The sequence below is a fragment of the Cricetulus griseus genome, chromosome 7 (assembly GCF_003668045.3).
Source record: "Cricetulus griseus strain 17A/GY chromosome 7, alternate assembly CriGri-PICRH-1.0, whole genome shotgun sequence".
Classification (NCBI taxonomy): domain Eukaryota; kingdom Metazoa; phylum Chordata; class Mammalia; order Rodentia; family Cricetidae; genus Cricetulus; species Cricetulus griseus.
In genome coordinates, this window is record NC_048600.1 from 84919035 (window position 1) to 85042841 (window position 123807).

Sequence of the window (123807 nt, forward strand, 5' to 3'; positions counted from 1 at the left end):
ACAAAGTCCTCAAGTATGAGTCATGTCCTGTGTAATTAGAGTATGTGGCTGTATTCTCTCCTAGTGTTGAAATCCTCAGGGCAGCAACTGAAGTTTTCCTCTTGTGATTGATTGGCAGGGCTTGACATAAAATCAGTGCTTAATGAATCATCTAGAGAGGAGAGACACACACTGATACTGGGTCACCACTTCTGCACAGTGGTAGGGAAAACCTGGAAGGAGAGATTTACACTGGCACTGAGATTGATGGGAAGTTAGGAATCCTTTAGGTGGAGCGCCAGGGACATGTCATTTTCATTGACACATACAAGGAAGTCATCTGGGCAGGGAAAATATTAGGACAGTCACACATATGCCTCCTGAGGTGTTAGCAGGAAGACCTTAGGGATAAGGTCACTGTCATTGGGGATATGGGATGGTGAGTGCAGGAGCTGAATGAGTGGTTTCTCATAGATAAAATATGCTAAGAGAGAGTACCAGTAATTGTGGGCCATTTGAACCTTGTGAAGTGTGAAGATTTGAATCAAAGCAGGTGGGTGGTCCTCACTGAGACACAGGGAGAGATAAAAGCTCATAGCCCCAATGCATAGCACACAGAGGCAAGTAGAGAAAGATGGTCAGATTCAGCAGTCAGATGGCACTGGTGACCTGTATCCTGCTGCCCTGGATCAAGCTAAGAGTGCTGCTGGTGCTGAGAACATGTGTGCTCATGGAGTCCACAAGGAAGCTGGAGAGAGGGCTGTGTCTGGATACTCACAGAACCATCGTGGGGGCCGTCAGCATTGGTCCCTGCTGTTCGCAACCATTCATCTGAAGCCTCTTCACATGGAGGCAGAACTTAATGCAGAAAGTGACCACCATGAGGTCCACGTCTGTCTGGACCACCAGGTGCTTCACATTTGTCTGGAACACTGGGTGTCCCATATCCACTGGGACATGCACATTTGCTCCTTCATAATTGTGCATCACTTCTGTCAGGACCTCCTTATCCTGGATCTCATACAGACAATGGAGTAAACGCAGAGAATATGGTTGATGGCAAAGGGTTTCCTCTAGGATGTGCCACCGCAGGTACAACTTTGCTTCCCAACTCAACTTGCAGGTAAAGATCTTCTCTATTTCTCTAATTCCCTGTTTACTCAAAAGACCAAATAGAAAGACCATGGTAGGTGCCTCGCACAAGTCATGTCTTCCATATAATTCCTTCAGTCGTCCTACAATATTTCCCACATAACCACTTCTCTCATAACGCAAAATGTAGGACATGGTTGCAAAGAACTCCTGGAGACACAAGTGGGCAAAGCTGTAACTCCGAGACCGAGGATGCTTTTGCAGGATACCCATCACCAGGAAAGAGGCAATGACATCCTTAGTTAACCCTCGGATCTGAAGATCTATTTCCCTGAACAGGGTCCTTCTTCTCCAGATCCCCTCAGCAGCCAGTGAGCACAGCTCTCTAAGATGGGTTCCTAGGGCACGACCTTGAAGAGTCTGGGAAAGGTATTCTAGGCAGAGGGTTGTGGTGGTCTGTGAGGTCAGTGAGAGGTCTCCCCCTTGCTCCATCTGCTGCTTCAGGCAAGTGCAGACCAGCCAGGACACCCAGGGAATCATGCACAGTGTTGAGAGCACTGGGTTTGATTTAACCAAGCTAACAGCTGCAATTGCCTCTCTTTTCTTTGTGAAATATTTGTAGATATATTTCTTCCGTCCAGACTTAGAGAAACCCAGGACTTCCACCCAACGTGGCTGCCTCAAAGAAGGAATGAACTTCCTTAGATCTGTGATCCGAGCTGTGAGCAGCAAGGAAGCACCAGGCAGAATGGATTTTCCCAGCAAACTGCCCAGCAGCATAGGCACTGGCTGTGGCTGGCTCCAGTGCAGACAGAGCTCAGGATTCTGCATCTCCAAGACCCACGCTGGCTCATCTATGCCATCCAGGATGAAGAGCAGCTTCTCAGGGTGGGACAGGATCTGCCTGATGGGAGCTGAGGGCACAGCCTGGTCTTTGGCTATGAGTTCAGCCAGACTCAGCTGCTTGCACTGGGCCAGCTCTCTGCAGCTGAGGTAGAAGACATGCTGGAAGTGATCCCTGTAGAGCTGGCCTTCCCCCCATGCTCTCCTCACCTGCCTGGCCAACATGGACTTCCCAATCCCAGCAGCTCCCTCTAATATGACTAGCTGAGGCTCTTCCTGGGTGTCTGGAATTGGGTGAAATAAGTCTTGGATTTCAATCAGATGCCCTCTCTCCTCTCCTTTACTTTTATGCCAGCTTTTCCTGACCAAGGTCTCCCACCTTCTTGGATAGGATTTTTGCAGAAGTAGTAGCTTTGTGAAATTTTGGAGCAAATCCTTTGTCTTCCAGGACTCAGTGTGGTAAAGATTCTCTCTTATTTCAATGTGATACCTGTCTGAAATGAATCATAGATTAGGGAAGAAAGGTGGAACATAAGTGTACGCAGTAGAGTTGTTTGTTCTTTGATTCTTTCCTTTCTTTTTTACTTCCACCCTTCAATGGCTGGATGAATTTAGGCATCTGTCTAAGCTGTACCACAGACTGATTGTGGGTGCTGGGATATCCTGAACAGTGCAGTGCAAATAATGAGAGCTTTAGAATAGAAGGCTCTCGTTTAAATCGTCACTTGACCTATAATAATCTTGAATGGCCTTCACCCACACACCAGATAATTATAAATGTTTGTTACAAAAACCAGCTTAAATAAGCACTGTTCCTCCAAATGGCAGTTTGAAACTTAGGTGTTGTGCTCAGTACAGAATCAAACAGATAAAGCTGACTGGAGGCTTCTCCGGAGAAGCGTCCAATCAGTAGCATGCTTAAAGTAAAGATCCAGTGTTCCAACCACTTGATTCCAAACCAAGTAGGTTCTATGTTTAGAAATGCTAACTTACAATTTATTTCACTGTAAATACAGAAGGAACAAAACATCACTGATCAGTCCAGAAACTACCAAGAAAACAGTACAAGGGCAATAGGAAATTCAGTCTGTTTTGCTCTTCTTCCCGCTGTTTAGATCCCACAATATCTGCAAATGCCATGAACATGACGATCCTTGAAAGCCTGTAATTCTAGTCCCCTTAACTATTTCAGAACATTGTGTTGTTTTGTGATGTATGAACATTAACACCTGGCTGAGTAACCCAGAGAGTCCTCACTCTGGGCAGTCATTCATTGGATTATGTGAACACCCTGTAAAAGAAGGCCACACAGGAACAGGTGAAGTCAGAACAGCTCACATGCATCACAAAAAATATGCAACTTCTGCAGGGCGTTGGTGGCGCACGCCTTTAATCCCAGCACTTGGGAGGCAGAGGCAGGCAGATCTCTGTGAGTTCGAGACCAGCCTGGTCTACAAGAGCTAGTTCCAGGACAGCCTCCAAAGCCACAGGGAAACCCTGTCTCCAAAAACCAAAACCAAAACCAAAACCAAAACAAAAAACAAAAAACAAAAACCCAAATAAAACCTATGCAACTTCTAAGTCACAGACGGAAACTCCACATATTCTCCTTGGAGTCAAAATTTCCATTAGTAGAAATTGGTGGCAATAGGTTAAGTGTTTATTGCATATACTGGGGTCAGAATGTGCAGGATCAAATATTTGCTTTGACTTAGTGGACTTCCTCCTGTCACTCACTAATTAATAAGTTAGTGAAAGCATGGCAGGCACTCCATTAAAGTTAATTAAAGTGCACTGCATAGCCTACTGTTTCCATGAATTTTTTTTTAAATGGGTTCTCCCTGCTAATTATCCCTGGAGACTGAATTCTTTTTATTTGATACATTCAGTTTTGTCATTTATTTTTCACTGTAGTAGTATCTTGCCTGTGAACTAGTGTCCATGCCCTTTGGGCATTTTTACAGGTGTGGACCGGACCGGTTTAAGGTAGAGGAGTGGGGAAGGAAGACCCTTGCAGATAGCATCGGGGAGGCAAGGTCTGTATCCTTTGAGTAGTTACTTGGCTGTTATCTGTGAAACACTAACACCAATAAACACCTAATTATCATTCATCTCGGGCCTGTGAACTCATTATAATGCTTCACCTTCATTTCACAGTTCATGCCAATAAGGAGATCACATACTTGTATCTTAAAAAAAAAATTAAGCCAGGGACCATCATCAAAATCCCTCTAGCTGGGGTACAAGATTATTATGTAAGCCCAGTGTAACAGTGTATTGATTTAATGGGGGGGGGGTGATGAGATAAGGGGAGAGGGAAGGACACAGTTGGTGAGAGAAAAAAAGTCAGTCATTGAATTATGAATGCAGGAACAACTATTAAAATGGTAGCACACAAAACAGTAACTGGAATCAGCATTTTCTTGCAAGGACTCAGCTTATGGAAGAAAACCTTTAATCACCATTGCATAAAACACCTATATGAGTCGGGGGTTGGTGGTGCATAACTTTAATCCCAGCACTCGGGAGGCAGAGAGAGTCGGATCTCTGTGAGTTCGAGGCCAGCCTGGTCTCCAGAGCAAGTGCCAGGATAGGCTCCAAAGCTACACTGAGAAACCCTGTTTCGAAAAACCAAACCAAACCAAAACAAAATACCTATAAGAAGTAAAAATTGGTTTTGAAAAACATTGGTAGAGAATATACTCTAGAAAGTGGAGGTAAAGATGTAAAAACTCCAGCAGCAATTTAATAAAACAGTTGCATCTGGTCGGCTGAGGCCAGCATCTAATGAGGACAAAAGCCCTGTCTGTGGGGGATTTTGTACAGTATTACACTGTACATAAAAGAAACTGAATCATTTTCACAAGTATTAAAAAGATTCATGCAATCAAAGTTCTTTTTTACATGCACTTCAATTCCACAGCAAGGGTGGCCTAGAACACCTAAACACAGAAGAGAACATTCATGCAAGATATCTAACTCCTTGATAAAATAACGCATACACTTCAAAATGATTGCACCCAGGGCTTTCTGCAACCACATGGTAGTGGTTATGAAGAACGTGGCCCCCGCTATCAACATCTAGAAAGCAGCCAGCACCTTCTGTGTGTTTTCTCTTTTTGCATTTTTCTTCTCCATTTTCTTTTCTTTTTTAAAAGATTTATTTATTTATTTATTATGTATACAGTGTTCTGCCTGCATGTGTCCCTGCAGTTCAGAAGAGGGCACCAGACTACATTACAGATGGTTGGGAGCCACCATATGGTTGCTGGGAATTGATCTCAGGACCTCTGGAAGAACAGGCAGTGCTCCTAACTCCTGAGCCATCTCTCCAGCCTCTTCTCCATTTTCCTTAATCAACTCTGCTGTTGTTGCTGCTTCTCAGCAAAACTGGTAAAAACAAAATTATAATCATTGAACATAGCACTCTGGCAATCAAGATGTTTAAAACCTTTACTCTTCTGGGGGTGAAGAAAGCACTGTTTGACACTTAGAACTCTGATTAACAAACAAGGTGGTCACAAATTTTCCTGGCTCGAAGACTTCCACAACCTTTTTGATCAGGTCATCATAGGAAGTCCTTCTTAGGTTTGTTTCAATGCTAACATAAGAGAATTCTGGTTCTGGAGTGATGTGAATAGGCCAATATGTCCCATGTGATCTCATTCCATTCACTGAGTAGCCACAAGGATTGAACAGTGTGGCATCCATGACAGAGCTTGGTATGGGATCATGAATTCCACTCTCATGAGTGACATCTTTGCAGTCACGCCATCTTTCATGTAGAACTGGTGCATAATTGCTGGGTCAAGCTCACTCATCAGAATTGCCAGGGTTTGATCTGGCTGATTGATTACTTGGTTCTCTGGGAAATGCTAAGTATACCAGTACCAACAGCCAGAATTTGTATGTCCCATACAACATGATGCTCCATTTGGAAAAACTGCATTAAGAAACTTGATTTCTTCCTGGAAATTTCTGTGTGAGTACCCTTGGTGAGAAGGCTTCATGAAATTCTTAAGAGAATAAAAGAAGCTTTGAATCGAGTCAAACCTACTGTAATCCCTAGCAAGTTTCAGTGGGGGAGCCAGTGCTTTCAGTAACTGGGTGGCACCACATCTCTTCATAAAGAAACATCTCTTGGAGACAAACATGTTTCCTTCTTGTCAGTCTTTGTCAGATGTATGATTGAGCATTGCACATCCATCAAAAGGATCCCACACAGATCTCGAGATGGTGCCAAGATCCCCAGATCCCCTGGCTTGTGTCAGAATGCTGCCTGGAGAACCAGACCTCTTGCAGTTTCCCGGTCCCTTTGGAAAAGCGTGCAGCTTCCATCACCATGAGTCTAGTGAACAACCAACAACCACAGAAAATCAACTAAATTAAATCTCTTCTTTCACTGCTCCCATCAGGATTGTTCCAGCTGTGTTACTAACGTTCAGGTTCCTTTTTTTTTTTTGCTATAATTTTGTATTAGCTTTAAAAAAGACTAATAAAATCTTCCCAGATATTTTTGTGAGCAAAATTTGAGTATGAGTCTGCTGGAAATAGGGGCAGATATAGTTCAGTCTCTTGTAGTCTGTTGCTTTCCTTTTAGTTAGCGAGCGCTAGCTAATGTTGCTGGCCACACGGTATAAGCCTAGTTTTTTTTTTTTTTTTTTTTTTTTTTTTTTTTTTTTTTTTTTTTTAAGCTGAGCAGTCATAGTCTCTACTTGGACTTCCAGACTCCAGAACTATAATTTAATATACATGTTCTAAATAAACAACAAAAACCAAAACCACTGGGCATGGTGGTGTAGTCCTATAATTCATCCTGTAATTGATAATATCTAATAGAGAAGCCATTTCCATATCACCCAGGAACTTCTAATTCAATGAGCTGTTCAGTTACAGTGACTTCTTACTCCTCATAGCTTCATAGTTGCTGTTTTTGTTTCCAAGGTTACTGTATTACACAGATGCTACTTAATTTGTATGCTTCTATAGATGCCTCAAGTCTTTCCTATTTTTCTTTTTCCCTTCCTGTTCTGAATGGGGAGTGGTGGGACTGATTAAGTCAGTTGATGTCCTTCAAGCCTGGGTCATATTTTAAGGCCCTGGATTCTATAAGCTTACTGCAAGCTGGCAATAGAAGGAATGCTTTTCTTCAAGTGTAGCTCAGATTGTGAAGGTGGCATCGTCTACCGCAGAGAGGCGGTATTGCTCAAGGTCAGGCCCTTGGCACTCAAGGCCTGCACTTCCCTGGCTTTAGAGTAGCTGCCCTCGTTGCTCTGATGTCAGAGAGAGGAAGACAGAGGTGTGAAATGACTGAATACATTCTACTGTGAGTCTTCACATCTCTAAGCCCTGTTCTACTTGTCCCCAAGGTACAGTAGCCGTCTTCCTCTCAAAAGTGTTTGTGAGGTTTAAGCACAAGTGAGAAGTGAGTGAAGCCCTGAGCACAGGGGCTCACATGAGTGGGTGCTCAGCAAACACCTGATGACCCTGTGACCAATGGGAAGTGAGTGATGAGGGGTCCTGTGCTAAGGGATTCTCGTGTCTGCCAGTTCCCTGCCCAGAGAGCCAGCTGTGTTCTTGGGCTGGAGCAGACATTGTCCTCAACTCCAAGAACGTGGTGGTAGTAGTGCCCTGCCCAGCAGTGAGATTCCAGGGGCAGGATTTCTAGGGTGGTGCCAAGGGCTTCCAGGTTTTGGGTGCTATGCCTGTGCACATTTCCCCAGGGGACTGAGTCTTTCTCACAACTTTGTGTCACCTTAAGGAGCTCATCTCACCTGAGCAGTGAATTTCAACCTCCAGCTGGAATGCTGTGCTAGGGGTTGGGAGGAGGTTCCCAGTCTCAGACAACCCCTCTGATGGGTGATTCCTGGCCTGGAAATTCATGGTCTGGGGATGTGGCTGTAAAGGCTTGGTGAAGGTGTGAGTATAGCTTCTCCAGTGAGAAAGAACAGGGAAGAAATGGCCAGTTCCCCAACACCTGTTGTGCTTCAGACACTTACATCCTGTGAGATGGCATGAGGGCTAGTATTGTCAATGTCACAGAAACAAAGCACCTAGCAGAAATGTCCCTGGGAGGACATGTAGGGATAGGTTAGGTTAACTGAGGTATGCCCACCTTAATAGTGGGTGGCACTATTTAAGGCCTGGAGTCCTGGAGTCCTAGACCCAATAAAAAGAAAAAATTGAGCTGAGCACCAGCATTTGATGGGGGATATTCTTCTGTATATATGTTTTTCTTATTGGTTGATGAATAAAATACTGATCGGCCAGTAGCCAGGCAGGAAGTATAGGCAGGGCTACCAGACATGGAGAATTCTGGGAGAGGATGTGGAGAGACACTGTCAGAGGAGATGGCGCATAGCTGCCGAAGGAGTAACAGGTCCCGACATTCTCCAGTAAGATAAGACCATGTATAAATACATGGATTAATAGTTATGGGTTAATAATTAAGAGAAATAGCTAGCCAGTAAGAAGCCTAATCCATCAGCTAAACAGTTTATAATTAATATATGACTCTGTGTGTTTATTTGTGGCTAAATGGCTGTGGGACCAGGTGGAACAGAAACTCCGTCAACAAGCATTCCTCTCCTTCTGTTCCCAACTAAACACAACATGACCAGATGTTTCAGTCGCTGTAGCTATAGAGTTTTGTCATGAAAGACTAAATTCTCGCTCTGTAAACAACATAAACATGTTCTACTTTAAATTGCTTTTTTGTCACAATTACATGATGAATTATTAATACCCCTGGATTAATACATTTAAATAGGTTTTATTATGTAGTTCAGTTTGTTCTTGATCTCAGGCATCTACAACCTAATGTGAGGTGGGAAGAATGGACTTTGAAGAGAAAGATAAGTGTTAGGTGTAGGTAGGACAGGATTTTCACAGAGCAGCAACAGGATGAAGGAGGAGGAAATCATTTCTCAGGATCCCATTGTCCTAAATTCCAGCCCTGCATATGTCTCTATGTTCTATGAACTTGAACAAATTAACCTCTCTGTCTAGACTTTGTGCACAGGAGAGACGTGGCTACTTTGATGATTCAGAAGAGGACGAGGCAAGGATGTGGCCTGTGTAAGTGAATGTGAGAGAAGTCAGTAGAAGAAACTGGCTGAAGCTGAGGCAGGAGCCTACCTTCTTTTCGGAGTCCACTTCAAGAGAATAGATCTTCTTGGAGCTTCAGAACCTGCATGGCTCCTGGGATCCTCAGTTCCCACTCATATTTTGAGCTGAATTCTGGGTGCTACTTGGGCTAGGCTCTCTGCTGATCCCCACGGGTTCCAGGTTCCCCTTGTGTCAAATGCAACTTCAGCACTGCAGAGCCCACAGGGAATATCTCTAGCTTGTAACTCTTGGCTCTCCACCATGGCTGCTCTGCCCTTCCATTTAAGTCTCTTATTTCAGGTCTTCATACAGGTGGCGGCTCACTGGTGAAGAACTACCATCTATGTGCCCTGGGAGTCTCATCCACAGCTGTCAGCTCAGCTTACCTTGGCTTCTGAATCCGGACTCATACGTGCCCACTTAACAAACCCCTTACCTGATATTGTCATTGATCTCCAATCTTCATGGCCTGACCTCAGTATTGTTGAGGTGTATTCGTCAATAAAGGGATCCATGTAGGGTCTCGTATATCCTGGAAATGATGAAGAACAGGCTATAGGAAGAAAAGTTGTTGTGTGCTTGTCAGAGAGGCAGCAGTAGGAGTAGCTGGGTGGCAAGGCTGGGGTCCTTCCTCCTTACCATCATACCCTTCTCCACAGTCTCCTGGAGAGAAGGATGCTCTTACAGGTGCTGCAGGGAAACAGTCCTGCCCTGGGAACATGATCTTCACACACCTGTGTCTGTGTTCTCTTGTACTTGTGTGAATCTCCATTCCTCTCTGAGCCCCAGCTCCCTCATGTGGGTCTCTGAGCTTCTCTGTCTCACAGGGATAGATAGGATCTCATGGTGTAGTTCAGGCTGGCCTTGAGCTCAGACTCCTCCTGCATTAATTTCACAGGTTCTGGGATTATAAGAATTTGTCCATGACCAGCTAGTAATCTTATTTTTTGAAGCCTTATGATTTTTTTTTTAGCATTAGATCTAAAACCTCTAGGTGGATATAATGTCTATGAGGTATAGATTCTGACAAATGTCTTGGGGGCTTAGGCGGATTTTTCAAATGATAGCTGACAGTATCTGAGTACATCCTAAGGAGGGGGGTGAGCATCTTTAAAGTGCAGTTTTGATACTCAATGAGACACGAGCATGGAAGCTCAGGATGGAGGGGGACAACAGGAAGCTGTGTGAGATGAGCTTTAATATCCTCAGATGGTGGAATGGCTTTTTCTTGTCACACAATAAGTGAAATCAGTGTGGCCTCAGAAGGCAATGGTTTTTGATTTGGTAGTGAATGTTTCCAAAGCTTAATGTGGGGTAGGGAGAATGAACTTTGAAAGGAAACATATTAGGAAGGACTTTCGCACTGTAGCAGCAGGATGAAGGGGAAGTCACCGATTTCCCAGGCACTGAGTGTTCTAGATTGCAGCCCCGTGTCTGTCCCTATTTGCTGTGAGCTTGGACAAGTTAACCTCTCCCTCTACACATTGTGTACTGGAGAGAGGTGGCTACTTTGATTCTTGAGAAAAGGAAGAGGCAAGGGGCTGGCCTGGGTAAGTTGAGATAAGGGAGTCACTAGAAGACACTGGCTGAAGATGAGGCAAGAGCCACCCTCTTTTCAGGGTCCATCTTAAGGGATTAGAACTTCTTAGAGTTCCAGGACCTCCCTGGGATTTTCAGTGCCCACTCACTATTTTGTGCTAAATTCTGGGTGCCAGTTTGGCTAGGCTCGTTGCTGACCCCCTAGGTTTCCCTCCTGTCAAATGCAATTCAGCCCTGCAGAGCCCACAGGGAACGTCTCTAGCCTGTGACTCTCAGCTCTCCACCACGGTTGCTCTGCCCTTCCATTTAAGTCTCTTATTTCAGGTCTTCATACAGGTGGGGGCTCACTGGTGAAGAACTACCATTTATGTGCCCTGGAAGTCTCATCCACAGCTGCCAGCTCAGCTTTTCTTTATTTCTACACACAGACTGGCGAGGTTCCCATTTAACCAGATCCTTCCTTCTCATCTGAGTGTCTGAGATTCATGGCCAAAGCCCAGTAGTTCTGGTGAGATGCCCTGGCTGAGGGACTCCTTGTTAAGTGCCCCTGCACCTTGAGCCTGAAATGAAGAAGAATGGGCTCTGGGAAGGAAACAGTTGTGTGGTTGTCAGAAAGACAGAAGTAGGAGTCAGGGGAGCAAGCCTGGGGTTCTCCCTGCTCACACTCACAGCCTTCTTCACAGTCACGTGGGAAGAATGATGCTCTCAGAGTTTCTGCTGAGAAATGGTCCTGCTCTGGGACCATGGATCTCACATCTGTCCTGTCTCTGCACTAGTCCTCAGTGGGAGTCTCTAGTCTTCTCTGTGAGCCTCAGATCCCTCATGTGGGGCTCTGAGCTTCTGTCCCACAGAGTTGCAAACTACAATGATAACAGTAGCAGCAATTGCATGGACTTGTACTTACAGTTCTGGAACATTAATTCAATATTGTGCTATTTTATATTCAATGTGAATTATCACTTTACTCCCACAGCCCAAGGAAACAGGCTTTTGCCCTCTTCTTGTTTCCCAGATGGAGACATGGAGGCTGAGGGCTCTAAAGTGACTTGTCCAAGGTGGTAGAGCCATGACTGGAGTCTGCCTCTGTCCAGCTCTAAAGTCTGGGCTTGCAATTCAAGTGTCACCAAACGCTTCTTTTGGGAGCTGGCTTGAACTTGTGCTCACCCCTCTCAGAGGGCATTCTGAATGCCTGTCTCACCCCACTACTCCAGCTTCAGAGTGCTCCTCCCCAGGGGCCCGAGGATGCACTCCTGGTGAAGAGGGTGGGGTGCTAAGTTTCCCTTAGGGGTTTCTGCCATGCCTCTTGGGTCCAGACTCTCCTGGGCTTGTGAGTATTTCTGACAGAGGTTAGCATGTGCATGGAAACCTGGCAGGAGGACTCAGTGGTGACGAAGGGTCACAGTAGTTGTGGTTGGGGTCCTTATTGTACTTACTTAGTATCAAGTCCTTCGCTGCCCCAATTTTGATCCTCTGCAGCTCCCAATTGTCATCAGTGGGGTCCAAGGCCTGTTGACCCTTATGCTGAGTCTCCTCAGTGCCACCCACCTTCTTGGACTGAGCTTCTTCCATGGTGACATGGCTCTACCACCTCAGATGATGCTTGGCTGTGCAGCTCACACTGGTCCTACTTCTCCCTTCTGTTGTTGCTCCAAACAGGAGGCCAGGGCTTTCTTGTCTCTGACAGCTGTTTCTGCTTTGGTAAAGGGTGTTTGATCAGGATTGATGGAGGAGAGCTGGAAATAAAGAAAGGGCAGAGCAGCATCTATAGGGACAGATTGTCCTGTGATCAGAACACATGAAGGACTCTGGTCTCTCCTGGGGTTGGAGGCTGTGTGTCCAGGTGTAGGGGCTTGAGCTCTGCAGGGCAGAAGAGGAAGGTTTATCAGTGGATGTTTTTTTTTTTTTATAGTTTTGTGAATGATGTCAGCAGATGTTCTCTATTGCGTTGCCTCTCCTGTCAGGCAGTGTGCTTATCATTATACTGAGTGTGTGTGTGGGGGGGCATTTAGCTTGTCTAAAGTTTCTTCTTTTTGGTCATTAAGGTCATTTATCTGACCCTGAGGGCTGATGAAAGGAAGGGGAGTTTATTCTCTCATTGTCTACTTTCTGTGGGAGGATGATGATGAAGGTGGGGCTAGGCTCTGTCCCTAGGGCTTAATGGGGCAAAGGTTGGGTTGACTTCATGAACCAGGAAAGGAGTTCAATCTACTGCAGTGGATTCTGTGACTGTCACCATTTTCTCCTGGAGAAATCTTTGCAAACAGCTAATAGACCTGGGCTATAGAGAGTAAATTCAGACTGAAGACAGAAGACCCAGTGAGCCCCTAACCTAAGGGTAGCCATTGTCCTCATGTGTAATGTGATGGCCATGATTTGATCCAGGAGGAACTTGTATGAAACTTTTAAAGGACAGGGTGAAAATGGCACTTAAAGATAAAGAGGAATGGAGAGATCTAGGGGAGGAGACAGAGTGGAGGGGGAAAAAAGCCCATCCTTAGGAAGATGCCTGTCACTAAATCACTGTCTGGTCCTTAGTTAAAAGTCTTTGGCCCTCTCAACCAGCCTGGGTTTGTTGGTGCAGAAGCAGCACTGTTCCTAGTGGAGAGCACAGTTCCCACCACTAGCAGCAGACAGGAGAGCTATGTCTCTTTAACTTTGAGAATCACAGCATCAAACACCTGGCTCAGGCATAGCCATGGAAAGTGATGGAGAGGAGGAGTGGGAAGGTGGACATTGAAGAATGGAGGGTGGGGAAATGTAGGGATGGGAAAGCAAGGGATGGAAGGAGGCAGGACATGAAACATGACAGCTGGGAGGATTAGAGGATGCTAATCAAGGGGGAAGGGTTGAGGATGGAGGAAGTGGGTGTTGGGTTTACAGGGACAGGAGCATGAGGGGATAGGAAGACAGGGGTGCAGGATGCAGGGATGGAATGTGCAGGACACTCACTATTCCATGTTCCTCATCTTCCTCCTTCTCTACTGTCCCACTCTGAGGAGATCCATCCTTCAGCCATCACTGTGACAGAAGGGGCAGTGGGGAGAAGCAACCCAGAGGGGGACTCAAGAGGTTAGGCTGAGTTCAGAATAAGTCCTATGAAGGAATCTTTAGAAGTTTCCTGTTCCTGGCACCACACAGAGGGAAAAATCCAGAGACAACTAAGCTGGAAGGTCAGTTTACTCAGAGAAAACCAAAGAGCCACATGGACAAGTGTGGGGGGCTAGGCTGACCCAAGGCTTTCTCAGAGGCTCTGATGAAAGGACTAAGAGAACATTAGATCTGTGTCCATGTCCAGGAGTGGACTTGGTGAGGCTGGTCTAATGTTGGAGCTAGTGCCCTGCAGGAATTGAAGTTGTTTCTTCCGGGGACCCAACACTTCCCCCTGGGGTGTGGCTATCAGCAGTGTCAGAGGGATCTTGTTATTGTTGCAAACATTTTCTGACTTAGCTCTGTGCTGACCTTCCCTTGCAAATAGCCTATACGAGGCTGTAATTTTTAATACATTTGCATGGCATAAGTCATGAGATCATGCAGGAATTGCTGCTCCCAGCTATTGCCTTTACCTTTCTTTATTTCTCATTCTGCATCTTCCCTCTTAAAACCACACTATTAGTAACCCTTACTCCTGCAGCTTCAGGTCAGGCCAGAGAGAGGAGGGTGCAGGATAGATTATGACAGGAGCAGGCACATGAAGCATGCAGGTGAAGCCAGCAACCTCCCACCCACTAGAGTTGGCCATTAGAGTCTTCAAGCAGGGGCTGGAGCCTGATCCCCGGCTCTCAGATGAGTCCCTATGTGGACCACAGTATGCCTTAGTGCAGTCAGGGCAGCACTTATCTTCCTACTCAAATGGTTTGGTGGAGTCTGTTGGTCCCACTACTCACCCTGCTCTTCCTCGGGGTTCACTGATGTGTGTCCCTGGCCAAGGCTCCTCAGCTAGAAATACTATTCTGTGAAAGTGAAAGAGACTCTGGCTCCTCCAGGAAGCCAGGCATCAGAGTCTGCGCAGAAGTTCTTTCTCTGAATCCTGGGGGTTGAGGTCCAACATTATGCAGTTAGTTTCCTGTTGTGAAGTCTGTGCTGGTGTCTGAGCTGAGGGAGGAGTCAGGCTTGAGCGCTTCCTCCATTCTTGCAGAGACCTCTGCCTCCTGAGTCAGAACTCATGTCTGAGCCTCACTTCCCTCATCTACTAAAGTGGGGCCTCCCAGGTTTGCCACAGGTTCCAGGAGTTCAGCAGTAGCTCCCGGATCTCCCAGATTTGTGGATCTCTGCAGTCTCTCTCCTCCCTGTAGGCTGCCCGGCCCACAGGCTCTTCATTTCAGGAAGTGGCTCTCAGGCTCCTAACCCTGGGTCATTTCTCACTCCCGGACTCTCCTAAACCTCAAATCTGGTCTGTGATTCCCATTAACACTTTATTCATTTTTTATTTTCTGTCTGTGTGTGTGTGCTGTGTGTGCATGTTTGTGTGTATGTGGAGTCACATGTGTGTGCATGTTTTTGGCCTGAGAGCTTATGGATTTGTCTAGTCTAGCTAGTCACCCAGCTGGGGGTACTCCCTGCTTCCCACTCCTGAGCTCTGGGATTACAAGCCTTAGCCACGCCCAGCAGGGATTTGTGAGGATGCTGTGGGTCAGAGCACATGTCCTCATGCTTGCAGAGCAACTGCTTTATCCTCTGAGCCATCTCTCCAGCCCTCACACTGGCTCTTAATCAGATCTGTAATCTGACTCTTTTCACTGTGCCCAAGGAGACTGCTGGTCCAGCCAGCATCCTGGGTCTCTGCTACAGCTTCCTAACTCTTCCACTTGATGCTTTATATTCTCTGTCTTGAAGTCAGAATCACAATCTAATATGTAAATTTAGTTTAAATAACCTGACCTCTCTTTTACAATCCTCTCTGTCTTATTGTGAAACACCCTTCCCTTGCACTGGGTCACAAGACTCTGCTTGGCCTGACTCACCCCACCCTGCCTTTTTGTGTCATTAGACCCTGTTTCTCTCTCTTCTCTCAGTCTCTTATGTGTCCTTTGCTCTACCTTCCTACTGCTCCACATTCCTTGAACTCACCAGGAATGTGTTCACCTCAGGGCCTGTGCACTGGCTTCACCATTTTATTTTTTTTATCATTTTTTAAAATTTGAATTAGAAACAAGATTGATTTACATGACAATCCCAGTTCCCTTCTCCCTCCCTTCCTCCCCAACCACCCCCCCAACTAAAACTCTACCTATCACATACCCCTTCTTCTATTCTTCACCTGACTCAACCTTTCTGCTCCCTCATGACCTCTGCATCCTTCCTCTTCTTCCCTTCTCATTCTCGTAGCTCCCTCCCCCGTCTTCACATGCTCTCAATTTGCTCAGGGGATGGGCTTCACCATTCTTTTAGAATAACTTTCTACTGGGTGGAAGCTTGCTACTCCCTTTCTGAAGCAGCTCTGCCCTTCCAAAATTTACCCTCCTTTATTCTTTGGTTTGACACTTGCTGCCACCTATCGGCATAAACTCGCTTTCTTTCTGTCATTTCTACTTTAAATAGAATGGAAAATCTTGGAAGACAGGGCTTAGCATGTTTGTTCATTTTCATGTCCCCTGGTCCCAAGTTAGTGCCTGACCCACAATATCAGCACAAAGGTCCTCACAGTCTCTGAGAGCTAGTTATTTCTTAATATTGACATTTCTTTATTTGTGGCGTGTGTGTGTGTGTGTGTGTGTGTGTGTGTGTGTGTGTGTGTGTGTGTGTGATGTGATATATGTATACACGCATGCCATGGATCACATGTGCAAGTCCTAAGACATTTAGGAGTCAGTTCTTTCCTTCAGATATGTGTAACTCTGTAATCTGCTTCAGAACACCAGGCTTGGTGGCAGGCGCCTCCTGTGTGAATCTTTTCCTGGGAAAATATTATTGACACATGAGGGCCATGCCCATTGTGGGCGGTGCCATCCCCAATGAGGTGGTACTGGGTTTTTAACAAAACAGGCCTAGGAAGCCCAGGAGAGCAAGCCAGGAAGCAGCATTACTCCTTGGCCTCTGCTGTAGTGTTCTGATAAAATATTTCCTGAAACAATATATTTTGAACATTCAGACCACTATAACTTCCACCAACAATGATTACGGTACAGGTCTTTCACTTTTTTTGGTTAGTGTTACCCCAAGGTATTTATGTTGTTTGTGGCCATTGTAAAGGGTGATGTTTCTCTGATTTCTTTCTCCACCAATGTGAAATCGGTATATAGGAGGGCTACAGATTTTTTTTTTTGAGTTAATCTTGTATCCTGCCACTTTGCTGAAGGTATTTATCAGCTGTAGGAGTTCCCTGGTAGAGTTTTTCGGGTCACTTATGTAGACTATCATATCATCTGCAAATAGTGAGAGTTTGACTTTTTCCTTTCCGATTTGTATTCCCTTGATATCCTTTTGTTTTCTTATTGCTCTAGCTAGAACTTCGAGGACAATATTGAAGAGGTATGGAGAGAGTGGACAGCCTTGCCTTGTTCCTGATTTTAGAGGAATTTCATTGCGTTTCTCTCCATTTAATTTGATGTTGGCTGTCGGCTTGCTGTATATTGCTTTTATTATGTTGAGGTATGTTCCTGTTATTCCCTGATTTCCCAGGACCTTTATCATGAAGGGGTGTTGGATTTTGTCAAAGGCTTTTTCAGCATTTAGTGAGATGATCATGTGATTTTTTCCTCAGTCTGTTTATATGGTGGATTACATTGATGGATTTTTGTATGTTGAACCATCCGTGCATCCCTGGGATGAAGCCTACTTGATTGGGATGGATGATTTCTCTGATGTGTTCTTGGATTTGATTTGCCAATATTTTATTGAGAATTTTTGCATCAATGTTTACGAGGGATATTGGTCTGTAGTTCTCTTTCTTAGTTGTGTCTTTGTGTGGCTTGGGTATCAAGGTTATTGAAGCTTCATAAAAAGAGTTTGGTAATGAATGACCCTTCTGCTTCTATTGTGTGGAATACTTTGAGGAGAATTGTTATTAATTCTACTTTGAATTTCTTGTAGAATTCTGCACTGAAGCCATCTGGACCTGGGCTTTTTTTTTGGTTGGGAGACTTCTAATGACTGCTTCAATTTCATTAGGGGTTATAGGTCTATTTAAGTTGCTTATCTGTTCTTGATTTAATTTTGGTAAGTGAAATCTGTCCAGAAAATTGTCCATTTCCTTTAGATTTTCAAATTTTGAGGAATATAGGTTTTCAAAGTATGACCTGATGATTCTCTGAATTTCCTCTGTGTCTGTTGTTATGTCACCCTTTTCATTCCTGATTTTATTAATTTGCATGTTCACGCTTTGTTGTTTGGTAAGTTTGGATAAAAGTTTGTCTATCTTGTTGATTTTCTCAAAGAATCAACTTTCTGTTATATTGATTCCTTGTATTGTTCTCCTTGTTTCCATTTTATTGATTTCAGCCCTCAATTTGATTATTTCCTGGCGTTTGCTCCTCCGGGGTGTATTGGCTTCTTTGTTTTCTAAAGCTTTCAGTTGTGCAGTTAATTCTCTATTGTGATTATTCCTCTGTTTCTTCATGTGGGCACTTAGTTCTATGAACTTTCCTCTTAGCACTGTTTTCAAAGTATCCCATAGGTTTGGATATGTTGTGTCCACATTCTCATTGAATTCTAGGAAATCTTTAATTTCTTTTTTTATTTCTTCCTGGACCCATGAATTGTGCAATTGGGTGTTACTTAATTTCCATGAGTTTGTAGGTTTTCTGTAGTTCGTGTTGTTGTTGAATTCTAATTTTAAAGCATGGTGGTCTGATAAGACTCAGGGAGTTATTTCAATTTTTTTGTACCTGTTGAGGTTTGCTATGTTGCCAAGTATGTGGTTGATTTTAGAGAAAGTTCCATGTGGTGCTGAGAAGAAGATAAATTGTTTTGTATTTGGGTGGAATATTCTATAGATATCTGTTAAGTCCAATTGCACCATAACTTCTATTAGTTCTTTTGTTTCTTCGTTAAGTTTCTGTCTGGTGTTCCTGTCCAGTGGTGAGAGTGGGGTGTTGAAATCTCCCACTATAAGTGTGTGTGGTTTTATGTATGATTTGAGTTTTAGTAGAGTTTCTTTTACAAATGTGGATGCCTTTGTATTTGGGGCATAAATGTTCAGAATTGAGACTTCATTCTGATGGATTTCTCTTGTGATGAGTAGGAAATGACCTTCATCTCTTTTGACTCATTTTAAAGTCTAATTTGTTGGATATTAGGATTGCTACTCCTGCTTGTTTGTTGGGTCCATTTGATTGGAAGATCTTTCCCCAACCTTTAATTATTAGGTACCGTCTGTCTTTGAAGTTGAGGTGAGTTTCTTGTATGCAGCAGAAGGAAGGATTCTGTCTTCTTATCCATTCTGCTAATCTGTGTCTTTTTATAGGGGAGTTGAGACCATTAATGCTGATGGATATTAATGACCACTGATTATTGTTCATTCTTGTTTGTTTTTGATTTGGTGATGGTGGTGAGATTATGTGTGGGATTCTGTCCCTTTTTCCTTTTGGCTGTTGGTAAGTTGGGATTATCTATTGCCTATGTTTTTCTGGTTGTAGTTAACCTCTTTGGGTTGCAGTTTTTCTGTAGGGCTGGATAACTTGACGCAATGCAGTGTTCATTAATGGATATGTATAGGAAAAAAAAAACCTGTTTCTCCAGCAGACAGCCACTTAAGTAAATAGTTTCATTTTACAACCTAATGTCAAATAAGTTTCCCAAATGTGAGAGACTAACTTTAGAACATTTAAAAATGACAAACCCTTAATCATCTTAAAGTTCAGTTTTTAGAAGTTTCACTGTCATAATTGTGTTCAATTATCATTAACACGAAAGATGTAAACTAGTCAAAAACTCCTTTGTTTTCATTGTGTAAATTGTATTTCTTCCAAACCATTGGCTCGTGTTGGATGAAAGTGGACTTTAATGTCACCATTTGTAAAAACTTATTGTCCCTTGGGACTTATTAAAGATCTGACTCTTACTGCAGAGTCAGGAGTCTCTTGGTGACACCACACTGTGTTTGCACTAAAATGACCACAGCTATGCAGGCTGCACAAATCGCTTCTTGAGACCCCAGCACAGAAGAGGCCCCAGAACATTTCTTGGAAGGAAAATTAATATTGAGATATTCTGTTCTCAGCTATTTTCCCTTTGAATGTGCCCGTATCTGACGGAATCAACAAAATTTGACCACTGTTCAGGTGACTTGTCCTCTGGAGGAGCCAAGTTGAAAACTTCAGTTAAGGGGACTGTGTCAGTGTGGATTTGCTGCTGGACATCGAGTCTGTCCTGTCCTGGCTTATTTCTCAGAACATCCTAAGGGCACCAGTAAGCAGACATGGGTTACTTACAGCACTCAGTGACCTACATTCCTGTAAGCAGCCAGGAATAAGTGATGTAAACTTATTTTGAAACAACAATAACTCTTGATATCAAACTTAGTAGACCCAAATATATTTTATTTTTATGAATTTTAAGAAGCTCAGACTGACCTTTATATTCACAAATTGATATTGTTGTTGGTTGTTTTTACTCTTAGCTCTCATGGCTCTTTCTGGGGGCCCTACCACCCAGCTTCCAAATAAATAACAGAAAAGCTTACTTATCAATGTCTGGCCTTAGATTGCCTTGTTTCTAGCCGGCGTTTCTTAGGTTATCCAGTCTACCTTTTGCCTCTGGCTTTTACCTTTCTCTATGTCTGTATATCTTTACTTCTTTACTTCCTACTCTGTGGCTTGCTGTGTAGCTGGGTAGATGGCCCCTGGGGCCCCTTTTCCTTCTCCTTTATCTTCTCCCTCTCCCTCCCCCTCTCTCTTTCTCTGTCTATCTCTCTCTCTCTCTCTTTTTGTGAGACAGGGTTTCTCTGTGTAATAGTACTGGCTGTCCTGGAACTCACTTTGTAGACCAGGTAGTTCTGGAACTCATTGAGATCTGCCTGCCTCTTTTGGGATTGCAGGCTCCTTTCTCTTTTATCCTTCTTGCCAGATTTCTCCTCCTATTTATTCTCCTGCCTGCCAGCCACACCTATCCTTTCTCCTGCCTTGCTATCAGCCATTAAGATGTTTATCAGACCATTCAGGTGTTTTAGACAGGCAAAATAACACAGTTTCAGAGTTAAACAAATACAACATAAAAGAATGCAACACATCTTTGCATCATTAAAACAAATGTTCTACAGCATAAACAAATGTAATATGTCTTCCACTAATATTTTACAACATGATATTTTCACATTTTCTGTTATTTTCAAATAAACCCAGGGTGTTATATCTGTTGTACACATTTAATAACCTTGCCTTGGCTTGTAACACTTACTTTGTTTAGTTTTATTTCTAAACTCCTAATGAAGTCAATATAGCAGAAAGGGAGGTCAAAACTTGGAATTATCTCTTGTCAACTGGAGAATACAAGGTGGGAAGTTTGGGGAGAAGCTGCCTGCCTGTGGCGTGGTGAAGGGCTGGAGTTAGAATAAGGAAAATACTGTGTTCTGAGACAGAGAGAGAGGGAGAGCTCCAGAAATTCACACAGGCAGAGCTAGCACACCTGCAGAGTCCAGAGGACAAGATGGGAGGCACCAAGAAACCAGGCTAACAATTCTGGCCATGGGCCTGGCAGGGAGGGGAACAGAAGCTTGATCCAGAGGGAAGCCAGGTGGCCTAGGGGAAGAGACTGGCAGGCCTCTCCTTGTGGCAAACACACAGCTTGATTCCCAGGTCCTACTCTGGCAGATGGATGATCAGGAAAGGATCCCATTTTGTCATTGTTTTTATAAAAATTAAAAAAAAATGTGTGGAAAAAACTGTGTGTCTGTGTGTGTGTGTGTGTGTGTGTGTGTGTGTGTGTGTGTGTGTGTGTGAATGTGCATCAGTTTGATGTGGGTGTTAGAAATAGAACTCTAAATATCTGCAAGTGCTCTTAATCACAGAGCCTTCTGTTTGCCCCCCTCCCCGTTTAAAATTGTACATAAGTTCATTTTCCTTCCTTCCTTCCTTCCTTCCTTCCTTCCTTCCTTCCTTCCTTCCTTCCTTTCTTCTTCTTTCTCTTCCTCCCTCCCTCCCTCCTTCCCTTTTTCCCCACCTCTCTTTCTTTCCACAGGGTTTCTCTGTGTAACAGTACTGAAATTCCTGGAATTTACTTTGTAGACCAGGCTGACCTTGAACTCACAGAGATCCACCTGACTCTACTTCCCAAGTGCTGGAATTAAAGACATTAACCACCACCCCCTGATAACCCATAGGCTATTCCTGCCAGGAAATCAGGTAGGCTGTCTACAGATTTTCCTTTTCCCTTTTGCTCTTCTAGTTCCAATCCACCAGTCTCATCCCCAGTGCTACAGCAGACCTTCTGTGGTGACCTCTCTTCACTGTCCCTTTCCTCATTTCAAGGGGACTAAATTAGCAGATCCTCTTGAGCACTCTGATCGCCTCCCCCCTGTGAACTCCCTCAGACTCTTAGCCTATCCACATTCCTACCTGTCAGTTTCCAATGATCAGAAATACATTTTACTGGGAAGTGCCAGGGGCCAAACCATATCAGGGCTATAACCATAAAATTTCCTACCAAGCAACAAACAGCCATTGACTCTCCTAAAATCCAGAGAAGAAACAGAAACCAAAGAACAAAGTACACACCCAAACAAAAAAAATTAGAAAACAGCACTTAGACCTATAATCATTCTAATTCTAGGTGACTAGATGCTAGCATAAAAACACAATAAGCAATAACCTTGTGTATATGTCTCCACTAGAGCCCATAGCAGGTCCTGAAAAGTCCAACGCAGTCAAAGCACAAGAAAAAGAACTTAAAACACTGTATGAACAAGATAGAGGCCCTCAAGGAGGAAATGCAGAAATCCCTTAGAGAAACGAAGAAGAACACAAATAAACACTGGAAGGAAAAACAGAGCTGTTCAAGACCTGAAAATGGAAATAGAATGAAAAAGAAAACCCACACTGAGGTTGGGGAATGTTTGAGAAGCCCTTTTCCTTTCCTATTTATAAGACATTCAGTTTCCATGGAAAGTATCATCTCATTGTTTCCATTCCCAAGTGCCCCAGTCCTGCTTGTATCGGGTGGTTTTGAGAATGGCCACTTCCTGACACTAGAATGTTGGAATAAGATTACCATACATGGGATGGGGGTGATGTACATTAACTTATTGGGGAGAAATCACTAACCGATAACCCAGGGTCTATACTCCGAGCATCCAATCTCAGCTGCCCTCTGAGATCTGACTGGAACCCAAGAGACAGTGCCTGTCCTTTTCTTAGGCCTAAATTCCACATGCCCAGTAGGTACCTGTGGCCGTGTAGTCAGTGACACAGGTATCTAGTAAGATGTCTCTCCACAGGCCACTCTGCCAGAAAAGTTAGGTTGAACAAGGCCTGAATACACTTGCTGGCTCCAATGGGAAGTTTTCTGAGATGCTCTTCCCACAAGAAAATCTGGCTGGGGAAGGCCAAGAGGGAACATCTGGGTCCCCAAGAAGTGTTCTCGAAACAATGCCCTCAGAAAGGCAACTCAGATGTTCATTGGTTTATAGATTTAAACTTAGGGCCAAAGGAAGGTGAGGCAGAGCCAGGACTCAAGGAAGAGTGCTCACTCCTCAGCCACTAAGATGTCAGGATCACACAGAGACCCTGCGAGACTTTTTCAGGAGGTCCATGATCAGGTGAGGATGGATCTCGTTCAGAGCTTGGTAGACTTGGTCTTTGCAGGTCCTGGTCCAGGACCGGCTGAAGCTGAAGAGCTTCCTCATCTTGTCTTGGGTGGTGGCTTCAGCCCGCACTGCCTCATACTCCTCTTCACTCAGCACCAGACTATGCAGCTTGTCCAAGAGAGGGTCCACTGATGTCACTCGGGCCACCAGCTGCTCCCGATGCTGGTCTAGGAAGTGTAGTGAGGCAGGAGCATCTAGGGGTGAAGATGAGACTGGCACTGCAAAGAAAAGCTCCTCCAGGTCTCCCACTGCCTACCCACTTCTTGCTCTATTCAGGCATCTCATCTGCACCTTGGCTCCCTTCTTCCTCTGGAAGGCCATATGAAAAAAATATCTGCACCCTTCCTGAGGCCAGCTATTAGTCTGACAGACTGCCTAACCAGGAGGAGGTGTTCTTGTTAGGGTGTTCTGTTTGGGAGTGGGTGGATTTATTGTCAACATAGGTTACATACAGCAAGGGGAATGAGAGGAACTCTGCCCTGGGCATGCAACTCTTCTACCTGTCCTTGTGAGGTTTGCAAAGTGAGGCTCCCTCGTTTCTCACTGCCCTTCTCTCTCAGGGATCTGATGATCTACCAGAAGAATACTATTGGCTTCTCTGTCCTCATATTGTTGTTAGTTACCTTTGTGGGCTACAGGGGTCACGGGTGGTGCAGGACTGAGGTCCCCTGGAAGAAAGGAGAGATAATGCATCTGTAATTATGCCTGTCACCAACACTCAGTATCTTTGTGACTCACCCTCTCCTGTTCCTGAGATTTTGAGAATGAGCTACAAAAATTCTGATACAATCATGAAGGTGGACATTTATAGTGGGAAATTACCAATACGGAGTTAGGTAGAAATATAAGGGTATTTAATAGGGATAAGCCTTACTTACAGAGCGACCTAGCCAGCCGGTGGCAGCAGCCTGTACCGCAAGAAGCAAAGAGAAACCGAAAGCGCAAACGCAGTCACACTGCGTGGTCACTCTGACCACACCCTCACAAGCATGGTCAGGCAGACCTGTAGCCAGCCCCTAAGAAGGCGTGGCTACAGCTTCCCCTACAGACATTTTCTTACTAACAGGGAATCTTAGCAGCAGGCCTATCATCACTGAGATAGAACACATGTGAGTGAGCAATAGACATTTGTCCCATGTGATCACAGCCTCAATTTTATCCAAGACTGAATTTCCTGTGGAGAACTAATCAAGTCTGTAGGGAAAGATCTTACTAGGTACCTGGGGTATTGACCACATCCATTTGGGCATGGCCACAGGTGTGTACAGGGCGTGTGGGATATAGGCCTGGGGAGAGGAAGTGCCGGTGTCTCTCAGGGACCTGGTTGGGTCTCAGAGAGCTGCTGAGACTGGATGCTCAGAGTGCTGACCTAGGTTATCAGTTTCTCTTGTAAGTGATTTCTCCATAATAAAATTAACCAAAGACATCTATATTCCGTGTATGGTTATCTTCCTCTTACATTCTGGTGTCAGAAGTTGGAAATTCACTGGACATGGGGAGATAAGTTCACCTAGCCTTTTCTCTGCGAGGACAGCACTCACTGCTGCAGCAACTGCTGGCTCTAGCTCCACACCCCTGGAGTCCTCTGAGTTGCAGGGGTTTCCCAGCTCAGCAGCATTCTCCTATACATGGCCACCCACTTGTATGTTTAAGATATTTTGTATATTGACACAATTTAATATATTTCTATCATATTGCACTGTACAGTTCTATCTCAGCTTAAGACACTTCAATTACCTCTGTTTTAGAGATTCACATATATATGCATATATAGTTATATTGCTGAAATCTTGGTCCTTGCTAAGTTATTTAGGAAGCTAAGCCTTTGTACAACTAGGTTTCTGAGAATTAAGATATTTTCACCCACATTCTTATATCTATGAGATTAGCCAGACATAGATTTTGATCTTCAAACACTTCATAGACCTGCAGACAATGGCATTTAAATGTTTTAATATTAGTATGCTATTGACATGAGACACATTTGCTCCTGACATCACCAAGCTATTCCTGAGAAAATGTTGGGCACCGATGTCACTCCTTCTGGAGTCCATTCTCTCATCGGCTAGTGGCCTCTTGGGCAAAGAATTGCCCCCATTTTGACTGCTGACTTTGGACATGCTCTCCTAGTGTGCTTGCAGGAGATAAACTTAGAAGACTGCTGACCTTGCCAAGTCAGGGTAAGAAAGCCTTTCTACCTCCCTGCTTCTGTCTTGGTCAGTCAGATACTCCAGGCCTTAGCCAAAGCTGGTCACCCCTATGCTGCTGTGAGACTTTGGGTGACTGTCCAGATAGCCTACTGTTTCTGTCTTCACTGCACCTTTGGAAGTTGCTCACTTGTGCTTCCTGCCTACTCTAGTATTGCTATCCTTCTCAGGACTTTGATGAAGTTGAAGATTAGACTGTCACAATCATTGTTTTCTCTCCCTAGATAGAAATGTTAGATACAAGACTGAAACTTTCCAGCTTAGTACAGATCTATTGCAATCTCTGTTATGCCTTTATCCTAGGACTAGATATGTAGTTCTTGCCATTTGCTCTTGTTGTTTTACTGGTTTCAGAACTTGAGGGCGTATGTTCATGCTTTTCCTTTTCCTAGCACATACTTGAATTTTGCCATCTTTGTATATAGTTTTGTAGCAAGTCTGAATCTTTTCTTTAGACTAAAAGGGGAATTGTAGGGAGAGATATTTCTAGGTACTGGGGTGCTAACCACACCCATATGGGTGTGGCAACAGGTGTGTAAAGGGCATGTGAGATATAGGCCTGGGAAGAGGAAGCATGGATCTCTCTCGGGGTTCTGGTCGGGTCTCTGAGAGCTGATGAGACTGGATGCTCGGAGCACTGACCTGGGTTATCGGTTTCTCATGTAAGTGATTTCCCTGCAATAAAATTAATCAAAGACATCCCTATTCTGTGTTCTGTTATCCTCCTCTTACACAAGTCCCTTATTGGTTTAAGTCATTTGACATTTGATTCTGGGTTGCAAACCATTTTCTTGTCTTTGTTTGACCCTGTATACCCACATGCCACAAATATGTGTTCTCGATTTGGAAGCAGAATCAAGATGAAACAAGACTGAGATCACGGGAACAGTGAGTGCATTTTAGCATTAAGTGAAGGATATTAGTAAATTTCAGCTCATGGATAAGCCAGAAATGTTTGAAAAGACTCTAAATTCACTGTGCTGTCACAGTTTAGGATGTTATCCTAAGGACCCAGTTTATAGTACTAGAAGCCCTGGTTCCATTTGTATGAAGGAAGGATAATATTTCTTACACTCCATGTTATCTGGACCATCTTAATGTATTCATACTTGTAGATAAATTGGAGCATCTAATGAAGAAAGAGATCGAGTGACAATGAATTTAAAAATCAAAATGTAAGATTGGGGAAAAAGAGTGGCATGATTATAATCTTCTGTATTTGAATACTTGCCCATATGGAAGGGAATAGATCTTAAAGACTCTCAAAGAATAGAATTAATAAAATCATGAGGGAGATATTGGCTACATAAAGAAAAATTGCAACATTGCCCCTAAGCTATGGATTGCACTATGAGGTGGGTATGAACAGTATTTAACCTTCCCAATCATCCTACCAGTTATTCATTCTGATCTTCAGTTTACATTTGAAGAAGGTAAGACTCAAATGAGTTAAGTCATTATCCAAGATTGCGTGAAGTGTAAATGCTGGAGTGAGATTTAAACCCTGGCCTGATGCTGGGGCAGTCCAGTTCTCCACCTGTGGCTCACTTAAACCAAGGCTGAGCAAAGCCTATTATTTAACCACATGTGTAGCCTGTTTCTAGAAGCTCAGGAGTAGGAACCACCACTATTTGACAGATGACTAGAGTTGGGCATCCCCAGATATTCTGAGAAGGGGAAGTTGGTTTTGGCATTGTGGTTGCTCGACTAAGACTGTACTGTTCTGTCATTTCTAGGGCATTGGGAAAAGAAATCAGGATATGTGACTGAGAAAATGGGGCTTAGGGTATGCTGTGGTTTGTATGGGATATTTTCCCTGATGAATGATCATGTCTTGAAGGATTAGTCCTGTAGAGGTGACTGGATATGAGGACTGTGATTTTATGAATGAACACATACACTAGTGCACTCATAATTGCATGAGTCCTGAGAATGGTATTGGAAACCATATGAGTGTTCAGTTGGAGAAATTGGATCACAGGAGGCCTGTCCTATAAGGAATATCTTGCATGGGCTTCCTGCCTCTTCCTTCTCCTTTTTTTCCTCTTTTCTCCCCCTCCTCTCCTCTGCCCCACCTTCTCTTCTCTTCTCTTCTCTTCTCTTCTCTTCTCTTCTCTTCTCTTCTCTTCTCTTCTCTTCTCTTCTCTTCATCTTTTTCGGCTCCTCTCCTCCCCCTTGCTCTCACTCTAACTCTAACCACCTGTTTAGAAAAACCCACATAACTAATCTATTTCATGACACCAAGAATTGATGACAACTCACCTTTCCCTACTCATTGCCTTTCTTCAACCTTTGGGGTATCTGGACCTAAACTAATTTTACCTGGTTTCACCAAGGCTTCCCATATGAGATTCCTATGCTTCTTGTCTCGGATTTGCAGATTAATTTCTGAACCCATGTGACCAACGTGGATCTCAGAGAAGAGCTGGGATTCCCCAGGGCTCCTGTAGCACAGCTCTAGTTCCTGGACATAGAGGGGGAGAAGGGGGAGGGGGAGAGGGAGGGACAGGGACAGGGACAGGGAGAGGGAAATTGTGTGAGAAGCCTCTACTCATGTGAACAGGTGCTTTCCACACCCCCATACTTTCTTGCTCTTTCACACCATATTAGACACTGGCTGTCTTTTGCACTGAGGTAACCCACAGCTTTTGAATGCACAACTTTACTCAAAAGGTTGGGACATTGTGGAAGAAGAGTTGGAGAGAATGTAGCAGCAGAAGATACAGAGAATGCTTATGGACCTGGAGGGACCCCCACCATGCTGCTTCTTTCCTATAACCCTGAGAAAAAATTGACAAGAACCAACTAAGGAAGGGTTTATGTTGTTTAGTTTTATGGTGGGGGCTTCATTCTTGGTGGCAGCAGTTTGTAGCACAGCATGTTTTATCCCAGAGGATCAGGAATCCAAGTCTGAGTGGGGAGCAGGGTATGGATTTAATCCTCAAGGCCTATCACTAGTGCTCTGCCTCTGTTTGCCAGGCCTCACATATTTGTTTCCACAACTCCCTGAATAGTGTCATTAACTTGGGTTCAAGTGCTTAACATTTACACCTGCGGGAGACATTTCAGATTCAAACCATGAAGAGGGAGAGCTCATCCTGAAGGTCCTGCTCATGCATCTTCAGCCACGGCTTGCTGTCCATGTTAGTTTGGTCCTCTCTCTCTTCCAAATTGAGTCTAATTCCTCAACTCCCCCGGCCATCTATATTCCTGTGTGGTTCCTTAAATTGCTTTCCACCTAACTAGGATGTATTTTTTACTCACCCCAAATCCCAATAGTTTGCTCCCCAATCTCAGTTTGCTGCAAATCCCTGTATCTACCCCACAGGTTTCCCAAGCCTGACATCTGACCCTGAAGAGTAGCAAACACCTGGATGCTCACCTTTGGGATGATTTTCAGCCTCTTGGAAGCAGACACAATGTAGCGTGAACCAATATAAAGAGAGTCTACTGGGGGTGGCTTGTGTATTCGAACAAACCAAAACTTCATCTCTTCCTCATCAATGGCCTAGAGAACATCACAAACAGGGTTTAGGTAGATTTATGATCTAAACATCTGGTCTGAATAAGGTGAGGTGGTCCATCAGTACATTTGTGGGGATGGGGTTGTGACTCCTACTGGGCACCTTCTGCCTTGTGCTCTGCCACACAGGCTGCTAGAAATTGGCCTTTTTATTGTTCATTGTGGGAACAGAGTCCCTGTCATAGAAGGAAGGGATTTGGCTATATGTTGGACATCCCATCCTTCTGATTGGCAGAAAGAGGCTGTAGAACACTGTGTAGAGATAAAGAGACATTAAAAGCAGTTGGGGGAGACTCTGGTGTCAGGGGGGAGGAAGAATGCAGAATCATAAACACCAGTGTTCTCTTTATAGAACTGCTTAACCACTCCAAGTGGGGAAACTCTCCAAGGGGCTCACTAGCTGCATGTCAGGATTTCTGCCAGCCCACCCTGGCCCTACTTTTGTGGTCCTCAGTGTCACCTTCCGAATGGTGCAGTCATTGGGGATCAGGTAGAGATGAAGGGTGACATCCTTGAGATTGAGAGGATAGTAGATCAGTGTGATGGAAGTGATGGGGATGAAGTGTCCTACAGCAGGGATCATTCTCACTAGAACTCCCACTGGGGAGAAGCTTGGGTTTTCCAGTACTGCGTAGTGCTGCTCCACCCTGGCTGGAGTTTCTAGGATCATCCCATGTTCTTGAAAGTGAGCCACCTGGAACAAGGAGATGTCCACCTGTCCCTCTGTAAGAGAACAGATTCAAAGATGAAGATTTAGTGTTTCCATTGATCTATGCTTGGCTGGAAAAATAGCCCCCTAGGATTTAGAATGACTATGGAGCTTTGAATGGGAATGGCCACCGTAGTTGGTGGGACTGTTTGGGAAGAAGTAGGAGGTGTGGCTTTTTTCTAGGAAGTGTGTCACTGAAGGTGGCTTCAAGGTTTCAAAATCTTGTGCTGTTTTCATTTTCCTTTCTCTCTCCTCCTTGCAGATAAAGATGTAAGCTCTCAGCTACTGCTCCAGTGATAAGCCTGCCTGCTCCCTGCCATGCTCCTTGCCAGGACGGTCTGAACTTACCCTCGAAATCTGGAAGCCCCAATAAAATATTTCTTCTGTAAGTTCCTTGGTCATGATTTTTTTTAGCTTTAACTTATGTTTTGATGGTTATGAGAAAACCAGAGAACCAAAAATCTTAAGTTTTATTTATAATTCCCAGTGAGAACACAGCAGACCAATTGACCATTTCCTCACCATTAATTCCCTGGGGAGGTGACTGTGACAGGCTGCCAGTGGTGACTCATGCTCACTCCCCCTCATTGGAGCAGTTTTGGCTTTAGACCAGTCTAGCTGCTGGGAGAGCATTCACAAAAGACTGGAGGTTCTTGATGGTCTCATCCATGATGCTATAAAGAACATAGCCTCAGAGGCTAATGTAAGTGAGGTGTAGCCATCACCAGTCTTGGTATCTTGGGATTGACAGTTTACACTAATATGTTTGTTGCAGAATGGAGTTTGGTGTTATGAAAGAGACCCCAGGATACCTATCTTTGTTCACTGAAGACAATGCTGGATGCATCCATGGTATGGTTAATGTCAAATGTGATCTCAATGAAATCTGTATTCACCTTGGATGATAGAAGGTGATTATCTTGATTGGGTTAATGATTTTTGAGGAGCTACTTTGTGCAATCCATGTACTAGGATTCAGATCTGTGTAAGGTGGAGGTCACATGAGCACAAACTTTCTCTGTTCTTTGCTCCCTCTGTTGACACAAGGTTACCAGGCACTGTAAGCCCCATGTTCGTACTTCCATGCCATGATGAACTGTTTCTTTGAACTGTGAGGTGAAATAAATCTTTTCTCTCTTAAGTTTCTTTGGTCAGGTATTTCATTTGAGCTACAATTAAAGTAACGTGAATAGAAAATTTATACCAGGAGTTGGGTCGTTGCTATAATAAACCTGATCATGTGGGTCTTAGGCCTTTGTAAGTGTTTCTCGGCTGGAATGTGGAAGAGTTTGGTATTTAGAACTAGAAAAGCCCTTCTATGCTGAGAGCAGAGATCATGGGAACATTCTGGTGGAAGCAGGGAAGACAAGAATGCTGAGAGCATCAGTGGAGGCCAGTTCATGACACTTTCAGAGAGTACCAGGTTTCCACTGGGAACGGTAAAAGGATCTATTCTTGTGACAGCTTGGCTAACAATCTAATTTCATTGTGTAAATGTCGTGGCTGTGAGTTAAGTTGAATTTAAAGGAAAAAAGGGACTAATTTTGGCAGGAAAAGTTCCAAGACAGGAAACATTCACTCTGGTTAAAAAAAATTCAGCTGTAATTGTTAGAGATCAGCATCACCGAAGGGAAAGTTGCACTGCACTGTGGCAATAGGAAAGGTGTCCTGAGGGCAAAATCTCATTCTTCATAGGCTTAATCTTGTGATGATCCAAACTGAGTTAAAAGCAGAAAGCCTGAAGTGATGGTATTTCCCGTTCCACAAATGTAAATACCCGAGGAAGCGTTTCCTCATGGTCAGCACATCTTACAGCTGCTGTCCAAGGCAGCAGGGCCAGGCCACATCTCAAGTTGTCAACAGAACTTGACAGTATCCTCATTATAGTTTTTAGGCATGACAGATGCTAGATTGATGGGTCACTGAATCATGCTTCACAGTTGCAGGTAGCAGCTAAGGTGAGGCAGTGTGCCTTAGTCAAAGATCCTGCAAGGAGGTCATCTCTGAACCTTTGAAAATGAAGCCTAAGATGGAATGGAAATTCTGGATAATGGAGAATCCAAAACCACATATTTTCTTTTCTACTGAAGGAAGTTGTAGTTAAAGAGTAGAAGTACAGCCCAAGAAAGAGGCTATGTTTGCTTCATGTGGTAGAACTGGAGGGGTGGATCTACCTTTGGACCTCTGTGAATAATGTCAAGAGCAGCATGGCTGGACATGAAGCTGTAGGATTTGGTGTTCATGCTGATGGAGTTTTGTCTTGCTGTGGTTTGATCAGTCCTTGGTATGTCCTGATTGCTTGATTTTTGAATGGCAATGTTTATTCTGTGTCATTGTATGTTGAAAGTATGCAACTTGTTTTTTATTTATTAGGAGCTCATAGTGAAGACATTGCCTTGAATCTCAGATAAGTGGTGGTCTTTATGGATTTTAAAACTGTTGGAATTATTAAAGGCTTTGGGGATCTTTGAAATTGGATTTTATTTTTCATTATGATCCCAAATTGAAACTTTAGAGACACAAGGTAGAAAGTTAGGATGTAAATCAATGTGCTTGGGTGTCAAGTTGACAATGGGTAGAATGGTCATGTTGAATGTCACTTGTCAGCTTGATGTGATCCCTGCTAATGGAGGCACCACTCTGCAATCCACCCTTTCCCTGGTCTTTCAGCAGTGAGTTTGCTTCCAACTTGCACCATGGAAGACAGTGTCACAGTGTATGTCTTTTAGCAGAGAACATTTCTATTTCTCTTGGGTGATTGCTTTGGAATCAAAAAGCAGCAAAGAACAAGACAATGAACTTGCTACTCCAGGAAGTGGTACAGCTTGAAATTTCAGTCAGTGATGCGAGTTATTATATAGTTTCAGATGGAGCTCCCAGCACTAAAATGTCTCCTGTGTGCCTGTTTGGGGACTTGAAACCCTGCTTTTCCCTAAGTCAGATTCAGCCCCAACTCCAGATCCTGACACTTATCCATTCTTTGTGCTTTGCCAATTTTGACAAAATCTAGGAAGATGTTGTACCTGTCCATCTTCCCTTCTTGCAAGGGTAAATGCTAGTCATGACCTTCCCAGGACTTGAGGGGAATGTGGGGTGCTGGATTTTCATTGTTAATAGCAGATGTTTACAGAAACATTTAAAATACCAAGTTCTTTCATTTCTTTGTCATTTTAGGTTTTTGATACAGGACCCTACTACATATTTGTTGATATAAATCATAATTCTCCTGCCTTTACTTCCTGAATTCTGACATTCCATGTCTGTGCTACCACCTGGCCCTGTGGCTGTCCTGCCTGCATGTATTGCTGCTTCCATGCACTGTAACATTATCATCTTCTTTAAATATTCCAGTGGAGCAACTGTCTGATCTGACAGTGGGAGTGAGAAAAAGGCAAGGTGGTGACCTGCAGGGAAGAAGCTTGAGCAGTGACTGGGGCAAGAGTCATTGCGGAGACCAGGAGCTCTGTTCTTCAAGAAGATACATCAAACAAGAAGGGATGACAAAACATCTCAGTGTCCACCTCCATAACCCGCTCTGCCTCACCTAGGACATCATAGACCTTTCCTCATCACCATCATCCTACAGTCTGCTATATGACCTGTCAACTCCTCCCTATCCTTCCCTTGGTTACCTTGGAGAGTCACAAAATGAGGGAGGTACACAGTAGCCACAGCTTCCTGATCAGCCTTGATGTCAAACAGAGGCCCAGCCACCATATGACTGTGCAGCAAGGGAGTTTCATTCAGGTATTGGCTCCAGGCACAGAATTCAATCTTGATTGTCACTGCCCTTGTCACCACAAAGCGAAGTCCTATGTTGGGACAGTGGTAGGAACCAGCCACAGGAAACTGAACTCTAGAAGAGGGAGAGGAAGACATAAGTGAATACCAGTTCTGTTCAACTGCTGAATGCAGACCTAGTGCAGGGCTGAGGAAACCACAGACTTCAGCCAGATGGCTCTGAGCTCTGGTTCCTCTGCTGTCTGTAGGTAGATCACTAAGTAAGTCATTTAACCCCCAAATCTGTTTCCCCATTTGTACATAGGGGTAACAACACCACCATCTCATAGAACTGTGAGTACTGAGTGGTCTAGAGCAAACCTACAGGTGACACACACACACGCGTGAACATATGAAGTTCTGGGGATTAAGCTAGGACCTTGTGGACACTAAGCAAAGACTACCAGTAACGTACATCTTCAGTGTTTGGTGTTTATGTTCTTTGTTTGAGAATAATTTATTAGTTTTTGTAATCAAACCCACATAGATAAGAAGTTACATATTTAATACACTGAGTTACCCCTGCACAAATGGAAAAAAATTAAGTTCAACATTTCTAGACCAATATGGTTGTTAATTTCTGTACTATGCCAACTCAACACAGGTAAGCTGGGATACTTATTTCCAAAGTTGACAGCACAGCTAAAGTTTCCAAAAATTCAAATTATATATTTATATTTATATTTATATTTATATTTATATTTATATAAAAAGACCAATAATGGCAATATGTTATGCATCAATAGCAGCAACAGCTTTTCCAGGTTCTGCAGTCGTTTGAACAAAATTGTAGAGACATCCAGTACACTCCATTTAAAAAAAAAACAAAAAAACAAACCAAAAATCCAAACAACAACAAGAAAGTATAAAACAAAATCCCAGAAAACAGCACAATTCTGTTACTCTTGGGGTACTTGGCACTATGTTTTTTGTTAAGTTAGCTTCTCAATCATCATCTGGGAGGAAACCATTCTGAGCAACATCATTAAAAACAGCTCTGATAAAGCACGGTCACTACTATGTATCATAAAGCAGGTCCACATATGAGTGAGTACACATCATGTTTATCTTTTTGTGATTGGGTTACCTTGATCAGAATGGTTTCTTCAAGTTCCATCCATTTTCCTGCAAATTTCAAGATTCCATTGTTTTTTTTTTTCTGTTGAGTAGTACTCCATTGTGTAAATGTACCACATTTTCTCTATCCATTCTTCAGTTGAGGGGCATCTAGGCTGCTTCCAGTTTCTGACTATTACAAATAATGCTGCTATGAACATGGTTGAACATATGTCCTTGTTATATGAATGTGCTTCTTTTGGGTATATGCCTAGGAGTGGAATTGCTGGATCTTGTGGTAGACTCATTCCCATTTTCTGGAGGAGTCACCATACTGATTTCCAAAGTGGCTGTAAAAGTTGGCACTCCCACCAGCAGTGGAGGAGTGTTTCCCTTTCTCCCCATCCTCTCCAGCATAAACTGTCATTGGTGTTTTTTTCATTTTGGCCATTCTGACAGGAGTAAGATGGTATCTCAGAGTTGTTTTGATTTGCATTTCCCTGATGTGCACTTTCTCATGTGTCCTTCAGCCATTTAAGATTCCTCTATTTAGAATTGTCTATTTTGTTATGTACCCCATTTTTTTTAATTGGATTGTTTGTTATTTTCGAGAATAGCTTCTTGAGTTCTTTGTATATTTTGGAGATCAGCCCTCTGTCAGATGTGGGGTTGGTGAATATCTTCCCAGTCTATGGGCTGTCGTTTTGTCTTGCTGACTATGTCTTTGCCTTTCAGAAGCTTCTCAGTTTCAGGAGGTCCCATTTATTAATTGTTGATCTCAGTGTCTGTGCTACTGGTGTTATGTTCAGGAAGCAGTCTCCTGTACTGATTAATTCAAGGGTATTTCCCACTTTATCTTCTAGTAGGTGCAGTGTGGCTGGGTTTGTGTTGAGGTCTTTGATCCATTTTGACTTAAGTTTTGTTCAGGGTGAAAGGCTTGGGTCTATCTGTAGTCTTCTACATGTTTGCATCCAGTTATGCAAGCACCATTTGTTGAAGATGTTCTCTTTGTTCCAGCGTATATATTTGGATTGTTTGTCAAAAATCAGGTGTTCATAGTTGTGTGGGTTAATATCAGGGTTTTCAATTATATTCCATTGGTCTACCTGTCTATTTTTGCGCCAATACCAAACTGTTTTCAGGACTATAGCTCTGTAATAGAGCTTAAAGTTAGGGATGGTGATGCCTCCAGAAGTTCCTCTATTGTACAGGGTTCTTTTGGCTATCCTGGGTCTTTTGTTTCTCCATATAAAGTTAAGAATTGTTCTTTCAAGGTCAATGAAGAATTGTGTTGGGATTTTGATGGGGATTGCATTAGATTGCTTTTGGCAAGATTGCCATTTTTATTATTTTGATGCTACCTATCCAAGAGCATGGGAGATCTTTCCATTTTCTGGTATCTTCTTTAATTTCTTTCTTTAGAGACTCAAAATTCTTATGGTACAGGTCTTTCACTTTTTTGGTTAGTGTCACTCCAGGGTATTTTATGTTGTTTGTGGCAATTGTAGAGGGTGATGTTTCTCTGATTTCTTTCTCCACCAATGTGAAATCGGTATATAGTAGGGCTACAGATTTTTTTGAGTTAATCTTGTATCCTGCCACTTTGCTGAAGGTGTTTATTAGCTGTAGGAGTTCCCTGGTAGAGTTTTTCGGGTCACTTATGTAGACTATCATATCATCTGCAAATAGTGAGAGTTTGACTTCTTCCTTTCCGATTTGTATGCCCTTAATCTCCTTTTGTTTTCTTATTGCTCTAGCTAGAACTTCAAGGACAATATTGAAGAAGTATGGAGAGAGTGGACAGCCTTGCCTTGTTCCTGATTTTAGAGGAATTTCTTTGCGTTTCTCTCCATTTAATTTGATGTTGGCTGTTGGCTTGCTGTAAATTGCTTTTATTATATTGAGGTATGTTCCTGTTATCCCTGATTTCTCCAGGACCTTTATCATGAAGGGGTGTTGGATTTTGTCAAAGGCTTTTTTGGCATCTAGTGAGATGATCATGTGATTTTTTTCCTCAGTCTGTTTATATGGTGGATTACATTGATGGATTTTTGTATGTTGAACCATCTGTGCATCCCTGGGATGAAGCCTACTTGATTGGGATGGATGATTTCTCTGATGTGTTCTTGGATTCGATTTGCCAATATTTTATTGAAAATTTTTGCATCAGTGTTCATGAAGGATATTGGTCTGTAGTTCTCTTTCTTAGTTGTGTCTTTGTGTGGCTTGGGTATCAAGGTTATTGAAGCCTCATAAAAAGAGTTTGGTAATGACCCTTCTGCTTCTATTGTGTGGAATACTTTGAGGAGAATTGGTGTTAACTGTACTTTGAATTTCTGGTAGAATTCTGCACTGAAGCCATCTGGCCCTGGGCTGTTTTTGGTTGGGAGACTTCTAATGTCTGCTTCAATTTCATTAGGACTTATAGGTGTATTTAAGTTGCTTATCTGTTCTTGATTTAATTTTGGTAAGTGAAATCTGTCCAGAAAATTGTCCATTTCCTTTAGATTTTCAAATTTTGAGGAATATAGGTTTTCAAAGTATGACCTGATGATTCTCTGAATTTCCTCTGTGTCTGTTGTTATGTCACCCTTTTCATTCCTGATTTTATTAATTTGCATGTTCACGCTTTGTTGTTTGGTAAGTTTGGATAAAGGTTTGTCTATCTTGTTGATTTTCTCAAAGAATCAACTTTCTGTTATATTGATTCCTTGTATTGTTCTCCTTGTTTCCATTTTATTGATTTCAGCCCTCAATTTGATTATTTCCTGGCATTTGCTCCTCCGGGGTGTATTGGCTTCTTTGTTTTCTAAAGCTTTCAGTTGTGCAGTTAATTCTCTAGTGTGATTATTCTCCTGTTTCTTCATGTGGGCATTTAGCGCTATGAACTTTCCTCTTAGCACTGTTTTCAAAGTATCCCATAGGTTTGGATATGTTGTGTCCACATTCTCATTGAATTCTAGGAAATCTTTAATTTCTTTTTTTATTTCTTCCTGGACCCATGAATTGTGCAATTGGGTGTTACTTAATTTCCATGAGTTTGTAGGTTTTCAGTAATTCGTATTGTTGTTGAAGTCTAATTTTAAAGCATGGTGGTCTGATAAGACACAGGGGGCTATTTCAAGTTTTTTGTACCTGTTGAGGTTTGCTATGTTACCAAGTATGTGGCCGATTTTAGAGAAGGTTCCATGTGGTGCTGAGAAGAAGGTAAATTGTTTTGTATTTGGGTGGAATATTCTATAGATATTTGTTAAGTCCAATTGTGCCATAACTTCTATTAGATCTTTTGTTTCTTTGTTAAGTTTCTGTCTGGTGTTCCTGTCCAGTGGTGAGAGTGGGGTGTTGAAATCTCCCACTATAAGTGTGTGTGGTTTTATGTATGATTTGAGTTTTAGTAGAGTTTCTTTTACAAATGTGGATGCCTTTGTATTTGGGCGTAAATGTTCAGAATTGAGACTTCATCCTGATGGATTTCTCCTGTGATGAGTAGGAAATGACCTTCTTCATCTCTTTTGAGTGATTTTAGTTTAAGGCCCAATTTGTTGGATATTAGGATTGCTACCCCCGCTTGTTTCTTGGGTCCATTTGATTGGAAGATCTTTCCCCAACCTTTAATTCTTAGGTACCGTCTGTCTTTGAAGTTGAGGTGAGTTTCTTGTATGCAGCAGAAAGAAGGTTTCTGTCTTCTTATCCATTCTGCTAATCTGTTCTTTTTATAGGGGAGTTGAGACCATTAATGTTGATGGATATTAATGACCATTGATTACTGTTCATTCTTGTTTGTTTTTGATTTGGTGATGGTGGTGAGATTATGTGTGGGATTCTGTCCCTTTTTCCTTTTGGCTATTGGTAAGTTGGGATTATCTATTGCCTATGTTTTTCTGGTTGTAGTTCACTTCCCTGGGTTGGAGTTTTCCTTCCAATACTTTTTGTAGGGCTGGATTGCTGGATATGTATTGTTTGAATCTGCTTTTGTCATGGAATATTGTTTTCTCCATCTATAATGATTGAAAGCTTTGCTGGGTATAGTAGTCTCGGCTGGTATCCATGGTCTTTTAGTGTAGGTAGAATATCTATCCAGGACCTCTGGCTTTCAGAGTTTCCAAGGAAAAGTCAGGTGTGATTCTTATAAGTTTGTCTTTATATGTTACTTGACCTTTTTCCTTTGCTGCTCTTAATATTTTGTCTTTGTTCTGTATGTTTGGTGTTTTGATTATTATGTGCCGAGGTGACCTTTTTTTTTTTTTTGGTTCAGTCTATTTGGTGTTCTGTAGGCTTCTTGTATTTTCATTGGCATGTCTTTCTTTAGGTTGGGAAAGTTTTCTTCTATGATTTTGTTGAATATGTTTTCTGTGTCTTTTAGTTGGATTTCTTCACCTTCTTCTATACCTATTATTCTTAGGTTTGGTCTTTTCACGGTATCCCATAGTTCCTGGATATTTTGTGATAGGGATTTGATGTACTTAAGATTTTCTTTGTTGATGAATCTGTTTCCGCTAGTGTGTCTTCAACGCCTGACATTCTCTCTTCCATCTCTTGTATTCTCTTGGTTATGCTTACATCTGTAGTTCCTGATCATTTACCCTGCTTTTCTATTTCCAGCATTCCCTCAGATTGTGCTTTCTTTATTGTCTCTATTTCAGCTTTAAGTCTTGCACTGTTTCCTTGAGAGATTTGTTGATATCTTGTATTTTTTTGGTTAGTTTTTTCTTCCATTTCTTTAAGGGATTTTCTCATGTCCTCTTTGAGTTCCTCTTTGAGGTCCTCTATCATTTTCCTGAAGATGTTTTTAAGGTCATTCTCTTCTGGTTCATCTGCATCATGATGATCAGGTCTTACTGGTGTATGCTTCCTAGTCTCCGGTGGTGTCATATTGGGTTTTCTGTTGTTGGATGTGCATTTACCTTGTCCTCTTCTCATGCTTTCTTCTGGTGTGTGTAGCAAGAGTTTCTTGTTCTCTTGGTGGGTGTGGGACCAAGGTTCTCTGATGTCGGTCCTCTTCTCGTGGATGGAGGTGTCATTGTTCCCTGGGTTGGGAAGTGTTTGGGAGTGCAGGGTCCTGGGCCGGCGGATGGAGGCCGGCCTGCCTCTGGGTGTTGGGTGTTCGGAACCTGCCACCGAACTGGTCCGACATGCAGGTCACTTGTATCAGGTGACTCTGAGCAGCCACAATGAACTGGAACTGGAAACAGTTCCTGGCCTACCTGGACTGGTGGATGGAGGCCGGGCTGTCTCTGGGTGTTTGGAACCCGCCGAACTGGTCAGGCACCAGGTCACTTGCTTCAAGTGACTCTGAGCAGCGATGACGATCAGGGGCCAGAAACAGTTCCTGACCTACCTGGGCCGGTGGATGGAGGCCGGGCTGCCTCTGGATGTTGGGTGTTCGGAACCGGCACACAGGTCGCTTGTGTCAGGCAACTCTGAGCAACGACGACCTGATGTTTATATTCTTAAAGAGTATATTTCCCCAAAATAAGGGTCCATCTGCTAACACTAGTGATAAATCCTTGGCCCCGACATAACGCTTCACCAAGATCTTCAGTGATTTTTCTCAAGGCTTCCTGTTTGGTGACACGTGGGTAGACAAGTGTCATTCCTATTGCAGTAAGTTAAAGTGACAGTTTCTCTTAATGAGACAGTGACCGTGACAGTGCTGGAGGAGGATAACAGGTTATGGAAGACACCATGACTGTGTATATAGTCTCTCATTACTCATTGGACTATAGCCCTTGGAGGATAAAGCTGCAGTACATGTCTCATGTTCTCAGGTCCTAGTGGGTTCTTGACACACAGTGGCAGTTAGTGAAGCAGGAGTGCCGAAATTTAAGAAAATCAAAGAGACAGGAGAAACAAAATGTAATGAGGGGGCAGATGCTGTTTACATCATGAATAAAATAACCAGCAGAAAGTCCACATTTCAGAAAATGAGCAAAGTTGAGCACAGACTGTTTAGATGGAATGAAGGACTCATGTCAGCTCTGTTGTGGTAATGGTGAGCTGGTCATGGAAGACGAGGTCCTGTCTTAACTATGGGGGAGGCATAGTGAAATGTTTGTGGGTGAAGTCACCTGATGTCCTGCACTCAGAATATTGTGACAGTGATGACAAGGGAGGAATGTGAGTAGTTGAAACAAACTTGGAAAAATGGTTGCTGGAGTTCCCAAGCTTTTTATTCCAGTCTTAGCCTTGCCTCTGGCACTAGTGATGGTAGGAGAAGACAGGGTAGAGGCTAGGTGAAAAGTGTGGAAAGTGTGCTGGGGAAAGTCACCTTTTCCAGGCAGAGCTCACTCACCGGTACAGGTTCCTTTCTCTGTCAACCACCTCAGTAGCCACTGGCCCTGTAGGGCCCCAGAAGTCATCTTCAGTCCCCAGTGGTTCCATGTGCTTGTGTCCTGGAGAGGCAGGAGAAGATGGATGGAAGGTCTATAGTGGTGCAATTTATGAACAGCATTCCTCTAGAAGACCCAGACAGAGGTCACTCTCTTTTATCCTGGCTCATCTCTACAGCCTTTCCCAGTGTTGGACCATGGATGACTCTTTTCAGGGTCTCCATGCCATGTCTTAGCAGGGAGTGTACCTTCAGTTTTCATCACTGTTCATTAGACTACCTGCATGCTTTTCATTTATATATATTCATTTTATTTTATTGTCTTCTGCTATGGTTTTTGAGCAACCATCCCACCATATTACCTTCTCCTATGCTAGCCTCTGTATTTTCTGTTACTGGCCTAGCACGTTCTAAGTGAGTATGTTGAAAAAGAAAAGAATGTAACTCAAAATATAGATGAGCAGGGATAGGGAGGTGAGTCCCAGGCAATAGCAGCTCAAAATGAGATGCAGAGTCCTGCTATAGAGCATGATGCAAACCACAGACTAGAGAAGAGGCCCTAAGAAGCCTCCAAGGCTGGCAAAGAAAGAAGCAGTATTCCCTCTGGGTTCTAGGTGTGAAAGGTCTTGCAAGGGTGGTACTCTTATTGGAGAGCCTGTACTGTTCCATGTCAGAGACAGGGGAATAGAAATGATAACCATTTCCAGAACAACTGTTGGAGATGTTGCAATGTTTTTTTTTCTTTTCTTTTGTATATGGCAGTGAAGTTGCACTAATGAAATCTCAACAATATCTCGGCCTCAGCAAGAACTGCCCAATGATAGCACTACTTGACATTCTAATGTGGATGGGGGGATTCTGATAACGCTCTACTCATAAATGAAGAGCTACAGGCAATTAATAGCTGGTAGGAGAGGGTTAACATCAGTCTTCCCCGGGAAAAGTTTCCTAATAGATCATCCAGACTCAAGTGTTCAACCTGAAATATATAGATGACCAACACTAAATGGACTCATCATGTTGTATTCATATATACATATGTAAATACACATATATTTAATATTTAATATTTAAGAAGAGGTTATGAATTTGAGAGAGAGAGTTTGCTGGTGGGACACAGGAGTTGTTGGAGTAGGCAGACTGCGGTCTGGAAAGGTGTAAATAATAGTACTTGTGTATTAATTTCTAAAAAGAAATTTCAAAAAGAAAGAAATGATAACTTTCCCCCACAGATTCTCCTTCATCTGTAATCATGATGCCCTGTGTCTGAACCCATCACATACCCGACTGTAGTCTCTGCTGCTTGAATGAGGTCAAGCTATCACCCATTTCTTCTCCATCCATGTTCTTAGTAGGGTCCATCACAGGTGGATTCCTACACACAGACATATTATTTCCCTCAGATTTCAGGAGAAACCAGGGAAACCAGGGCCATGTACATATCTTGACATAAAATCCAACTCATCTGAATTTGAACTCAGTCCTAGGCTTCTGTGGGACTGAACTCTATGAAGGCCCCATCCTCCTGGTCATCAATGGGGCTTGAACAGGGATCATCTCATCCTTTGCTTTAATTTGAATGTGTTACCCAACATCTACTCACTAGAAAGTTAACCCCCAATGTCACAGTGCTGATAGGATGCAGGATAAGACACAATGAGGTCATGAATGTTCTGCTTTCATGAAGGGGTTAATGTCATCATCACAGGAGTGGGTTCCTGTGGCCTGACAGTACTCGTCATTAAAGACTGCCTGGCTTCACATTCTCAGCCTTCCCAGCTGCCCAATCAGATGAAACAGGACAAAGGGCTTCTTTAGAAGCAGGGTCCATGCCCTGACCCTTCCCTGTATCCAGAAAGAAATAATCTCAATTATTTATGTTAGGTGCCCAGTGTCAGGCATTGTGTTATAGCTGAACAAGATGAATGCTGATCCCCTAGACACTACCTCCTAATTTCTAATTTGTCTCCTTTCTGTCATCTACTCTTCACCTCCACAGACTCCATCCTTCTCCCAGGATGGATAGAACATTGTCCTGAACCACTGCCGCATCCTCTGACAGGTGGCCCTAATCCTGATTTGTCCCTTCTAGTCCATTTTCTACATAGTAGCTGGCTATAAAAAAATGGGTGGAGATGCCTTTCATGGCTGAGGCACTACAAAGCCTCTCATTTCCTCTGGGGAGAAACAGAACATTCTTAGCATGGTTCATCATTCTTGCTGTGACTCCTGTCTGCCTCCAGGCCCTCCTATGTCACCCTTTCCTTCTCAAATCTAGACCAGGGGCTCTCAAATCACTATGTTAAATGTCACTTGGATGGCCTGCTAAATCAGAAGGCTCAGTGAAGGAAGCTGCTCCTCCTGATATTCTGAGTCATCAGGGATGGAGTGGGGCCTGAGAACTTGCATTTTTGTGGAGCTCTCAGGTTGATGGTGAGGGAGAACAGATGATCTCACACATGGTTTCCTGTCCCTCAGTGGAGTTTCTCTCTCTGCTTCCTTATTCTCTACCTCTGCCTGGAAATTTCCTCTTCTTGCATCAACCCCACATTTCTCATCTTGGAGAGCTTGCCTCAGCTTTCGATCAGGTCAGACAGACTACCATCTCACTCAAAGGTTCCCAGGTACAATTTCATGGACTGTGGGTGAACAAGGGTCCCTTCACTGCTGGTGTCCAGTAATACCAAATCATGGGCCATGTCTTCCTGGTTCACTGATGTGCTCTCAGAACCGAAAATAGTGTATGATGTATAGTGAGTTTTGCACAAATGTTCAATCAATGGATGGATGGCCATCCCATATTTATAGAACCCTTGGTTTCACATGTGGTATGACAGCTAGGAACTTGACAGAAAGAATTCATGGTCAGGAACTGAAATTGACTAAGCTAGGAGAACATGGGCTTCAGCACAGCCCCTGGATTTGGGAAAACAACTTTCCTGTCCTGTCCTGAGGCTTTATATCCCATAGCACAGTGTGTGTGTGTGTGGTGTGTGTGTGTGTGTGTGTGTGTGTGTGTGTGTGTGTGTGTGTGTCTGTGTGTGGCGTGCACATAATCCTGTGTGTATGTGTGTCTGAGCATTAGAGTTAGGACAGTGATACTCATAGTGGTTTTTGTTCCCTAAGAGTTTTTCTGTGTTTTTCTTAAGTGTGGTTCTGTTTTCGTTGTCCCCATGATTTGGGTTTCTTGATGGCTATCATTGTCACACTTGTTGTGCCCAGAGGACTTGCCTAATTGACCTTTCATATCTTTTTTTTTCAGATGGAAGAACTTATGTGGGTATGCTATATAATTCTATTTTTTCTAAATTAAAAATATATGCAATCTCCCAATACACAGAACCCTTCTGCATTTTGGTCACTGTGGTTTCCTGGTTTCTTCCTGGTTCTGTGTGTTTTTCCCATTACCTCAGCACCCTTTTCCCAACTCTCAGCTCTAGAGCAGTCATATAGGGCCTGGGTTGACCAGTAGAAGTTCTGTGTTCACCACTTACAATGTGCTAGAGATGAGCATCTGTGGATTCTCTGCCTCCAGGGCCCTGAGCTCCATCATCACCTGGTCACTGAGAGGGTCCTGGTCCAGCCTGCAAGCACAGGAAGGGGCTGCTTATTCTGGGATCCACCACAGGATCATGAGGTATCAGGGTCCAGGATCCTGGACTCTATTGTCTGTAGATGGAGCCAGTGAGGAGCATTATTAAGGCTTATTCTTGAGCCAAAACCAAGACAAACGATGGAGAGTAGTAGGCTTGAGCAGAGGGAGATGTGTCCCTGACACAGTCTAGGTGGTGCTCTGTCACTGTGCAGATAAATCTGAAGTCAGGATAAGGACTTTTGTAACTTTCCAGGGCTGAAATGAGGGCTGGCCCTTTATACCCCTCCCGACAGATACCAGGGAAGGGTACATGGCCATAGATGAGGGTACTCTTGTTGGCACAGGGCAGCACAGTAGCCATCAGCATTCCCGATGGCTGGAGTTCATGGCCATAATCCTAAACAGATTCTGGACAGAGGGCCACATCAAGCTCCTGTAGTGAAACTCATGGCCCTCCAAGGCTCTAGCCACTTTCTGTTCCAGAGCTTTCCCCAGCTCTGCCTTTTCCTGGGCTGCTGTCTCCAGGTTGGCCCAACCAAGTCCTATTTCCTTATCAGGCCTAGGAGAAGCCCTCCTGGGCCATTCAATAAAGCAGGCCTTCTCACAGCATTGCATTTTCATCATACTGTCGACTCCACAGCACTCAGCAGAGATTGTCAATAGTGAATCACAGCTCACAGGTAACTTATGTCTGTCTCTTCCCACACAGCTTCAGCAGGACAGAGCCATGTGTGTTGTGATTGTTATCCCTAGGGCCTGGACCAGGCCTTGGCACACAGGGCCCTGATGTGAATGCATGTATAGTGTATTCATGACTGAACAAATGAGTCCATTAGAATATGAAGCCCTGAGTCCATTAGAATAATAGCCTTAACTTAAGAGAGGCTCAGTGGTTAAGAATAATAGCCTTAAGGTGGAGAGGGAGAAGGGATTTACATGTGAAACAAGCTTGTTCCTAACTTGAACTAATAAAAAAATTAAAAAAAGAATAATAGCCTTAATAATATACAGTGCCCTACCACCTACCTGGTATTATCTTTGTTTTTACATGTGTACATTTTATGTTATTAGAATCCATGAGGCAGGTGTGATATTCCATTTGATAGATGAGGAAACCGAGTTTTAAAGTATACAGGGACTTATCCAAGTCATGGGTGTAAATGGCACAGCTGGTCAGTAGTCAGACTGACTATGCACTATATGACCCCCTTTTTTTCTGTCTTGTCATCTAGTAACACACCTGTGTCCCTTCCCTTGCCTCCTCCCCAGAGGGAATTCCTGGGCCTTACTTACCTCAGGATTCTGAGGTTGCAGGCAGGATTCCTGAGCCCTTCACACAGCAGCCTCACCCCATGGTCGCCCAGGTCATTTAGCTGCAGGTCGAGCTCAGTCAGGCTGGAGCTGGCCCAGAGCACTGAGGTCAGGTCCTCACAGTGTCTGGATGTGAGGCCACAGTTGAGAAGCCTGCATGGGAGATGCTCATCATCAGCTTTTCCAGAGCTCACTGCTCTTGAGAACTGAACTCAGGTCTCCCTTTGTGAGCCCTGGTATGCTGTGTTAGCATTGCTTAGCTCTCTGGAGTGCCTTTTCTAGTCTGGGTGGATAATTCATGCTTCCCACAACCGAGCAGCAGGAATAGTGGAGGACAGCTTGGGGACCACTGCTCTGCAGCCACTGGTCATGGCAGAGCTCCAAGAGGCCCAGGGCAACTCACTGGTCGATTTCAAGAGCCATCTGAAGTGGTGTTCACCAGCCATAGAATAGAGAAGGATCTCACTCATCATGTGTAATATTAGAATAGATGGTGTCCATAGAAACAGAGTTGAAGGCTGGTTACAAGGGCAGAGATGAGGGGAAAATAGGGAGATGCCATTCCCTGGGTCTGGAGTTTTCTCCCCTCCTGCTTCATTTAGTCTCTTTCTCTGTGTTCTTCATTTCTCCTGTAGCCACTTCCTCAGGAAGTCTGCTCTACTAGAGACCTACCTCATGGGCCTGCAGTTAGCAATAGCTAGTGGGGTCATTGCTGAATATCAGTCTCTCATGAGGCCCAAGAATAGAGTCCATGTGTTTATCAAGTCTGTCATGGATAGGGTCAAGAGAGTTTGGTGAACATGTGATGAATAACAAGCCTTACCCCAGGCCCGGCTTTTGCCTTTCTTCTCCTGCCATCTATGTCTGCTCCAGGGACAACCCAGGCCAGACTCACCATAATGTCTTTAGGTGACATCCAGGGCATCTCAGGGTCCTACAAAGACTCTGCAGTGCAGAGTTGCTCAGTGGGTTTCCACTTAGGTCCAGCTCCTCTAGGCTTCCTGTGAACTCAAGCATGGAGAAGAGAACCTGCCAACTGGCATTAGTCATTGGGGTCCATCTAGACCTGAGGAGAGAGAGAGAGTGAGCGAGAGAGAAAGGGTATGAGTGATGTGACCCATGTGTGCCCCACATAGTAGACTAGGTTCCTATTGCCTGAGCACCAGGCCTCCATATACCATCCCCAGGATTTACCAGCTTCTACATGCTCCTTTGTTCCAATATCTGGATCCTCTCCTCTGGGTAGTTCTGCATTTACATCCTAATCACAGCCTGCTGTGTGTTCATTTTGTGCATCTGTTTGTGACTCAGTCCAGGTGCCCCACATGGTGTGAATTGGTCATTATCATCTTTTCTTTTTAATCTACAGTACCCAGCACATAGTCTGGTACAATGAAGGACCTTGGTAATTCAGACAGCCTCTTCATTTTGATGTGAATATAACTGATTCCCCTTTGAACAGAATTCTAGAGTCTAAAGTGGAAACCTGAAAAAGGGAGATGGGATGAGAGCTCAGGAGAGGGGGTTGAGAGTGACTCTGTGTTGGGATGCTGAGCATGGCCATAAACACTACAGATGTGTTGGTTCATGTGGTCCCTATATCTTTCTAAGAGAGGTAGGAAGAAGATATCTAGATACAGGGAGAGACTTAGGTACACTCAGAAAGAGCATGATAGGCAGATAGAGAAACTGACAGATAAACAGGGAGATAAATTGACAGACACACTGAGAGACACACAGAATGAAACAGACAGACACACACAGAGATAGAAATAGAGATAGATAGATAGATAGATAGATAGATAGATAGATAGATAGAATATCACCATGCCTGCTAAGGCATTCCTTTATTGCCAGAAACCAAGCATATAAAGACAGGAGAAGATTGAAGTTTAAATTAGCCTAAGCTTCAAGCTGCAAGGGGGGCTTGGAGTAGCTTTCAGTCTGGAATGTGCAGCATTTGATCCCTTCTACTGTAAACAAAACAATGTAACAAACTTAAAATACAACCACAAGTTCCAAAACTAAGATTAGAGATGGCCAACTTTAATCGAAACAAAAAATATAGAACTTTTCTTTCAATTTTACAAAACTAAAGAATGTTAAGGACATGTTAAGGAAAACAAATACTAAACTTTGAAGGATGTTGTTTTTAAAACACTTTTTTTACTTTTTACTTCATGTGTATGTGGTAGTTTGAATGTAATTGGCCCCCATAATCTCATAGGGAGTGGCACTATTAGGAGGTGGGGCTTTGTAGGAGTGGGTGCAGCCTTGTTAGAGCAAGTGCATCACTGTGGGGGCAGGATTTGAGGTATCTTTTGCTCAGGATACCACTGAGGATGTCTGTTGACTTTATGTGGTCTGCATATCAAGATGTAACCAGAGCCATGTCTGCCTGCACACTGCCATGTCCTACCATGATGATAATGGATGGAGTCTCTTAACTGTAAGTGAGCCATCACAATTAAATGTTTGCTTTGATAGAGTTGCCATGGTCATGGAGTCGCTTTTTAGCAATAGAAACTCACTCACCTGCCATTTTTGATTTTTTACTTTAGGGAGCTTCCACCCTGTTTGCTCAGTGTGAAATGGCCTCCTTGCTGAGCTCCCTGACCTTACTTTCTCACTAGCAGTCAAATCCTCATGCTCTCCCATGGGGTTGCCCCCAATCTCCTAAGGCCATGGTCCATTGCAAGCATGCTGGTGTTCCTTGTTTCTCTTTCCCTAACTGATCTCTGTCTCTGTGCGTACTTAGATTCTTCTGAAGCTCCCTATCAGACCACTGCTGCTTGCCACATCTGTATCAAGGAAGGCCCTTCAAGGCTCACTTTTTATAACCATAGACATTTAGAAACAACTTATACTGGCCAAGAATAGAAAAATGATCCAAATCACTAAGGTATTCGCCCTAGGCAATATCAGAACGCTATTCAGAATGATATTGTACTAGATCTTTAGTAACCAGAGAAGGCAGCCTTGATTCATTAAGGAAATAAATGTGAATATAAGATAACAGAGATTGTGAGGCTCAGTTTTCCCATAAAAATATATGGAGATAAGATTAAAGGGCATATTGCATTTTTTTCTTTCATGCTGTGGGTATAACCTAGGATCTTGGTCTTATTAGGTGTGGTGCTTTGAATGAGATGTCACCCAGTCATGGGCCTTTGAATGCTTGGTCCTCAAGTGGTGGCACTTTGGGGGAAGCTTAGGAGGTGTGGCTTTGTGGGAGGAAATGTGTCACTGGGGCCTGGAGCCATGACCAGTACATTCTTTCTGCTTCCTGCCTGTGGTTCTAGAATGAGCTCTCAGTTGCTGCTCCAGTCACATCCTTTCCCTCTGTCATGATGGACCCTGATCCCTCTGGACCAGAATCCAAAATAAACTCTTCTATAAGTTGTGTTGTCCATGGTGTTCTATCACAGCAAAAGAAAATTAGTCATGATAATAATAATAATCTTTCCTTACTCCCTGATATTTTGAGACAGTGTCACACTATGTAGCTCAGACTGGCCTGGGACTTCCTTCCTTGTCTCAGACTTCTGAGTTTGGGAAGACAGGTGTGCATGACCAAGCTCAGCTACTCCAATTCTTATTGTTGTCCTCTCTGAGGAATGGAATTCTGGTTGACATAAATTTTTGTTTTGATGATTGGTATAGCCTCACTTTTCTACATCTATCATATTTTATTAGTCCACCTAATCATATAAAATGAGAGTTATTGAGACAACTTCCTCTATGTGTGTGACACAGTTTGATCCCATTTCCTATTTGACCCGTTTTCCCTCCTCTCCTCATGTTCTTCCTGTTTTCTAACCTTCACTCTGCTATTTTTAAGTTATTTTTTCACATGGGCTCTTGTAGTGTTCAGATTGGTGTCAAATTCCACAACTCTGGGTATCTGGTCCATTCCTGCTTATTTCAAGAGTCATGCCCTATGTAATTAGAGTGACTGTTTCCTCTCCCAGCTTTGAAAACCTCAAGGCAGCAACTGTGTTTCTCCTTTTGTGATTGGTTGGCAGAGCCTGATATAAAGTCAGTGTTTAATGAATCATCAAGTAACCACTTCTGCACTGTAGTAGGGGACCCAGGAAGGGGAAGTCTACATTGCTGCTGAGATTGGAGAGAAGTTAGTAAGACTTGAAGCTCAGTGCCAGAGACATTCTGCCTTCATTGACACATACAAGGAATCATCTGACAGGGGAAATTTAGGGACACTCACAGATACACCTCTTGAAGTGATGGAGGGAAAACATTAGGGCCAAGGTCACTGTCATGCATATAGGGGAGAGTGCCTGCAGGAGCTGAATGAGCAGAGAGAGTTCACAGAGAGAAATCACATTAAGAGAAAGGATCAGTGAATGTGGGCTATTTGAATCTTGTGAAGGATGAAGAAGATTTGAATCAGAGCAGGTGGGTGTCCTCACTGAGGCCTAGGAAGATTTAAAAGCTCATAGTTCCTTGTATAGTCAGGCACACAGAGGCAAGTAGAGAAAAATGGTCAGACTCAGGAGTTAGATGTCATGGATGACCTGTATCCTGCTGCCCTGGATCCTGCTAAGAGTGCTGCTGGTGCTCATAACATGTGTGCTCATGGGATCCACAGATACTCACAGAACTATCTTGGGGGACTTTGAGATTTTTCTCTGCTGTCCACTCGCATTCATCTGAAGCCTCTTTACACGGCAGCAGAACTTAATGCAGAAAGTGACCACCATGAGGTCCACGTCTGTCTGGACCACCATGTACATCACTCCTGTCTGGAACTCTGGGTGCTCCATATCCACTGGGGTATGCACCCTTGTTTCTTGATAATTGTTCATCACTTCTGCCACGAAATCTTTATCCTGAATTTCATACAGACAATGGAGTAAACCCAGAGAATATGGTTGATGGAGTAGGGCTTCCTTTTGGATATACCTTTGCAGGTGCAACATTGTTTCCCTACTCCATTTGCAGGGGAAGATATTCCAAATTTTTCTCATTTCCTTTTCACTTAAAAGACCAAATAGAAAGCGCATAGTGGGTGCCTCAAACAGGTCATGTCTTCCATAGCCTTCCTTCAGTGCTTGCACAATACTGTAGAATTCTGTATGATCACTTGTGTTCTCATTAAAATACAAGATGCAGGACATTGCTGCAAAGAACTCCTGGAGACACAAGTGAGCAAAGCTGTAGTACAGAGACCTGGGCTGCTTCTGAAGGACACCCATCTTCAAGAAAGTGGTAATGACATCATTATCTAACCCTTGGATCTGAAGGTCTCTCTCACTGAACAGGGTCCTTTTTCTGAAGATCCCCTCAGCAGCCAGTGAGCAGAGCCTTCTGAGCTGTGTCTCCAGGGAATGCCCTGGAAGAGTCAGGGAAAGGTATTTCAGGCAGAGGGCTGTGGTGGTCTGTGAGGTCAGTGAGAGATCTATTCCCTGTTTCATCTGCTGCTTCAGGCAAGTGCAGACCAGCCAGGACACCCAGGGCACCACACACAGTGCTGAGAGCACTGGGTTTGATTTAACCAAGCTAACAGCTGCAATTGCCTCTCTTTTCTTTGTGAAATATTTGTAGATATATTTCTTCCGTCCAGACTTGGAGAAACCCAGGACTTCCACCCAACGTGGCTGCCCCAAAGAAGGAATGAACTTCCGTAGATCTGTGATCCGAGTTGTGAGCAGCAAGGAAGCACCCGGCAGAATGGATTTTCCCAGCAAACTGCCCAGCAGCATAGGCACTGGCTGTGGCTGGCTCCAGTGCAGACAGAACTCAGGATTCTGCATCTCCAAGACCCATGCTGGCTCATCTATGCCATCCAGGATGAAGAGCAGCTTCTCAGGGTGAGACAGGATCTGCCTGATAGGAGCTGAGGACACAGCCTGGTCTTTGGCTATGAGTTCAGCCAGACTCAGCTGTTTGCACTGGGCCAGCTCTCTGCAGTTGAAATAGAAGACATGCTGGAAGCGATCTCTGTAGAGCTGGCCTTTTCCCCATGCCCTTCTTACCTGCCTGGCCAGTGTTGACTTCCCAATCCCAGCAGCCCCCTCTAATATGACCAACTGAGGCTCTTCCTGGGTATCTAGGTTTGGATTAAATAAGTCTTCCATCTCAATCAGATGTCCTTTCTCCTCTCCTTTTGTTTCATGCAAGCTTTTTCTGTTCAAGGTCTTCCAGCCTCTTGGGCAAGGTTTTAGTAAAAGTAATAGGTGTGTGAAATTCTGTAGGAAATCCTCCATTTTCCAGGACTCAGTGTGATAAAGATTCTCTCTTCCTTCTTTGTGATGCATTTCTGAAAAAAATCATAAGGAAGAAATATGGAGCATAAGAGAACTCAATAGTGTTTATTGTTCTTTCATTCTTTTTTCCTTTGTCTCTTCCTTCCACCATTGAACAACTGGATGAATTTAGGCATCTTTCTAAGCTGTACAAAATACTGACTGTGGGTATTGGGATATTCTGAACAGTACAGTGCAAAGAATGTGAGCTTTAGAGTAGAAAGAATCTAGTGCAAGTTTTCACTTGTCTAATAATAATAATAATAATAATTCTGTACTATGTTCATTCACACTTCAGATATTTATAGATGTCTTACTCTGTGCCAGACCTGCTCTTTGGGTTGAGAATAAAGGATGAGTTCACAAATGCAACTCTGTCCTCATGCAGTCTATGGGATGATCAACTAGACTCTCTGAGCTTTTCCATCTGTAATTTCAGGGCTGTGGTCATGTGGGTCTTGGAATACTGGGGGAGTTTACAGACACTGGAGTCACTGTCTTCTCCTGACAGATCCCATTGGTCCCCACCATTACAGTCCTGATATCACCATCTATAAGTCCTGCAATTCTGGGCCTGAAGGGATGGTTTTGGGATGCCTTAGAGTTCATGTTTCAAGATATAGACTTAGTCCCCTGTTCCCAAGACTGGCAACCCAAGCATATTTTGTACTGTCTTCCAGATATCATCAGTAACAATAAGCCTTGTTTGTGGCTACTGTATGGGTGTATTTAGTATCCACCGAAACTCATGATGAAACTAGTGTTGAAACTCATTTGCCAGTGTAGCAGTATGGGGAAAAGGATCTAGTGTGGGTGTTTGAACTCATGGGGGCAGGCCCCATATTAATTGATCAATACTTTTCTTCTAGCAATGAACTAGCTATTGTCAGAAGGGGTTTCATTTCTCTCCTGCAGGCACCTGCTTGCCTGTGTACTTTTTTCTTAATCAGAGCAGTTATAGTCTTTAATCTTGGACTTCCAGACTCCAGAACTATAATTAAGTAAAGAAGCTTTAAAAACACAAACAAGAAGCCAACCAACCAATCAACCAACCACACACACAAAAAACCTACTAAGAATGGTCCTATAGTCCTGTAACTCATCACTCAGAAGACAGAAGAATAAGGAGCTCAGCGTCAGCATTTCAATATGGTGAGTTTGGAAACATCCTAGGCTACAATCAGTCAGTCAATCAGTCAGTCAAACAAACAAACAAACAAACAAACAAACAAGAATAACAAAAGTTTCCCAGTCCCTATTTCCTGTCCTGGCAATGGAAAGCAAGCTAACACATTTGCTCTTGATGTGACCCACTCCACCATACACCACAGCAAACTTTGCTGGCTTCCTACCTGACTTACTCCCTCTTCCTTCAATCAGTGCATCTGAGGAGTCTTCTCTCCAGTTTTGTATCTGAATACAAACCTCATCTCATTATCTTCTTTGGAAAGAGCTCAGGATAAAACAGATAGGAGGATGCTCCATGGACTAGAATCCAAGTTCATCCCTCAGCACCTGCCAGCTGCCGAAAGTACAACATAGCTGACTGTATTCCCTTGGCCAAGGTGCTGGAGAAAATTTGGTGAGAGCACAGAGTACGGCATCTGTTCATAGAATTAGTCCTTAAGAGACTGGCTTCAGGGGCCAAATTGTCTCTGAAATCAGGATCTATAGACCTGCTCTCATTGTCTTCTGTAGGACAACCTCTAACATCTCCTGAGTGCAGTAGACTGGCCACTCATCTTTGCCAAGGTCTGCCTGGCTCAGGCCATGTCTTCCCCAGGTGCCGAGAGAGGACTCAGCTCTTCCTAGGCTGTGCTGTCCACGTCTTCCAGCTGAGATGTATCTGTTACCATGCATACATCCAAGTCCTCTTCAGATTTGTCACACTATAGAGCCTCTGGGGCAGCAAGTTAATGAGTTTGACAAAAAAGCACGTGGACTAGATTTGGATCCCAAGAACGCCTGTACCTGCTGCATTTGAATTGTGGCTCCTGCTATTCCCTGCTCAGAAAGTCGAGTCAGGGGATCCACAGAGCAGGGTGGCCAGCTAGACTTGCTTTATGGACAAGCTCTGGGAATGGATGAGAGCATCTGCCTCAATGAATATGTGAGAGCAACTAAGGAAGATTCCAGATATCAATTTAGGGTGCACACAAGCACACACAGTATAGCCCCCATATATGTATGCCCCAACATGCAAAGATACACACATGTATGTATGCATATCATACATATTGAAGAACAGGTATAGCCCCCATATTTGTATGCCCCAACATGCAAAGATGCACACATGTATGTATGCATATCATACATATTGAAGAACAGGTCTATAAAAATCCATGGAAAATGGACAGAAATGGAGCACATCCTACTTACTGAGGTAATCATTCCCAGAGAGACAAATGCTATATTTTTCTCTCATTTGTGGGTCATTTGACATATAGTCATATATTACGTATATGATCCATTTATTTTGAGTAGTGTGTTTAATTTTTTTATTTTTAAAGTTTCTTTTAGGTTAATTTTTGAGAATTTTCTGTCCATACAATATTTACATCATTTCCACCATTCTTTGTCTCCTCTCCAACTGCTCCTGTGTTCCCCCCTTCCCTCTCAAACTCTCATTTTCTTCTTTAATGATTGTTACATCCATACATAATACAAACACACACATATACATACATACATACATACATACATACATACATACACACACACACACAAACACACACACACACACACACACACACACACACACACACACACACACTGTGCTGAGTCTATTTAGTGTTGCTGTTATGTATTTAATGTTGACCACTTGGGATTTGACAATTACGAGGGACTCATATCTGAAGAAGTCTGAGTCTCCCTCTCTCAGCAACTATTAATTGCCTATAGGTTTTCATTTAGAGATGTGTCCATGAGAGACTTATTTGGATTGTCTATAGAAGTTAGGAAACTATAATGAATCCAAGTGAGGGGAGTCTAAAAGGCCCTAAGTTGTGCAGACAGAGTAGAAACCTTGTGTTGTAAAATTGTTTAAGTTAGGTTTAAGTGGTGCAAGTTTGAAGTGAGGATAGGGATTGTGTGACAGGGGAGAGGAGTGGGTGGCCTTGGGCAAACCACACTAATGATGTATGATAGATCCTATGTTAACACACCACTTTGTAAGCTAACCAAAATATAAATTAGATAAATGTAGGCTAGTGAGTAATGGTTGCACTGTGCTTTCATCCTGTGACATGAGTTATTAAAGAGAAATCCCAGTGCCAAACATGGAGAACCTCCTAAGAGTTACTCATCAGGGAGAATGCAGAGACTCCAAAACAGCAAAGCCTGTTGCTGTTGCGCTTGGTAGTCTCAGAACTAGAGTAAAGACCCTATTGCTGAAGACACAGCATAATTTTGTTATAAAGACTTACAGATTCCAAGTTGGAACAGACATGAAACTTCTTCCATGTTGGGTAATTTTCACAGAACTAGCAGGTGTTATGAGGACATTGGGAGAGAAAGGCATTAGTGATATTACTTGATAGTGACCCTGAATGCTGCAATATTAACCTACCAAGTGAGACTAGCTCACAGGTGCAATAATAACATGTAGGTGATAGGGTAACCATCTTTCTACTTATTAGATTTGAGTTATTTCAGATTAGATTTGAATCCCACTGGAGAGAATTTATGCCTGTAAACTTGGTCTAAATCCCATGAGCATGAGCTTGTAACCTCTTGGGATAGACCTATTGCTATTTTGCTAAATGGGTATATTGTTAACCTGCCTTCTGAATATTTATGCTTATACCTATATATTAATGTTTCTCTAAACTGTAGGTGTTTGGTTTTGTGCAGATCTGTGGAAGAAATAAGGTCACTCCAGAATGAATTTTGTCTTAGAAGCAGCAGGGAAGGAGAGCCAGTTTATAATAAACTGACTACTATTACTTTATTAAAAAAGGTCTTTTGACTTTTTTTTTAGTTGTTATGCAATCTACACCTTAGCAAGTCAATTTGCTCATACCAAAACCTCTTGTCTGAAGTTCTCCTAAGGAAACAATCCACAGTAATTCTCAGTCACATGGCATCTTTGTTTTCCAAGTTCTCTAACAACCAAGTTTTGAAGACACTTAGAATTCGTCAGGAAGACATCAGATAAGATTCAAACACTTCTTTTTTGTGCCCTGCTTGGAGCCTCCTGAGGCATGGGTACTGCACTTGGGGGAACCCTTCCCTGGGGAAACAGACCATCCAGAGTTTGCCAACATCGAGATCCTAGTCTTGCCTCAACCCTCGGGAAGAGGAGAGCCATAGAAATATTGGACTTGCTTGCACCTATCAGAAAAGAACCTTGGAACCCACTGTGAGAGGCAAAGACCCCACAGGAACTTACTGGAAGTAGGGATGGGAAGATGACTCTATAAGAACATAGTCAACAACAGAAAGATCAATATGACAACATCAGAGTCTAGGGACTCCACATCAGCAAGACCTGAACATTCCAACACAGATGAAGCAGAAGAGAACAACCCTAAAAACAACTTTATGAAGACTACAGAGACCCTCAAAGAGGTAATGAAAAAAATCCCTTAAAGAAACAGAAGAGAAAACAAACAAAAATTCAAGAAATGGAGGAAAAGTCAAACCAAAAATTGAAAGAAATAAACACATTTCTTAAAGAAAACAAGGAAGGCCAAGAAAAAACAACCAAACAAGTGAAGGAAAAATTAAAACAGTGCAAGGCTTGAAAGTTGAAATAGAGACAAAAACAACCAACCAACCAACCAACCAACCAACCACCACCACCACCACCAACAACAACAACAACAAAACCACCTTCTGAGGGAATGCTGGAAATAGAAAATCTGTGTAAATGATCAGGAACTAAAGATGCAGGCATAACCAACAGAATACAAGAGATGGAAGTGAGAATCCCAGGTGTTGAAGATACACTAGAGAAATAGATTAATTGATCAAAGAAAATCTTAAGTCCAACAAATTCCTAACACAAAATATTCAGGAAATGTGGGACACCGTGAAAACACCAAACATGAGAATAATAGGGCCTTGTTCTTCTGCCCTGCTTGGAGTCACCAAAGACTGGGGGGCTGCTCACAGTGGATCCCAGTTCTGCTGGATCCAGCACATCCAGGGACTTCCAGGTCCCAGGTGACAGTCCTGCCTCCATCCACTGGACTAAGAGAGGAAGAGAATCCTTCTCCATCCACCAGAAGAAAGGATGGAAAGAAGACAATATAAAAATACATTCAGCCGGTGTTGGTGGCACATGCCTTTAATCCCAGTACTTGGGAGGCAGAGGCAGGCAGATCTCTGTGAGAGCGAGTGCCAGGATAGGCTCCAAAGCTACACAGAGAAACCCTGTCTCGAAAAAACAACAACAACAAAAAAACCAAAAACAAACAAAAAAACAAAACAAAACAATATGACACCACCGGAGTCTAGAGACCCTACACCAGCAAGACTTGGACATCACAACACAGAAGATGCAGAAGAGAATGACCTTAAAAACATTTTCATGAAAATGATAGGGGGCCTCAAAGAGGATATGAGAAAATCCCTTAAGGAAGTGGAAGAAAAAAACAAAAAAGTACTAGAAATCAACAAATATCTTTTTTAAAGCCAGAAATATGTCTTTTATTTAAAATTTTTTTTATTTAAATTAGAAACAAGATTGTTTTACATGTCAATCCCAGTTCCCTCTACCTCCCCTCCTCCCCTGCCCCCCACTAACATTCTACTTATCCAATACCATTTCTGCTCCCCAGGGAGAGTGAGGCCTTCCATAGGGGGGTCTTCAGAGTCTGTCATAATCTTTGGGATAGGGCCTAGGCCCTCCCCCATGTGTCTAGGCTGAAGGAGTATCCCTGTATGTGAAATGGGATCCCAAAGTCCATTCCTATGCTAGGCGTAAGTACTGATCTACTACAATAGGCCCCGTATATTTCTGAAGCTTCCTCACTGACAGTCACATTTATGGGGACTGGATCAGTTCCATGCTGGTTTCCCAGTATTCAGTCTGGGGGCCAAGAGCTCCCTCTTGTTCAGGACAGCTATTTGTGTGGGCAAGAAATCTCTTAAGGAAAGTCAAGAAAATACAATCAAACAGCTGAAGGAAATAATTCAGAAAGTTCAAGACCTGAAAACTTAAATAGAGACAATAAAGAAAACACAAACTGAGGGAATGCTGGAAATGGGAAAGTAGAGTAAATGAACAAGAACTATAGATACAAGCATAACCAACAGAATACAAGATATGGAAAAGAGAATCTCAGGAGTTGAAGACACACTAGGAGAAATAGACTCATCAACCAAAGAAAATCTTAAGTCCAATAAATCATTAACACAAAATATACAGGAAATATGAGACACCGTGAAAAGACCAAACCTAAGAATAATAGGTATAGAAGAAGGTGAAAAAAGTCAACTCAAAGGTGCAGAAAACATATCCAACAAAATCACCTAAAGAAAGACATGTCAATCAAAGTACAAGAAGCCTACAGAACACCAAATAGAGTGTACCACAAAAGGTCTCCTCACCACATAATAATAAAAAACCCAAACATACAGAATAAAGAAAAATATTAAGAGTAGCAAAGGAAAAAGGTCAAGTAACATATAAAGGCAAAACTATTAGAATTACACCTGAATTTCCATTGAAACTCCGAAAGCCAGAAGTTCCTGGATAGATATTCTACCTATACTAAGAGACCACAGATGCCAACCCAGACTACTATACCCAGCAAAACTTTCAATAAATATGGATGCAGAAAACAAGATATTCCATGACAAAACCAGTTTTAAACAATACATATACACCAATCCAGCTCTACAAACTTCTGGAAGGAAAACTCCAACCCAAGGAAGTTAACTACAACCAGAAAAACATAGGCAATAGATAATCCCACTTTACCAACAGCCAAAATAAAAATGGGGTGGAAATCCACACACAATTCCACCACCACCACAAAATCCAAAAGAAACAAGAATGAACAATCAATATTCATTAATATCCTTCAATGTTAATAGTCTTAACTCACCTATAAAAAGACACAGGCTAGCAGAATGGATAAGAAGACAGAATCTGTCCTTCTGTTGAATACAAGAAACACACCTCAATTTCAAAGACAGACAGTACCTCAGAGTAAAGGGTTGGGAAAAGATTTTCCAATCAAATGGTCCCAAGAAACAAGCGGAAGTAGCAATCCTAATATCTATTAAATTAGACTTCAATCTAAAATCAATCAAAAGAGATGAAGGTGGTCACTTCCTACTCATCACAGGAGAAATCCATCAAGATGAAGTCTCAATTCTGAACATCTGTGTTCCTAGTACAAAGGCATCCATGTTTGTAAAAGAAACATTACTAAAACTCAAGTCACACATAAAACCTCACACACTTATAGTGGGAGACTTCAACACCCACTCTCACCACTAGACAGGAACACCAGAAAGAAACTTAACAAAGAAACAAAGGAACTAATAGAAGTTATAACCCAATTGGGTTTAACAGACGTGTACAGAACATTCCATCCAAACACAAATGAATTTACCTTCTTCTCAGTGCCACCTGGAACCTTCTCTAAAATCGACCATATATTTGGCAACATAGCAAACCTCAACAGGTACAAAGATTAAAATACCCCCTGTATCTTATCAGACCACCATGCTTTAAAGTTAGAATTCAACAACAACATGAATAGCAGAAAACCTACAAACTCATGGAAACAGAATAATGACCAATTGCACCATCCCTGGGTTGAGGAAGAAATAAAAAAAGAAATTGAAGATTTCCTAGAATTCAATGAGAATGTGGACACAACATACCCAAACTTATGGGAACTTTGAAAGGAGTGCTAAAAGGAAAGTTCATAGCGCTAAGTGCCCACATGAAGAAACTGGACAATAGTCACATCAGTAAATTAACAGTACACGCCATTGTGAACATACTGTATTGTGTATCATAATTGTGCATGACTTTATTTATGAGTTAAATAAATGAATGAAAAAAATTAACAGCACAACTGAAAGCTCTAGAACAGAAAGAAGCCAACGAACCTCAGAGGAGTAGACATCAGGAAATAATGAAATTGAGGGCTGAAATCAATAAATTGGAAACTAGGAAAAAATACAAAGAATCAAGATAAGGAAAAGTTGGTTCTTCGAGAAAATCATCAAGATAGACAAACCCTTACCCAAACTTACCAAACAGCAGAGAGTGAACATGCAAATTAATAATATCAGAAACCGAAAAGAGTTACATAACAACAGACACTGAGGAAATCCAGAGAATCATCAGGTCCTACTTTGAAAACCTGTGTTTCTCAAAATTCAAAAATCTAAAGGAAATGGACAATTTTCTGAATAGATTTCACTTACCAAAATTAAATCAAGAACAGATAAGCAATTTAAGTAGACCTATAACCCTTAATGAAATGGAAGCAGTCATCAAAAGTCTCCCATCCAAAAAAAAAAGCCCAGGGTCAGATGGCTTCAGTGCAGAATTCTACAAGAAATCCAAGAAACATCTAATACCAATTCTCCTGAAAGATGCAATAGATGCAGAAGGGTCATTGTCAAACTCTTTTTATGAGGCTTCAATAACCTTGGTACCCAAGCCACACAAAGACACAACTAAGAAAGAGAACTATAGACCAATATCCCTCATGAATATTGATGCAAAAATACTCAATAAAATACTGGCAAATCGAATCAAAAACACATCAGAGAAATCATCCATAATGATCAATGATCAAGTAGGCTTCATCCCAGGGATGCAAGGATGGTTCAACATATGAATATCCATCACTGGAATCCATCATATAAATAAACTGAGAAAGAAAAACCACATGATCATCTCACTAGATGCTGAGAAAACCTTTGACAAAATTCAACACCCCTTCATGATAAAGGTTCTGGAGTGTTCAGGGATAACAGGAACATACCTAAACATAATAAAAGCAATTTACAGCAAGCCAACAGCCAACATCAAAATAAATGGAAAGAAACTCAGCATGTTTCTCCTAAAATCAGGAACAAGACAAGGCTGTCCACTCTCTCCATACCTCTCTTCAATATTGTCCTTGAAGTTCTAGCTAGAGCAATAAGACAACAAAAGGAGATCAACGGGATAAAAATAGGAAAGGAAGAAGTCAAGCTCTCACTATTTGCAGATGATATGATAGTCTACAGAAGTGACCTGAAGAACTCTACCAGGGAACTCCTACAGCTGATAAACACCTTCAGCAAAGTGGCAGGATACAAGATTAACTAAAAAAAAAAAAAAAAAAAAAAAAAAAGCCGTAGCCCTAATATATACAGACAATAAATCCCGCTGAGAAAGAAATCAGAAAAAACATCACCCTTTACAATTGCCACAAACAACATAAAATATCTTGGGGTAACACTAACCAAAAAAGTGAAAGACCCATATCATAAGAATTTTGAGTCTTTAAAGAAAGAAATTAAAGGAGATACCAGAAAATGGAAGGATCTCCCATGTTCTTGGATAGGTAGGATCAACATTGTGAAAATGGCAATCTTACCAAAAGCAATCTACAGATTCAATGCAATCCCCATCAAAATCCCAGCACAATTCTTCACAGACCTTGAAAGAATAATTCTCAACTTTATATGGAAAAACAAAAGACCCAAAATAGCCAAAACAACCCTGTACAATAAAGGAACTTCTGGAGGCATCACCATCTCTGACTTCAAGCTCTGTTACAGAGATATAGTCCTGAAAAGAGCTTGGTATTGCACAAAAATAGGTTGACCAATGGAGTAGAGTTGAAAACCCTGATATTAATCCACACACCTACAAACACCTGATTTTTGTCAAAGAACCTAAAGCTATACAATGGAATAAAGAAAGCGTCTTCAACAAATGGTGCTGGCATAACTGGATGCTGGCATGTAGAAGACTGCAGATAGATCCATGCACAAAACTTAAGTTCAAATGGATCAAAGACCTCAACATAAATCCAGCCACACTGATGTTATTAGAAGATAAAGTGGGAAATATCCTTGAACTAATTGGTATAGGAGATCGCTTCCTGAACATTACACCTGTAGCGCAGACACTGAGGTCAACAATTAATATAATGGGATCTCCTGAAACTGAGAAGCTTCTGTAAGGCAAAGGACGCAGTCAACGAGTCAAAACGGCAGCCCACAAGAATGAGAAAAGAAATTCACTAACCCCACATCCCACAGAGGGCTGATCTCCAAAATTTACAAAGAACTCAAGAAGCTAGTCTCCAAAACACCATATAATCCAATTAAAAAGTGGGGTAGAGAACTAAACAGACAATTCTCAATAGAGGGATCTAAAATGGCCGAAAGACACATAAGAAAGTGTTCAACTTCGGAGCTGCTGGCCAGACAGTCGGCCCTGGAGGCCGCAGGCCACGATGCTTTGGCAGTCCATTCGTGAGCCTGGCACTGTCCTAGGGCTCCATCGAGCGGCCCCACTGCTGTCCCCCGCCCCGCAGCCAGTGCTGTCTCTGATGGTGTCGCCTCTGCCTCTGGGGCCATGGCTAAGCATGAATAGATCCTGGTCCTCGAGCCACCCTCCGACCTCAAATTCAAAGGCTCCTTCACAGAGGTAGTCACTACAAATCTTAAATTATGAAATCCATGGGATAGAAAAGTGTGTTTTAAGGTGAAGACCACAGCACCTTGCAGGTACTGTGTGAGGCCCAACAGTGGAATTATTGACCCAGGGTCAATTGTGACTGTTTCAGTAATGCTACAGCCATTTGATTATGATCCAAATGAAAAGAGTAAACATAAGTTCATGGTACAGACAATTTTTGCTCCACCAAGTATTTCAGATATGGAAGCTGTGTGGAAAGAGGCAAAACCTGATGAATTAATGGATTCTAAATTGAGATGTGTATCTGAAATGCCGAATGAAAATGATGAACTGAGTGGTATGGAACCTAGCAAAGCTGTTCCACTGAATGCATCCAAACAAGACGGACCCCTGCCTAAACCACATAGTGTTTCACTCAATGATACCGGAACAAGGAAGCTGATGAAAGAGTGTAAGAGACTTCAAGGAGAAATGATGAAGCTGTCAGAAGAAAACCCACACCTGAGAGTTGAAGGCTTAAGAGTTAGAAAGGTAGCCGGGCGGTCGTGGTGCACTCCTTTAATCCCAGCACTCGGGAGGCAGAGGCAGAGGCAGGCGGATCTCTGTGAGTTCGAGGCCAGGATAGACTCCAAAGCTACCCAAGAGAAACCCTGTCTCGAAAAACCAAAAGAGAGAGAGAGAGAGAGAGAGAGGAGAGAGAGAGAGAGAGAGAGAGAGAGAGAGAGAGAGAAAGGTAGCATATTCAGACAAACCAGGATCTACCTCAGCTGCACCCTTCAGAGAGAATGTCACAAGTCCTCTTCCTTCTCATCTGGTTGTAATTGCAGCCATTTTCATTGGATTCTTTCTAGGGAATTCATCTTGTAGAGTGAAGGATGCAGAATTCTAGTTCTTTTTTTTTTTCTCTCGACCAGAAAAAGATTTGTTTACCTACCATTTCATTGGTATATGGCTCGTGGTGACCATTTTTGTGTGTGTACAGCCTCATATAGGCTTTGTCTTTAATGATCTCTTACAGTTAGAAAACACAGTAAAACACAACAGTCGGGTTCCTGGACAAATTGTATATTAGCCGATCATCACTAACAGATGTCAGCTGCACATTCAGTCCTTTATGAGATTCATAAATAAAGAATTGTTCTTTCTTTGTGGTTTTAATAAGAGTTCAAGAATTATTCAGTCTTGTAAATGTTATTTGAATAATCCCTTTACATTTTATCTGTTGATGTTACCTCTTGAAATATGATTTATTTAGATTGCTAATCTCACTCATTCAGGAAATGCCAAAAAGTTTTCTGTGGGGAATTGGTGTCTCTTACTGTGTAAATTTTCTCTTTCCCTTTGCTCATATCATGGCAGAATTTTTCTTATCCCTTGTGAGGAGGCAGTTTGTTGACTTTTTCATCCTTATGATCCTGTCCCATGGTATTTAACATAAAAATAAAACAGTTAACAGATTATAAAAAAAGATGAAAATGTTCAACATCCTTAGCCATCAGGGAAATGCAAATCAAAACAACTCTGAGATACCATCTTACTCCTGTCAGAATGGCTAAAATCAAAAACACCAATGACAGTTTATGCTGGAGAGGATGTGGAGAAAAGGGAACACTCCTCCACTGCTGGTGGGAGTGCCAACTGATTCCATACATGGAAATCAGTATGGCAATTCCTCAAGAAAATGGGAATCAGTCTACCACAAGATGCAGCAATTCCACTCTTAGGTGTATATCCAAAAGAAGCACATTCATACAACAAGGACATCTGTTCAACGATGTTCTTTGCAGCACTATTTGTAATAGCCAGAACCTGGAAGCATCCTAGATGTCCCTCAACTGAAGAATGGATGGAGAAAATGTGTTACATCTACACAATGGAGTACTCAGCGGGAAAAAAACAAACAAACAATAGAATCTTGAAATTTGCAGGCAAATGGATGGAACTAGAAGAAACCATCCTGAGCGAGGTAACCCAGTCACAAAAAGACAAACATGGTATGGTATGTACTCACTCATATATGGATTCTAGACATAGAGCAAAGGATTACCAGTTTACAACCCATACTGCCAGAGAAGCTAAGAAACAAGGAAGACCCTAAGAGAGACATACATGGTCACCCGGAGAAGGGGAAAGGGAAAAGATCTCCTGAGCTAATTGGGAACATGCAGGGAAGGGAGAGGGAGCTAGGAGAATGAGAAGGGGAGAAGAGGAGGGATGAGGAGGACAGGAGGGAGCAGGAAGGTTGAGTTGGTGGATGAATAGAAGAAAGCAAGATAAGAGATACCATAATAGAGGGAGACATTATAGGTTTAAAGAGAATTTAGGCACTAGGGAAATGTCTGGAGATCTACAACAATGGTACCAACTAATGATCTAAGCGACAGAGGAGAGGCTACTTTAAATGCTCGCCCCTGATAATGAGATTGAAGACTAACTTACATATAGCCTTCATCCAGCAGCTGGTGGAAGTAGAAGCAGACTTTGACAGCTAAACACTGAACTGAACTGTAATCCAGTTGCAGAGAAGGAGGGGTGATGAGCAAAGCGGTCCAGACCAGGCTGGAGAAACCCACAGTAACACTGACCCGAATAAGGGGCAGCTCTCGCCATTTTTACTATATTGATCCTACCTATCCAAGAGCGTGGGAGATCTTTCCATTTTCTGATATCTTCTTTAATTTCTTTCTTTAAAGACTCAAAGTTCTAGTGATACAGGTCTTTCACTTGTTTTGTTAGCATTACCCCAAGGTATTTTATGTTGTTTGTGGCAATTATAAAGGGTGATGCTTCTCTGTTTTCTTTTTCAGCCCATTTATTGTCTGTATATATTAGGGCTACTGCTTTTTTTGAGTTAATCTTGTTACCTGCCACTTTGCTGAAGGTGTTTATCAGCTGTAGGTGTTCCCTGGTAGAGTTCTTCAGGTCACTTCTGTAAACTATCATGTCATCTGCAAATAGTGAAAGTTTGACTTATTCTTTTCCAATTTGTATCCCCTTGAACTCTTTTTGTTGTCTAATTGCTCTAGCTAGAACTTCAAGTACAATATTGAAGAGGTGTGGAGAGAATGGACAGCCTTTATTTTCATGATTTTACAGGAATCTCATTGAGTTTCTGTCCATTTAGTTTTATGTTGGCTGTTGGTTTACTGTATACTATTTTTATTATGTTCCTTTTATCCCTGATCTCTCCAAGACCTTTATCATGAAGGGGTGTTGGATTTTGTCAAAGGCTTTTCAGAATCTAATGAGATGATCATGTAGTTTTTCTTTCTCAGTTTGTTTATATGGTGGATTACATTGGTGGATTTTCTTATGTTGAACCATCCCTGCATCCCTGGGATGAGGCTTACTTGATCATGGTGGATACTTTTTCTGATGTGTTTTTGGATTCAATTTGCCAGTATTTTGTTGAGTGTTTTTGCATCAATGTTCATGAGGGATATTGGCCCATAGTTCTCTTTCTTAATTGTGTCTTTGTGTGTCTTGGGAACCAAGGTAATTGTATCCTTGTAAAATCAGTTTGGCAATGACCCTTCTGCTTTTATTGTGTGAAATACTTTGAGGAGAATTGGTATTAGCTGTTCTTTGAATTTCTGGTAGAATTCTTCACTGAAGCCATGTGGCACTGGGCTCTTTTTTTTTTTTTTGGATGGCAGAATTTTGATGACAGCTTCTGTTTCATTAGGGGTTATAGGTCTATTTAAATTGCTTATCAGTTCTTGATTTAAATTTGGTAAGTGATATCCATCCAGAAAACTGTCCATTTCCTATAGATTTTCAAATTTTGAGTAGTACATGTTTTCAAAATATGACCTCATGATTTTCTGGATTTCCTCAGTGTTTGTTTTTATGGCCCCTTTCCATTTCTGATTTTGTTAATTGCATGTTCAATCTCTGCCATTTGGTAAGTTTGGATAAAGGTTTGTCTATCTTGTTGATTTTCTGGAAGAACCAACTCTTTCTTACATTGATTCTTTGGATTGTTTTCCTAGTTTTTACTTTATTGTTTTCAGCCTTCAATTTGATTATTTCCTGGCATCTAGTCCTCTGAGGTGAGTTTGCTTCTTTTTCTTCTAAAGGTGACTATTCTCCAGTTTCTTCATGTGGGTACTTAGTGCTATGTACTTTCCTCTTAGCACTGCTTTCAAAGTGCCCCATAAGTTTGGGTATGTTGTATCTTCATTCTCATTGAATTCTAGGAAGTCTTTAATTTCTTTTTTTTTTATATTTCTTTCTTCACCCAGGAATGGTGCGGTTGCACATTATTCAATTTCCATGAATTTGCAGGTCTTCTGCAATTTGTGTTGTTGAATTTTAACTTTAAAGCACGGTTTTCTGATAAGATAAAGGGAGTTATTCCACTTTTTGTACCTGTTGAGATTTTCTATGTTGCCAAATATGTTGTCAATTTTAGAGAAGGTTCCATGTGGTGCTCAGAAGAAGGTATATTCTTTTGTGTTTGGATAGAATGTTCTATAGATGTCTGTTAAAACAATTGGGTCATAACTTCTGTTAGTTCCTTTGTTACTTTGTTAGGTTTCTGTCTGTTGTTCCTGTCTAGTGGTGAGAGTGGGATATTGAAGTCTCCCACTATAAGTGTGTGAGGTTTTATGTGTTATTTGAGTTTTAGTAATGCTTCTTTTACAAACGTGGATGCCATTGTATTAGGAACAAAGATATTCAGAATTGAGACCTTATCTTGATGGATTTGTCCTTTGTCCTATGAAAATGAACTCCTTCATCTCTTTTGATTGATTTTTATTTTAAAGTCTAATTTGTTAGGTGTTAGGGTTGCTACCCCCTCTTGTTTCTTGGATCCATTTGATTGGAAAATCTTTTCCCAACCCTTAACTCTGAGGTATTGTCTGTCTTTGAAGTTGAGGTGTGTTTCTTGTATGAAGCAGAAGGATGGATTCTGTCTTCTTATACATTCTGCTAGCCTGTGTCTTTTTATAGGCGAGTTAAGACCATTAATATTGAGGGATATTAATGAACATTGATTGTTCATTCTTGTTTCTTTTGGATTTTGTGGTGGTGGTGGAATTGTGTGTGGATTTCCTCCCCTTTTTTCTTTGGCTTTTGGTAAAGTGGGATTATCTCTTTCTTATGTTTTCCCTCCAGTACTTTCTGTAGGGCTGGATTAGTGGATATGCATTGTTTAAATCTGATTTTGTCATGGAATATCTTGTTTTCTGCATCTATAGTGACTGAAAGCTTTGCTGTGTATAGTAGTCTGGGCTGGCATCCGTGGTCTCTTAGTGTTGGTAAAACATCTATCCAAGACCTTATGGCTTTTAGTGTTTCCATGGAGAAGTCAGGTGTAATTCAGATAGGTTTTCCTTTATACGTTACTTGAACTTTTTTCTTAGCTGCTCTTAATATTTTTCCTTTATTCTGTACCTTTGGTGTTTTGATCATTATGTGGCAAGGGGAATTTTTTTTGGAGGTTCACTCTATTTTGTATTCTCTAAGCTTCTTCTACTTTCATTGCCATGTTTTCTTTTGGTTGGGAAAGTTTTCTTTTTTTTCTCCATTTTTTAGTTGAATTAGAAACAAGATTGTTTTACATGTCAATCTCAGTTCCCTCTCCCTCCTCTCCTCCCATATCTCCCCCCCAACTAACATCCTACCTATCTCATACACTTTCAGCTCCCCAGGAATGGCGAGGTCTTCCATAGTGGGTCTTCAGAGTCTGTTATATCCTTTGGGATTGGGCCTGGGCCCACCCCATGGGTGTCTAGGCTCAGGGAGTATCCCTTTATGTGGAATGGGCTCCCAAAGTCCATTCCTATGCTAGGGATAAGTACTGATCTACTACAAGAGGCCCCATGGATTTCTGAGGTCTCCTAACTGACATCCACATTCATGGGGTCTGGAACAGTCCCATGCTGGTTTCCCAGCTATCAGTCTGGGGACCAAGGCTCCCCCTTGGGGAAAAGTTTTCTTCTATGATTTTACTGAATATGTTTTCTGCACCTTTGAGCTGGGTTTGGGGAAAGTTTTCTTCTATGATTTTACTGAATATGTTTTCTGCACCTTTGAGCTGGGTTTCTTCACCTTCTTCTTTACCTAGTATTCTTAGGTTTGGTATTTTCCCGGTGTCCCAAATTTACTGGATATTTTATGTTAGGGATTTATTAGACTTAAGATTTTCTTTGGTGGATGAATCTATTTCTCCTAGTGTATCTTCAACACCTGAGATTCTCCCTTTCATCTCTTGTATTCTGTTGGTTATGCTTGCATCTGTAGTTCCTGTTCATTTACTCTACTCTATTTCCAGCATTCCCTCAGTTTGTGTTTTCTTTATTGTCTCTATTTCTGTTTTCATGTCTTGAACTGTTTGAATTGTTTCCTCCATCTGTTTCATTGTTTTTTTCTTGGCATTCCTTGCTTTCTTTAAGAGGTTTGTTGATTTCTTGTATTTTTTTGTTTTTTCTTCCATTTCTTTTTTTAAAAATGTGTGTAACGACATTTTTTAAAAAAACATTTTATTTATTATGTATACAATGTTCTGCCTGCATGTATGCCTGCAGGCCAGAAGAGGGCACCGGATCTCATTATAGATGGTTGTGAGCCACCATGTGGTTGCTGGGAATTGAACTCAGGATCTCTGGAAGAGCAGTCAGTGCTTTTAACCTCTGAGTCATCTCTCCAGCCCTTTCTTCCATTTCTTTAAGTGATTTTCTCATATCCTTTTAGAGGGCATATATCATTTTCATGAAGTTGTTTTTAAGGTCATTCTCTTCTGTTTCATCTGTGTTGGATGTTCAGGTCTTGGTGGTGTAGAGTCCCTAGACTCTGGTGGTGTCATATTGGTTTTTCTGTTGTTGAATGTGTTTTTATATTGTCTTCTTCCTATCCCTTCTTTCCAGTGGGTGCAGAAGGAGTCTCTTCCTCTCCTGGTGGGTATGGGACCAAGGTTCCCTTCCAGTGGGTACAAGCAGGTCCAATACTCTAGATGGCTCTCCTCTTCCTTGTCCTGTGGACAGAGAAAGGGACTAGGCATTGTCTGGCAGTCTCTTGGTGGTCTATACCTTGCCACGATGGGATCCAGTCTCCAGGTCTCAGGTGGATCTGAGCAGGGTCATTATTTTTTCCTTTTAAAAAAAGATTATTTTATTCCAAATGTAGGAGTATTTTGCCTGCATGTATGTATGCATATCATGTTTGTACCTGGAGCCCATGGAGGTCAGAAGAGAACACTGAATCTGAAACTTGAGTTATAGATGGTTGTGAGCCACTGCATGGGTACTGGCAAGTAAGCCTGGGTCCTCTCCAAGAAGAGTAAGTGCCCTTAACCACAGAGCAATTCTCCAGCCTTCACACACACCATTACATACTCCCCCTTTTTTATGTAGAGTGTCTGTATAGCTCTGGCTGTCCAGAAACTAACTATGCACACTAGGTTTGCAATGAACACTCAGAGATCTGTCAGATCTGCCTGCCTCTGCCTCATGACTACTGGGTTTACAGACATGTGCCTCCATGCCTACTTTACCACAACACTCTTCACAGAAATAGAAAAAAGTCTTGAAATTCATATGGAGCCATAAATGACCCCAGGTAGCCAAGGAAATCCTAAGCAAAACAATGCTGGCGGGATTACCGTTGCAAGTTTCAAGACTTATTACAGTATTATAAGTGAAATCATTACTTGGCAGGTAAATGGATGCATCTAGAAAATATTATGCTAAGTGTAGTATCCAGGCCTAGGAAGACAAACTCATGCTCTCTGTCACTTGTGGTTCCTAGCTTCAAATCTTCAGATGTTATTATGTAACTGGGACTCACAGCAGAAACAAGGGAAGAGAAAAAGGCCATGGTGTGGAAGGAGCTCTAGAGACAGGAAGAGTATGATACAGGTTCTGTGAAGGGGGAAATGGGAAAAATGAAGTGGGGGGGTTTAATTGGGGAGAGGGGAGGGAGGAAAATATAAAAGTAGAGGAGGGAAGGATAAACAACACTAAGGATATTATTTAGGGAATCCCATGCTTTATATGTACTTAATATTACACATAGTACTTCTAAGTGTATGTGTGTACACACATATGTGCACACATGTTAGTGAAGATATTCCATTTGGGAAGATATTCCTTCAGGAAAGCCATAGGCTATCTAATATCACCTCTAGTAACAGGCATGAGAAACCTTTTGAGCAGTCAGTTTAGGGAGTACAAGGGTCTCCCAAAACAAAAGAGGCTATTGTTGTTGCCCTTAGTTGTCTCTTAGAAGTGGAAGGCAAGTCCTTATTGCTGAAATCACCTCACACTTTGACACAGGACCTGGAGGATTCAAGGTATATCTGATCCAGAAGGCATCTCCCTGAGGACCAGCTTTCTTTGTTTTGGAAGGTGCTATGTGAATTGCCAAGGTTGAAAAGCAACTAGTAGTTGTTCTTTACTGAGTAGTTCATGTTAATTCAACACAATCTAGAGTCACCAGAGAGTAGGGAGTCTCAATTGAGAAAATGCATTTATATGATCAGGTTGTGGGCAAGCCTGTGGGCCCTCTCCCAAGTTTTTGATGGCAGAGTGCCCAGTCCATGGGCTTGTAGTGTCATCTCTGGGCTTGTTATCCTTGGTTGTATGAGAAAGCAGGCTGAACCGGGCAGTATTGATTCCTGCCTTTAATACCAGCACTTTGGAGGCAAAGGCAGGTGGAACTATGTGAGTTTAAGGCCATCCCGGTTTACAGAGAAAGTACCAGAGGCTCCAAAGCTATACAGAGAAACCCTGTCTTGAAAAACCAAGAAGAAAGAAAGGAAGAAAGAAAGGCAGAGCAAACCATGAGGTGCAAGTCAGTGAGCAGCACTCTTTGATGGCTTCTGACTCAGTTCTTCCCTTCAGGCTCCTGCCCTGCTTAAGTTCCGGATATGGCTTCCTTTGATGATGATCTGTGATGTGGAAGTTTAAGCTGAATAGCAATCCTCAAGTTTCTTGGGTCATGGTGGTTCATCACAGCAATAGTAACCCTAAGACACCTACCCAGCTTTGAAACCTATAAACCATGATTATCAGCATTGCAAGATATCCCTAAGATGCAATGGTGGCCCTTACATGTAAGTGGTAACCAATAGCTGCCCAATTAGACTTAAAGGTCACTCAAAAGGAAGGAAATAATGCCTTGTTCTATAGACCTAGCCAAGCACCCTTGACTAGTGAGATCGTGAATCTTAGAGGAGATTCTACTATTGTTACTTTACTAAACCAATATAATCCCTCTCTGCATTCTAAATACCTCATAGATACCTACTCTATCATTATTTCTGTCTTACTCCCTTGAGACAAGTTTTCTCACTAAACCTGGTCATAGACTGGCAGCCAACAAGTTTTGGTGTTTCTCTTGTCACAGGCTCATGGCCACACATGGATTTTTACAGGATTGCTGGAGATTCAAACTTAGGGCTTAATGCTTCAGCATCATACCCTGTTATCCACAGAGCTCTTACCCATCATTAAGAATCTTCTTTTGAAGCAGATGGAGACCATTACATAAAGTCATAACTGGTTAGAATGTAGAGAATAGTTGACTCGTGAGATAAACAAGTCAGAGGTGAGTGTGGGCTGTGCTTGGGCACAACTCCAGCCATCCCCAACTTGGAACTTCCTGGTCATTCTCTGAGTGTAGTGGACCCACCCTGGCAGGACAGAAAATCTGAGTCTGGACACATCTCACTGTTGCCTTCTCCCCCATGCCCTCTGCTTGAGTGAGGAGAATAGCAGGAGAGGCCGGACCATCCAGAGTTGCCAAAACTGAAGTCTTGGCCCACCTATGCCACAGGGAGAGGAGAGAAGAGGGAGAGACCCCCACCTGCACCCACTGGAAAAAGGGATGGAAAGACAACAGTAGAAGAACACACTCAACAACAGAAACACTAATATGATACCATCAGAATCTAGGGACTCTACACCAGCAAGATCTGAACATCCCAACACAGACCTTAAAAACAACTTCATGAAGACGTTAGAGACCCTCAAAGAGGAAAAGAGAAAATCCCTGAAAGAAATGGAAGAAAAAACAAACAAAAATACAGGAAATGGAGTAAAAGATAAACCAAAAAAATTAAAGAAATAAACAAATCTCTTAAAGAATGCAAAGAAACCCAAGGGATAAACAAGTCCACTGATAAATCTACAACACACCCCCTACACCTATTGTTCTGGGAGCATTGTGGAAGAGGAGGGAGAAAGAGTATAATAGCCAGAAAACTAGAAGTCTGCTGTAAGCTTGTGTCTAAAATATCGCAGGGAAACTGCATCCATGAAATCTCAGCACTGCGGCTGCTTAAAGAAGACATGACCAATGACCACACCAGTGGACATGCTGTTGTGCATGGGAGTATCTCACCGGTCCCATCCCTAGATGAAGAGCTGTGGTCACTTAGTGACTTCAGAGAAGGAGCAGCATTAGTCTTTCCCAGGGATGATCTTCTAATTGTTATCCCATATGAGGTGGTCTCCAGAAGCCCTATAATCATATACATACAAGCAACACTACATGCACTCAGAAGTTGCATGTAAATATTTATTTGAATATATATATGTATATATATGTACATATATGAGTGTGACAATAATAATTAAAGAAAAAGAGGTCATGAATTTGAGAGGGAGCAGGGTGGGGCTGTAAGAAAAAAGTCATTCTAAAAAATGAGAAAGAGAAACACCCTTGTTTCTTAAGTTTGGTTTCCCTTAGAAAATTCTCCAGTCCAGTTCCACTAATGAGATTTGTTTTAATATTCTTATGACCAGAGTTAATAAACTCAATTGAAATACAAACACACACACACACACACACACACACACACACACACACACACAGAGAGAGAGAGAGAGAGAGAGAGAGAGAGAGAGAGAGAGAGAGAGAGAGAGAGAGAGAGAGAGAGACCTGGCTCTATTTGGCCAATGTTTGCCAACCTCAGCTGGCCACTTGTTTTTGTAAGCTAGAAAAAAGTAGAAATAGTAGTTATGAGTGTAAGCATTCAGATAAAATCTGAAGGACATTTCATGTCAGGAAAGTATATGACATTCAAAATTTAGTGTTTAGTATTGGAGTATTGACCATGAAGGAAAGAAATTTAAAGGGAGGTGAGGTAACAAGAAAGGCTAACAGAGCATGTGGGTCATGAAAAGAATGAGACCATCTGGGGAGAGGAAGAGGCAGGAAGAGAGGGGGCAGAGGACAGACAGCAGGGACAAATAAGAACAATGCTTGCTGACGCATATATACCAAAATGCCATGGAGCCCATCTCTGGATGCTATCAAAACAGTGAAAGAAATAGCATGGCATTGTAGCCACAGCAAAACACCAAAATAAAACAAATAGTAATGTCCATAATCACAGCATGGAGCACAGTTAGGTCAGAGCATGGCCAATTGCTGTTCTGTCCTATGTTCTGTCTTTGAGACTGTGTCAGCAGAGCTGTACAGGTGTGACAGAGACCCACAAATCCTACAGAATTAGCCATCATGTCCTTTACTCAGAGTTTCCCACCTTTTTTCCCTCTTGTTATGTCACAAAACATGCTATGTGGATTGAGCATTTACTATGAAACTGTTGTTGGACGTTACATTATTCAAGTTCTGAGATAAGACACCCTATTGGGACTTAAAGTCAATGAAAATATCTTTCTACTCAATTGTTCTTTCTCTGCTGCTGATAATAGCTAATACAGAACCCATTTCCCTATCACTCTGCCTGTCACGATCTTCTAATCCAATAAGCTGTTTAGTTACAGCAACTCTTTAGTCCTCATAGCTTCATACTTGCTATTTTCATTCCTAAGGCTACTGTGTTTCACAGATGTTACTACATTTGAATGTTTCTATTAAATACCTCATTTCCTTCCTATTTTTCTTCCACCCTTTCTGTTCTGAGTGGGGAGTGTTGGGACTGATTAAGTCATTAGATTCCCTCTAAGGCTGGGTCATATTTTAAGGCCCTGGATTCTACAAGTTTACTGCAAGTTGGTATTGGAAGGAATGCTTTTCTTTGAGTGTAGCTCAGGTTTCAAAGGTGGCATCTTCTACCACAGAGAGGCAGCATTGTTCAAGGTCAGGCCCTTGGCACTCAGAACCTGTGCATCTCTGGTTATGGTGTGACTGTCCTCATTGCCCTGACATCAGAGAGAGGGAGACAGAGGTGTGAAGTGTGTGAATTGTGACAGTGAAGGTCAAATACAGTTCTAATGTGAGTCTTCACTTCTCTAAGTCTTGTCTCCCTCTCAAGAGTTTTTGTGAGATTTAAGGACAAGTGAGAAGCAAGTGGCACAGGCCCTGATGTGAGTGGGTGCTCAGCAAACATCTGATGACCCTGTGACCAATAGAAAGTGAGTGAAGAGGGGTCCTGTGCTAATGGATTCTCCTGTCTGCCATTTCCCAGAAAGCCAGCTGTGTGCTGGTGTTGGAAAAGACACTGTCCATAATACCGAGGGCCTCCTGGGAGCAGTGCTGAGCTCAACAGTGAGAATTTAGGGGCAGGATCTGTAGGGCTCTCCACACCAGGGTGCTATGCTGGCACTTTACCCCAGGGGACTGAATTTTTGCTTCATCTTAAGAAGCTGTTTTGACCTGAGCAGTGAGATTAGGCTTTCATCTTGAGGCCACCTTATCCCAGGAGCTTCATGCTGACTGTGCTATGGTTTGGAAGGGGGTTTCCAGCCCTCACACACGCCCTCTGATGTTGGAAGATTGGGTCACTTTTGGTTTGGAAACTCAAGATCTGTTGGTTTGGCTGTAAAAGTTTGGTGAAGGTGTGAGTGGGATTCTCTCAGTGAGAAAAGGCAAGAAGGAAACAATAGTTCCTCAATACCCACTGTGCTTCAGACACTTACATTTCTGAACTCTCACTATGATCCTGTGAGATGGCATGATGGCTAGCATTATCAATGTCACAGAAGCAATGTGCCTAGCAGAAATGTCCCACACCCGGAGGGTGTGTGAGGGATAGGTTAGGGTAAGTGAGGTGGGATGGGCCACCCTAATTGTAGGTAGCACCATTGTTCTAGATTCCATCCCTGCATCTTTCCATATGTGCTGTGAGCTTGGAAAAGATAACCTCTCTCTCTAGAGCTTGTGCATTGGAGACAGGTGGCTACTTTGATGCTTGAGAAGAGGAAGAGGCAACGGTTTTGCCTGAGTAACTTGGAACAAGGGAAGTCATGCTGAAGCTGGGGCAGGAGCCTTCCCTCTTTGTAGGGTCCATCTCAAGGGAAGGTCCAAGGGAAGTCATGCTGAAGCTGAGGCAGGAGCCTTCCCTCTTTTTAGGGTCCATCTCAAGGGAAGGGACCTTCTAGAAACCCCAGGAGCTGCATGACGCCTGGTTTTCAGAATCCACTCATATTCTGAGCTGAGCTATGGGTGCCATTTGGACTAGACTCACTGCTGACCACCGTGGGTGTCCAGTTTCTTCATGTGTCAAATTCAACTCCAGCACTGCAAATCCAAGCAGGATCATTTCTAGCCTGTGACTCTTAGCATTCCTCTGTAGTTCTTCTGACCTTCTATTTTAGTTACCTGTCCCTAGTTTCCATAAAGGTGGAAGCTCACCTGTGAAGAATCATCATCTAAGTGGACTAGAAGTCCCATCCCCAGGTGACAGGTCAGTTTACATTTGGCTTTGAATCCAGACTCCCTGGGTTCCATTTAGCAAGCCCCTTACCTGACATCAACATTTTTCCCAGATTTTCAAGGCTTGAGCTTAGTAGGTGGAAGGAGCTTTCGAGGGTACTGTGATCCATGAAGTGTTTCATTGTTGAGCTTGGAAATGATGAAGAAAGGCCTATGGGAAGAGACATTGTGTGATTTTCAGAGAAGCAGCAGTAGAGTCAGGGTAGCAAGGCTGGGGTCCTACCTGCTTACCCCCATGCCCTTTCCTACTCTTTCTTGGAGAGAATGATTCTCTTATACCTGCTTCAGGGTCATGTTCCTACACTGGGACCATGAAGTTCACACACATATGCTGTTATACTCTAGTCCTCTTTGTGAGTCTCCATTCCTTTCTGAGCCTCAGCTCTCTCATATGGCTCTCTGACTTTGTGTCCCACAGGGATAGGTAGCATCTTACTGTATAGTTTAGGTTTGACTTGAGTTCACATTCTTCCTGCATTATTTTCATTTGTTCTGATACTTTAGGAATATGTCCAAGGCCAATTAGTTTTTTTTAATTTTTATTTTTTTTTAGTGTTTGATCTAAAACTTCAAGGCGTGTATACTGTCCATTAGACAGAGAGATTTTGAGAAACTTCTAGGGTGTTCAAGTACTTATTTCAAATAGTATCTGGCAGTTATTAAATGACGTTCTAGGGAGGAAGGTGAGAAACTTCAAAACACAGTTTTGATAGGCAAATAAATTTGAGCATGGAAGTTGAGGATGGAGTGGAATTGTTTCAGTTGAACAACTTAGAGGTGGGAATAGTGAGGAAAATAAGTGAGAGAAGGAAACTGTCGGCAGAATTAGAGGAAACTTAGTAGCAAGAGAGACATGAACAGAGTAATCTACAGTATCATCAGTGGAGTCTTCCTTCCCTATGCCCCTTGTGCAAGGGCCTTCTTGTGTGCAGCCTCAACATGTGAGAACTGCACCTGTTGGAGAGGTGTCAGCGGAACAGCAGGCGAGCAATGTGAATGCTCAGATAATGAAACTGATTCTGTCTGTGGAATGGCTTTTTCTAAGACACACATTAAATGATGCTGAGGTGACTACTAGGTCAATGGCTTTTGACTTTGTAGTCTTCATTCTCAAGCCTTGCTGTGCAATGGTTAAGAATGAACTTTGAAGGGAAATACAAGGGTTAGATGTGGGCAAGACTTTCACAGAGTCACAGGAGGAACCCACTCCTATTTTCATCTGAACTCTAGGTGCCATTTGGGGTAGGTTTACTGCTGACTCCCATGGATTCCAGTGTCTTCATGTGTCAAATGCAACTTCATCACTGCAGAGCCCAGTGGTAACATTTTTAGCCTGTGACTCTTAACATTTCTCCAAAGCTCCTCTGACCTTATATTTAAGTTACCTTCCCAAGTTCCCATACAGGGAGAGGCTCACCTGTGAAGAACAACCATCTATGTGAACTAGAAGTCCCATCCTCAGCTGTCAGCTCAGTTTATGTTTAGTTCTGAATCCAGACTAGTCAGGTTCCCATTTTAAAAGCCCCTTACCTAATATCAGAATTTCATTAAGATTTTCAAGACTTGAATCCAGTAGTTGTAAGGAATCTTGGAGTGTAGTGGGATCCATGTAGCACTTGATTGTTAAGTCTGGAAACAATGAAGAAATGGATTGACTTGGGAAGAAACAATAGTTATATGATTGTCAGAGAAAAAGCAGTAGGCATCAGGGTAAACAATGTTGGGGTGCTACCTCCTGACTCTCACACCATTCTCCGCAGTCTCATGGTGAGAGTGATGCTTTTACACCTGCTGCAAGGTCACCGACCTGCACCAGGGCCATGAGGTTGACACACATATGCTGGACTACTCTAGTCCTTTGTGTGAGTTTCCGTTCATCTCTGAGCCTCAGCTCCCTCATGTGGGTCTCTGACCTTCTGACCAACAGGAATAGGTAGCATCTTATGTGTAGTTCAGGTTTGCCTTGAGTGCAGATTCTTCCTGCATTAATTTCATTGGTTTATTTTTAAAAGTATTTATTTTTACTTTATGTACATTGATGTTTTGTCATGGGTGTTGGGTCCCCTGGAGCTAGAGTTACTGACAGTTGTGAGCTGCCATGTGGGTGCTGGGAATTGAACTCAGGTCCTCTGGAAGAGCAGTCAGTGCTCTTAACCACTGAGCCATTTTTCCAGCCCCCTTCATTGGTTCTTGTACTTTAGGACTATATGCAGGATCAGTTAGTGTTATTTTTGAAGCCTTATGATTTTTCTTACTGTTTGATCTAAAACTTCAAGGTATATGTAGTATTCATCAGATAGAGAGATTCTGAGAAACTTCTTATGGACTAAGGTTTATGTTTTGAAAAATAGCTGACAGTTACTAATTGGCATGCTAGGAAGAGGAAGGTAGGAGTTTTTAAGCCACAGTTTTGATACACAATGAAAATAGGCATGGCAGTTTGGAATGGAGTGGAACTGTTTTAATGGAACAACTTGGAAGTTGGGAATAATGAGGAAAAGAAATGAGAGAAGGAAACGTATGGAAGCCTAGGAGGAACCTTTGTGGGGAGAGAGACATGCACTCTAGTTGGCTACAATATCATCAGTGGAATCTTCCATAAGCCCCATGTGCAAGGGCCTTCTTATGTACAGCTTAAAGATGTGAGATGTCCACCCGTTGGAGAGGTGGCAGTGAAACAAAGAAGGAGCAATGTGATTGCTCAGATAATGAAACAGAGACACTGTCTGTGGAATGACTTTTTCTAGGATACAGATTAAATGATGCTGAGGTGACAACTAGGGGCAATGGCTTTTGACTCTGTAGTCTTCATTCTCAAGGCTTAATGTTGGAAGGGAAGAATGGACATTGAAGGAAGAGACAAAGGTTAGGTGTGGGCAGGATTTTCAGAGAGTAACAGGATGAATGTGGAGGAAATCCTTTCAAGGGCTCCTGTGGTTCCATATTAAAGCTCTGCATGTTCTGTGAGCTCGGGTAAGTTAACCTCTTCTCTAGTCCTTGTGCATTGGAGAGAGGTGCTACTTTGATGCCTGAGGCGGGGAAGAGGCAAGGGTGTGTTCTGTCTAAGTTGAAATAAGGGAACTCAGGCTGAAGCTGAGGCAGGAACCTTCTTCTACTTGGGGGTCTGTCTCAAGCGAGGAGATCCTCTTGGAGCATCAGGACCTGTATGACCCCTGGGATTTCAGAATCCACTCATATTTTGAGCTGAATTCTGGGTGCCATTTGGGCTAGGTTCACTGCTGACCCCAAGGGGTACCAGGTTCTTCATTGTCAAATGCAACATCAGCACTGCAGAGGCAAAAGGCATTATTTCTAGCCTGTAACTCTTAACATTCCTCCATGGCTCCTCTGACCTTTTATTTTAGTTGCCTGTCCCAGGTTTCCAAACTTGGAGAGACTCACCTGTGAATAACCACCATCTAGGTCGACTAGAAGTCTCATCCCCAGATGCCAGCTTAGCTTATGTTTAGATTTGAATACAAACTTATCAGGTTCTCATTTAATATGCCCCTTACCTGACATCAGAATTTCTCTCAGATCTTCAAGTCCTGATCTCAGTAGTTGTAAGGAGGTTTGGAGGGGAGTGGGATTCATGTAGTGTGTAGTTTCTGAGCCTAGAAATGATGAAGAAGGGGCCATGGGAAGAGACAGTGGTTGTGTGATTGTCAGAGAACCAGCAGTAGGAGTCAGAGTAGCAATGCTGGGGTCCTACCTGCCTATCCTCACACCCTTCTCCACATCTCATAGTGAAAGTGATGCTCTTACACCTGCATCAGGGACACGGTCCTGCACTGGGATCATGATGTTCACACACTTATGCTGGTCTATGTTAGTCCCATGTGTGAGTCTCCATTCCTCTCTGAGCCTCAGCTCCCTCAGGTGGGACTCTTGACACTCTATTCCACAGGGATAGGTAGCATTTTAATCGTAGTTCAAACTTGCCTCTAGCTCAGTTTCTTCCTGTATTAATTTCACAAGTTCAGGGTTCATAGGAATATATCCACTACCAGTCAGTAATCTTATCTTTGAAGCCTTATGATTTTCTTTACTTTTTAATCTAAAACTTCAAGGTGGATATAGTGTCCATCAGATAGCAATTCTGAGAAACTTCTTGGGGACTCAGGTACATATTTTAAACACTAGCTGACAGTTATTAAGTGGTATCCATGGAAGGAAGGTGAGAGTGTTTAAAACACTGTTTTTATACACAATGAAATTTCAGCATGAAAGTTCTGGATGGAGTGGAATTGTTTTTATGGAATAACTTGGAAGTTGGGAATAGAAAAAAACAGTGAGGAAAAGAAATGAGACAAGGTACTGTTGATAACAATGGTAGGAAGCCTTGTGGGGAGAGAGCCGTGAACAGTCTAATCTGCTACAATATCATCAGTGGAGTTCTCCCTAAGCCCCATGTGCAAGACCCTTCTTATGTGCAGCTTGAAGGTGTGAGATCTGCACGTGTTGCTGAGTTGGCAGCTGAACAAAGAGTGAGCAGTGTCAATGCTCAGATGCTGAAACTGAGACACAGACTGTGGAACAGCTTTTTCTAAGACACACGTTAAATAATGCCTAGGTGACAACCAGGGCAGTGCTTTTGACTCTGTAGTCTTCATTCTCAAAGCTTAATAAAAGCTTGAGAAAGTATGGGTTTTGAATGGAAAGAAAAGGTTTAGGTGTGGGCAGGACTTTCTCGGACTTGTAGCAGGATGATGATGAGGAACTCATTTCCCAGGCTCTCATTGTTCTAGATTCCATTCCTGTATCTGTATCTAAGGTCTGTGAGCTTGTACAAGTTAACCTCTCTCTAAAATTTTTGTGCTAGAAGGAAGTAGCTACTTTAATATTGTAGAAGAGGAAGAATCAAGGATGTTGTCTGCATTAGTTGACATTTTAGAAGTCCTGAGGCAGGAGCCTACCATCTCCTTGGTGCCATTTACAGGAAGAAATATTCTTGGAACTCCTAGAGCTGCAGCACCCCTGGGCTTTCAGTTCCCACTCATATTTTGAGCTGAACTCTGGGTGCCATTTTGACTAAGATCACTGCTGACCCCCACGGTTTCCAGTGTTCTCATGTGTCAGATGAAACTTCAGCACTGCAGACCCCACAGGCATCATTTCTAGTCTGGGATGCTTAACATCCCTCCATGTCTACTTTGAACTTCCATTTTAGCTGCCCATCCTAGGTCCCCATACAGGTGGAGGCTCACCTGTGAAGAACCAGCATCTATGCCACTAGAAGTCATATACCCAGCTGCCAGCTCAGCTTATATTTGGTCCTGAATCCAGAGTCATCAGGTTCTCATTTAGCAAGTCCCTTACCTGACATCGGAATGTGTCTCCGATTTTTGAGGATTGCGCTCAGTAGCTGTAAAGAGCATTGGAGGAGAATGCGATCCTTGTAAGTTGTGAATGTTGAGCCTAGAAGATGATGAAGAAAGGGTCATGGGAATGGACAGTCATTGTGTAATTGTCAGAGGACCAGCAGTAGGAGTCAGGGTAGGAAGGCTACCTCCTTACCCTCATACCCTTCTCTACTCTGTCATGGAGAGATTGCTATTCTGACACCTGCTGCAGGGACAGGGACCTGCACTGGGACCATGAATTTTACACATCTATGCTGATTTACTCTAGACCTAGTCCTCCATTCTCTCTGAGCCCGAGCTCCCTCATGTGGGTCTCTGACTTTATGTTCCACAGGGATAGGTAGCATCTTATCTGTAGTTCAAATTTGCCTCAAGCTCAGATTCTTCCTGCATTAATTTTGTTCATTCTATGATTATAGGAATATGTCCATGACCAGTTAGTAACCTTATTTTTTATGCCCGTGATTAGATCTAAAACTTCAATGTGTATATACTGTCCATTAGACAGAGAAATTCTGAGAGAAGTCTTGGGGGCTCAGGTAAATATTTCAAATAGTAGCTCAAATAGTTATTGAGCGGCATCCTAGGAAGGAACATAAGAGTGTTTGAAACCCTGCATGTATCTTTATTTGCTGTGAACCAGGACAAGTTAACCTCTTTCTCAAGACCTTGTTCACAGGAGGGAGGTGGATACTTTGATGTTGGAGAAGAGGAAGAGACAAGCCTGTGTAAGTTGAAAACTGGAAGTCAGGCTGAAGCTGAGGTAGGAACCTATGCTCTCCTTGGTGCCAACTACAGGAAGAGACATTTTTGGAACTTCTGGAGCCACAGCACCCCTGGGATTTCAGAACCCACTCATATTTTGAACTGAACTCTGGGTGCCATTTGGGCGAAGCTCACTGCTGACCCCCACAATTTCCAGTGTCATCCATCATATGTCAAATGCAACTTCAGCACTGCAGACCCCACAGGCATCATTTCTAGTCTGGGACTCTTAGTATTCCTCAATGGCTCCTCTTATCTTCCATTTTAGTTGCCTGTCCGAAGTACCTAAACAGGTGGAGACTTACCTGTGAATAACCACTGTCTGATGACTAGAAGTCATATTCCAAGCTGCCAGCACAGATACATTGGGTTCTGAATCCTGACTAGCCAGGTTTCCATTTAACACACCCCTTACCTGACATCTGAAAGTGTATCAGTTTTCTAATGCTTGAGCACAGTAGTTGTAAGGAGCTTTCGAGGGTACCAGGTTCCACATAGGGAGTGATTGCTGTGCCTGAAAATGATGGAGAAAGGTCCATGGGAAGACACAGTGGTAGTGTGACTATCAGAGAACCAGCAGTGGGAGTTAGGGTAGCAAGGCTGGAGTCCTACCTGCTTACCCTGATACCCTTCTCTACTCTCTCATGGATGCTCTTACAACTCCTATAGGGACATGCTCCTGCACTGACACCCTGAAGTTCACACATATATGCTGGTTTACTCTAGTCCTCTTTGTGTCTCTCCATTATTCTCTGTGCTTCACTTCCATCAAATGGGTTTCTGAGTTTCTCTCCCAGAAGGTCAGGTAGTATCTTACTGTGTAGTTCAGGCTTGCCTGGAGCTGAGATTCTTCCTGCATTAATTTCATACATTCTGGGATTGTAGGAATATGTCCATGGCCAGTTAGTAATCTTACTTTTGAAGCCATATAATTTTTCTTAGTGTTTGATCTGAAACTTCAAGGTGAATATAGTGTCCATCAGACAGAGTGAATCTGAGAAAGTTCTTAGGGACTCAGGTACACATTTCAATAATAGCTGATAGTTACTAAGTAGTATCCCAAGGAGGAAGGTGAGAGTCTTTAAAACACAGTTGATACACAATGAAATTTGAGCATGGAAGTTTGTGATGGTGTGGAAGTATTTTAACAGAACAACTTGAAAGCTGGGGATAGTGAGGGAAAATGAGGGAAGGAAACTGGTGTTAGCATGGGAAGAACTTCTGTAGTGAGGGAGACATGAACACACGGAGCACTTAGTGGGCCTCACTGGGATCAGCCTCTCAGCTTCATAGCAATCTATGGAGAAGTTAGTAAAGAAAGGTATATAGAAAAGTAAACTCGCAGAGAATACATGGATGAGATGCTTTAAGTTAAGAAAAGCTGGTTGGACACAAGCCATGATAAGCTCATGCTTTCATAAGTCAGAATAAGACTCTGGATTTATTTGGGAACTGGGTGGCAGCACCCCCAAAGAGCCAAACAGTCAAGAAACAACATATAACAGAGATTCTGACAAATGTCTTGCAGGCTGAAGCACACATTTCAAGTAATTACTGATGGTTAAGTAGGTGACATCCGTGGGAGGAAATTGAGAATCTTTGAAACATATTTTTGTATTACAATGAAATGTAATCATGGAAGTTCAGGTTGGTGTGGAATTGTTTTGAATGGAACAAAGGGAAGTTGTGTGAGACACATGTAATCCCTTTTACAATGTCCTTATATACAATGGCTTTATTTCTGGTACACAGTAAGTAAAATCAGTGTGACCATCAAAGGCAATGGACTTTGATTCTATAGTAAACATTTTAGCTCAATGTGGGGTAAAAAGAATGAACTTTGAAATTAAAGATAAGGATTAAGTAGGACTTTCACATTTTAGCAGTAGGTTGAAAAAGGTGTCTCTGATTTCCCATGGACTGAGTGTTTTAGATTCTAGCCCTGCATTGTCTCTATGTGCTGTAACAATAAGTCTTTACTATAAGCCACCGAGTCCTGCTGCCACATGGGCATTTTCTGCCAGGCTGCCCAAGTTCTGCCTGTCGCCACGTTAAGGTCCCAAATAACACACAGAGACTTATATTAGGTACAAATGCTGCTTGGCCAATGACTAGGATTTCTCATCTTCTAGCTCAGTATTAATTATCATAAATCTATATATTTTATAAGACTTATCTTATCGGACGCCAGCGGTAAGCGTCCTGTCTTCCTGGGCTCACATGGTGACTCTTCCCTTTCTCCTACTGTTCCCAGAATCCTCCTAGACTCCTAGTCCCACCTATCTTGTTTTCCTATTGGCTAACTGTACTTTATCAACCAATAAGACACAGAAGGACCTCCCCCATCAATGTGCCATGACCATGGACAAGTTAACCTCTTTTTCTAGAGAGATGGATCTTGTGTTGCTTAAGAAGAGGAAGAGTCAAGGGTGTGTGTTGTGGCATAATATTTTTATATATTGTGATGATGTGTCTTTGCCAAGGTGTTTTCTGATTGGTTTAATAAAGAACTGATTGGCCAATAGCTTGGCTGGAAGAGGTTAAGTGGTACTTCAAGGCAGAGAGGAAGAAGTAAACATGAATCTAAGTGCAGGAGAAATGCCAGAGGACACAGGGGTCAAATTGGAGGTGCATGATAGAAGAGAGGGAAGACATAGATTAATATAAATGGGTTAATTTAAGCTATAAGATCTAGTAGAGCAAGCTTAAGCTATAGGGCAAGCTTTTATAATTAATAATAAGTCTCCATGTCTTTTTTCTGTAAGTTCAAGGCCAATAGAAAAATCTGTCTACAGGTGTGGCCTGAATAAGTGAAAATGAAAAAGGGAAGTCAGGAGAAGAAAAGAGAGGCCTACTCTCTTCTCAGAGTCCATCTCAGGAAAAGAAACTTTCTTGGATTTCCAGGACATCCATGACCCACCCTTGCATCTTCAGTGCCCACTCATATTTGGAACTGAACTCTGAGTGCCAGTTGGGATAGACTCAACATGCTGACCCTAGCAGTTTCCAGTTCCTCCTTATGCCCAATGCAACTTCAGCATTGCATTCACCAGAGGGAACATTTCTTGTCTGTGACTCTTAGCCTTCCACCATGGCTTCTCTGCTTTTATTTAAGTCCCATATTCAGGTCCCCATCCAGGTAGGAACCTTTATGTTGTGAAGAACCATGACCTAATTGAACTTTCAGTTTCTTTCACACCTCCAATTCTAGTTCATTCTTATTTCTGCATAAAGACTGCTTAAGTTCCCATTTTACAAGTTTTTTCTTTCAATCTGTGAATGACTTGAGATTCAAGGTCTAAGCCCAAAAAGTAATTCTGTTGAGATTCTCTGGGTAAGTAACTCCATGTTAAGTCCTCCTCCCTGCATAGCCTGAAATGAGGAAGAATGGGCTCCAGGAAAGAAACTGTTGTTTGATTGTCAGAAAGACAAAGGTAGGAGTCAGGGGATCTAGTCTGTATCCTTCCTGCTCACATTCACAGCCTTCTTAACGGTCACATGGGAAGAATGATGCTCTCAGAATTCCTGCTGAGAAACGGTCCTGCTCTGGGACCATGGATCTCACACATCTGTCCTGTCTCTGCACTAGTCCTCAGTCTCTAGTCTTCTCTGTGAGCCTCAGATCCAGCATGTGGGTCTCTGAGACTCTGTCCCACAGGGATGCAAACAATGATAACAGCAGAAGCAATTGCATGGACTTGTACTGGAACATTAATTGAATATTGTCCTGTTTAATAGTCAATATGGATCATCACTTTACTCCCACAGCCCGAGGAAACAGGTTTTTGCCCTCTTCTTATTTCCCAGATGGAGACATGGAGGCTGAGGGCTCTAAAGTGACTTTTCCAAGGTGGTAGAGCCATGACTGGAGTCTGCCTCTGTCCAGCTCTAAAGTCTGGGCTTGCAACTCAAGTGTCACCAAACCCTTCTTTTGGGAGCTGGCTTGAACTTGTGCTCACCCCTCTCAGAGCCATTCTGAATGCCTGTCTCACCCCACTACTCCAGCTTCAGAGTGCTCCTCCCCAGGGGCCCGAGGATGCACTCCTGGTGAAGAGGGGGGGGTGCCAAGGTTCCCTTAGGGGTTTCTGCCATGCCTCTTGGGTCCAGACTCTCCTGGGCTTGTGAATATTTCTGACAGAGGTTAGCAAGGAAACCCTGGCAGGAGGGCTTAGAGGTGATGAAGGGGTCACAGTAGTGGTGGGCTGGGGCTTTGGTGTACTTACTTAGCTTCAAGTCCTTTTCTTCCTCGGCCTTGATCCTCTGCAGCATCAGGTCCAACTTCTTCTTCATGAAATGGTTGGGGTCCAAGACCTGCTGACACTCATACAGAGCTCCCTTAGTGTCACCCACCTTCTTGGACTGAGCTTCTTCCATGGTAACAGAGTCCTGAGGTGATGCTTGGCTGTGTAGGCCACACTGGTCCTGCTTCACTTCTCCCTTCTGCTGTTGCTCCAGACAGGAGGTCAGTGAATTTTTGTCTATGTCAGCCAATTCTGCTCTGGGAAAGGGTGTGTGATCAGGATTGATGGAGGAGAGTTGGAAATAAAAGAAAGGGCAGAGCAGCCTCTACAGAGACACCTGAAGGACTCTGGTCTCTCCTGGGGATGGAGGCTGTGTGTCCAGGTACAGGGCTTGTGCTCTACAGGGCAGACGAGGGAACTCTGTGAGGAAGATTTACAAGTGGAAGTGTTCTCTATAATTTTTTGAATGATATCATCAGATGTTCTCTACTGTGTTGGCATTCCAGTCAGGCAGGTGTGCTTATCATTATGCTGAGTCGGGGAGGCACTCAGGTTGTCTAAAGTTTCTTCTTTTTGATTATTAAGGTCATCTATCTGTCCCTGAGAACCAATAAAAAGAAGGGGAGTTTATTCTCTCATTGACTCTTTCTTGTAGGAGGGGGATGATGTAAGTGGGGCTTGGTTCTGTCTCTAGGGCTTAGTGGGGCATAGGCTAGGTTGGCTTCATGAACCAGGAAAACAGTTCTAACTTGATCTTCTGCAGTGGATCATGTTCATGCTGTTATTCATTCCCCCCCCCAAAAAAAAACCTTTAGAAAAGCTAATAGACAGGGGCTTCAGCGAGTAAGATGAGATTGAAGACAGGGTACCCAGTTAGTGCCTTGCCAGGATAGCCATTGTCCTCATGTGGACCTGTGAAGGCCATGATTTGATCCAGGAGGAACTTGTGTAAAACATTTAAAGGACAGGGTAAAAATGACACATAAAGATAAAGAGGAATGGAGAGATCTAGGGGAGGAGACAGAGTGGAGGAGAAAAAGCCCATCCTTAGGAAAATGCCTGTCACAGAATAATTGTCTGGTCCTTAGTTAAGTCTTTGGCCCTCTTGACCAGCTTGGGTTTGTTGGTGCAGAAGAAGCACTGTTCCTGTAGGAGAGCAGAGTTCCCACCACTAGCAGCAGACAGGAGACCTATGTCTCTTTAACTTTGAGAACCACAGCAGCAAAGACTAGTCTCAGGCATAGCCGTGGAAAGTGATGGAGAAGAGGAGTGGGAAGGTGGACATCTGGGGAATGGAGGGTGGGGAAATGTAGGGATGGGAAAGCAAGGGATGGAAGTATACAGGACATGGAGCAGGATACCTGGGAGGATTAGAGGATGCTAATCAAGGGGGAAGGGTTGGGGATGGAGGAAATGGGTGTTGGGATTACAGGGACAGGGGCATGAGAGGATAGGAAGACAGGCATGGAGGATGCAGGGATGGAATTGCAGGACACTCACTATTCCATGTTCCTCATCTTCCTCCTTCTCTAATGTCCCACTCTGAGGATATCAGTCCTTCAGCCATCACTGTGACAGAGCGAGACAGTGGGGAGAGGCAGCACACAGTGGGACTCAAGAGCCCAGTTTAAGTTCAGGCTAGGCCCTGTGAAGGAATCTTTAGAAGTCTCCTATCTTTGGTTACTACACAGGGATCAATCCAGAGACAACTAAGAAAAGGACAAATTACTCAGAGAAACCAAAGAGCCAAAGGGACAAGTGTGTGGGGTTAAGTGCACCCAAGACTTTCCCAGAGGCCACAATGAGAGGCCAGATGGAGCATTAAAGTTCTGTGTCTTTTTGCAGCAATTGTCTTGATGAGCCTGTCTGACACTGGAGCTAGTGTCTCGGGAGGTCCTGGCTCTTTCCCCAGAACTGTGGTTATCAGTCCCAAGGCAGCTGTGTCTGAGGGATCCTGTGTTCTCTTTGTACATTGTCTGACTTAGGTCTCTGCTGTCCCCCACTGCCCTCAAATAGCATATATGATGCTGTACTTCCCAATAAACATTCCTGGCCTAAGTAATCAGCTCATGCAAGACTTGCTGCTCTCAGATGAACATGGTCAGTTTAGTCCCCATGTGCTAATATTCTCGAATTCAAGCCAGCCTCAAAGCTCTGTGGCATTTCCCTCTACATTCAACCTTGGCCAGAGAAGTAACTCTCTGCAGTGGACCGCAATTCATATAGAGACTCATAGTCAAAATGTTGATTAAGTGTCTACTGAATGCTTGGCTCTAAGTTGGATATCTAAGTGGGTTCATTGAAAAATAGGTGGCAGAAAGAATGAATGAGCTGGAGAACAGGAAAGAGTGTTGTAAAAGGTGTTTTTCTGCATATTATATGGCTGTTGTGCTTATGAACTCACTATAGATATAGCTGCTTGGGCATGACTTGCACAACCCAACAAAGTCAGCCATTAGTCTATCAGGCAGAACTAATTGGATTCAGAGGTTTTAAATAACAACAACAAACCTAAACAAATCAACAATGACAATGAAAAAACAGAAAGCAGAAAGGACATGAAAATGGGAGCCAGTGTTTGGGAAGGTGTCCTGGGGAAATGAGTAGAGGGATTTGGGAGTGAATATTATCAATCTACAGTGTATAAAGATATGAACATTTTAAATACATAAATAAAAATTATTCTAGACCTGTACTCCCAGCCACAGCATCCCTCCACTCTGCTCACTCCACAGCTGCTGGCCAGGGATGATGATCTTCTAGACCCTCTGCCTCTCCAGGGGACCACTATAACATATGAACTTATCCTGGTGGTCTGGAGACATAGATATTCTATGTAAACTCTCTGGAACACTGCCCTCCCAATACTGATAGGCCTGCAGTTGCTTCCCAGGGACCATGATCTCTCCCTAATACATCTTCCTTCCTTTGGGACTCCCTAGATCACAGACCCTTCTCCACCCGGAACCCTATACCCCAGTCACATGGTACAGAGCCACAGACATGCAACATGTCACTGTGGAATATTATTTTAGGATGCCTTACATTTGTTTATACTGTTTATGGCCAATAGCAAGGCAGGAGAAAGGACAGGCAGGGCTGGCGGTCAGAAAGAATGAGTAGGAGGAGAAAGCTTGGAGAAAATATTGAAGAGTGAGAAGAGGAGGAGGACTTAAGGGGCCAGCCACCAAGCTACACATCCAGCAGCACAGTAAGAAAGAAAGAAAAATATACAAAAATAGAAAAAGGTAAAAGCCCAGAGGCAAAAGATGGATGGGTTAATATAAGAAAACCTTGCAAGAAATAAGCCAAGCTAAGACCAGGCATTCATAAGAAGATACAAGCCTCTGTGTGTGTTTTACTTAGGAGCTTGATGGCTCCCAAAGAAACAAAGGGTAAAATAAATAAATAAAAAACCCAGCTACACACGTGTTCTGTGTTCTCCACAGAACAGCCATCCTGGCAACTCTCATCAACCCATGGCTGCTTACACCATATCTATCTTTCAGGTGCATGGCTCACAGACCCTGTTGTTAGCTCTAGCTTGATGAGTTTGTCTAACACTGCCTCTACTAGACCCTTTCCATCCCCAGATCTGGCCCCAGCCACGGTGGTGAATTTCACCTGTGCCCTTTGTAAACCCAGGTTGAGTCAGGGCCATGCATCCTGTGTGTAAACCTAACCTGCTGTGTCCATATTAGAAACAGAACCATCAAAAGAATCCCATGATGGGGGAAGTACTTCTGTGTATGTTTATCTTATTGATTGTTAAATAAAGTACTTGTTTGGCCAATGAAACAGCAAGTTAGACAGGACTAGGATTCTGGGAAATGTAGTAGAGAAGTGGTGATCCAGGCTGGAAGTGACATAGCAAGGAGACTCATATTTAGCAAGGAAAAAAAGGAAGTGTCCCCCCTTTCCCCTTCGCCTCCTCCAGTGGCAGGATGTGAGACACCGGCAAGAGAGGTTGCCAGCAAAAGGCATCCTCTATAAAGATAAATCTTATAAAATATATAGATTTATGATAATTAAGACTGAGCTAACAGATGAGAATCCTAGTCATTGGCCAGGCAGCATTGTACCTAATACAAGTTTCTGTGTATTCATTTGGACCCTAACTCAGGCGGGCGGCTGGTATAAAGTGTACATGTGGCAGTGGGGCTTGGCGGCTTTTGGCACAAAGATTTATCGTAGCAATCCCATATACCCAGGTGTCATTGCAATAACACGAAAGATCAAGACACCATTTAACGCTTCTAATTCAGCAGTCCCACAGACACGTTCTCCAGTGAGAAGTACCCAGGTGAAACCTAGGACAAAGAATTTAGTGGAACAATCATAAACTTCAAAGAATTAAGGAGTCTAAAGAAGTCAGAAAACCCTAGATCAATGAACTTAAAGAGACTGAACTCAAAGAGACTAAATGGCCGAGTATTGTGTGAGAAAACACAAACACGAGGCTAAATGACACAACAAAGGTAATTGGGGATTTGAAACAGAACTCGAAAGAGATAGAATATTGAGAAGAACTCAAGCTGAAATGAAGATGAAATAGAAAAAATTGATAGCTCAATTAGAAAATTCAAAGGAAAGCCTTAGAATTAGAATGGATCAAGTAGGAGAGAGAATATAAAGACTCAGAATTAAGTAGTTGAATTAGAGTACAAAAGCAAAGAATATTTAAAAACAAAACAAAGAAATAAACACAAAAACTGGATGAATTTGTGTGAAGTGTGGGACACCACGAAAGACCAAATCTCAATTTTTAGGCATAGGTGAAGGAGAAGACTCTGAGGTCAATGCACAGACCAGATCTTCAACAAGATGATAGAAGAAAACTTCCTCAAATCAGGAAAGACAAACCCATACAGATACAAGAAGCACAGATACTACTCATTGAAAGTATGGAAGGAAGTTCCCATGACATACTATATTTAGAACACTAAATATGCAGAGTAAAGAAAGCATGTTGAAAGTCATAAGAGAAAAAGCATCTTACGTCAAATATAAAGGCAAACATACCAGGATAATAGCAGATTACTCCATGGAAACTTTGAAAGCCAGAGCATCCTGGAGCACTTTACTCTGTATTTTAAAGGCAATGGATGACAACCTTGACCTCTGTACCCAAGAAAACCATCTGTCATAGTTGAAGGATCAAGAAAATTTTCTATGGTACAAACAGGCTAAAATAATTCATCTCCATCAAGCCAGCCCTTCACAGAATACTGGAAGCAACACTTCTATTAAAGAGAGAAATCAGCATAGCTGGGAGACAGTAAAAAGAAAAGATAATTAGTGAAACTCAAAGTGTGACTAACAGCATAAACAGCAAACAACACATTTATTGCCTTGCTATAGTAACTTCAATATTAGTAATGGCATCCGTTCTGTAATCAAAGGCCTGCTTGATGGATTAAGAGAGGAAATCAGTCTTTGTATTTCCTGTAATTACTCATCTTGGAAACTATTCGTAGCAAAGGGTGCCAGTACCTGAAAAAATAGACTTTAAATGAAGAGGAATCAAGAGAGATATATAGGGACACTTCATTCCAATCATTATAATCCTAAAAATATATGCACCAAACTCTGGTGTACCTAATTCTGTAAACTTAATAGTACTGGAATAAAAAGGCAGAGTAACATCAACCTAAGAATAGCAGGTGACTTCATAGTCCACTTTCTCTAACAAATAGACCATTTAGCAAAATAATTAACAGAGAAACATCACAATTAAATGACATTGTACATAAAATATGCTTGACAGATATCTACAGAATATTCCACCAAAACAACAAAGAATATACTTCCTACTCAGCAGTTCAAGAAAGTTTCTCTAAAATAAACCACATCCTGGGGCACCCTAGAGCCTTCATGCAGCAGCTGATGGAAGTAGAAGCAGACACCCACAGATAAACACCGAATTAAACTCTAGAATCCAGTTGCAGAGAGGGAGGAGGGATGATCAAAGGGGTCAAGAACAGGCAGGAGAAACCCATAGAAACACCATACCTGAACAAGCAGGAGCTCATGGATCCCAGACTAATAGCTGGGAAACCAGCATAGGACTGATCCAGACTCCCTGAACATGGGTGTCAGTGAGGAGGCCTGGGCAATCTATGGGGCCTCTGGAAGTAGATCAATATTTATCCCTATATACGAATGGACTTTGGGAGCCATTCCACGTAGAGGGATACTGCCTCAGCCTAGACACAGGGGCAGGGCCTAGGCCCTGCTTCCAATGATATGACAGACTTTGAGGATCCCCCACGAAGGCCTTATCTTCCTCGGGGGGAAACAGAAAGGGGATGGGATGGGGGTTAGTGGGAGACAGGAGGAGGGGACCGAGAGGGAACTGGGATTGGCATGTAAAACAAGCTTGTTTCTAATTTAAATAAAAATAGAAAAACATTTTCTTTTTCTTTTATTCTATGTATCTGCGTGTTTTGCCTGTATGTATGTATGTGCACCACATTTGTGCATTGTCCTCAAAGGTCAGAAGAGAGTGTCAGATCCCCTGGAACCGAACTTCCAGACAGTTGTGAGCTGCCATGTGGTTGCTGGGAATGAACCCACATCTTCTGGAAGAATAGCCAGTGCTCTCAACTGCAGAGCCACCTTTTCAATTCCTTTTCAATATAGAGCTCAGGACACTAGCTTCAGCAATAAGGCAAGAGGAGGAAATTAAATGGAAACAAATAGGAAAAGAAGTCAAATTATCTGTATTTACACATGGTATGACATTATGCATAAAAGATTGCAAGAATTCCACCAGAAGATTTCCTTAAATGATCGCCAATGCATCAAGAGGAGGATAAAAAGTTAACTTAATAAAAATTAGTAGCAATTCTATCCACCACCAACAAATATGCTAAAAGATCCTGAACACTTTCTCATTTCCAATAACCTCAAAGAAAATAAAATATATAAGAATAAGCCTAACTAAGAGGTGAAAGACTTCTACAATTAAAACTTCAATCCCTGAATAAATAGATTGAGGAAAACAGTATAAATTGGAAAGCACCCCCATACTTGAGCATTGGTAGAATATTGTGAAAATGACCATTTTACCAAAAACAGTTTACAGATTCAATGCAATCTCAATCAAAATACCTGTAACATCTGTTAGAAATTTTTAAGCATTTTTTCCTTTTTAAGAAAGATCATTTTATTTTATGTGTAGGAGTATTTTTCTGCGTGTATGTGCATGTATCATGCTTGTGCCTGGAACCCATGGAGGACAGAAGAAAATACTGAATCTGAAACTTGAGTTACAGATGGTTGTGAGCCACTGCATGGGTGCTGGGAACTGAACCTGGGTCCTCCTCAAGAACAATAGGTGACCTTAGCCACAGAGCAATTTCTCCAGCCTTTGCACCCACCATTATATCCACCCTCTTTTTGAGGTAGAGTATGTGTATATAGCTTTGACTGTGCAGAAATTTACTATGCACACCAGGTTGTAAATGAATTCTCATAGATCTGCCTGCAGCTGACTCCTGAGTGCTGGGTTTACAGACATGTGCCTCCATGCCTATTTTACCACAATACTTTTTACAGAATTAGAAATAAAATCCTGAAATTCATATGGAGCCACAAAAGACCCCAGATAGCCAAAGCAATCCTGAGCAAAACAATGCTGGTGGGATTACCATTACAAGTTTCAAGACTTATTACAGTATTTTAAGTGAAATCCTTACTTGGTAGGTACATGGATATAACTGGAAAATATTATGTTAAGTGTGGTAACCCAGGCCTAGGAAGACACTCATGTTCTCTGTCACTTGTGGTTCCTAGCTTTAAATTTAAGATGTTATTATGTAACCTGGACTCACTGCAGAAAGCAAGGACAAGAAAATGGACCATGGGTTTGGAAGGAGCTCTAGAGACAGGAAGAGAATGATACAGGTTCTATGAAGGGGGAAATGGTAAAAATTAATTGGGGGTGAGTTAATTGGGGAGAGCTGAGGGAGGAAAATGTAGAAGTACAGGGAGGAAGGAGAAACAACACTAAGGATATAATTTAGGGAATCATATTGCTTTATGTGTACTTAAATTTATATACAATACTTCTAAGTGTACGTGTATATACACATATGTGCACACATATTAGTGAAGATATTCCATTTGGAATGATATTGCTTCAGGAAAGCCATAGGCTATCTAATATCACCTCTAGTTACAGGCATGAGAAACCTTTTGAGCAGTCAGTTTAGGGAGTACAAGGGTCTCCCAAAACAAAAGAGGCTATTGTTGTTGCCCTTAGTTGTCTCTTAGAAGTGGCAGGCAAGTCCTTATTGCTGAAATCACCTCACACTTTGACACAGGACCTGGAGGATTCAAGGTATATCTGATCCAGAAGCCTTCTCCCTGAGCACCAGCTTTCTTTGTTCTGGAAGGTGCTATGTGAATTGCCAAGGGTGGAAAGCAACTAGTGGTTGCCTTTACTGGGTAGTTCATGTTAATTCAACACAATCTAGAGTCATCAGAGAGTAGGGAGTCTCAATTGAGAAAATGCCTCTATAAGATTGGATTGTGGGCAAGCCTGTGGGATATTTTCTTAATTAGTTTTTGATGGGGGAGGGCCCAGTCCATGATGCATAGTGCCATCCCTGAACTTTTTGACCTTGGTTGTATAAGAAAGCAGGCTGAGCTGGTGAGTGGTGGTGCACGTCTTTAATACCAGCACCTTGGGAAGTAGAGGCAGGTGGATGGATCTCTGTGAGTTTGAGGCCATCCTGGTCTACAGAGCAAGTGCCAGAGGCTTCAAAGCTACACAGAGAAATCCTGTCTTGAAAACCCCCAAAAGAAAGAAAGGAAGAAAGAAAGGCTGAGCAAGCCATGAGGTGCAAGTCAGTGAGCAGCACTCTTCTGTGGCTTCTGCAACAGTTCTTCCCTTCAGGTTTCTGTCCTGCTTAAGTTCCTGACCTGACTTCCTCTGGTGATGAACTGTGATGTGGAAATATAAGCTGAATAACAACCCTCAAGTTTCTTTGGTCATGGTGGTTCATCACAGCAACAGTAACCCTAAGACACCTACACAGCTGTGAAACCTATGAACTATGACTGTCAGTATTGCAAGATATCCCTAAGGTGCAATGGCGATACTTATATCTTGGTGGTAACTAAAAACTGCCTACGTGGACTTAAAGGTCACACAAAAGGAAGGAAATAATTTCTTGTTCTGTAGACCTAACTAATTCCCCTTAGCTAGTGAGGTCATGGATCTTAGAGGAGATTCTATTATTGTCACTTCACTAAACTAGTCTAATCCCTCACTGCATTCTAAATACTTCACAGATACCTACTCTACCACTCTGTGTATTACTCCCTTGAGACAAGGTTTCTCAGTCCACCTGGACATAGACTGGCAGCCAACAAGCATGGTGTTTCTCTTGTCACAGGCTCATGGCCACACACGGCTTTTTTCAGAAGTACTGGAGATTCAAACTTAGGTCTTCATGCTTCAGCAACATGCCCTCTTATCCACAGAGATCTTATCCACCATAAATAGATTCTTTTGAAGCAGATGGAAACCATTATCTAAAGTCATAACTGGTTAAAATGCAGAGATAGTTGACTGGTGAGATAAACAACTCCTCTGAGGCATCTACAACACAACCTTCACCTAGTATTCAGGGAAAATTGTGGAAGAGGAGAGAAATAATTGTAAGAGCCAGAAAACTGGGAAGTCTGCTGTTGTGTCTAAAAGATGATGTAGGGAAACTGCACCCATGAAATCTCAACAGTAAGGCTGATTAAAGAAGACATGACTTGGGGCTGGAGAGATGGCTCAGTGGTTAAGAGCACTGCTTGTTCTTCCAAAGGTCCTGAGTTCAATTCCCAGCAACCACATGGTGGCTCACAACCATCTGTAATGAGATCAGGTGCCCTCCTCTGGCCTGCAGGCAATGTGCAGACAGAACACTGTACACACAATAAATCATAATAGATAAATAAATCTTTAAAAAAGAAGACGTGGATATGTTGTTGTGGACAGGAGTATCTCACAGGTCCCATCCTTAGGTGAAGAGCTGTGGTTACTTAGTCACTGCAGAGAAGGAGCATTAGTCTTTCCCAGGGATGATCTTCTAATGGTTATCCAGTATTAGGTGGTCTCCAGAAGCCCTATAATCATAATCATACAAGCAACACTACATGCACTCAGAAATTGCATGTAAATATTTATTGAATATATATATATATATATATATATACACATTTGTGTGTGTGTGTGTGTGTGTGTGTGTGTGTGTGTGTGTGTGTGTGTGTGACATCTATAATTAAACAAGGTCATGAATATGAGAGGGAGAAGGGTGTGGCTTTAAGAAAAAGTCATTCTAAAAAAATGAGACACACCTTTGTTTCTTAAGTTTGGTTTTCCTTAGAAAATTCTCCACTCCAATTCCACTAATGAGTTTTGTTTTAATATTCTTATGACCAGAGGTTAGCAAACTCCATTGAAACACACACACACATACACACACACACACACCACAACTCAGACACACAAAGAGAAAGAGAGAGAGAGAGAGAGAGAGAGAGAGAGAGAGAGAGAGAGAGAGAGAGAGAGATCTATTTGGCCAATTTTTGCCAATCTCAGCTGGACACTTGTTTTTTAAGCTGAAAATAATAGAGGTAATAGTTATGAGAGTAAACACTCAGATAAAATCAGAAGAACATTTCAAGTCAGGCAAGTATATGACATTCAAAACTTAGTGTTTAGTGTTAGAGGAGCGACCATGAAGGAAAGGAGGAAATCTGAAGGGAGGTGAGGTAACAAGAAAGGCTAACAGAGCATGTGGGTCATGAAAGCGGGGAGACCATCTGGGAGAGGAAGAGGCCGGAAGAGAGGGGGACAGAGGACAGACAGCAAGGGAAAAATAAGAACAACGGTTGCTGACGCATACATACCAAAATGCCACGGAGCCCATCTCTGGATGCCAATCAAAATGGTGAAAGAAATAGCATGGCATTGTAGCCACAGCAAAACTCCAAAATAAAACAAATAGTCATGCCCATAAACACAGCATGGAGCACAGTTGGGTCAGAGTATGACCATTCAGCATGACAACATGACAGAGTTGTTCTGTCTTCAATTCTGTCTTTGAGACTGTGTCAGCAGAGCTGTACAGGTGTGACAGACCCACAAATCCTACAGAATTAGCCATCATGTCCGTTACTCAGAGTTTCCCACTTTTTTTTCTCTTGATATGTCACAAAGCATGCCATGTGGATTGAGCCTTTACTATGAAGATGTTGGATGTTGCATCATTCAAGTTCTGGCATTAGACACCCTATTGGAACTTAGAGTCAATGAAAAGTGCCTTTCTCCTTAATTGTTCTTTCTCCTTGCTGATAATACAGAACCCATTTCCCCATCACCCTGCCTGTCACAATCTTCTAATCCAATGAGCTGTTTAGTTACAACAACTCTTTAGTTCTCATAGCTTCATACTTGCTATTTTCATTCTTTTTTTTTCCTTGTGTGTCAATGTTGTTTCTTGGTTTATAATTTTTTTCTTTTTTCTTTGAATTGGAAACAAGATTGTTTTACATGTCAATCCCAGTTCCCTCCTCTCTCCTCCTCCCCTATAAACCTCCCCCCGCAAATAAAACCTTACCTATCAGATATCCTTTTTGCTCACCTGGAGGGTGAGGCCTTCCATAGGGTGTCATCAGAGTCTATTGCTATTTTCATTCTTAAGGTTACTGTGTTTCACAGATGTTATTGCATTTGAATCTTTCTATTAGATACCTCAAGTCCTTCCTATTTTTCTTCCTCCCTTTCTGTTCTGAGTGGGGAGCAGTGGGACTGATTAAGTCAGTAAGTCTTGTCATTAAGTAAGTGACATGAGCTTCTCAAGGTGAAGCATATTTTGAGGCCCTAGATTCTACAAGTTACGGCAAGCTGGCAGCGAAAGAAATGCTTTTCTTTCAGTGTTACTCAGGTTTCAAGGTGGCATCTCCTAGCCAAGAGAGGCAATATTGCTCAAGGTCAGGCCCTTGACACTTAGAGCCTGTGCATCTCTTGTTTTGGTGTGACTGTCCTCATTGCCTTAATGTCAGAGAGAGGGAGTCAGAGGTGTTAAGTGTATGAACTGTGACAGTGTAGGCTGAATACAGTTCTTCCAAGTGAGCCTTCACTTCTCTAAGCCTTGCTTTTCTTGTCCCGAAGTGGCACAGTAACAGTCTTCCTCTCAAGTGTGTGTGTGTGTGTGTGTGTGTGTGTGTGTGTGATTTAAGCGCAAGTGAGATGCAAGTGAAGCCCTGGACACAGGGCCTAACATGAGTGCATGCTCAGCAAACACCTGATGACCCTGTGACCAATGGGAAGTGAGTGATGAGGGGGTCCTCTCTGTCAGTTCCCTGCCCAGGGATTGTTTTACATGTCCTGTGTTCTTGTGCTGGAGAAGACACTGCCCATTATTTCAAGGGCCTCCTGGGAGCAGTGCTGAGCTCATCAGTGAGAATCTAGGGGCAGGATCTCTAGGCTGCTCTCTAACGCTCTCCAGGTCCAGGATGCTATGCTGGCACTTTGTCCCAGGGGATTGAGTTTTTTTGCTTCACCTTAAGAAGCTCATATACTTGAGCTCAGTGAGATTAGACTTTCATCTGGAGGCCCCCTCATCCCAGGAGTTTCCTGATGACTGTGCTATGGGTTGGAAGGGGGTCCCCAGGCCTCAGACACCTACTCTGATGTTGGAAGATTGGTTGTGGCTGTAAAAGTTTAGTGAAGGTGTGGGTGGGGCTCTCTCAGTGAGAAATGACAGGAAGGAACAGTTCCAATTCCCACAGTGCTTCAGACACTTACGTTTTGAACTCTCTCTATGATCCTGTGAGATTGCATGGTGGTTAGCATTGTCAATGTCACAGAAACAAAGCGCCTAGCAGAAATGTCCCTGGGAGGATGTGTGTGGGTAGGTTAGATTAATTGAGGTGGGAAGGCCCACCCTAAGTGTAGATGGAACCATGCCAAGGGCTGGAGTCCTGGACAAATAAAAAGGAGAAACTAACTGAGAAACAGCATTCATCTCTTTTTGTTTCACAATTAAACACAATGGGACAGCTGTCTCAGTCTCTTGTAGTTATTGAATTTCATTCATAAAAGACTAGACTCTCAATCTGTGGGCAAAATGAACCCTTTATATTTTAAATTGCTTTTGTCACTATAACATGAGAAGTGACTAATACCCCTGGGTTAATGATTTTAATGGGATACATCATGCACTTTAGGTTGTTCTGGGTCTCAGGCTCCTACAGTGTAATGTTTGGTAGGACGACTGGACTTTGAAGGGAGAGAGAAGGCCTAGGAGAACGTTGGATTTTCACAGAGATGCCAAGGTTGAATGAGGAAGAACTCATTTCTCAGACTCCCAGTGTACTAGATTCCAGTCCTGCGTCTGTCTCTATGTGCTGTGAGCTAGCAGAAGTTAACCACTTTTTCTAGACCCTGTGCAATAGAGAGAGGTCACTACTTTGATGCCTGAGAGGAGGAAGGTGCAAGGGGCGGCCTGTGTATGCTGAGTAAGGAAAGTCAGCAGAAGAAACTGTCTGAAGGTGAGGCAGTGGCTTTCCTTCTTCTCATAGGGTCCTTCTCAAGGGAAGAGACCTTCTTGGAACTCCAGGAGCTGCAGGACTCTGGGCTTTCAGAACCCACACATACTTTGAGTTCAATTGTGGGTGACATTTGGGCTAGGCTGACTGCTGACCCCCATGGTTTTTCAGTGTCTTCATGTGTCAAATGCAGCTTCAACATTGTAGACCTCACAGACATCATTTCTAGCCTGTGACTCTTAGCATTCCTCCATGGTTCCACTTATCTTCCACTTTAGTTGCCTGTCCCAGGTCCACACACAGGTGGAGACTCACCTGTGAATATCCACCATCTATATGTACTAGAAGTCACATTCCCCGGTGCCACCACATACATTTGGTTCTGAATCCTGACTAATCAGGTTCCCATTTAACAATCCCCTTACCTGATATTGGGATGTGCTTCATCCCCAATTCTTGAAAGGTGTTTTGCAATGTCAACTAAGATTGTAGTGGTATCCATGTAAGGTGTGAATGTTGAGCCTAAAAGTTAAAGAGAGGGCCATGGGTTATGTGACTGTCAGAGAACCAGCAGTAATGGTCAGGGTAGCAAGGCTGGAGTCCTATCTGCTTACCCTCACACCCTACTCTACTCACTCACAGATGCTTTTACATCTCCTGCAGAGACATGTTCCTGACCTGGGACAGTGAAGTTCACACACATATGCTGGTCTACTCTAGTCCTCTTTGTGAGTCTCTCCATTCCTCTCTGGGCTTCAGCCACCCCACCCCCAATTGGCTTCTGAGTTTCTATCTGAGAGGGCCAGGTAGGATCTCATTGTGTAGTTCAGGGTTCATATCTGGAAAAGAAACCAACTTGGATCTCCAGGACGTCCATGACCCCCTCCCCTGCCCACTCATACTTGAAGCTAAATTCTAGGTGCCAGTTGGGCTAGGTTCACCATGCTGACACTCATGGTTTCCAGTTTCTCCTTGTGACAAATGCATTGCATAGTCCAGAGCAAACATTTCTTGTCTGTGACTCTGAGCCTTCCACCATGGCTTCTCTGCTTTTATTTCATTCTTTTATTTGGGTCCCCATACTGGGGGTACCTGTATGATGTGAAGAACAATTACCTAAGTGAACTTTAAGTTCCTTTCACTCCTTCAATTTTAGTTCATCCTTATTTCTGCATACAGACTGCTCAAGTTCCCCCTTTACAAGTTTTTTTTTTGTTTGTTTGTTTGTTTTTTGTTTTTCAATCTGTGAGTGACTTGAGATTCACGGTCTAAGCCCAGTAGTTCTGATGAGATGCTCTGGCTAAAGAACTCCATGTTAAATTCCTCTTGTAGCCTGAAATGAAGAAGAATGGGCTCTGGGAAGGAAAGAGTTGTGTGGTTGTCAGAAAGACAGAGGTTGGAGTCAGGGGATCCAGTCTGTGTCCTTCCTGCTCACACTCACAGCCTTCTTCACAGTCACGTGGGAAGAATGATGCTCTCAGAGTTCCTGCTGAGAAATGGTCCTGCTCTGGGACCATGGATCTCACACATCTGTCCTGTCTCTGCACTAGTCCTCAGTGGGAGTCTCTAGTCTATTCTGTGAACTTCAGCTCCCACATGTGGGGCTCTGAGCTTCTGTCCCACAGGGCTACAAACTACAATGATACCAGTACCTGCAATTGTATGGACTTGTGCTTATTGTACTGGACCATTAATTGAATATTGTCCTGTTTAATAGTCAATATGGATCATCACTTTATTTCCACTGCCCAAGGAAACAGGCTTTTACCCTCTTCTTATTTCCCTGATGGAGACATGGAGGCTGAGGGCTCTAAAGTGACTTTTCCAAGGTGGTAGAGCCATGACTGGAGTCTGCCTCTGTCCAGCTCTAAAGTCTGGGCTTGCAACTCAAGTGTCACCAAACCCTTCTTTTGGGAGCTGGCTTGAACTTGTGCTCACCCCTCTCAGAGCCATTCTGAATGCCTGTCTCACCCCACTACTCCAGCTTCAGAGTGCTCCTCCCCAGGGGCCCGAGGATGCACTCCTGGTGAAGAGGGGGGGGTGCCAAGTTTCCCTTAGGGGTTTCCGCATGCCTCCTGGGTCCAGACTTTCCAGGGCGTGTGAATCTTTTTGACGGGAGGCTAGCCTGTCCGTGGAAACCCTGGCAGGAGGGCTCAGTAGCAATAAAAGGGTGACAGTAATTGTGGGTTGGGGCCCTTTGTGTACTTACTTTGCATCAAGTCCTTCTCTGCCTCGGCTTTCGTTCTCTGCACTTCCAGGTTTATTGGCTCTCTCATCTCGTAGTCAGGGTCCAAGACCTGTTTATCCTTATGTTGAGCCTCCTTGGTGCCACCCACTATCTTGGACAGAGCTGCTCCCATAGTGATAGAATCCTCAGATGATGCTCGCACTGGTCCTGCTTCACTTCTCCCTTCGGTTGTTGCTCCAAACAGGAGGCCAGGGCTTTCTTGTCTCTGACAGCTGTTATGCTTTGGTAAAGGGTGTTTGATCAGGATTGATGGAGGAGAGCTGGAAATAAAGAAAGGGTAGGGTAGCGTCTATAGGGACAAATTGTCCTCTGATCAGAACATCTGAAGTACTCAGGTCTCTCCTGGAGATGGAGACTGTGTGTCCAGGTGCATGGGCTTGGACTCTACAGTGCAGAAGAGGGAACTCTGGGAGGAAGGTTTATCAGTGGATTCATTCTTTATAGTTTCATGAATGATGCCAATGGATGTTCTCTACCGTGTTGGCTTTGCTGTCAGGCAGGTGTGCTTGTCATTATGCTGAGTTGGAGGGGGGTTCAGTTTGTCTAAAGTTTCTTCTTTTTGTTTATTAACACCATCTATCTGACCCCGAGGACCAATAAAAAGAAGGGGAGTTTATTCTTTCATCATCTGCTTCCTGCAGGAGGGGGATGACAGAGGTGGGGCTAGGATCTGTCCTCGGGGCTTAGTGGGACAAAGGTTGGCTTCATGAACCAGGAAAACAGTTCTAACTTGATCTGCTGCAGTGTATCTTGTTGTTGTCGTCATTCACTCCTGAAGAAACCTTTAAAAATAGTTAATAGACAGGGGCTATAGTGAGTAAGATGGGATTGAGATGGGCGACCCAGGAAGCTCCTAGCCAGGGTAACCATTGTCCTCATGTGGACCTGTGAAGCCCATGATTTTCTCCAGGAAGAACTTGTGTAAAACTTTTAAAGGACAGGGTAAAAATGGCACATAAAGATAAAGAGGAATGGAGTGATCTACGGGAGGAGACAGAGTGGAGGGGGAAAAAAGCCCATCCTTAGGAAGATGCCTGTCACTAAATCACTGTCTGGTCCTTAGTTAAGTCTTTGGCCCTCTCGACCAGCCTGGGTTTGTTGGTGCCGTAGCTGCACTGTTCCTAGAGGAGAGCACAGTTCCCACCACTAGCAGCAGACAGGAGACCTATGTCTCTTTAACTTTGAGAGACACAGCATCAAACACTTGTCTCAGGCATAGCCGTGGAAAGTGATGGAGAAGAGGAGTGGGAAGGTGGACATCTGGGGAATGGAGGGTGGCGAAATGTAGGGATGGGAAAGCAAGGGATGGAAGGAGGCAGGACATGAAACATGACAGCTGGGAGGATTAGAGGATGCTAATCAAGGGGGAAGGGTTGGGGATGGAGGAAAGGGGAGTTGGAATTACAAGGACAGGAGCATGAGAGGATCTGAAGACAGGCATGGAGGATGCAGGGATGGAATGAGCAGGACACTCACTATTCCATGTTCTTCATCCTCTTCCTTTTCTAGTGTCCCACTCTAAAACTATCAGTCCTTCAGCCATCACTGTGACAGAGGATGAGGTAGGGAGAGGCAGCACAGTGGGGACTCAAGAGCCCAGTCTGAGTTTAGGCTAGGCCCTGTGAAGGAATCTTTAGAAGTCTCTTGTCCCTGGCACTACACAGAGCCTTAGTAGGCTCTGGATTTGGGAGGACAAATTACTCTAGAAACCCAAAGATCCCCATGGACAATGTGGAGGTTAGGCTGACCCAAGACTTTCTCAGAGGCTCTGATGAAAGGACAAAGTGAACATTAGAGCTGTGTCCTTGTCTCAGAGTGGACTTGGCAAAGCTGGCCTAATGTTGGAGCTAGTGTCCTAAACGAATTGAAGTTGTAGCTTCCGGGTTCCCAACTCTTCCCCCTGGGGTGTGGCTATCAGTCCTAAGGCAGCAGTGTCCGAGGGCTCATGTTATTTTTGCAAACATTGTCTGACTTAGCTCTGTGCTGACCTTGGCCACCTTCCCTTGCAAATAGCCTATACGAGGCTGTACGTTTTAATAAGTTTGTATGGCATGAGTCATAGGATTATGCAAGAATTGCTGCTCCCAGCTATTGCTTTTGTCTTCTTTATTTCTCTTTCCTTCTCCTCCCTCTTAATACCTCACTATTAATGACCCTTATTCCTGCAGCTTTAGGTCAGACAGGAGAGAGGAGGGTGCAGGATAGGCTATGACAGGAGCAGGCACATGAAGTATACAGGTGAATCCAGCAACCTCCTGCCCACCAGATTTGGGCATTAGAGTCTTCCAGCAGGGGCTGGAGCCTGGGCCCTGGATATCAGCATGAGGTCCCTGTCTAACACAGTATACTCTAGTGCAGTCAGGGCAGCACTTACCTTCCTACTCAAATGGTTTGGTGGAGTCTGTTGGTCCCACTACTCACCCTGCTCTTCTCCAGTGTTCACTGGCCAAGGTTCCTCAGCTAGAAATCCTATTCTGTGAAAGTGAAAGAGACTCTGGCTCCTCCAGGAAGCTACACATCAGAGTCTGCGCAGATGCTCTTCTTCTGAGCTCTGAGAATGTAGGTTGAATATTATTCAGCTCATTTCCTGTTGTGAAATTTCTGCAGGTGCCTGGGCTGGATGAGTACCATTGAGAGCTTCATCCAGGCCTGCAGAGGCCCCCCCTGCCTCCTGAGTCAGGACTCATGCTTGAGTCTCAGTTCACTCATCTACTAAAGTGGGGCCTCCCAGGTGTGCCAACAAGTCCCAGTTCAGCAGTAGCTCCTGGATCTCCCAGATTTGTGGATCTCTGCAGGTCTCTCTCCTCCCTGTAGGCTGCCCGGCCCACAGGCTCTTCATTTCAGGAACTGGCTCTCAGGCTCCAAACCCTGGGTCATTTCTCACTCCTGGACTCTCCTAAACCTCAAATATGGTATTTGGTTCCTACCTACATATTTTTTTTTGCCTGTTGGCGTGTGTGTGTGTGTGTGTGTGTGTGTGTGTGTGTGTGTGTGTGTGTGTGTGTGTGTGTGGTCATTTTGGCTGTGCTGAGATGCCTTGGTGGTGTGAGTAAAAATGGCTCCACGGCTCATATGTCTGAATGCTTGTCCTCAGTTTGTACAACTGTTTGAAGAGGATTTGAAGTGTGTCTTGTTGGGGGAGGTGTGTCACTAGGGGCTGGCTTTGAGATTCAAAAGCCCACACAGCCCCCTCCCTGTCTGTCTGCCTTGTGCTCAGGCACAAGCAAGGAATCAGGAAGCAAGCTCTCAGCTACTCCTCCAGCACCGTGCCTGCCTTCTTGCTGCTGTGCTCCTAGATATGATGGTCAGAGACTCCATCCATGAACACCAAATGACATCTTTTAATTTCCTGTTGTTCCTTTTTTCAATCTGTCCCATTTTCTTGATCACTAGAGTCCTCTTCAGAGAGGCCTTGGCTCTGCCTGCATCAGGAAGTGCTTGCCCCACTCCCCTCTAGTAGATCCAGGGTTTTGTCCTGTGTTAATGTCTTTGGTGCATTTGGAGTTGAGTGCTCTGCTCTGCAGGGTGAGGGGAGAGGCTCATTCTTCTGCATGAGGGTATTGAGTTTTTAGCACCACTTGTCAACAAGGCTTTCTCTTTGCTGATTAATAAATACTTTTGTTACCACTGAGTATTTTTGTTTGTTATTTTGTTTTACAACAACAAAACCATTATTTTTATCATCTAAAACATTTTCTATCCAAAACATTTTTATTCAATAGATTGTTTTAAGCTAGAACATATTTGGTAAGTTATTCAAGAAATACATCGTAATAATTTCAAGCTGTGTTACTGTAGTATGAAAACACTGCCAGGGTACATGATTACCATAAAACTTGACTGTTAGATTCATAAATCTTATTCTGTGATCCCAGTGATCTTAGTAGTTTGAAAACCACACACTTGTTACATGTACTTTGTAAAATCATTTTTAATTGCTCTTGGGTTGTTTAGACTTAAGACAAGGAAAGAAACATTAAATAAAATTAAATTTCTTGATTTTAAATAATCTGATAATGTTTTAAACAGCAGTTCATTATATACATTTTCACTCTCAGTTAGCATTTGCATCTTGTGTGTAGCCTTATTTGTGTTTGTTCAAATATTTGTTGATGAACTCTTGTGTGACTTCTGGGGAGATGTAAAATTGACAACAGTTCCTAACTTCTGACCTCTCCATTGCCCAAAGATGACTCCTTAGCTCAGAGGCATTTATGGGAACCCCTCCCCTGAAGTTGCCCCACCCTCTGTCACCAAGTTCTTATTACCTTTGGCTGTCTGCTCTAGAATTGACATAAACTTTGGTTCCTAGTGTCACCTAGTGTCAAAAAACCAGAGGTGACCCCAGGCTCACACTGCTTTTTGTGTTCATGTATAGTATGCTCTTGCCTTTATCAGGCACTGTCCATCTTGGGAAGGTTTGCTTGTTTCGCTAAAGTCAGGTATGTTGGGAGCCACAGTCAGGCTTGAAAGATGGATTGACAAGGATTCAGAGGTCTGGGTCATTCAGCAGCTGTGTCCAGACCCAGCATATCTGCCACATCTGGAAGGAAGCACAGCACACTTGTTAAAGCAAAACATGCTTGGCCATGACTTTTCATGCAACCATGAACCTGTGGCAGCTCCTGCCATTAGAGCTTATGGACAAGTGTATAGGATGAAGAATCAACATTGTGATGAAATGGTAAAGATATTAATGCACTTTGAAGATTTGATGACTTTGTCAATATGGTGTTGGAATATGTCACAGTTTGAAATTATACCAGAAGAAAGAAGGATACAAAATTAGACCAGAAGTGACTAAATGGAAATTATGTAACAGTGCTGGCTCCTGGAGGAGAAGAGCCTGAAGTAAAAATGGATTTCCTTGAGTTATGCTAGAGTCTGTATTCTTTTAAACTGTTAATATTTAGACTCCACAAAGATAGTTTCCATTAAAGGAAAGTATTTTGAAGTATCTATCAGGTCCAAAGGAAACCCCTGTCCCCCAATTTCTAATGCCCATTTTACTCCTGGGGACCATTCCTCCTCATTGTCATAAGGGACAGAAGGCTATCTGTGGTGCCTATAGGCATACTTAGGCCCACGCTGGCCTCTAGGTTCACCCAGTACCTGTGACTCTGCTCAGGTCTTCTCACCCTGCCCCCAGCCTAAACTTCTCCAGCTCATGAATTTCCCTTCCCCAGCTCCCCATTCCTGTTAGCCCCACCCTTTTGGCCATGCACTTTCTTTTTGATCTCTCTCTCTTTTGTCTTCCTCTTTTGATTTCCCTCTCTTGTTCTCCTTGAGCCCTCTCATGACCGAGTCTAGTCTGGCAGCCATGTTTAGTCAACACCTTTCTCTCCCTGATCCGGACCCTTCCCAATACCTCTGGCTGTCCTCTCCCTCATATCTTCAGTAAAACCTTCCCTTCAACCATACCTTGGATTGGCCCTGTCCTCACTTTATACAATATACACTTCTTGTTCTAAGCTAATAATCGTTATTTTTGTAAAAACAGGAGTGGTTTTGTTTTTTCCTAAAAGTGATGAAGATATTTGTGGTTAAAAAAAAGAAAGAAAGAAATGAAAAAAGAGGGTGGAAGTTTGGTCCTACAGGAAATGGCCTGGGATGAGCAACTCAGCAACAATCTGGGCCCAGATCCAGCATGTTGAGTCAGTTCACCCCAACATCTACATCTAAGAGCATCTGGGGCATGTGAAGGATCCATTTCTGCAGACCAAGAGCCACGGGAACACCCTGACTCTAGGTAACAGCAGGATATCCAAGATGAGTGTCAGGGATGGTGCAGTATCTAAGATGTGTGAGACACCAGAAACCTAGAACAAAACCAAAAGCTTATTGTAATGAATATTTGCATGTATAGGTGTTTGAGCAAAAAAATTGCTATGTGACACACTGCCATTTCCAAAGACACCGACGAATGAATATGTGATGCAGAAGTGGGAAAGACGGAGGAATGAAGTGGTGCGGATTTGGTGGAGAGAGGCAGAAATAGCGACACCAGCTGTGATGAGTGTGAGAGAAGGCTTCAGTTGATGGTGGAACTTACTGTTATGCAGTAGTGTTGGAAGGATAGTGAAGAACAGCTCATTTTCTTTGTTGGACCTCCATGAAAGATCTCCATGGTCCATACTTCTCCTGGAGGCCATGTTGGTATTGGTAGTCAATACTGCTGCCTGAGGCAGTGATAAAGTCCCAGGTCAAAATGATGTCCATGGTCTATGCTTCCATCTGAGGCCATATTGATGTCAGTGATCTATGCTGCCACCTGAAATCATGTTGATGTCCATGGTCCATGCTACTGTTGAAAGCCACCTTTGTGTCCTTGTTCCTACTGCAGCCAGGGCCTGTGTTGATATCTGAGGCCCATGTTACCATCGAGGGCCATGAAGGTATGCATCGTCTATGCCACTGCCTGAAGCCATGCTGATATCTGTGGGTCACTGCCGAGGGCCATGTTGATGTCTGTGGTCTGTGCTGCTGCCAGCGGCCATGTTGATGTCCATGGGCCTGGTTACTGCTAGGGTCCATATTGGTGTCTGTGGCCCATGTTACCCCAGAGGCCATGTTGATGCCCTTTGCCTGTGCTGATGATAAAAATTTTGATGGTGTCTGTGGTCTGTGTTTCTGCAGAAGGCTGTCCTGATGTCCATTGTCTGTCCTCTCACAGGAGACCAATTGAGGTCTTTTGCATATGCTGGTTCTGGAGACAATGTGGATGTTCATAGTCTGTGGTATTGCCAGAAACTTCGTAGAATCCCATAGTTCATGCTCCCACCGACTGTTAAGGGCAAGGAAGCCACTTTTGCAGTGATATTGATGACTGCAGATGCACAGTTGATAAAGAGAGACACAGAAGGCTTCTGTGACAACCCCTACCACCATTCTACCACCCCCAAATGTAATAGCAATGTAAAATAAAAGTAAAGTGTGGTTCTCCATGATTGATGAGTTCTGCTGGGGGTGCAGGTGGAGAAGGTCTCAGTTGTCTTTAATAAGGTGGCTACTGGGAGTTTGACCATGCTCCAGTGAGTATATGGGCAACAGAAATTGGACTCATTAAAAAAAAGAAATTGGACTCATATTTTTCCTCTTCTCTCTCTCTGTCTCTTTCCCTTCCTCCTTTCTTTTTTTCTTTCTCTATCTCTATTTCTTTCTCTTGTCCTTACTTCTTTTTTGTAAGAGAGGTCACAGGGGTAGGGATGAACATGGGGTACTGGGAAGTCAGTGTGATTGGGGTATATTATAGATATTCCCAAATAATCAATACAAATATTATGTTGGAAAAACAAGAAGGGAAACCATGTGAGGCATCAGGAGACAAAGATTGTGGTTTTTAATTTTGTAATGTTTCTCCTGGAAGACACAAGATGTTAAATAAAACATTCTACAATGTAAAGAAGGACTAGGCCAGAAAATGCAGCCACCTCTACCCCCACTCACTAACGAAGAAGCAGGTTCCCTCTGCTCTCTGTTGTGACTTTGGTGTCAGGTCACACTGATAAAGACATTTTATTGCTAGCTAAGCCACAGCTGGTAACCTTACACAAAACTGTTCATTAATGGATATTTATAGAAAAAAGTCTGTTCCCCCAGCAGACAGCCACTTAAGTAAATAGTTTTTTCATTTTACAATCTAATGTCAAATAAGTTTCCCTTATGTAAGAGACTGACTTTAGAACATTTAAAAATGACAAACCCTTAATCAACGTTCAGATTTTAGAAGTTTCACTGTCATAATTGTGTTCAATTATCATTAACATGAAAGATGCAAACTTGTCAAAACTCCTTTGTTTTTGTTGTGTAAATCGTATTTCTTCCAAACCACTGGCTCGTGTTGGATGAAAATGGACTTTAAAGTTTCCATTTCTAAACACTTATTGTCCCTTATTAAAGATCTGACACTTAGTGCAGATTCAGGAGTGTCTTGGTGACACCAAAATGTGTTTGCACTAAAATGACCATAGCTATGTAGGAGGCACAGATGGCTTCTTGAGACCCCAGCACAGAAAAGGCCTCAGAACATTTCTTGGAAGGAAAATTAATACTGAGATATTCTGTTCTCAGCTATTTTCCCTTTGAATGTGTCTATATCTGACTGAATCAACAAACCCTTGGCCACTGTCCAGGTGACTTGTCCTCTGGAGGAGTCAAGTTGAGAACCTTAGTTAAGGGGACTGTGTCAGTGTGGATTTGCTGCTGGACCCTGAGTCTGTCCTGTCCAGCTTGTTTCTCAGAGCATCCTAAGGACACCAGTGAGGAGGTGTGGGTTACCTGCAGCACTCAGTGACCTACATTCCTGTAAGCAACCTGAAAGTTAACTTGTTTTTATACAACAACAGCTCTTGATATCAAACTTAGTAGACCCAAATGTATTTTATTTGTATTGATTTTAAGAAGCTCAGACTTAACTTTATATTTACAAATTGATATTGTTGTTGGTTTGTTTTTACTTTTAGCTCTCATGGCTCTTTCTGGGGGCCCTGCCATGCAGTTCCCAAATAAATAACAGGGAAGCTTATTCTTACAAATGCCCGGACTTAGATTGCCTTGTTTCTAGCCAGTGTTTCTTAAGTTATCCACTACCTTTTTAAATTTTTTTTTTATTTTAGAAGCACTCTTATTTACATATCCATCCACTCTACCTTTTACCTCTGGGTTTTACCTTTCTCTGTGTCTGTATATCTTTTCTTTACTTCCTATTCTGTGATTTGCTGTGTAGCTGGGTAACTGGTCCCTGGGTCCTCCTCTCCTTTCTCCCCCCCCCCCTCTCTCTCTCTCTCTCTCTTTCTTTCTATGAGACAGGGTTTCTCTGTGTAACAGTACTGGCTGTCCTGCAATTCACTTTGTAGACCAGGCTGGCCTTGAACTCACTGAGGGCCACCTGCCTCTGTTGTGATTAAGGATCTTCTATCTTTCATCCTTCTTACCAGATTTCTTCTCATAGTTATTCTCTCTGCCTATCAGCCACACTTATCCTTTCTCCTGTCTAGCTATTGACTGTTCAGCTCTTTATTAGACCAATCAGGTGTTTTAGACAGGCTAAATAACAGTTTCAGAGTTAAACAAATGCACCATAAAAGAATGAAATACATCTTTGTATCATTAAAACAAATGTTCCACAGCATAAACAAATGTAACACATCTTCAACTAATATTCTACAACATTACATTTTAGCATTTTCTCATATTTTCAAATAAACCCAGGGTGTTATATCTGTTGTACACATTTAATAATGTTGACTTGGCTTGTAACACTTACTTTGTTTAGTTTTATTTCTAAACTCCCAATGAATCAAAATAGCAGAAAGGGAGGTCAAAACTTGGAATTATCTCTTGTCAAATGAAAACCTGGAGGATACAAGGTAAGAAGTGTGTGGAGAAGCTGGCTGCCTGTGGCGTGGTGAAGGGCTGGAGTTAGAATAAGGAAAATACTATGTTCTGAGACAGAGAGAGAGGGAGAGCTCCAGAGATTCACACAGGCAGAGCTAGCACACCTGCAGAGTCCAGAGGACAAGATGGGAGGCACCAAGAAGCCAGGCTAACAATTCTGGCCATGGGCCTGGCAGGGAAGGGAACAGAAGCTTGATCCAGAGAGAAGCCAGGTGGTCTAGGGGAAGTGAATGGCAGGCCTATCCTTGTGGCAAACACACAGCTTGATCCCCAGGTTCTACTTTGGCAGATGGGTGATCAGTAGAGGATCCCATTTTGTCATTGTCTTATAAAAATTTAAAAAAGCCTGCGTGTCTGTGTGTGAGTGTGTTCTTGAATGTCTAATGTGGGTGCTTGAAATAGAAGTCCAATCCTATGTCTGCCCCATTTTAAAATAGTATGTAAGTTCCTCTTCCTTCCTTCCTTCCTTCCTTCCTTCCTTCCTTCCTTCCTTCCTTCCTTCCTTTCTTCCTTCCTTCCCTCCCTTTCCCTCCCTCCCTTCCTTCCTTCCTTCCTTCCTTCCTTCCTTCCTTCCTTCCTTCCTTCCTTCCTTCCTTCCCCCTCTCGCTCTTTTTCTTCATGGTTTCTCTGTGTAACAGTCCTGGTTGTCCTGGAAGTCAGTTTGTAGACCAGGCTGGCCTTGAAACTCACTGATATCCACCTGCCTCTGCTTCCTGAGTGCTGGCATTAAAGGTGTGTGCCACCACTGTCTGGCCTCTATGGCTTTGCACTCTTATCTTCAGGCAAGCTTTATTTGCTAAAGTACAAACAAAACACCACATTTCTGTACTGTATACCATGTTGCATCACGTGACTTCCCCACACTGTTGATTCTGAGCACACAGCATGAGTACTTCGCATTGTATGAGCTAGCAAAGCATGCGACCCCTATTATTCTCCTGAAACACCTTGGTTCAGAGTCTAGGGCATTGTTTGCAGCAATTACAGCATTTCCCAGCACGTGCATGATTTTCTGCTCTTATAGAAATATGATAACTTCCTCATAGATTATGAAGATTTAAATATTTTCTAATTTTTCAATCTTGTATCAAATTAACACATCTTTGCATTGTATTATGGGAAAACATTCAATTTTTCAAATTTGTGTTTAGAGTTGTTGAATTGAGATTCACAAAGAGATGCTAAGTGACTTTTGGCTTGGGTTAAGGACAGAATTCACACAAGCTTCTGGGATGTGCACTGCACATCTGTGTAAAGTATGAGAGAAGCAAAAATCCATCAACTCTGAGAGACATTGAAGTTTGCCTATGTCTACAGCATCAAGTATTCAACCGAGATTTAGCTCCTCATGCAAAAATAATCAAATACATCTATCTCATTAGTTTGCAAATTTGCTTTCATCTTTTGTTAAAATTATATATATTGGTAAAATTATATTACAGCAGAGAGTTGTTTAAAATAAATTTCTTTTAGATTTATTTTTAGTAAAAATACTTGAATTGTATACTAATTTATGCAGCTTTATGTAAAAAATTTTGGGAAGAGGGAGTTGAGGTAAAAATATGTGTTTCAATATTTTTCCTTTTATTGAAAAATATATTCTTTTCTCTTACAATATATCCTGAGAGTGGCTTCCTTTCCCCTACTCCTTTCAGTTCCTTCTCCAGCCCCCTCCATATCTAATCCCTTGCTATTTTTCATTGGAGAAGAACAGCTTTCTAAGAGATAACAACAAAATATAACAAAAATATGAGATAAAATAAAACCCATCACATTGCAAAGAAGTTGGACAAGGCAAACCAATAAAAGGAAAAGAGGGCCACGAGAAGACACAAGAATGAGAAAGAAACTCATTTACACAAAAGCTATAATATATACACAGAGGACCTGGGGCACATTTAAGCCCTGTGCCTTCTGCTTTAGTCTCTGTGAGTTCATATGAGCTCAGTAGATTCACAGGGCCTTGTGTCCTCCATCCCCTCTGGCTTTTACACCACTTCCACCTCAACTTCTGCAGGGTTCCTCCAGCTCCTTGGGGAGGAATTTGATGGAGACACCATATTTAGAGCTGAGTGTTGCAAGGTCTCTTTCTCTGTGTAATGCCTGGTTGTGGGTCTCTGTGTCTGTACCTGTTTTATGGATTTTAGGTTGGTTATCATTTTTTTAACAGGTAATGTCCACATATAAGTGAGTACATTCTGTATATATTTTTTCTGGGTCTGAATTACATCATTCAGAATGATTTTTTCTAGTTCCATCTATTTGCCTGTAAATTTGATGATATCATTTGTTAACAGCCAAGTTATACTCCATTATGTAATTGTACCACATTTTTATTATCTATTCTTCTGTTGAGGGACATCTATGTTGTTTCTGGTTCCTGCCTAAATTATGAGTCAAGCTGCAATGATCATGGTTGAGCAAATGTCCTTGTGGTAGGCTGAAGCATCCTTTGGGCACAGCCCAATAGTGGTATAGCTTAAATTTGTGGTAGATCAATTACCATCTTTCTGAAGAACTGCCTTATTGATTTCCATATTGTCTTTACAAGTTTGAACTTCAACCAACAATGGAGGAGTTTTTCCCTTATTCCACACTCTCGCTAGCATGAGCTGTCACTTGTTTTATTGAAATTAGCCATTCTGACAGATGTTAAGATGGAATTTCAAAGTAGTTTTGATTTGCATTTACCTGCTGGCTAAGGATGTTGAACATTTCTTTAAGTGTTTTTCAGCCATTTGTGATTTCTATATTGAGAGTTCTCCTCTTAGATCTGTACCTCATTTTTTAAAGATTTAAAATACTTTTAACATAATTTTTTTATTGATTCTTTGGGAATTTCACATCATGTGCCTCAATCCCATACATTTCCAAGTTTTCCATGTCTGCCCTTCATCTTTGTATACCCTCCCCACCTCCACACCCCTGCAAAAAAAAGAAGAAAAAATCCTTTAGGTCTTCCATCTTAACAGCCTCTCCATCACCTCTTCATTCATCTCAGTGTTATTGGGAGTTGTGGTGTGTCACACAGTATTCCCTTTTGTCCAAACATCTTTACTGGGAAGTGTTCATTGCAATGAGTTCATGGTTCAAGGTCTCTGGCTTCTGTTATATCATCAGTATTGGACCCTCACTGAAACTCTTCCTTGATATCCTACTGTTGCCCCAAGTCATGGAGATCCTGTTGTATGGTTTGGTAAGACATGTCCCTTCACATGCTCCTAGTAGGCTGTAGGTGGGGTAGATATTTTGGTTGTTCCTTTTCAAGCTCTGGATGCAGGCCTGGGTGGTAGCTGAGTTGGTCAGTCTGGGCATCTTCAGGGACCCCACCTTCTCAGGTGAAGTGCAGAGTCAGATCTCCCTTGCTTGAAATAATGGCTGCCAGGGATGGGTGGAACCAACTCTCCTACACCCCTTCCATAGGGGTCAGTTCTCAGAAGCCCATGACAGTGAGGGGCAGTTGCAGGTAAGAGGCAAGACCTGTTGTTCTCACAGGGACATCGAGGGGTGAGACCACCTCTCCTGTGCTCAGTTCACCAGGACCACTCTCCAGCCTCCAAAGCCATCAAGGCCAGCTCTCCCTTGAGTGGCAGGACCAGTTCTAATGGGGGATTCAAGGGGTAGAGCAAGCAGAGCAGGCCAGGGAAACAGTTAAGCTAACTTAAGACCTTCAACACCCCTTCCTCTCCTCCAAACCCAATTCCCCAGTCTCATCCCTGTCTCTGCAATAGAAGACCTGCTACAGGCTTCCTTCCCTATCTACCCACATCTCCTGTGGATCTCACATAACTTCCCCTCCCAACCCCTCTCTCCCCACTGATTGTTTTATCCCAGCCTCTAATTCCAGTAGACAACCCCTGATAACCCATAGGCTATTCCTGCCAGGAAATCAGGTAGGCTGTCTACAGATTTTCCTTTTCCCTTCTGTTCTTCTAGTTCCAATCCACCAGTCTCATCCCCAGTGCTACAGCAGACCTTCTGTGGTGACCTCTCTTCATTGTCCCTTTCCTCATTTCAAGGAGACTAAATTAACAGATCCTGTTGAGCACTCTGATCTCCTCCCCTCTGTGAACTCCCTCAGACTCTTAGCCTATCCACATTCCCAAGTGTCAGAAATACATTTTACTGGGAAGTGCCAGGGACCAAACCATATCAGGGCCATAAAATTTCCTACCAGGCAACAAACAGCCATCGATTCTCCTAAAATCCAGAGAAGAAACAGAAACCAAAGAACAAAACACACCCAAACAAAGACAAATTCATAAAACAGCACCTAGACCTATAATCATTCTAATTCCAGGTGACTAGATGCCGGAATAAAAACAAAATCAGCAATAGCCATGTCAATACGTCTCCACTAGCCCCCAGTGGCCACCCATATCAACTCCAGGAAAACTTCGTACCAGGCAACAAACATGCATCACACTATCCTAAAATCCAGAGAAGCAACAGAAATTAAAGAACAAAACACACAACCAACAAAAACAAACCCAGAAATCAGCACCAAGACCTATAATATTCCAAATTACACATGTCTATATGTCAACAGAAAATAACAAGCAATAACCACTAGGACACCATGTCTCCACTAGAGCCCGGCTATCCTACCACCGTAGGTCCTGAATAGTCCAACATAGTTAAAGCACAAGAAAAAGAACTTAAAATACTATATGAATATGATAGAGGTCCTCAAGGAGGAAACTAAGAAATTGCTTAAAAAAAATCAAGAAGAAAACAAATAAACAGTGGAAGGAAAAATAGAGCTGTTCAAGACCTGAAAATGTAAATAGAATAAAAAAGAAAACCCATACTGAGGGTGGGAAATGTTTGAGAAGCCCCTTTCCTTTCCTATTTATAAGACATTCGCTTTTCAGGGAAAGTATCATCTCATTGTATCAATTCCCAAGTGCCCCAGTCCTGCTTGTATCAGTTTTGAGACTGACCACTCTGCCAGAAGAGTGTGTTGAGCAAGGCCTGAATATACTTGCTGGTTCCACTGGGAGTTTTCTGAGATGTTCATCCCACATGAACATCTGGCTGGGGAGGGCCATAAGGGTCCCCAAGGAGTGTCCTGGAAACAGTGCCATCAGAAAGGCAACTCAGATGGACACTGGTTTATAGATTTAAACTTAGAGCCAAAGGAAAGCCAGGCAAAGCCAGGACTCAAGGAAGAGTGCTCACCCCTCAGCCACTAAGATGTTAGGATCCCATAGAGACACCTCCTGACTGCTCGAGGAGGTCCATGATCAGGTGAGGATGGGTCTCCTTCAGAGCTCGGTAGACTTGGTCTTTGCAGGTCCTGGTCCAGGACCGGCTGAAGCTGAAGAGCTTCCGCATCCTGTCTTGGGTGGTGACTTCAGCCGGCACTGCCTCATACTCCTCTTCACTCAGCACCAGACTATGCAGCTTGTCCAAGAGAGGATCCACTGATGTCACTCGGGCCACCAGCTGCTCCTGATGCTGGTCTAGGAAGTGTAGTGAGGCAGGAGCATCTAGGGTGAAGATGAGACTGGCATTGAGCAAAGAAAAGCTCCTCCAGGTCTCCCACTGCCTAACCCACTTCTTGCTCTATTCAGGCATCTCATCTGCACCTTGGCTCCCTTCTTCCTCTGGAAGGCCATATGAAAAAATATCTGCGCCCTTCCTGAGGCCAGCTATTAGTCTGACACACTGCTTAATGAGGAGGAGGTATTCTTTGTGGGGTGTTCAGTTTGGGAGTGGGTAGAATTACTTTTTTTAATTTTTAAAAAAATTTTAATTAGAAAGAAAATTATTTTACATGTCAATCCCAGGTCCCCCTCTCTCCCCTCCTCCCATGCCTCCCCCAACTAACACCCTGCCTATCCCATACTCTTTCTGCTCCCCAGAGTGGGTGAGGCCTTCCATGTGGGGATCTTCAAAGTCTGTCATATTCTTTGGGAGAGGGCCTAGGCCAACCCCCTTGTGTCTAGGCTCAGGGAGTATCCCTCCATGTGGGATGGGTCCCCAAAGTCCATTCCTATGCTAGGGATAAGTACTGATCCGCTACAAGAGGCCCCATAGATTTCCAAGGTCTCCTCACTGACACCCACATTCAGGGGGTCTGGATCAGTCCCATGTTGGTTTCCCAGCTATCAGTCTGGGGACCAAGAGCTCTCCCTTGTTCAGGTCAGCTGTTTCTGTGGGTTTCACCAGCCTGGTCTGGACCCTTTGCTCATCATTCCTCCTTCTCTGGAACTGGATTTCATTTCAGTTCAAGGTTTAGCTGTGGGTGTCTCCTACTTCCAACAGCTGCTGGATGAAGGCTATAGGAGGGCATACAAGTTTGTCATCAATCTCATTATCAGGGGAGGGCATTTAAGGTAGCCTCTCCTCTGTTGCTTTGATTGTTAGTTGGTGTCATCTTGTAGCTCCCTAGACATTTACCTAGTGCCTGATTTCTCTTTAAGCCTATAATGTCTCCCTCTATTACATTATCTCTTATCTTGCTCTCTTCAGTTCTTCCCCCAACTCAACCTTCCAGCTCCCTCCTGTCCTCCTCACTCCTCCCCCCTTTCTCATTCTCCTAGTACCCTCTCTCCTCCCCCAATGCTCCCAATTTGCTCAGGAGATCTTGTCCCTTTCCCCTTCTCCAGGGGACCATGTATGTCTCTCTTAGGGTCCTCCTTGTTTACTAGCTTCTCTGGCAGTGTGGATTATGGGATGATAATCCTTTACTCTATGTCTAAAATCCACATATGAGTGAGTACATACCATGTTTGTCTTTTTGCGACTGGGTTACCTGGCTCAGGATGGTTTCTTCTAGTTCCATCCATTTGCCTGCGAATTTCAAGATTCCATTGTTGTTGTTGTTTTTTTTTTCTCTGCTGAGTAGTACTCCATTGTGTAAATGTACCACATTTTCTCTATCCATTCTTCAGTTGAGGGACACCTAGGTTGTTTCCAGATTCTGGCTATTACCAATAATGCTGTGATGAACGTCATTGAACAGATGTCCTTGTTGTATGAATGTGCTTCTTTTGGGTATATGCCTAAGAGAAGAATTGCTGGATCTTGTGGTAGACTGATTCCCATTTTCCTGAGGAATCACCATACAGATTTCCAAAGTAGCTGTACGAGTTGGCATTCCCACCAGCAGTGGAGGAGTGTTTCCCTTTCTCCCCATCCTCTCCAGCATAAACTGTCATTGGTGTTTTTTTCATTTTGGCCATTCTGACAGGAGTAAGATGGTATCTCAGAGTTGTTTTGATTTGCATTACCCTGATGGCTAAGGATGTTGAACACTTTCTCATGTGTCTTTCAGCCATTTTAGATTTTTCTATTGAGAATTGTCTATTTAGTTCTATACCCCACTTTTTAATTGGGTTGTTTGGTGTTTGGGGGACTAGTTTCTTGAGTTCTTTGTATATTTTGGAGATCAGCTCTCTGTCAGATGTGGGGTTGGTGAATATCTTTTCCCAGTTTGTGGGCTGCCGTTTTGTCTTGCTGACTGTCTCATTTGTCTTACAGAAACTTCTCAGTTTCAGGAGGTCCCATTTATCAATTGTTGACCTCAGTGTCTGTGCTACTAGTGTAATGTTCAGGAATCGGTCTCCTGGACTGATTAATTCAAGGGTATTTCCCACTTTGTCTTCTAATAGTTTCAGTGTAGCTGGATTTATGTTGAGGTCTTTGATCCGTTTTGACTTAAGTTTTGTGCAAAGTGATAGGCTTAGGTCTAACTGCAGTTTCTACATGTCTGCAACCAGTTATGCCAGCACCATTTGTTGAAGATGTTCTCTTTGTTCCATCATATAAATTTGGATTGTTTGTCAAAAATCAGGTGTTCATAGTTGTGTGGGGTAATATCAGGGTTTTCAATTCTATTCCATTGATCTACCAGTCTATTTTTGTGCCAATACCAAGCTGATTTCAGGACTATAGCTCTGTAATAGAGCTTGAAGTCAGGGATGGTGATGCCTCCAGAAGTTCCTTTATTGTATAGGGATGATTTGGCTAGCCTGGGTCTTTTGTTTCTCCATATAAATTTGAGAATTGTTCTTTCAAGGTCTGTGAAGAATTGTGTTGGGATTTTGATGGGGATTGCATTGAATCTGTAGATTGCTTTTGACAAGATTGCCATTTTTATTATTTTGATGCTACCTATCTAAGAGCATGGGAGATCTTTCCATTTTCTGGTATCATCTTTAATTTCTTTCTTTAGAGACTCAAAATTCTTATGGTACAGGTCTTTCACTTTTTTGGTTAGTGTTACTCCAGGGTATTTTATGTTGTTTGTGTCAATTGTAAAGGGTGATGCTTCTCTGATTTCTTTCTCCACCAATGTGTCATCTGTATATAGTAGGGCTACAGATTTTTTTGAGTTAATCTTGTATCCTGCCACTTTGCTGGTCTTTATCAGCTGTAGGAGTTCCCTGGTTGAGTTTTTCGGTCACTTATGTAGACTATCATATCATCTGCAAATTGTGAGAGTTTGACTTCTTCCTTTCCGATTTGTATTACCCTGATCTCCTTTTGTTGTCTTATTGCTCTCTCTAGAACTTCAAGGACAATATTGAAGAGGTATGGAGAGAGTGGACAGCCTTGTCTTGTACTTGATTTTAGAGGAATTGCATTGAGTTTCTCTCCATTTAATTTGATGTTGGCTGTTGGCTTGCTGTATATTGCTTTTACTATGTTGAGGTATGTTGTGGGGGACCGAATATCTCTGTTATGGAATATTTTGGGTCCTAGGCTCTGGCTGCCATAAACAGCGGTGGCACCAGGAAGCTCCAAGTCACCATTGTATTGTTAATTAACACTAGGCTGTTACTGTTTACCATAGCCTCAGGGTAATATGCCTCTTATTTGCATCTGTATGTGCTTAAGCATCTGAATAGGCCCTCACCTGGGCTGAGGAGCAAGAGGTATGTGTAACTTGGGAGGACAGAAGGTTAGGAGCTAAGGGGCGAGTGGCCAGAGCAGGAGATAGCAGCAAGGGAACAAAGACAGAAATGGTTGCCTCGAGGTGTCGAAGGACGGTTAAGAGATACCACAAAAGATGGCTAATAAAGAAATGACTCTAGTTCCACAACATGGAACTGAGAGCTCTTTGAAGATGACAAGATGCCTGTGTTTGATCTTTATTGCCGTTGGGTTGCTCGAAGCTTCCAGGTTCACACACCCCCACTCAGGTAGAACCTCATGGACTATGGCTGAGACATGCTGGGTCACGACAGTATTTCCTGTTATCCCTGATTTCTCCAGGACCTTTATCATGAAGGGATGTTGGATTTTTTCAAAGGCTTTTTCAGCATCTAGTGAGATGATCATGTGATTTTTTTCCTCAGTCTGTTTATATGGTGGATTACATTGATGGATTTTTGTATGTTGAACCATCCTTGCATCCCTGGGATGAAGCCTACTTGATCGGGATGGATGATTTCTCTGATGTGTTCTTGGATTCGATTTGCCAATATTTTATTGAGAATTTTTACATCAATGTTCATGAGGGATATTGGTCTGTAGTTCTCTTTCTTAGTTGTGTCTTTGTGTGGCTTGGGTATCAAGGTTATTGTGGCCTCATAAAAAGAGTTTGGTAATGACCCTTCTGCTTCTATTGTGTGGAATACTTTGAGGAGAATTGGTATTAGCTGTACTTTGAATTTCTGGTAGAATTCATCACTGAAGCCATCTGGCCCTGGGCTTTTTTTGGTTGGGAGCCTTCTAATGACTGCTTCAATTTCATTAGAGGTTATAGGTCTATTTAAGTTGCTTATCTGTTCTTGATTTAATTTTGGAAAGTGAAATCTGTCCAGAAAATTGTCCATTTCCTTTAGATTTTCAAATTTTGAGGAATATAGGTTTTCAAAGTAAGACTTGATGATTCTCTGGATTTCCTCTTTGTTTGTTGTTATGACCCCCTTTTCATTCCTCATTTTATTAATTTGCATGTTCACTCTTTGTTGTTTGGTAAGTTTGGATAAAGGTTTGTCTATCTTGTTGATTTTCTCGAAGAACCAAGTTTTTGTTATATTGATTCTTTCTATTGTTCTCCTCGTTTCCATTTTATTGATTTCAGCCCTCAATTTGATTATTTCCTGTCGTCTGAACCTCGGGGTGTATTGACTTCTTTGTTTTCTAAAGCTTTCAGTTGTGCTGTTAATTCTCTAGTGTGATTATTCTCCTGTTTTTTCATATGGGCATTTAGTGCTATCAAATTTCCTCTTAGCACTGTTTTCAGAGTATCCCATAGGTTTGGATATGTTGTGTCCTCATTCTCATTGAATTCTAGGAAATCTTTAATTTCCTTTTTTTATTTCTTCCTGGACCCATGAATTGTGCAATTGGGTGTTACTTAATTTCCATGAGTTTGTAGGTTTTCTGTAGTTCTTGTTGTTGTTGAATTCTAATTTTAAAGCTTGGTGGTCTGATAAGACACAGGGGGTTATTTTAATTTTTTTGTACTTGTTGAGGTTTGCTATGTTGCCAAGTATGTGGTCAATTTTAGAGAAGGTTCCATGTGGCGCTGAGAAGAAGGTAAATTGTTTTGTATTTGGGTGGAATATTCTATAGATATCTGTTAAGTCCAATTGCACCATAACTTCTATTAGTTCTTTTGTTTCTTCGTTAAGTTTCTGTCTGGTGTTCCTGTCCAGTGGTGAGAGTGGGGTGTTGAAATCTCCCACTATAAGTGTGTGTGGTTTTATGTGTGATTTGAGTTTTAGTAATGTTTCTTTTACAAATGTGGATGCCTTTGTATTTGGGGCATAAATGTTCAGAATTGAGACTTCATTCTGATGGATTTCTCCTGTGATTAGTAGAAAATTACCTTCTTCATCTCTTTTGACTGATTTAAATTTAAAGTCCAATTTGTTGGATATTAGGATTGCTACCCCCACTTGTTTCTTGGGTCCATTTGATTGGAAGATCTTTCCCCAACCTTTAATTCTTAGGTACTGTCTGTCTTTGAGGTTGAGGTGAGTTTCTTGTAAGCAGCAGAAGGAAGGATTCTATCTTCTTATCCATTCTGCTAATCTGTGTTTTTTTTATAGGGGAATTGAGACCATTAATGTTGATGGATATTAATGACCATTGATTATTGTTCATTCTTGTTTGTTTTTGATTTGGTGGTGGTGGCAAGATTAGGTGTGGGATTCTATCCCTTTTTTCTTTTGACTGTTAAAAAATTGGGATTATCTATTGCCTATGTTTTTCTGGTTGTATTTAACTTCCCTGGGTTGCAGTTTACCTTCCAGTATTTTCTGTAGGGCTTGATTGGTGGATATGTATTGTTTGAATCTGGTTTTATCATGGAATATCTTGTTTTCTCCATCTATAATGATTTAAAGCTTTGCTGGGTACAGTAGTCTGGGCTGGCATCCATGGTCTCCTAGTGTATGTAGGATATCGATCCAGGACCTTCTGGCTTTCAGAGTTTCCAAGGAAAAGTCAGGGATGATTCTGATAGGTTTGCCTTTATAGGTTACTTGGCCTTTTTCCTTTGCTTCTCTTAATATTTTCTCTTTGTTGTGTATACTTGGTGTTTTGATTATTATGTGGCGAGGTGATCTTTTTTTTGGTCCAGTCTATTTGGTGTTCTGTAGGGTTCTTGTTTTTTCATTGGCATGTCTTTCTTTAGGTTGGGAAAATTTTCTTCTATGATTTTGTTGAATATGTTTTCTGCACCTTTGAGTTGGATTTCTTCACCTTCTTCTATACCTATTATTCTTAGGTTTGGTCTTTTCACAGTATCCCATATTTCCTGGATATTTTGTGTTAGGGATTTGTTGGACTTAAGATTTTCTTTGGTTGATGACTCTATTTCCAATACTGTGTCATTAACTCCTGAGATTCTCTCTTCCATCTCTTGTATTCTGTTGGTTATGCTTACATCTGTAGTTTCTGATCATTTACTCAGCTTTTGTATTTCCAGCATTGCCTCAGATTATGCTTTCTTTATTGTCT

At 42.6% G+C, this 123807-nt stretch overlaps 2 protein-coding genes and 3 pseudogenes across 8 annotated transcripts in view; 2 read left to right on the top strand and 3 right to left on the bottom strand.

Annotated features, from left to right (window-relative positions):
* LOC100756703 (NACHT, LRR and PYD domains-containing protein 1a-like) overlaps positions 1–15428 on the bottom strand; it is a 43431-nt gene extending 28003 nt beyond the window's left edge. The window contains exons 1-4 of the mRNA XM_027426858.2: positions 14445–15428; positions 11994–12417; positions 9458–9553; positions 758–2408 (exon numbers count right to left, since the gene is read on the bottom strand). Of these exons, the coding sequence (XP_027282659.1) occupies positions 758–2408; positions 9458–9553; positions 11994–12129 (1883 nt within the window). The 5' untranslated portion in view covers positions 12130–12417; positions 14445–15428. The remainder of the gene's footprint in view (positions 1–757; positions 2409–9457; positions 9554–11993; positions 12418–14444) is intronic.
* LOC100773963 lies at positions 5199–6534 on the bottom strand (annotated as a pseudogene).
* A 6234-nt stretch (positions 15429–21662) lies between the features above and the next one.
* On the bottom strand, positions 21663–105026 carry LOC100756987 (NACHT, LRR and PYD domains-containing protein 1a). 7 transcript variants are annotated; one of them, XM_027426854.2, is made up of 21 exons: positions 104908–105026; positions 102448–102746; positions 100664–100760; positions 86664–86938; positions 82856–82954; positions 81632–81730; positions 79828–79926; positions 77843–77941; positions 76344–76463; positions 50423–52085; positions 46701–46871; positions 45788–45958; positions 44394–44483; positions 42183–42274; positions 40864–40963; positions 33368–33591; positions 29487–29749; positions 28886–29011; positions 27826–27967; positions 23920–23964; positions 21663–23490 (listed from the first exon to the last, which is right to left on the bottom strand). In XM_027426854.2, the coding sequence occupies exons 2-21, from the start codon at positions 102596–102598 to the stop codon at positions 23204–23206; spliced, it is 4413 nt and encodes a 1470-aa protein (XP_027282655.1). In that variant the 5' UTR covers positions 102599–102746; positions 104908–105026; the 3' UTR covers positions 21663–23203. The 7 variants fall into 7 exon arrangements, with proteins under 7 accessions (XP_027282655.1, XP_027282653.1, XP_027282654.1 ...); XM_027426852.2 differs by having other exon boundaries at positions 102448–103268; positions 104908–105016; XM_027426853.2 differs by having other exon boundaries at positions 104861–105010.
* LOC100757277 lies at positions 62606–63572 on the top strand (annotated as a pseudogene).
* Positions 105027–107075: 2049 nt separating the features above from the next.
* Positions 107076–109135, top strand: LOC100757563 (annotated as a pseudogene).
* The last annotated feature ends 14672 nt before the right edge of the window (positions 109136–123807 follow it).

What these genes read in the sequence shown, in the direction of transcription:
- LOC100756987 (XM_027426854.2), bottom strand. Translation starts at nt 102,598, where the DNA reads ATGGGAGCAGCTCTGTCCAAGATAGTGGGTGGCACCAAGGAGGCTCAA. An exon ending in GAGACACATTCCGATGTCAG is followed by an intron (nt 79,927 to 81,631) that starts GTAAGGGACTTG and finishes CATCATTTCTAG; the next exon opens with GCTCAGAAACTACACACTAC. An exon ending in AAGTCCCCCAAGATAGTTCT is followed by an intron (nt 46,872 to 50,422) that starts GTGAGTATCTGT and finishes CTCTCTCCTCAG; the next exon opens with GTCTAGATGGACCCCAATGA.